The 132,292-nt window shown below is 48.6% G+C and overlaps 2 protein-coding genes across 2 annotated transcripts in view; both read right to left on the reverse strand.

Annotated features, from left to right (window-relative positions):
- Window positions 1–340: 340 nt before the first annotated feature.
- LOC137321343 (solute carrier family 35 member F3-like) lies at window positions 341–81,365 on the reverse strand. The gene is made up of 8 exons (XM_067983730.1): window positions 81,125–81,365; window positions 76,805–77,037; window positions 17,200–17,587; window positions 13,370–13,589; window positions 6,983–7,108; window positions 5,135–5,327; window positions 3,373–3,462; window positions 341–591 (listed from the first exon to the last, which is right to left on the reverse strand). Exons 1-8 carry the CDS (start codon window positions 81,169–81,171, stop codon window positions 341–343), a joined length of 1,548 nt encoding a protein of 515 aa, XP_067839831.1. The 5' UTR covers window positions 81,172–81,365.
- Window positions 81,366–100,932: 19,567 nt separating this feature from the next.
- LOC137321344 (potassium channel subfamily K member 1-like) overlaps window positions 100,933–132,292 on the reverse strand; it is a 56,165-nt gene continuing 24,805 nt past the window's right edge. Inside the window, exons 2-3 of the mRNA XM_067983731.1 lie at window positions 108,853–109,248; window positions 100,933–102,985 (exon numbers count right to left, since the gene is read on the reverse strand). Coding sequence (XP_067839832.1) covers window positions 102,723–102,985; window positions 108,853–109,248 — 659 coding nt within the window. The 3' untranslated portion in view covers window positions 100,933–102,722. The remainder of the gene's footprint in view (window positions 102,986–108,852; window positions 109,249–132,292) is intronic.

Raw genomic sequence — 132,292 nt, forward strand, 5'->3', positions numbered from 1 at the left:
GGCGTAAAACGGGCGGCCGATTCGCCATCGACCAAATTGGGGGGGGGGTCTCTCTCTCCCCAGGCTCACCAGCCCAATCCCCTCTCCCCATTAATCTGTGCAAAAAAATATCAGAACCCTAAAGCCACCCCTTCCCTTCATTGGTCACCTGACCACCAGCCTAGACACTGGGAGAAAGAAATACAAGCAATTAGACAACATGTCCAACGCTTTAGAAATACCGTTAAGAAATAGGCACCCATATGTAATATGAGCTATTTTGTGTGTTCCTGGCCTTTTACCATAAAAGCTTTTTTTATCTCTTGTAATATACAGTAAGCTGGGCTCCGTCGATGCCACACTAGAACGAGTGCGCAAAGGTAGCGGTGGAGGTTCGCGACCCCTTGTTGCGGCTTTGACCTGCGAACCCCGGCTCCCCCCGTTCCTCGATGGGCTCCTCCTTCTTGCTGACCTTGAAGCGGGCGATGAACTCCAAGGCCAGTCGGTCCCATTCCTCCGGCAGCAGCAGCAGCAGGAAGCCCAGGCAGATGATCATGACAGCGATCACTCGCACAGCGTTGAAGACTATGTCGCTGGAATACGCATCCGCAACTGCGGGGGAGGGAGGGTCAAAAAAACCAACAGGCAGCGTTAATGGTTGAGGTTGGTTTGATGCTGGCAGGGCCGGCATTTATTGCCCATCCCTAGTTGCCCCTTGGTGGTGGTGGGCCTTCTTCTTGAACTGCTGGTGTAGTGGTTTTTGATACAACTGAGTGTTTTGCTGGGCCAATTCAGAGGGCAGTTAAGAGTCAACCATGTTGGTGTGGGGACTGGAGTCACATATAGGCCCAGACCGGGTAAGGACGGCAGGTTTCCTTCCCTAAAGGGACGTTCCTGCACGCACCTGTAGACATCCGATCTGCAGGCATCAAGGACATGAGGCAAAGAGTCAGCTCCTGTCCTGGGAGCTGCCACCGGCTCAGTCCCAGAAGCAAGAGTCAAGCCCACTCATGGAACTGTGGTCTCGCTCATTACAAGCAGTGGACACCAGGAATGATTGAAAGGTGGCAATATCATCGCAGAGCTGTGGTGCTCATCACACAACGGCGCATTTGATGGGATCAGATTGTCCATTAACTCTAACTGCCATGGAATCACTCCCAGGTAATCCTCTGCTTCCTGCTTAATGTGAATCATTTGTGGTGTAGCCATTAAAGGATAGGATTTTTATAGCGTCTTTCACAACCTCAGGTCGTCCCAAAGCCAAGAAAGTACTTTTTTGGACTGTAGTCACTGTTGTAATGTAGGAAACGTGGCAGCCAATTTGTGCACAGCAAGATCCCACAAACAGCAGTGAGATAATGACCAGATAATTTGTTTTTTTACTGATGTTGGTTGAGGGACAAATGTTGGCTGAGGACACTGGAGAGAATGCCCCTGCTCTTCTTTGAAATAGTGGCCGTGGGATCTTTTACATCCACCTGAGATGTTAAACCTGGTTTAACGTCTCATCTGAAAGATTGACACACCTGTGAATCATCTCACTGGCAGCGACCTGCCCTTACCCAACACTTTTAACACAATTAAACGTCCCAAAGTGCTTCACAGAGGTGAGAATAAGCCCACTCCCAGCAGTGGTTGGAGAGCGTTGGGGCTAATGATTGAAGCCGAGATCAAAGAGGTGGTTGGAGGAGGATCTTGAAGTGGGGGAGGTTGTGGGTGGGGGGAGGGCCGGAGTGGGGGGGATTGCCAGTCTGTGGGGCTGAGATGGCTGAAGGCTCTGTCACAGAGAGTGGAGGAAAGAGAGAGGGGGGGAGATGCAAAGGAGGGTGGAGGTGGAAGAGGGAGTAGGGTTGGGGTGGGTGCGCGAACATGATGCTGAAGGAGGGCAATACGTGTAGACAAGGCCAAGGACTATGGGCGCCACTTCTTCTAATTTTGCTTCTGGTACTTTATGAAGTGAAACATGGTTGTGATGGGCTCCTCTTAAAGGGGACACTGCTCCCAAGAAAGCATGTTTGGCAAACCTCCATTGTTTGGGGAGGGAGAAGAACTATTGCAACAAAACAATAACCCATTTGGAGGTTTGTTTTTTATGCCCTCGCATCTTGTACGCAGATGAAGACAGGCTGGGCGAGTACTTTCTCCCCCTTTAAATGAAGAAGCTAACTTTTCCCTCCGTCAGTTGGGTCTTTAGTGACACCCAGTCAGCTTGGGGCTTGGAGTTTCCGATTCCAGTTCCTAATCCTACCTCGGCCCTGCCTCTTCGGAACAGCTGGAACCACACATCAGGTCTGGGTGCTGCCAGTCCACTCGTTACCGACCCTAATAGGAACAGGAGGAGACCATTCAGCCCCTCCAGCCTGTTCCTCCATTCAATTAGATCATGGCTGATCTGTATCTTAACTCCACCCACCCACCTTGATTCCCTAACCCTTAATACCCTTACCCAACAAAAATCTATCAATCTCAGTTTTGAAATTTTTAATTGACCCCCAGCCTCAACAGCTTTTTGGGGGAGAGTGTTCCAGATTTCCACTCCCCTTTGTGTGAAGAAGTGCTTCCTGACATCACCCCTGAACGGCCTAGCTCTAATTTTAAGGTTATGCCCCCTTGTTCTGGACTCCCCCACCAGAGGAAATAGTTTCTCTCTCTCTACCCTATCAAATCCTTTAGTCATCTTAAACACCTCAATTAGATCACCCCTTAATCTTCTATACTCGAGGGAGTGCAACCTCTCCTCATAATTTAACCCTTTTAGCCCCAGTCTCATTCTGGTGAATCTGCGCTGCACTCCCTCCAAGGCCAATATATCCTTCCTGAGGTGCGGTGCCCAGAACTGAACCCAGTCTCCAGATGGGGTCTGATCGAGACTCTGTACAGCTGTAACATAACGTCCACCCCTTTGTATTTCAGTCCCTTGAGATAAAGGCCAACATTCCATTAGCCTTTTTAAATTATTTTTTGTACCTGTGCACTGGCTTTTAGTGGTTTCTGTACCTGGACCCCTAAATCTCTTTGCTCATCTACAGTTCCTAGATTCTCACCATTTAGAAAATACTCTGATCTGTCTTTCTTAGGTCCAAAGTGGATGACCTCACACTTTCCCACAATGAACTCCATCTGCCACTGTTTTATCCTCCTACCACTGGGAACGTTTTCTCCTTATTTACTCTATCAAAACCCTTCATGATTTTGAACACCTCTATTAAATCTCCCCTTAACCTTCTCCGAAGAGTTTTGGATAAGCTCTAGTTTATGGAGGGTGGAAGGTGGGAGGCCGGCCAGGAGAGTATTTTCGAGGATTGGGAGTCTTCTGATTTGTTGGCCATTATTTGTACTTCCCCAAGTGCTGGTCTGTCTTTGAAAACAGGCAAAGGGAAACTTTCTTACCGGCATTTACAGGAACACTGAGGACCACACCAATGGATATCAATGTTGGGGAGGTGACGGCAATCCCAAAGTTCATCAGGATGTTAAAGGCTGAAATAAACGACACAAGAAATCATGAGGCTAAGAAAAAGAAAGACTTGCATTTATATAGCGCCTTTCACAACCTCAGGACATCCCAGAGCGCTTCACAGCCAATGAAGTACGGTCACTGTTGTAATGTAGGAAACGCGGCAGCTAATTTGCGCACAGCAAGATCCCACAAACAGTAATGAGATAATGATCAAAACACCAGGGAGGACTACCCTGCTCTTCTTCGAAATAGTGTCGTGGGATCTTTTATGCCCTGTACCTGAGAGGGCAGACGGGGCCTAGGTTTAATGTCTCATCCGAAAGACAGCACCTCCGACAGTGTGGCTCTCCCTCAGTACTACCCCTTCGACAGTGCAATGCTCCCTCAGTACTGACCCTCCGACAGTGCAGCACTCCCTCCGTACTGAACCTCCGACAGTGCAGCACTCCCTCAGTACTGAACCTCCGACAGTGCAGCACTCCCTCAGTACTGAACCTCCGACAGTGCAGCATTCCCTCAGTACTGAACCTCCGACAGTGCAGCACTCCCTCAGTACTGACCCTCCAACAATGCAGCGCTCCCTCAGTACTGAACCTCCGACAGTGCAGCACTCCCTCAGTACTGAACCTCCGACAGTGCAGCACTCCCTCAGTACTGAACCTCCGACAGTGCAGCACTCCCTCAGTACTGACCCTCCGACAATGCAGCGCTCCCTCAGTACTGACCCTCCGACAGTGCAGCACTCCCTCAGTACTGACCCTCCGACAGTGCAGCACTCCCTCAGTACTGCTCCTCCGACAGTGCAGCACTCCCTCAGTACTGACCCTCCGACAGTGCAGCACTCCCTCAGTACTGACCCTCCGACAGTGCAGCGCTCCCTCAGTACTGACCCTCCGACAGTGCAGCACTCCCTCAGTACTGACCCTCCGACAGTGCAGCACTCCCTCACTACTGACCCTGCGACAGTGCAGCACTCCCTCAGTACTGACCCTCCGACAGTGCAGCACTCCCTCAGTACTGACCCTCCGACAGTGCAGCACTCCCTCAGTACTGACCCTCCGACAGTGCAGCGCTCCCTCAGTACTGACCCTCCGACAGTGCAGCACTCCCTCAGTACTACACTATAGTGTCAACCTGGATTATGAGGCTCACGGTTCTGGATTGGGGCTCGAACCCAAGACCCTCTAACTCAGAGATGAGTGAGCTATCCCCTGAGCCACAGCTGGCACTCTCAAAGGATTCCCAGGCCACAGACTACTCCGTGCGCCTCACCGTAATTCAGATGATGCAGTGCACCTAATGAGCAGTCACGTAGGTCGGACACTGCGAGATTCTGCCCCACCCCCACCTCAAAGTTTCATAAAAACGCCAGTCCCCGGGGGGGTTGGAGACATTTTTGCCGCCCCACTCGGACTTACCCCTCAGGCGACCTCCTGCTTCAATCTGGCAGTCGCTGCAGCAGAGGCCCAATCGTCATGATTACCGGCACAGTAATTCTCCTGACACCAGCTTGACCAGTTCAAATCCACCCTTATGAGTTCCCAGCCCCTTCCCCCACCCCGGTACGTTCCCTGTACGATCCAGTCCTGACTGGAGTCGGTTCATTCAAGGACCCAGCGAGGAATGGCAGAGAGAGTCCGGGGGGGGAGGCAAAGACGTTCGAAGTGTCTGGAGAACCCCGCTGGGACTTACACAGCAGGAGAATGGCAATCCCACACAGCTTCTCCCAGGGAATGAGGCTGAATGATATCCAGTGCTCGATGCCGGTGAAATAAAGGGCCACAGGAACACAAGTGATAAAGGTGATGTTGAAGAGTCCCAGCACTGTTAGAAATAAGGCGGCTTCCCCATACTTGGCGCTGCCCAAGAGCATCTTAAACAAGACCTGAAAGAAAGAAAGATCTTGCATTTATAAAGTGCCTTTCACAACCTCAGGAAGTCCCAAAGTGCTTCACAGCCAATGAAGTACTTTTGAAGTGTAGTCACTGTTGTAATGTAGGAAACGCGGCAGCCAATTTTCACACAGCAAGATCCCACAAACAGCAATGTGATATTGAGCAAATAATCTGGTTTTAGTGATTTTGTTTGAGGGACAAATATTGGCCAGGACACCGGGGAGAACTCCCCCGCTCTTTTTCTAAATAGTGCTGTGGGATCCACTTGAGGGCAGACGGGGCCTCGGTTTAAAGTCTCACTTGAAAAGACGGCCCCTCCAACAGTGCAGCACTCCCTCAGTACTGCTCTGGGAGTGTCAGATGGATTATGTGCTCAAGTCTTTTTTCAATTAGGGACGGAATGATTTTATTTTTCCCCCTTTAGATTAAAAGGGTTACAGCCTTCGTGAAAAACCCCACGGACATGCAGTCACACGAAAAACCCACCGTCTCACACCCTATAACGACAGTGACAGATTCAGCTCCTTCTCCATCTCCACCAACCCCCCCATCCATGTTGGAGATAATTTTAACTATTTGGGCGATTGTGTAAAACAGGTGAGATCAGTCCTGTCTTCACCTGGGGGTTGCCAACCCTCCAGGATTGTCCTGGAGTCTCCAGGATTTAGAGATTAATCTCCAGAACACTGCTGGGAGCAAAAAACCCCAGGAGAAAAATCATCAGGGCGTCAAAAATATTGGAGATGGGGGAAAAGAGGCTGTTTTGATTGACAGTCAAGAATCATCCAATTGGGTAACGAAGAGTCTGTTCACTTTCTGATTGGCCGTGGGAAGGGGGTGATGGACATGACCGGCAAACAATGGCGGTAGTGTGGGGGCGGGTCAATTGGAGGCAGGATATCATGTGATGAAAACTCCCAGAATACGTCCAACCAGTGTTGGCAACCCTACCCCCACCTGACGTCCACACACATCTCCTTCTGTGTTGACATCACCAAGAAAACAAGTAGTAAAACACAGTAGTGGGCTTTTCCTGCTGGGTGTGGCTCAGTATGCTGCACCCAAAAGTGCACTTATTCAATTTGCTGCAGACTTTGCAAATCTCTTTCGAACTCAGGCTTTAGTGAAATGCCTTAAAATGGCAGCCAGCTGCCAAATTCAGCCCCGGAACGGGCTTTGTTGTCACTGAATGACCCCATTGGATTTAAGGCTGTGTTTAATTCGCCGTCTGCTGTCCCTGATACAAGACAATAATCGCACAGTCAGCACGTACAGTACGCTGCAGGGCCCAATCTCCCAAGCTTGCTATTGGGCAGGAACCACGACCTTCTGACTCAGAGGTCAGGGTGCTACTCGCTGAGCCACGACCAACATTCCAGAACCTTCTACGTTGGGTTTGGGCCGTGCTTTAATCCAGCCTCGAGATCAATTAATGTGTAACCTCATCGTTCGATGGGAATCCTACAACCGCATGGTGAGAGGATTCAAACACACTGACAGAGGGAAGGAACGCCCCCCCCCCCCCCATCTCCAGTTCTCCCCCCGCCCCTGGAACAGGAAGCTGGTCTGTATTCCTGAAAGGGTTTAATCTGCTCCCCCTGTATCTCCCCGAGAGACGGCCTGTGGTATGCACTCCGGTTGTTACCTTGTAAAGAGCTGACACGGAGGCTGAGGCTACGACGAGTGTGATTCCGATCACCGAGTGACTGTGAAAACCATCGGCGTACGTGATCATCACTATCCCCGCAATCGCAAAGATGGCAGCCACTATCTGGGGTGAAAAGAGAAGCAGGCATGTTTAGTGGTCATGTTACGTAGAATTACATCGAATTTACAGCACAGAAACAGGCCATTCGGCCCAACTGGTCCATGCTGGTCTTTATGCTCCACATGAGCCTCCTCCCTCCCTACTTCATCTCACCCTATCACCATATCCTTCTATTCCTTTCTCCCTCATGTGTTTATCAAGCTTCCCCTTAAATGCATCTCTGCTATTCGCCTCAACTACTCCTTGTGGTAGCGAGTTCCTCATTCTCACCACTCCCTGGGTAAAGAAGTTTCTCCTGAACATCTATCCACTCGGCAAAGGCTGGGATTCCCTCTGTTCGTTAGTTTAAGCTACAAACAGCAGCGAGGGGCACAATACGCTGCTCCTCTGATACTCTCCTTCGCTGAAGCTAGCAAAGGGGGAGAAAGGTTGCCCGAAATTTCCCTTCATTCTTTCCCCAGTCTCACCCTCTTCTCTCCTTCCTGTCCCTATCACCTGCCGTGCCCGAGGGGCAGAGGGATATTGGACCACGGAGGGCATCGCAGAAGTTAGGAAGGCAAATGGTATGTTGGCCTTCATTGCAAGAGGATTTGAGTACAGGAGTAAGGATGTCTTACTGCAGTTATACAGGGCCTTGGTGAGATCACACCTGGAGTATTGTGTGCAGTTTTGGTCTCCTTACCCAAGAAAGGATATACTTGCCACAGGAGGGAGTGCAGCGAAGGTTCACCAGACTGATTCCTGGGATGGCAGGACTGTCGTATGAGGAAAGATTGGGTCGACTAGGCCTGTATTCACTCGAGTTTAGAAGAATGAGTGGGGATCTCATTGAAACATATCAAATTCTGACAGGGCTAGACAGACTGGATGCAGGGAGGATGTTTCCCCTGGCTGGGGGGTCCAGAACGAGGGGTCACAGTCTCAGGATACGGGGTAGGACATTTAGGATTGAGATGAGGAGAAATTTCTTCACTCAGAGGGTGGTGAACCTGTGGAATTCTCTACCACAGAAGGCTGTGGAGGCCAAGTCACTGAATATATTTAAGAAGAAGCGAGATAGATTTCTAGACACAAAAGGCATCAAGGAGTCTGGGGAGAGAGCGGGAATATGGTATTGAGATAGAGGATCAGCCATGATCATATTGAGTGGCGGAGCAGGCTCGAAGGGCCGAATGGCCTACTCCTGCTCCTATTTTCTATGTTTCTAAGAGCCCAATCCTATTCCCGCTTGCCGGCTGCGACACACACACACACAGTCTAATACCCGTCGGTGGGTAATGATCAAGGCGTCAATCCTGACTGACTTTCCTCTCCTTCGTCCAGGGGGCACTGAGAGTATTTGCAGTGCCTCGCCCGCTGATCTAACCAGAGATTGACCCTTGGATGTTGTGCTCTTGTACTGGGGTGTCCAAGCTTTATGGGCCATATAGAAAGTTTGAACCGATGTTCCCATTAATTTGTGTACCTCCCAAGATGCTGATCCCAACAGACCTTGGGGTGTCTTGAAGTGGGATTTATCCAATGATGCAATGCTGCTAAAGACCAGCTCTTTCCAAACCTCCAGAGCCACACAAACTTCAAACAACAAACCAGCAAATAAGTAATAAGTACAACTCAAACTTGCCCAATCTTCGAGAGCCAAACTGCCAGGGCTCAGGGGTCACCAGTTCCACTCCCCAGAGGGTTCCCAACCCTGCAGGATTGCCCTGGAGTCTCCAGGAATTCAAGATTAATCTCCAGGACACTGCTGCCAGCAAAAAAACCGGGAGAAAAATCATAGGGGCGTTAAAAAATTGTGCTTTTATAAAAATGTTCTTTGAACTCTTTTGTTGACTAGTTATAAAAATATTGGAGATGGCGAAAAAAGGCTGTTTTGACTGACAGTCTGGTATCATCCAATCGGGTAATGAAGAGTCTGTTCGCTTTCCGATTGGCTGTGGGAAAGTGGAGCATCGTTGGATGCACGTGTTGGGTGACCAATGGCAGGAGTGTGGGGGTGGGGCGGTTGGAAGCAGGAGGTCATACGATGAAACCTACAGGATGACGTCGAGCCAGAGTTGGCAACCCCTAGCCTAACACCATACCAGACAGTGTCATTAGGCAGTTAGCCAAGAGATGAGCAAACAAAACCTTCTTTAATGGGCTCCATCATGCATGTAAATTTGGTTAAACAGCAACTAAATGGTCTGTGGGGTTTATCTACTAGCTGTGGCTCGGTGGGTAGCTCTCTTGCCTTCTGAGTCAGAAGGTTGTGGGTTCAAGTCCCACTCTGGAGACTTGAGCACATAATCTAGGCTGACAGCCCAGTGCCGGTACTGAGGGAGTGCTGTACTGTCTTTTGTATGAGATGTTAAACCGAGGTCCCACCTGCCCTCTCAGGAGAATGTAAAAGAATCCCACGGCCACTATTTTGAAGAAGAGTCTCTGGAGTGGGGACCTACTGACTCAGAAGTGAGAGAACTACCCATTGAGCCATGGCTGACACCTAAAGGACTGAACCAGTGGGTTTTGATTATTTTTTGATTGCAACTGTATGACTCCCTCCCATCTACGTGACCCTCTTCACAATGAAGTTACACAATAGCAACAAATACCCTTTAATTTAGTGAGGACTCTCATCTCAGCTGGCTGCAGATTAAAGCCTGTGGCCTGCTGCCAAAGATTTATGTTAATCCTGTACTTTCTTGAAAAAAACCTTCAAATAATCCCTCATGACAGCAACTAGAAGCACTGAAACTTTCTGTCCATCCCCGATTTTAATCGCCCCACCATTGGCGGCCGTGCCTTCAGCTGCCTAGGCCCTAAGCTCTGGAATTCCCTCCCTGAACCTCTCCGACTCTCTACCTCTCTCTCCTCCTTTAAGATTCTCCTTAAAACCTACCTCTTTGACCAAGCTTTTGGTCACCTGACCTAATATCTCCTTATGTGGCTCGGTGTCAGTTTTTGTCTGATAATCTCTCCTGTGAAGCGCCTTGGGACGTTTTTACTACGTTAAAGGCACTATATAAATGCAAATTGTTGTTTGAAATGGCCAACTTTTAAATCAGCAGACAAGATTCTTCAAATGTGCATGGCCGTCACAAGCCGGAAGTGTTAAGGGGCCTTTGATATCGTAGGCCGGGTCTTGGTCGGGGGAGGGGCGATATAACATGGTCGCTCTCCTGAATACGCTTTACAATCCGTGCCGGCGGCCATTTTGGCCATTGTGCTCATTGACAGCACTGAGGTCATGATGTCACCGCTGATGAACCCAACTGTTTTCTTTTAGATCCTTTAAGATTGTCAGCGGCCAGGAAAAGGCAAGTGAGTGATTGATCTACCTCACCTCCCAGTCTAAAGAACAAAATTCCAGTAGGCCTCAGCGTCATGTGTTAGTCGTGACTCAGTGGGTGGCACTCTCGCCTCTGAATCAGCAAGACCCTGGGTTCAAACCCCATTCCGTGAGACTTGAGCACATAATCCAGACTGACACTCCCAGTGCAGTGCTGAGGGAGTGCTGCACCGTTGGAGGTGCCTTCTTTCAGATGAGGCATTAAACTGAGGCCTGAGCAGGCTACCTCTAAAACAGATTATCTGTTCATTTTTTTTTGCGGGATCTTGCTGTGCACAAATTACTTTACAACAGTGACTACACTTCAAAAGTACATAATTGGCTGTAAAGTCACTTGGGACATCCTGAGACCGTGAGCTATGTGTCCTTCCCTCCCTCCTTCCCTCCCTCTCTCCCTCCTTCCTTCCTTCCCTCCCCTCCCTCCTTCCTTCACTCCCCCCTCTCTCCTTCCTTCCCTCCCCCCTCCCTCCTTCATTCATTCATCCCCTCCCTCCTTCCTTCCCTCCCTCCCTCCCTCCTTCCTTCCCTCCCCTCCCTCCTTCCTTCCTTCCCTCCCTCCCTTTCTTCCCACCTTCCTTCTTTCCTTCACTCCTGCCTGCCTTTTTTCCCCACCTTCTTTCCTTCCTTCCTTCCCTCCCCCTCCCTCCTTCCTTTCCTCCCCCTCCCTCCTTCCTTCCCTCCCCTCTCCCTCCTTTCTTCCCTCCCCTCTCCCTCCTTCCTTCTCTCCCTCCTTCCTTTCTTCCCACCTTCTTTCCTTCCTTCCTTCCCTCCCCCCTCCCTCCTTCCTTCCTTCCTCCCCTCCCTCCTTCACTCCCCCCTCCCTCCTTCCATCCTTCCTTCCCTCCCTCCTTCCGTTCTTCCTACCTTCCTTCCTTCCTTCCCTCCCTCCCTCCTTCCTTCCCACCTTTCTTCTTTCCTTCCTTCCTTCCCTCCCTCCTTCCTTCCTTCCCACCTTCCTTCTTTCCTTTCTTCCTTCCCTCCCTCCTTCCTTCCTTCCCACCTTCCTTCTTTCCTTTCTTCCTCCCCTCTCTCCTTCCTTCCCTCCCCCCTCCCTCCTTCATTCATTCATCCCCTCCCTCCTTCCTTCACTCCCCCCTCCCTCCTTCCATCCTTCCTTCCCTCCCTCCTTCCGTTCTTCCTACCTTCCTTCTTTCCTTCCTTCCTTCCCTCCCTCCCTCCTTCCTTCCCACCTTCCTTCTTTCCTTTCTTCCTTCCTCCCCTCCCTCCTTTCTTCCCTCCCCTCTCCCTCCTTCCTTCCCTCCCTCCCTCCTTCCTTCCTTCCCTCACCCCTCCCTCCCTCCTTCCTTCCTCCCCTCCCTCCTTCCTTCACTTCCCCCCTCCCTCCTTCCATCCTTCCTTCCCTCCCTCCTTCCGTTCTTCCTACCTTCCTTCTTTCCTTCCTTCCTTCCCTCCCTCCTTTCTTCTTTCCTTCCTTCCTTCCCTCCCTCCTTCCTTCTTTCCTTCCTTCCCTTCCCCCTCCCTCCTTCCTTCCCTCCCCCCTCCCTCCTTCTTTCCTTCCTTCCCTCCCCCCTCCCTCCTTCCTTCCTTCCTTTTATTTTATTCATTCATGCGATGTGGGCGTCGCTGGCGAGGCCAGCATTTATTGCCCATCCCTAATTGCTCTTGAGAAGGTGGTGGTGAGCTGTCTTCTTGAACCGCTGCAGTCTGTGTGGTGAAGGTTCTCCCACAGTGCTGTTAAGAAGGGAGTTCCAGGATTTTGACCCAGAGACGATGAAGGAACAGCGATATATTTCCAAGTCGGGATGGTGTGTGACTTGGAGGGGAACGTGCAGGTGGTGTTGTTCCCATGTGCCTGCTGCTCTTGTCCTTCTAGGTGGTAGAGGTCGCGGGTTTGGGAAGTGCTGTCGAAGAAGCCTTGGCGAGTTGCTGCAGTGCATCCTGTGGATGGTACACACTGCAGCCACAGTGCGCCGGTGGTGAAGGGAGTGAATGTTTAGGGTGGTGGATGGGGTGCCAATCAAGAGGGCTGGTTTGTCTTGGATGGTGTCGAGCTTCTTGAGTGTTGTTGGAGCTGCACTCATCCAGGCAAGTGGAGAGTATTCCATCACACTCCTGGCTTGCGCCTTGTAGATGGTGGAAAGGCTTTGGGAAGTCAGGAGGTGAGTCACTTGCCGCAGAATACCCAGCCTCTGACCTGCTCTTGTAGCCACAGTGTTTATGTGGCTGGTCTAGTTAAGTTTCTGGTCAATGGTGACCTCCAGGATGTTGATGGTGGGGATTTGGCGATGGTAATGCCGTTGAATGTCACGGGGAGGTGGTTAGACTCTCTCTTGTTGGAGATGGTCATTGCCTGGCACTTGTCTGGCACGAATGTTACTTGCCAGTTATCAGCCCAAGCCTGGATGTTGTTCAGGTCTTGCTGCATGCGGACACGGGCTGCTTCATTATCTGAGGGGTCGCAAATGGAACTGAACACTGTGCAATCATCAGCGAACATCCCCATTTCTGACCTTATGATGGAGGGAAGGTCATTGATGAAGCAGCTGAAGATGGTTGGGCCTAGGACACTGCCCTGAGGAACTCCTGCAGCAATGTCCTGGGACTGAGATGATTGGCCTCCAACAACCACTACCATCTTCCTTTGTGCTAGGTATGACTCCAGCCACGGGAGAGTTTTCCCCCTGATTCCCATTGACTTCAATTTTACTAGGGCTCCTTGGTGCCACACCTCCCTCCTTCCTTCCTTCCCTCCCTCCTTCCTTCCTTCCCTCCTTCCTTCCCTCCACCTCCCTCCCTCCTTCCTTCCCTCCCTCCCTCCTTCCTTCCCTCCCTCACTCCTTCTTTCTTTCTTTCCTTCCTTCCTTCCTTCCTTCCTTCCTTCCTTCCGCTGGTTGCCAGGAGACCCGAGCTACGGGATGGCAGCTGCCAAAGAACGACATAAGTGCGTCTTATAACCAGGTGAGGTCACTTACCCGAACACCCATGAATTTGTCCCGTAGAACTATCCAGGAAAGCAGGAACACGAAAGCCTTGTTGCAGCAGAACAGAGCTGAGGCATCCGTTGCACTAATTTTCTTCAGGGCCAGCAAGTACAGGTAATTTGTTAAAGTCCAGAGGACACAGAAAGGGGCTGTCCTGGTGAAGAATATTTTGATGGTCAAACCATCATCGCTGAAAAATCTGCAGCATTCCCTATTGGGGTGGAGGAGGTGAGTTAAATGTCAGGAATTAGGCTCCACAAACCCTCTAATGGAAACAAAATCTTAGAATACAACAACCTTTAAAAATGGCCGTCTCAAAACAAAACACTACACAGAAGCATGGAGACATTTCCATCTTCGTTGAATCCCTGCACAGGTCTGCTCAGGCCGCTGGCTGACAAGGACCATTTCTTTTAATGAACAAATGACCAAGTAATCTGATTTTCAAAATGGTGCTAGCTGAAGGAGGAAAGCTGGCCATAATACTGAGGAGAACTCCCCTGCTCTTATAGTGGCCGTGGGAACTTTTATGTCCACCCGAAAGGGCAGACGAGGCCTCAGTTTAACATCTCATCCGAAAGATGGCAACTCCGACAGTGCAGCACTCCCTCAGTACTGGCACCAGGAGTGTCAGCTTGGATTACGTGCTCAAGTCTCTGGAGTGGGGACTCAAACCCACGACCTTCTGACTCAGAGGCAAGACTCCTACCCAGTGAACCAAACCAATACTCCTAAAAGGTGCTGCTATGGTAACCCAGCATCCTGCTGCATGGGCTGTTTGGGAGTTCATTGTTCCCCACTGGAAACTATATTGATTGTTTTTTTTCAAATAGGCTGGAATAAAGTGAAAAAGGCAAATGTAAAGAGACAATGAATGAAATTCGAGTTAATGATTGCGAGCAGAGGGCACAATGCCAACTGAAAATAAATCAATGTTCAGAGCAAGCACACCAATCGATGAGCATCAAAATGTGAGAATGTCACTCCTGACGTCAATACCGGTTCAACACTGGGGGCCTCCGTCTTATAAATATCCCCAAATGACTGAGGCATAAATGGGGCCAATGTTTGCAAAGCTCCTAATAGTCATGGAACCCCCCCCGCCCCCCACCAAAACATGACACAGATCCAAGGGGAGTGGAACTGCCCACAAAAGGAAAAATGTTCCCCGAGTTTCCTCGTCTGCCCTGGCAGATTCCGGCTGTGGTGGGCTTCTGGCGGAGGTGTAGGGACCTCGTCCCGGGGACAGCAGGCAGGCCAGGTCCACAGGAAGCTGGACCCTCCGCCCGGCCCCCTAATGAGGCTCTTGATGGGGATGGGTGAGGCTGAGGCTGGGGACCCCCTACCTTGGGAATAGATATGTCCTTGGCCTCAATGGGACTCGGTCTGTGTTTGGAGGCCGGAATACCTCAACTGAGATGTGGCGTAAAGGATGTGGGTTCGAGTCCCACTCCAGAGACGTTGAGCACATAATCCAGGCTGACACTCCCGGTGCCAGTACTGAGGGAGTGCTGTGCTGTTGGAGGTGCCATTTTTTGGATGAGACGTTAAGCTGAGGCCCCGTCTGCCCTTTCAGGTCGACGTAAAAGATCCCATGGCACTGTTTCGAAGAAGAGCAGGGGAGTTCTCCCCACTGTCCTGGCCAATATTTACCCCTCAACCAACATCACTAGAACATCTCGCCATTATCTCATTGCTGTTTGTGGGATCTTGCTGTGCGCAAATTGGCTTCAGCGTTTCCTACATTACAACAGTGACTACACTTCAAAAAAGTACTTAATTGGCTGGGAAGCACTTTGGGACATCCTGAGATCATGAAAGGCGCTGTAGAAATACAAGATCTTTCTTTAAATGCCTCCAGAGGGGTGAAAGCGTTCCTTCATCGTCACTGGGTCAAAATCCTGGAACTCCCTACCTAACAGCACTGTGGGAGAACCTTCACCACACGGACTGCAGCGGTTCAAGAAGGCGGCTCACCATCACCTTCTCAAGGGGCAATTAGGAGATGGGTGATTGGATGAGGCATTTTTAGAGGGTGTTGGGAGACAGACTTGTACACAAGACTCATTCCCAACACAATTCAGGAAAAACCTTGTAACGGAAACTGTCTTAACATTGGGGAAAAGAAAAGCCCCCTCCTCAGCATTACTTTGGGTAGGAGATGGTGGATTGAAAGGCGAGTGAATTCTCAGCACAAGCTGCTGTGAGTGAGACAAGGACAGAATCCCAAGAGGGAGATTGTCACCCTAGGGGGGAAGTGAATTACAATGCCAATTCTTGTTCTTACAGGACCGTGAAATGTCACCTGTGTAATGAGCCGGGGTTACGTAAGTACAAGATGTCCCAGTGTAAGTGACAAAGACATAACTTACTGGAAATCCTCAAAAATAATGAGAGCGCAGAAAAAAACATTGGATTTTTAAGCAGGAAAATCAGTCTGAGTGAGTGGACCACTGCGGTAAATTTTACAATTGAGCTTTTCTGGACACATGGAGCTGTGCACAATGTCACTACAGATCGGGAATTGGGGTGTGCCCGAATCACAGCCCGCAGGGTTCTCCCAACCCCCCCTCCCTAATAACAAACCTCGGTGCCCGAATTGCCATTAAAGAAGACAGACTTGCACTGATTTCGCACCTTTCACAACCTCAGGATGTCCCAAAGCGCTTTACAGCCAATGAAGTACTTTTATGAAATGTAGTCACTGTTGTAATGTAGGAAACGTGGCAGCAAATTTGCGCGCAGCAAGATCCCACAAACAGCACTGTGATAATGATCAGATCATCTGTTTTTTCAGTGATGTTGGTTGAAAACAAATATTGGTCCAGGACACCGGGGAGAACTCCCTGCTCTTCTTTCAAATAGTGGCCTTGGGATCTTTTATGACCTGACAGGTTACACAAGGCCTTGGTTAAACGTCTCATTTGAAAGATGGCACCTCCGACAGTGCAGCACTCCCTCAGTTCTGCCCCTCTGACAGTGCAGCACTCCCTCAGTACTGCCCCTCAACAGTGCAGCGCTCCCTCAGTTCTGCCCCTCCGACAGTGCAGCACTCCGTCAGTACTGACCCTCCGACAGTGCAGCGCTCCCTCAGTACTGACCCTCCGACAGTGCAGCGCTCCCTCAGTACTGACCCTCCGACAGTGCAGCACTCCCTCAGTACTGACCCTCCGACAGTGCAGCACTCCCTCAGTACTGACCCTCCGACAGTGCAGCGCTCCCTCAGTACTGACCCTCCGACAGTGCAGCTCTTCCTCAGTACTGACCCTCCGACAGTGCAGCACTCCCTCAGTACTGACCCTCCGACAGTGCAGCACTCCCTCAGTACTGACCCTCCGACAGTGCAGCACTCCCTCAGTACTGACCCTCCGACAGTGCAGCACTCCCTCAGTACTGACCCTCCGACAGTGCAGCACTCCCTCAGTACTGACCCTCCGACAGTGCAGCGCTCCCTCAGTACTGACCCTCCGACAGTGCAGCGCTCCCTCAGTACTGACCCTCCGACAGTGCAGCGCTCTCTCAGTACTGACCCTCCGACAGTGCAGCGCTCCCTCAGTACTGACCCTCCGACAGTGCAGCACTCCCTCAGTACTGACCCTCCGACAGCGCAGCACTCCCTCAGTACTGACCCTCCGACAGTGCAGCACTCCCTCAGTACTGCTCCGGGAGTGTCAGCCTGGATTATGTGCTGAAGTCTCTGGAATGGGACTTGAACCCACGACCTTCTGACTCAGAGGTGAGAGTGACACCCACTGACACTTATTATCTCCCACCTTGGGCCCCCTTTCAACCATGGCCTTCTGGGGAAGAGAGCCTCCTACCTGAATCGTTGTCGTGGCGACTGCTTCTCCTCCGAGCTCCAGGCGTGGCCGGCGTAGTAGAGCGGGAAGTAGAGGAAGTTCCAGGCTGTGGCGAACCAGGTGACGGTGAAAGGAGCGTCGAAGGACCTGAAGGTGACCTTGGCCAGCTGGCTGGTGCCCGCCCAGGAGGAGCAGACACTGAGGACCACGGCCCACCCCCACAGGGCCTTCTTCAGCCTCCCGATGGAGCACAGGCCCGGGCGGCAGCAGGGGGGGCACACACTGCGTGCCGAGGTGACCCCCCCTCCTTCTCCTCCTCCTCCTCCTCCTCCGGCCTCCCCCCCTGGCTCCGCTCCCGCCCGGGGGGGCACGGCCCCTCGCGCACCCCCGTCCTCCTGGCGCTCGTCTCCTGCAGGAACGAGAGGTTGAGGGTCAGCACAATCCAATCTAAGGGAGGGTTTACGCTCAAGTCGAAGGAGGGAGCGGGGGACCGAGATTGTCCCGGAGTTCGCTGTCATTGAGTCTACAGCACGGAAACAGGCCATTCGGCCCAACCGGTCTGTGCCAGTGTTTATGCTCCACATGAGCCTCCTCCCACCGTACTTCATCCCACCGTATCACCATATCCTTCTATTCCTTTCTCCCTCATGTGTTTATCTAGCTTCCCCTTAAATGCACCTATGATATTCACAACTACTCCTTGAGGTAGCGAGTTCCACATTCTCACCACTCTCTGGGTAAAGAAGTTTGTCCTGAATTTATTAGTGACTGTCTGATATTTATAACCCCTAGTTCCACAAGTGGAAATATTCTCTCTACCCTATCAAACCCTTTCATAATCTCTATCAGCCAATTTGCGCACAGCAAGCACCCACAAACAGCAATGTGATAATAACCAGATCATCTGGTTTAGTGATATTGGTTGAGGGATAAATATTGGCCCAGGACACCGGGGAGAACTCCCCTGCTCTCCTTCAAAATAGTGGCCGTGGGATCTTTTACATCTGCCTGAGGGCAGACGGGGCCTCGGTTTAAAGTCTCATCCGAAAGACGGCACCTCCGACAGTGCAGCACTCCCTCAATATTGCACCGGGATTGTCAGCCTGGATTATGGGCTCAAGTCTCTGGAGGGAGACTTAAACACAACCTTCTGACTGAGAGCCTAGATTGACACCCACTGACCCACAGCTGACAAGAACTCTCCCTTAAACATAACGTCTACTGAACTTGAATCACTGAATAGAATTTGGCAGATCAGACACACGTGGGGGTCACTACACTGCCTCGGGGCTGGGCTGGCCTGAAATGTTGGCCTATCTAGGGGTTGAGATACGTCACTTCTCCTCTGAAGGTGCTTGGCCCCCTTCTCCTTTTGTTGGTGTTGGGAACAGATGGAATCAATATTCGCCTTGCAGGAGGGACATGTACAGTCACACACCAATAACCCTCGTGGCAGGACAGGCATTCTACCCTTGCACACAGTAGTTTGAACAAAATGTACAATAAATGCCCAACAAAATATGTAAAGGTGGACGAAACAACGACCAAATGGATTTAATTGATGGAAATATACTGAACAGAGATTTAAGATGCAGTGGGGGTAATTTAGACTTTGTGCGATAGTGTAAAACGGGCGATAACTGATTGGCTATCTGTTATACATAATTTTCATCGGCAATGAAATCATTGGAAATAACAGTGGGGAGTGATGTAAAGCTGGCTGTCCATTCACTATTGCCTGTTTTACACTACCCCACAGAGTCAAAATCTACCCCCAGTCTATTTAGAATCTTAGGCTTCCCAATTTCCTTGGATCGTAACTTCATCGGAGGTGCAACAGAAACCCCATTTAAGTGCAGGAGGAGGCCATTCAGCCCATCTCAACTCACTGAAAGAGCTCTCCTTCTAACCTATCCCCTGCCCTTTCACCATTCAGCCCATCGCCCCTGTGCCCTCTCTCTGAACGAGCTCTCCCCTCAGTCCCATTCCTCTACCCTTTCCCCATTCAGCCCATCGCTCCTGTGCCCTCTCTCTGAACGAGCTCTCCCCTCAGTCTCATTCCTCTATCCTTTCCCCATTCAGCCCATCGCCCCTGTGCCCTCTCTCTGAACGAGCTCTCCCCTCAGTCCCATTCCTCTGTCCTTTCCCCATTCAGCCCATCGCCCTCGTACCCTCTCTCTGAACGAGCTCTCCCCTCAGTCTCATTCCTCTACCCTTTCCCCATTCAGCCCATCGTCCCTGTACCCTCTCTCTGAACAAGCTCTCCCCTCAGTCCCATTCCTCTGTCCTTTCCCCATTCAGCCCATCGCCCCTGTGCCCGCTCTCTGAACGAGCTCTCCCCTCAGTCCCATTCCTCTGTCCTTTCCCTGCACCCTTTAAATATTGTCCGTTTTCAAGTATTAATCCAAGGAGTCTTACAACACCAGGTTATAGTCCAACAGCTTTATTTAAAATCACAAGCTTTCAGAGGCTTCCTCCTTCGTCAGGTGAGTGTGGGATTCCATAAAGGTACAGCATATATAGTCAGAGAACAATGCCTGGTGATTACAGATAATCTTTCCAACTGCTCGTTATCAAGACAATCAAAGGAGTTGAATAGTGTTCAGACAGAGAAACATTACATACAAGACTACTGAATACACAAACGGTCAGAACACAAAGACAGAGAGCGAGAGAGAGAGAAACATCCGAAAGGCAGAGAAAGAGAGAGAATGACCAGTTGTATTAAAAACAGATAACTTTTTTTTCGCTGGTGGGATTACATGTAGCGTGACATGAACCCATGATCCCGGTTGAGGCCGTCCTCATGGGTGCGGAACTTGGCTATCAATTTCTGCTCGACAATTTTGCGTTGTCGTGTGTCTCGAAGGCCGCCTTGGAGCATGCTCACCCGAAGATCGGAGGCTGAATGTCCTTGACTGCTGAAGTGTTCCCCGACTGGGAGGGAACCCTCCTGTCTGGCGATTGTTGCGCGGTGTCCGTTCATCTGTTGTCGCAGTGTCTGCATGGTCTCGCCAATGTACCATGCTCCGGGGCATCCTTTCCTGCAACGTATGAGGTAGACAACGTTGGCCGAGTCACAGGAGTATGAACCATGTACCTAGTGGGTGGTGTCCTCTCGTGTGATGGTGGTATCTGTGTCGATGATCTGGCATGTCTTGCAGAGGTTGCTGTGGCAGGGTTGTGTGGTGTCGTGGACGCTGTTCTCCTGGAGAACATTTCTTCAGGAGAACAGCGTCCACGACACCACACAACCCTGCCACAGCAACCTCTGCAAGACATGCCAGATCATCGACACAGATACCACCATCACACGAGAGGACACCACCCACTAGGTACATGGTTCATACTCCTGTGACTCGGCCAACGTTGTCTACCTCATACGTTGCAGGAAAGGATGCCCCGGAGCATGGTACATTGGCGAGACCATGCAGACACTGCGACAACGGATGAACGGACACCGCGCAACAATCGCCAGACAGGAGGATTCCCTCCCAGTCGGGGAACACTTCAGCAGTCAAGGACATTCAGCCTCCGATCTTCGGATGAGCGTTCTCCAAGGCGGCCTTTGAGACACACGACAACGCAAAATCGTCGAGCAGAAATTGATAGCCAAGTTCCGCACCCATGAGGACGGCCTCAAGCGGGATCATGGGTTCATGTCACGCTACATGTAATCCCACCAGCGAAAAAAAGTTATCTGTTTTTAATACAACTGGTCATTCTCTCTCTTTCTCTGCCTTTCGGATGTTTCTCTCTCTCTCTCTCTCTGTCTTTGTGTTCTGACCGTTTGTGTATTTAGTAGTCTTGTATGTAATGTTTCTCTGTCTGAGCACTATTCAACTCCTTTGATTGTCTTGATAACGGGCAGTTGGAAAGATTATCTGTGATCACCAGGCATTGTTCTCTGACTATATATGCTGTACCTTTATGGAATCCCATACTCACCTGACGAAGGAGGGAGCCTCCGAAAACTTGCGATTTCAAATAAAGCTGTTGGACAATAACCTGGTGTTGTAAGACTCCTCACATTTGTCCATCCCAGTCCATCACCGGCATCTCCACATCACAAGTATTAATCCACCATCCCTATAAAAGTCCACTGTGGATTCCTCTTCTCCCACTGTTTCTGGTCAGTGATTCCAAGTCCTAACGACCCTCTATGTAAAAAAAATATCTCCTAACATCTCCCTTCATTCTTAAATTTCCGCCCTCTGGTTACAGACTCACTGAGAAGTGGAACTAGTTTATTATTTAGGAGTGGGGGGAGGGTCCGGGGGTGGGGGGGGCGGCGGTGGTGGAGAGGCCCAGATTATCTCTGTGGGACCCAGAGGAGGGTTCCTGCACCTCCTGGCCCCACAATGGATAATTTAACACTTACCTTTTCCGGGGGGGGGGGTGGGGCCATTGGGTTCCATCGCCGGTGAACCGGTCGGGCAGTGCACGCCTCTCCGACCAGTTCTACCCTAAAATGGCAATTGGGGGGGGGGGAGGGTCCTACCTACATCATTTGCATATTAAAAGGGACCGACCCCCTTAAACAGGCATTGGCTTCAGCTGCCCGACGGTGGGCCCCAGTAATTGGGGCAGCGATAGGGGTTGCCAACTCCGGTTGGCCGTATCCCTGGAGGTTTCATCACATGACCCTCCAGCCTCCAACCGCCCCGCCCACAGACACACTCCCGCCATTGGTCCTTCCTACAGGTGTCACTGCCTTTCTACGGCCAATTGGAAAGAGAACAGACTCTTTGTTGGTCAAAATGCCTTTCTCCCCCTCTCTGATATTTTTATAACTAATAAATGAAAGTGTTAAAGAGAATGAAAAAAAGCACAATTTATTTTAACGCCCTGATGATTTTTCTCCTGTTTTTTTTCCCTCCCAGCAGTGTCCTGGAGACTATTCTTCAATTCCTGGGGACTCCAGGAGGGGGTTGGGAACCGTGGGCAGCCATTGTCAGGGTTACCGGGGCAGTGAGTCTACTGAGCCCCATCTTGAGGCCGTGACCCCTCCCGTTAACGCTGATTTCGGCAGTTTAAAACCGACCCCCACTGAGTGTTTTGCAAGCATTTTGCTCCTGTTGGAAAATCAAAATGAGTGTGTGACATTAAACATATTGCTCACATAGTGCAGCTGGTAATTTCTAGTTTCTCTGTTACTTGGACCACAGGTGACTGGCGGTTACTCTTATATAAGGGCAGTGAATCATCGCCAGCAGTATAAACAGACTGGGCACACAACAGGACCGACTGAGTCAGCAAGAAATCAATACTACCAGAGCCAGGAGCAGAATCACACAGGACATGAGAGAGCATGAAACCACACACACACACACACACACAGACACACATACACAAACAGAGCATAGGGGGAAGGGCTGGAACCACATACAAGGAGGAGCAAGAGGAGGAGGAGGGGGAGGAGAAAGAGAAGCAGGAGGAATAGGAGGAGGAGGAGGAAGAGGAGGAGGAAGAGGATGAGGAGGAAGAAGTAGAGGACAAGAAGAAGGAAGAGGAGGAAGGGGAGGAGGAGAAAGAGGAGGAGGATGAGGATGAGGAGGGGATGAAGAGGAAAAGGAGAATGAAGAGTAGGAGGAAGAAGTGGAGGAGAGAGGAGGAAGAGGAAGAGGAGGTGGAGGAGGAAGGAGGAGGAGGAAGAGGGGAGGAGGAAGAGGAAGAAGAGGAGGAGGAGGAAGAGGAAGAGAAGGAGGAGGAGAAGGAGGAAAGGGATTGGGGTTGTATTCTCTGGAGTTTCGAAGGTTAAGGGGTGATCTGATCGAAGTTTATAAGATATTAAGGGGAACAGATGGGGTGGATAGAGAGAAACTATTTCTGCTGGTTGGGGATTTTAGGAGTAGGGGGCACAGTCTAAAAATTAGAGCCAGACCTTTCAGGAGCGATATTAGAAAACATTTCTACACACAAAGGGTGGTAGAAGTTTGGAACTCTCTTCTGCAAACGGCAATTGATAATAGCTCAATTGCTAAATTTAAATGTGAGATAGATAGCTTTTTGGCAACCAAAGGTATTAAGGGATATGGGCCAAAGGCAGGTACATGGAGTTAGATCACAGATCAGCCATGATCTTATCAAATGGCGAAGCATCAAGGCAGCATTAGACCGAGTGTGGCACCACGGAGCCCTAGTAAAATTGAAGACAATGGGAATCGGGGAAAACTCTCCAGTGGCTGGAGTCATACCTAGCACAAAGGAAGATGGTAGTGGTTGTTGGAGGCCAATCATCTCAGCCCCAGGACATTGCTGCAGGAGTTCCTCAGGGCAGTGTCCTAGGCCCAACCATCTTCAGCTGCTTCATCAATGACCTTCCCTCCATCATAAGGTCAGAAATGGGGATGTTCGCTGATGACTGCACAGTGTTCAGTTCCATTCGCAACCCCTCAAATAATGAAGCAGTCCGAGCCCGCATGCAGCAAGACCTGGACAACATCCAGGCTTGGGCTCATAAGTGGCAAGTAACATTCGCACCAGATAAGTGCCAGGCAATGACCATCTCCAACAAGAGAGAGTCTAACCACCTCCCCTTGACATTCAACGGCATTACCATCACCGAATCCCCCACCATCAACATCCTGGGGGTCACCATTGACCAGAAACTTAACTGGACCAGCCATATAAATACTGTGGCTACGAGAGCAGGTCAGAGGCTGGGTATTCTGCGGCGAGTGACTCATCTCCTGACTCCTCAAAGCCTTTCCACCATCTACAAGGCACAAGTCAGGAGTGTGATGGAATACTCTCCACTTACTTGGATGAGTGCAGCTCCAACAACACTCAAGAAGCTCGACACCATCCAAGATAAAGCAGCCCGCTTGATTGGCACCCCATCCACCACCCTAAACATTCACTCCCTTCACCACCAGTGCACTGTGGCTGCAGTGTGCACCATCCACAGGATGCACTGCAGCAACTCGCCAAGGCTTCTTCGACAGCACTTCCCAAACCCGCGACCTCTACCACCTAGAAGGACAAGAGCAGCAGGTACATGGGAACAACACCACCTGCACGTTCCCCTCCAAGTCACACACCATCCCGACTTGGAAATATATCGCCGTTCCTTCATTGTCGCTGGGTCAAAATCCTGGAACTCCCTTCCTAACAGCACTGTGGGAGAACCGTCACCACATGGACTGCAGCGGTTCAAGAAGGCGGCTCACCACCACCTTCTCAAGGGCAATTAGGGATGGGCAATAAATGCCGGCCTCGCCAGCAACACGCACATCCCATGAACGAATAATAAAAAAAGGCACGAGGGGCTGAATGGCCTACTCCTGTTCCTATGTTCCTATGTTGTTCCTAGGAGGAGGAGGAAGAAGGGGAGCAGGAGGAAGAGGAGGGGAGGAGGAAGGGGAGGAGGAGGAAGAGAAGGAGGAGGAAGAAAGGGAAGGAGGAAGAGGAGGAGGAGGAGGAGGAAGGGGAGGGGGAGGAAGAATAGGAGGAAGAGTAGGAGGAGGAAGAGGAGAAGGGGTGAAGAGGAAGAGAAGGAAGATGAGGAGGAGGAGGAAGAGGATGAGGAGGAAGAGGAAAAGGAGGTGGAGGAGGAGGAAGAGGGGAGGAGGAAGAGGAGGAGGAGGAAGTGGGGAGGAGGAAGAGGAGGAGGAAGAGGAGGTGGAGGAGGAAGGAGGAGGAGGAAGATGGGAGGAGGAGGAGGAGGAAGAGGAGGAGAAGGAAGATTAAGAGGAGGGGCTAAAGAGGAAGAGAAGGAGGAAGAAGAGGAGGAGGAGGAAGAGAAGGAGGAGGGGAGTACTTTTTACTTCCCTTCCAAATGCAGTCTGGCATTTTAGCCCAAAACACTTGTATGTTTAAATATTTAAATATATATTAAATATTGGGAAGACCGAAGCCATTGTCCTCTGTCCCCGCCACAAACTCTGTTCCCTAGCCACCGACTCCACCCCCCTCCCTGGGCACTCTCTGAGGCTGAACCAGACCGTTCGCAACCTTGGCGTCCTATTTGACCCTGAGATGAGCTTCCGACCACATATTGGGTCCATCACCTAGACCACCTACTTCCATCTCCGTTACATCGCCCGTCTCCGCCCCTGCCTCAGCTCATCTGTTGCTGAATCCCTCATTCACGCTGTCGTTACCTCCAGACTCCACTATTCCAATGCTTTCCTGACCAGCCTCCTATCTTGCACTCTCCGTAAACTTGAGCTCATCCAAAACTCTGTTGCCTGTATCCTAACTCAGAATTCCCTCCCTAAACCTCTCCATATCTCCACCTCTCTCCACCTTTAAGACGCTCCTTAAAACCTACCTCTTTGACCAAGCTTTTGGTCACCTGTCCTAATATCTCATGTGGCTCGGTGTCAAATTTTGTTTGATAATCGTTCCTGTGAAGCACCCTGGGATGTTTTACTATGTTAAAGGTGCTGTATAAATGGAAGTTGTTGTTGAAGGCTATGCATGCTTGGAAATATATCACCGTTCCTTCATCGTCACTGGGTCAAAATCCTGGAACTCCCTTCCTAACAGCACTGTGGGAGAACCGTCACCACACGGACTGCAGTGGTTCAAGAAGGCGGCTCACCATCACCTTCTCGAGGGCAATTAGGGATGGGCAATAAATGCTGGCCTCGCCAGCGACGCCCACATCCCATGAACGAATAAAAAAGAGGGCAGGTGTTTGCATAACAATGTTCCACACGTTAATATCAGTGTGTCACACACGTTAATATCAGTGTGTTACACACGTAAACTTCACAGTGTCACACACATTAATATCACTGTGTCACACACATTATTATCACAGTGTCGCATACGTTAATATCACAGTGTCACACAAGTTAATATCACTGTCTCACACACGTTATTATCAGTGTCTCACACGTTAATATCACAGTGTCACACATGTTAACATCACAGTGTCACACAAATTAATATCACAGTGTCACACACATTATTATCACAGTGTCTCACATGTTAACATCACAGTGTCACACAAATTAATATCAGTGTCACACACGTTATTATCAGTGTCACACACGTTAATATCACAGTGTCACACAAATTAATATCACAGTGTCACACAAATTAATATCACTGTGTCACACAAATTAATATCACAGTGTCACACAAATTAATATCACAGTGTCACACATGTTAACATCACAGTGTCACACAAATTAATATCAGTGTCACACACATTATTATCAGCGTCACACACGTTAATATCACAGTGTCACACAAATTAATATCAGTGTCACACACATTAATATCACAGTGTCACACAAATTAATATCAGTGTCACACACGTTAATATCACTGTGTCACACACGTTATTATCAGTGTCACACACGTTAATATCACAGTGTCACACAAATTAATATCACAGTGTCTCACAAGTTAATATCACAGTGTCACACACGTTAATATCACAGTGTCACACAAATTAATATCACTGTGTCACACACGTTAATATCACAGTGTCACACAAATTAATATCACTGTCACACACGTTAATATCACAGTGTCACACAAATTAATATCAGTGTCACACCCGTTAATATCACAGTGTCACACAAATTAATATAACTGTGTCACACATGTTAATATCACAGTGTCACACAAATTAATATCAGTGTCACACCCGTTAATATCACAGTGTCACACAAGTTAATATCAGTGTCACACACGTTAATATCACTGTGTCACACAAATTAATATCACTGTGTCAGATATGTTATTATCAGTGTCACACATGTTATTATCAGTGTCACACACGTTAATATCACAGTGTCACACACATTAATATCACAGTGTCACACAAATTAATATCACACTGTCTCACACGTTAACATCACAGTGTCTCACAAGTTAATATCAGTGTCACACACGTTAATATCACAGTGTCACACAAATTAATATCACAGTGTCTCACACGTTAACATCACAGTGTCTCACAAGTTAATATCAGTGTCACACACGTTAATATCACAGTGTCACACAAATTAATATCACAGTGCCTCACACGTTAACATCACAGTGTCTCACAAGTTAATATCAGTGTCACACACGTTAATATCACAGTGTCACACACATTAATATCACAGTGTCACACAAATTAATATCACAGTGTCACAAAAATTAATATCACAGTGTCACACAAATTAATATCACAGTGTCTCACAAGTTAATATCACAGTGTCACACACGTTAATATCACAGTGTCACACAAATTAATATCACTGTGTCACACAAATTAATATCACTCTGTCACACACGTTAATATCACAGTGTCACACAAATTAATATCACAGTGTCACACAAATTAATATCACAGTGTCACACAAATTAATATCAGTGTCACACCCGTTAATATCACAGTGTCACACAAATTAATATCACTGTGTCACACAAATTAATATCACTCTGTCACACACGTTAATATCACAGCGTCACACAAATTAATATCAGTGTCACACCCGTTAATATCACAGTGTCACACAAGTTAATATCAGTGTCACACACGTTAATATCACTGTGTCACACAAATTAATATCACTGTGTCACACATGTTATTATCAGTGTCACACATGTTATTATCAGTGTCACACATGTTAATATCACAGTGTCACACACATTAATATCACAGTGTCACACAAATTAATATCACACTGTCTCACACGTTAACATCACAGTGTCTCACAAGTTAATATCAGTGTCACACACATTAATATCACAGTGTCACACAAATTAATATCACAGTGTCTCACACGTTAATATCAGTGTCACACAAATTAATATCACTGTGTCACACAAATTAATATCACTGTGTCACACACATTAATATCACAGTGTCACACAAATTAATATCACAGTGTCACACACGTTAATATCACAGTGTCACACAAATTAATATCACAGTGTCACACACGTTAATATCACAGTGTCACACACGTTAATATCACAGTGTCACACAAATTAATATCAGTGTCACACACGTTAACATCACAGTGTCACACACGTTAATATCACTGTCACACGTTAATATCACAGTGTCTCACATGTTAACATCACAGTGTCACACAAATTAATATCACTGTGTCACACAAGTTAATATCACAGTGTCACACACGTTAATATCAGTGTCACACAAATTAATATCAGTGTCACACACGTTAATATCACAGTGTCACACAAGTTAATATCAGTGTCACACACGTTAATATCACAGTGTCTCACAAGTTAATATCAGTGTCACACACGTTAATATCACAGTGTCACACACATTAATATCACAGTGTCACACAAATTAATATCACAGTGTCACACAAATTAATATCACAGTGTCACACAAATTAATATCACAGTGTCACACAAATTAATATCACAGTGTCACAAAAATTAATATCACAGTGTCACACAAATTAATATCACAGTGTCTCACAAGTTAATATCACAGTGTCACACACGTTAATATCACAGTGTCACACAAATTAATATCACTGTGTCACACAAATTAATATCACTCTGTCACACACGTTAATATCACAGTGTCACACAAATTAATATCACAGTGTCACACAAATTAATATCACAGTGTCACACAAATTAATATCAGTGTCACACCCGTTAATATCACAGTGTCACACAAATTAATATCACTGTGTCACACAAATTAATATCACTCTGTCACACACGTTAATATCACAGCGTCACACAAATTAATATCAGTGTCACACCCGTTAATATCACAGTGTCACACAAGTTAATATCAGTGTCACACACGTTAATATCACTGTGTCACACAAATTAATATCACTGTGTCACACATGTTATTATCAGTGTCACACATGTTATTATCAGTGTCACACATGTTAATATCACAGTGTCACACACATTAATATCACAGTGTCACACAAATTAATATCACACTGTCTCACACGTTAACATCACAGTGTCTCACAAGTTAATATCAGTGTCACACACATTAATATCACAGTGTCACACAAATTAATATCACAGTGTCTCACACGTTAATATCAGTGTCACACAAATTAATATCACTGTGTCACACAAATTAATATCACTGTGTCACACACATTAATATCACAGTGTCACACAAATTAATATCACAGTGTCACACACGTTAATATCACAGTGTCACACAAATTAATATCACAGTGTCACACACGTTAATATCACAGTGTCACACACGTTAATATCACAGTGTCACACAAATTAATATCAGTGTCACACACGTTAACATCACAGTGTCACACACGTTAATATCACTGTCACACGTTAATATCACAGTGTCTCACATGTTAACATCACAGTGTCACACAAATTAATATCACTGTGTCACACAAGTTAATATCACAGTGTCACACACGTTAATATCAGTGTCACACAAATTAATATCAGTGTCACACACGTTAATATCACAGTGTCACACAAGTTAATATCAGTGTCACACACGTTAATATCACAGTGTCTCACAAGTTAATATCAGTGTCACACACGTTAATATCACAGTGTCACACACATTAATATCACAGTGTCACACAAATTAATATCACAGTGTCACACAAATTAATATCACAGTGTCACACAAATTAATATCACAGTGTCACACACATTAATATCAGTGTCACACAAATTAATATCACTGTGTCACACAAATTAATATCACTGTGTCACACACATTAATATCACAGTGTCACACAAATTAATATCACAGTGTCACACACGTTAATATCACAGTGTCACACAAATTAATATCACAGTGTCACACACGTTAATATCACAGTGTCACACACGTTAATATCACAGTGTCACACAAATTAATATCAGTGTCACACACGTTAACATCACAGTGTCACACACGTTAATATCACTGTCACACGTTAATATCACAGTGTCTCACATGTTAACATCACAGTGTCACACAAATTAATATCACTGTGTCACACACGTTATTATCAGTGTCTCACACGTTAATATCACAGTGTCACACAAGTTAATATCAGTGTCACACACGTTAATATCACAGTGTCACACATGTTAACATCACAGTGTCACACAAATTAATATCACTGTGTCACACATGTTATTATCAGTGTCTCACACGTTAATATCACAGTGTCACACAAGTTAATATCAGTGTCACACACGTTAATATCACAGTGTCACACAAGTTAATATCAGTGTCACACACGTTAATATCACAGTGTCACACAAGTTAATATCAGTGTCACACACGTTAATATCACAGTGTCACACAAGTTAATATCAGTGTCACACACGTTAATATCACAGTGTCACACAAATTGATATCATTGCATCATGCACATTAATATCAGTGTTACACACGTAAATGTATCAGTGTTACACACACAGTAACATCTGTGTTATACACATTAATATCACTGCATTACATGTTAATATCAATGCTATATTACACACATTAATATCACTGTTACACATGTTAATATTAGTGTTACACATGTTAATATCAGTATTACACGTTAATATTAGTGTTACACGTGTTAATATCTGTGTTACACGCTAATATCACAGTGTTACCCATATTAATGTCACAGTATTAAACATGAGAATATTAGTGTTGAACATTGTCACACTGTTTACTTGCTAGTGGTAAACGTTATTATCGCAATATTAACATGTTAACATCTCAGTGTAAAGCACTTTAATATCACTGTATTAAGCATCTTCTTATCATAGTATTAAACATGTGGATACCACAGTTTTTAACAGTGTTAACATCACGGTGTTAACATGTGATTCTTGCAAGGCTGGTGTCAGAGTTTAACTAAAAGCAGAAACACCAGTAAGAAACCAACAGCTTCTAACCCGGACAAGCGTTTACCCCAGCGCGACTGGTCCAGCTCTTTGAACCGCACTGTGACCTTTAAATACCAGTACTTGACGTCTTTCAGCACCCACCCCCCTCCTCATTCATTCCCCCTCCCCTCCTCCAAACCCACAGACATATATTTACAAACCTTCCACCTTGGTGAGGGTCAGCACCGGGCTGTTACAGGCTGTGTGAGGTGCGACCCGGGCCGAATGCTTTTTCATCCTGATCCCGGCTCAAGGGTAGAATCCAAGGCTAGTCTCCCCTGCATCCCAGAAGATGAGGAGGAAAGAGAGAGAGATGCAGTCCGCAGAATTTTGTAGTCACAGCCAGCTCTCCCTGTGTGTGTGTGTGTGTTTGTGTCTCTTGCCCCCGTAACACACACACACACACAAGAAGAGTGTTTGCTGTAATCATAAGGCGTCACATGCTGATCTATCTCTCCCCCTTGCAAAATGCACCGTCTAAAAGCAGGAGGGATTCCGACTTTCTCCTTGGTGCAATGCTGCTAGCCCTTCCCTTCTCATCCCCCACCACCCCCTCCTCCTGTTTAAAGTCCAGCTCACTCCTGGCTGTTCAGCTCAGCAGCCCCCCCCCTCTCTCAGTAGCGAGAGCTTTGCCTTCCACTTTCGAATATAGTCCCAACCCCCCCCCCTCCCCCCGAAATAAAATCAGAACTAACTCATTCAATTGCATTTTTTATTCTCTCTACCAAGGGGGCAATTTTCTCTAGACATAGAGAAGATGTCTCCACTTGTGGGGAGACCTAAACTAGAGGCCATAAATATAAGATAGTCACTAATAATTCCAGTAGGGAATTCAGGAGAAACTTCTTTACCCAGAGAGTGGTGAGAATGTGGAACTCGCTACCAGGAGGAGTAATTGACGTGAATAACAGATGCATTTAAGGGGAATCTAGATAAACACATGAGGGAGAAAGGAATAGAAGGATATGCTGATAGGGTGAGATGAAGAGGGGTGGGAGGAGGCTCGTGTGGAGCATAAACACCGGCACAGACCTGTTGGGCCGAATGGCCTGTTTCTGCACTGAAAATTCGATGTAATTCTATGTAATCTAACCTGCCCACCGGGAGACTGATGGGATCAGGTGCGACGCTGGTTTTCACCCCTCCCCACAATGGGGAGTAATATTGGGTGGGGTGTGAAGCTGACGTTGTACTCGATCCCGTGGGATTCCCGCCTGGCGAGTTAGGTTAAAATTGCCCCCTGTACATTTCAGCACAAAGGCTCACTCTGATCTTGGATTCTTCACGGGCGCGCTCCAGGACTGGTGCACATAGGTCCTAATCTTCACCGGTTTGCGCTAGTGGTGAAGGACTTTGTCCTCTTGCCGAGGCTTGTCTGAAACTTTCGGCTCTAAATGTCCCCGTCCTTCAAATACTGAGGGGGTGGGAGAGACGTTAAACCGAGGCCCCGTCTGCCCTCTCAGGTGGATGTAAAAGATCCCATGGCACTATTCGAAGAAGAGCAGGAATGTTCTCCCTGGTGTTCTTGCCAATATTTATCCCTCAATCAACATCACTAAAAAAGTAAACTGGTCACCCATCTAATTTCTTGTCTGTGGGATCTTTCTGTGCACAGATTGGCTGTCACATTCCTCTACATAGCAACTGTGGCTGAACTTGAAAGGTAATCCATTTGTTAAGTGTTTGAGATATCTTGAGGATGTGACAGATGTTATATAAATGCAGGATAATATGTTCCATACCAGATACCCTTTCAACAACCTGCCAGCACTTACCAGTAATGAGCCTCATACTGCTTGGGCTCCACAGCGGGTGCAGTATAAATCTCATCCAGTATAACGCCATGTTTAAAAGCTCTTTACAGCCAATGAATTACTTTTGAAGTGTAGTCACTGTTGTAATGAAGAGAAAAACGGCAGCCAATTTATACAAAGCAAAGTCTCACAAACAGCAATTCAAAAATAACCAGATAATCTGTTTCAGTGATGTTGGTTGAGAGATAAATATTGGCCCCAGGACACTGGGGAGAACTCCCCTGCTCTTCTTCAAATAGTGACTGAGAGATCTTTTACTTCCACCTGAGAGGGCAGACGGGGCCTCGGTTTAATGTCTCATCCAAAAGACAGCAGAAAGCAGCACTCCCTCAGTACTGCACTGGGAGTATCAGCCCAGATTATGTGCTCAAACCTCTGGGGTGGGATTCAAACCCACAACCTCCTGATTCAGAGGCGAGAGTGACACCCACTGACACCTGGTGAAGGAATGACAGTGATTCCATCTCTGATAATACGGCCTTACTAAACCTAGAAAGAGGGAGACGGGAGATGTAGTAAAACATCCCACTCATAAATTCCCAGACACCCCCCCAACACTGCCCAGACACCCCCCCCCAACACTGCCCAGACACCCCCCCAACACTGCCCAGACACCCCCCCCCAACACTGCCTAGACACCCCCCCAACCCTGCCTAGACACCCCCCCAACCCTGCCCAGACACCCCTCCCAACACTGCCCAGACACCCCCCCAACACTGCCCAGACACCCCCCCAACACTGCCCAGACACCCCCCCCAACACTGCCCAGACACCCCCCCCAACACTGCCCAGACACCCCCCCCAACACTGCCCAGACACCCCCCCAACACTGCCCAGACACCCCCCCAACACTGCCCAGACACCCCCCCCAACACTGCCCAGACACCCCCCCCAACACTGCCTAGACACCCCCCCAACACTGCCCAGACACCCCTCCCAACACTGCCCAGACACCCCCCCAACACTGCCCAGACACCCCCCCCAACACTGCCCAGACACCCCCCCCAACACTGCCCAGACACCCCCTAACACTGCGCAGACACCCACCCAACACTGCCCAGACACCCCCCCCCCCCAACACTGCCCAGACAACCCCCCCAACACTGCCCAGACACCCCCCTCCAACACTGCCCAGACACCCCCCAACATTGCCCAGACACACACCCAACACTGCCCAGACACCCCCCCCAACACTGCCCAGACACCCCCCAACACTGCCCAGACACCCCCCCCAACATTGCCCAGACAACCCCCTCCAACACTGCCCAGACACCCCCCAACATTGCCCAGACACACCCCCAACACTGCCCAGACACCCCCCAACACTGCCCAGACACCCCCCAACACTGCCCAGACACACCCGCAACACTGCCCAGACAACCCCCTAACACTGCCCAGACACCCCCCTCCAACACTGCCCAGACACCCCCCGAACACTGCCCAGACACCCCCCTCCAACACTGCCAAGACACCCCCCAACATTGCCCAGACACACCCCCAACACTGCCCAGACACACCCCCAACACTGCCCAGACACCCCCCAACACTGCCCAGACACCCCCCCAACATTGCCCAGACACCCCCCAACATTGCCCAGACACACCCCCAACACTGCCCAGACACCCCCCCAACACTGCCCAGACACCCCCCTCCAACACTGCCCAGACACCCCCCTAACGCTGCCCAGACACCCCCCCAACACTGCCCAGACACCCCCCAACACTGCCCAGACACCCTCCAACACTGCCCAGACACACCCCCAACACTCGTCAGACATGCCCCCCAACACGGCCCAGACCTCCCCCCAACATTGCCCAGACGCACCCTCAGCACTGTCCAGACATGCCCCCCAACACTGCCCAGGCACCCGCCCAACACTGCCCAGACAACCCCCCCCAACACTGCCCAGACACCCACCCCCACCAACACTGCCCAGACACCCCCCAACACTGCCCAGGCACCCGCCCAACACTGCCCAGACAACCCCCCCCAACACTGCCCAGACACCCACCCCCCCAACACTGCCCAGACACCCACCCCCACCAACACTGCCCAGACACCCCCCTCCAACACTGCCCAGACACCCCCCTAACGCTGCCCAGACACCCCCCCAACACTGCCCAGACACCCCACAACACTGCCCAGACACCCTCCAACACTGCCCAGACACCCCCCAACATTACCCAGACACACCCCCAACACTCGTCAGACATGCCACCCAACACGGCCCAGACCTCCCCCCAACATTGCCCAGACGCACCCTCAGCACTGTCCAGACATGCCCCCCAACACTGCCCAGGCACCCGCCCAACACTGCCCAGACAACCCCCCCCCCAACACTGCCCAGACACCCACCCCCACCAAACTGCCCAGACACCCCCCAACACTGCCCAGGCACCCGCCCAACACTGCCCAGACAACCCCCCCCAACACTGCCCAGACACCCACCCCCCCAACACTGCCCAGACACCCACCCCCACCAACACTGCCCAGACAGCCCCCCCCAACACTGCCCAGACACCACCCCCACCCCAACACTGCCCAGACATCTCCCCAAGACTGTCCAGACATACCCCTCAGTATTTCGGAGCGCCGAGAACAGCTGAGAGGAGTGGATCAGAGCAGAGGGAGCGTCCCATAAAAAGGTGGGATTTCGGAGCGCCGAGAACAGCTGAGAGGAGCGGATCAGAGCGGAGGGAGCTGCGACGGAGTTTGAAGTGACGTCAGGAATCAGAAAGGGACACGACACAGGGGAGGCACCTGATTGGTAAGGAGGTTCAGGTGAGTATTTCTACTATTCTACAGTGCAGTAACTAAAGTAAAAAGAAAGGTAAGGTCTGCAGGTCTTATAGCAAGTAGTGTTTTTTAGTGAATCATGGTCCCTAGTGTAGTTAACATTCTCTAGATTAAGAGTAATTTAAAGGAGTAAACTCCTTAAAGGGAGTAACTAACAAGCTTAATCTAAGGCAAGTCATGGCAGCAGAGCTCGCACCCGTCATATGCTCCTCCTGCACTAAGTGGGAAGTCATGGACACTACCGGTGTCCCTGCGACCATGTGTGCAGGAAGTGTGTCCACCTGCAGCTACTGGCTAACCGCATTTCGGAGCTGGAGCTGCAGGTGGATTCACTGTGGAGCATCCGCGATGCTGAGATTATCGTGGATAGCACGTTCAGTGAGGTGGTCACACCGCAGGTAAAGATTACACAGGCAGAAAGGAAATGGGTGACCGCCAGGCAGAGTAAAAGGACTAGGCAGGTAGAGCAGGAGTCCCCTGGGGCCATCTCCCTCTCAAACAGATATTCCGCTTTCGATACTGTTGGGGGAGATGGCTTATCAGGGGAAAGCAGCAAGAGCCAAGTTTGTGGCACCACAGGTAGCTCTGCAGCACAGGAGGGGAGAAATAAGAGTGGCAGGGCTATAGTGATAGGGGATTCAATTGTAAGGGGAACAGATAGGCGTTTCTGCGGCCGCAAACTTGACTCCAGGATGGTATGTTGCCTCCCTGGTGCTAGGGTCAAGGATGTCATGGAGCGGCTGCAGGACATTCTGGAGGGGGAGGGTGAACAGCCAGTAGTCGTGGTCCGTATCGGTACCAACGACATAGGTTAAAAAAAAGGGATGAGGTCCTGCAAGGTGAATTTAAGGAGTTAGGAGATAAATTAAAAAGCAGGACCTCAAAGGTAGTGATCTCAGGATTGCTACCAGTGCCACATGCTGGTGAGTATAGGAACAGGAGAATAGACCAGATGAATGCGTGGCTGTAGGAGGGAGAGATTTAGATTCCTGAGACATTGGGACCTGTTCTGGGGAAGGTGGGACCTGTACAAGCGGGATGGGTTACACCCGAGCAGGACCGGGACCAATGTCCTCGCGGGGGTGTTTGCTAGTGCTGTTGGGGAAGGTTTAAACTAGAATGGCAGGGGGATGGGAACCTGAGCAGGGAGACAAAGGAGGGGGAAACAAGGATAGACAGAAAGGGAAGAAGCAATAGTGGAAGGCAGAGAAAACAAGGGTGAAAAACAAATAGGGCCATTGTGCAAAATAAAACTAAGATAACTAGCAATCTTAAAAAGACAAGTCTAAAGGCATTGTGTCTTAATGCATGGAGCATTCGCAATAAGGTAGATGAATTAACAGCGCAGATAGATATTAACGGTTATGATATAGTTGCGATTACAGAGACATGGGTGCAGGGTGACCAAGGATGGGAATTGAACATCCAGGGGTATTCAATATTTAGGAAGGACAGGCAAAAAGGGAAAGGAGGTGGGGTAGCGTTGTTAGTAAAGGAGGAAATCAATGCAATAGTGAGGAAAGATATTGGCTCGGAAAATCACGATGTGGAATCTGTATGGGTGGAGCTAAGAAACACCAAGGAGCAGAAAACGTAGGTGGGGGTTGTCTATAGGCCCCCAAACAGTAGTGGGGGTGTAGGGGATGGCATTAAACAGGAAATTAGAGATGCATGCAAGAAGGGTACAACTATAATCATGGGTGACTTTAATATCCATAAAGATTGGTCAAACCAAATTAGCAATAATACTGTGGGGGAGGAATTCCTGGAGTGTGTACGTGATGGTTTTCTAGACCAATACGTTGAGGAACCAACTAGAGAACAGGCGATCCTAGACTGGGTATTGTGCAATGAGAAAGGATTAATTAACAATCTTGTTGTGCGGGGTCCCTTAGGGAAGAGTGACCATAACACGATAGAATTCCTCATTAAAATGGAGAATGAAGTAGTTGAATCCGAAACTAGGGTCCTGAATCTAAATAAAGGAAATTACGAAAGTATGAGGTGTGAGTTGGCCATGATAGATTGGGGAACTTTACTAAAAGGGATGACAGTGGATAGGCAATGGCTAATATTTAAAGAACGTGTGCAGGAATTACAACAATTATTCATTCCTGTCTGGAGCAAAAATAAAACAGGAAAGGTGGCTCAACCGTGGCTTACAAAATAAATTAGGGATAGCATTAGATCCAAAGAGGAAACATATAAAATTGCCAGAAAAAACGGCAAGCCTGAGGATTGGGAGCAGTTCAGAATTCAGCAAAGGAGGACAAAGAGATTGATTAAGAGGGGAAAAATAGAGTATGAGAGTAAACTAGCAGCGAACATAAATACTGACTGTAAAAGCTTCTATAAATATGTCAAGAGAAAAAGATTAGTGAAGACAAATGTAGGTCCCTTACAGTCAGAAATGGGGGAAATTATAATGGGGAGCAAAGAAATGGCAGAACTATTAAACACATGCTTTGGTTCTGTCTTCACAAAGGAGGACACAAATAACCTGCCGGAAATGTTAGGGAACCAAGGGTCTAGTGGGAGGGAAGAACTGAAGGAAACTATTAATAGTAAAAAAATAGTGCTAGGGAAATTAATGGGGCTAAAGGCTGATAAATCCCCAGGGCCTGATAATCTACATCCCAGAGTACTAAAGGAAGTGGCCCTGGAAATAATGGATGCATTGGTGATCATCTTCCAAAATTCTATAGACTCTGGAACAGTTCCTACAGATTGGAGGGTGGAAAATATAACCTCACTATTTAAAAAAGGAGGGAGAAAAAAACAGGGAATTACAGGCCAGTTAGCCGAACATCAGTAGTGGGGAAAATGCCAGAATCTATTATAAAAGATGTGATAACAGAACACTTGGAGGGCATTAATGGGATTGGACAAAGTCAGCATGGGTTTATGAAAGGGAAATCATGCTTAACAAATCTACTGGAGTTTTTTGAGGATGTAACTAGTAGAATAGATATGGGAGAACCAGTGGATGTGGTGGATTTGGATTTTCAGAAGGCTTTTGATAAGGTCCCACACAAGAAGTTAGTGTGCAAAATTAAAGCACATGGGATTGGGGGGAATATACTGGCATGGATTGAGAATTGGTTGACAGACAGGAAACAGAGAGTAGGAATAAACGGGTCTTTTTCCAGGTGGCAGGCAGTGACTAATGGGGTACCGCTGGGATCAGTGCTTGGGCCCCAGCTATTCACAATATATATCAATGATTTGGATGAGGGAACTAGATGTAACATTTCCAAGTTTGCAGACGACACAAAGCTGGGGTGGAATGTGAGCTGTGAGGAGGATGCAAAGAGGCTCCAATGTGATTTAAACAAGTTGGGTGAGTGGGCAAGAACATGGCAGATGCAGTATAACGTGGATAAACGTGAGGTTATCCACTTTGGTCGTAAAAACAGAAAGGCAGATTATTATCTGAATGATGATAGATTGGGAAAAGGGGAGGTGCAACGAGACCTGGGTGTCCTTGTACACCAGTCACTGAAAGCGAGCATTCGGGTGCAGCAAGCAGTTAGGAAGGCGAATGGTATGTTGGCCTTCATTGCAAGAGGATTTGAGTACAGGAGCAGGGATGTCTTACTGCAGTTATACAGGGCCTTGGTGAGACTACATCTGGAGTATTGTGTGCAGTTTTGGTCTCCTTATCTGAGGAAGGATGTCCTTGCCATGGAGAGAGTGCAACAAAGGTTTACCAGACTGATTCCTGGGATGGTAGGACTGACGTATGAGGAGAGATTGGGTCGACTAGGCCTATATTCACTAGAGTTTAGAAGAATGAGGTGTGATCTCACCGAAACATATAAAATTCTGACAGGACTAGACAGACTAGATGCAGGGAGGATGTTCCCGATGGCTGGGGAGTCCAGAACCAGGGGTCACCGTCTCAGGATATGGGGTATGCCATTTAGAACCGAGATGAGGAAAAATTTCTTCACTCAGAGGGTGGTGAACCTGTGGAATTCCCTACCACAGAAGGCAGTGGAGGCCAAGTCATTAGATGTATTCAAGAAGGAGATAGATATATTTCTTAATGGTAAAGGGATCAAGGGATATGGGGAAAAAGCGGGAACAGGGTACTGAGTTAGACGATCAGCCATGATCATTTTGAATGGTGGTGCAGGCCCGAAGGGCCGAATGGCCTACTCTTGCTCCTATTTTCTATGTCTATGTTTCTATGTACCCACAACACTGCCCAGACACCACCCCCCACCCCCGACACTGCCCAGAAACCTCCCCAACACTGCCCAGACACACCCCCACCAGTGGCCAGACACCCCACAGCACTGCCCAGACACCCCCCCCCAGCATTGCCAGACATCGCCCTCCCCCTAGCACTGCCCAGATACCCCCTAGCACTGCCCAGATACCCCCCCAGCACTGCACAGACACCCCCCACCCCGGCTCTCTCTGCTATACACTGAACTCAGCAGGCCTGACATGCACTTACACCCAGAAGCACGCCATTAGGAAAATGGGCCCTTGAATCTGGAGCAGATGTAATCAGGGAGACGGGGAAAGGGCCAAATTTAGCCGCAGCCTTGTGCAGGAACTGGGTTGGGATTGGCCAACTCACTTCACATAGGACCCTCACAGACAGCATTACAGACATTCACCCCCTCAGTCTGCCTTCGCAGCGATTCCACTTGTCCTCGACTGGGATGTAAATAAATAATTTCCTCCAGGCAGTATTATTCTTTTGAAATAATTCAGTTATGAAGGGTATAGCCTCCTCACAGATCATTCACTACATCTCCAGGACTCCAGTCTAACGATCAGCCCTGGCTCAGTGGGTAGCAACTCTCGCAAGGGAGTCAGGGATTAAAGTTCCACTCTAGAAACATAGAATCTTACAGCATAAAAGGAGGCCATTCAGCCCTTCATGCCTGTGCCGGCTCTTTGAAAGAGCTATCCAATTAGTTCCATTCCCCCTGCTCTTTCCCCACAGCCCTGAAAATGTTTTCCCCTTCAAGGTATAAGGAATAAATTAAATGAACTACAGGTTCAAATTCAAATTGGAGGGTATGACATGATAGCTATTACTGAGACATGGCTGCAGGATGGTCAGGATTGGGAACTAAGTATACCAGGTTATAAGGTCTACAGGAGAGATAGGGAAAATGGAAGAGGGGCAGGAGTAGCCTTAATGATTAGAGATGAAATCACTTCATTGATAAAGGGGGATATAACGAGAGGTAAGCAGCCAACAGAGACCTTATGGGTTGAATTGAGAAATAGGAAAGGATCTAAGACTATAGTGGGAGTTGTGTATAGGAGCCCTGGCAGCAGCTCTGAAGTGCTAGATTGTATAAATGCAGAGATTAGACAAGCGTGTAAGAAAGGCATAGTGGTCTTAATGGGGGACTTTAACCTTCACATTGATTGGGAAAAGCAGACGAGCAACTGTCAGAAAGGTAGTGAATTTCTTGAGTGTGTACGGGATAGTTTTCTACAGCAGTATGTCCTACAGGCAACAAGGGGGCAAGCCATACTAGATTTAGTAATGAGTAATGAACCAAATTTAGTTAATGGCTTAACTGTGCGTGAACATCTATCCAATCGTGATCATAACATGATCGAGTTCAATGTAGTGTTTGAAAGGGAAAAAAATGAATCAGCTGCTAAGATTCTAGACTTGGGCAAGGCCAACTTCAATGGGATGATAAAGAGACTGTCCACAGTAAACTGGGCAAATCTGTTAATGGGTAAAACGACTGATGATCAGTGGGAAATGTTTAAAGAAACATTTAACGTGATACAGAATCGGTTTACACCCCTGAGGGGCAAGAACTCTACTTGCCAAAAAAAACCAGCCATGGATAACTAAAGAGGTAAGGGACAGTATCAGACATAAGGAAAGGCCATACAAAAAGGCAAAAAATGGCACAGATCCTGGCGAATGGGAAAGATACAAAGATCAACAAAGGGTCACAAAACAGATAGTAAGAGCTACAAAAAGAGAGTATGAAAAGAAACTTGCAAGGGATATCAAAACCAATATGAAGAACTTTTATAGTTATATTAGGAAAAAGAGGGTGGTCAGGAGCAGTGTTGGCCCCTTAAAAACTGAAAGTGGGGATATTGTCATTGACAATGGGGAAATGGCGGACATGTTGAACGATTACTTTGCGTCAGTATTTACAGTAGAAAAAGAGGATAGCATGCTGGAAATCCCAAGAAAACTAATAATGAATCGGGGACAGGGACTCGATAAAATTAACATAAGTAAAGCAACAGTAATGAAGAAAATAATAGCACTAAAGAGTGACAAATCCCCAAGACTAGATGGTTTCCATCCCAGGGTTTTAAAGGAAGTAGGTGAGCACATTGTGGATGCTCTAACTATAATCTTTCGAAGTTCTCTAGATTCAGGAACTGTCCCTCTAGATTGGAAAATTGCACATGTCACTCCGCTTTTTAAGAAAGGAGAGAGAGGGAAACCAGGGAATTATAGACCAGTTAGCCTAACATCTGTTGTGGGGAAAATGCTGGAGTCTATAATTAAGGATAGGGTGACTGAACACCTCGAGAATTTTCAGTTAATCAGAGAGAGCCAGCATGGATTTGTGATAGGTAGGTCGTGCCTGACAAACCTGATTGAATTTTTTGAAGAGGTGACTAAAGTAGTGGATCGGGGAATGTCAATGGATGTTATTTATATGGACTTCCAGAAGGCATTTGATAAGGTCCCATATAAGAGACTGTAAGCTAAGATAGAAGCCCATGGAATCGAGGGAAAAGTACGGACTTGGTTAGGAAGTTGGCTGAGCGAAAGGCGACAGAGAGTAGGGATAATGGGTAGGTACTCATATTGGCAGGATGTGACTAGTGGAGTCCCACAGGGATCTGTCTTGGGGCCTCAATTATTCACAATATTTATTAACGACTTAGATGAAGGCATAGAAAGTCTCATATCTAAGTTTGCCGATGACACAAAGATTGGTGGCATTGTAAGCAGTAAGCAGATGAAAACATAAAATTACAAAGCGATATTGATAGATTAGGTGAATGGGCAAAACTGTGGCAAATGGAATTCAATGTAGCCAAATGTGAGGTCATCCACTTTGGATCAAAAAAGGAAAGAACAGGGTACTTTCTAAATGGCAAAAAGTTAAAAACTATGGATGTCCAAAGGGACTTAGGGGTTCAGGTACATAGATCATTGAAGTGTCATGAACAGGTGCAGAAAATAATCGAGAAGGCTAATGGAATGCTGGCCTTGATATCTAGAGGACTAGAGTACAAGGGGGCAGAAGTTATGCTGCAGCTATACAAAACCCTGGTTAGACCGCACCTGGAGTACTGTGAGCAGTTCTGGGCACCGCACCTTCGGAAGGACATATTGGCCTTGGAGGGAGTGCAGCGTAGGTTTACTAGAATGATACCTGGACTTCAAGGGTTAAGTGACGAGGAGAGATTACACAAATTGTGGTTGTATTCTCTGGAGTTTCGAAGGTTAAGGGGTGATCTGATCGAAGTTTATAAGATATTAAGGGGAACGGATAGGGTGGATAGAGAGAAACTATTTCCGCTGGTTGGGGATTCTAGGAGTAGGGGGCACAGTCTAAAAATTAGAGCCAGACCTTTCTACACACAAAGGGTGGTAGAAGTTTGGAACTCTCTTCCGCAAACGGCAATTGATACTAGCTCAATTGCTAAATTTAAATGTGAGATAGATAGCTTTTTGGCAACCAAAGGTATTAAGGGATATGGGCCAAAGGCGGGTATATAGAGTTAGATCACAGATCAGCCATGATCTTATCAAATGGCGGAGCAGGCACGAGGGGCTGAATGGCCTACTCCTGTTCCTATGTTCCTAAGTATTTATCCAATACCCTTTTGAAAGTTATTATTGAATCTGCTTCCACCACCCTTTCAGGTAGTGTATTCCAGATCAAAACAACTCACTGCATAAAGAAATTTCTCCTCATCTCCCCTCTGGTACCATTACCAATTACCTTAAATCTGGTTACCGATCTTCCTGCCAGTGGAAACAGTTTCTCCTATTTACTCTATCAAAACTCTTAATGATTTTGAACACTTCTATTAAATCTCCCCTTAACTGCCTCTGCTCTAAGGAGAACAATCCCAGCTTCTCCAGTATCTCCACATAACTGAAGTTCATTATGTTGAGCCCATAATCCAGGCTGACACTCCCAGTGCAGTACCGAGGGAGTGCTGCACTGTCGGAGGTGCCATCTGTCAGAAGAGACCTTAAACCAAAGCCTCTTCTGCCCTCTCAGGTGGATGTAAAAGATCCCATGACACCACACCCATGCCACAGGTTAGTAATAATATAAGGGCCAAAGAGGGGAGGAATTTTTGAAGTGTGTTCAGGAGAACTTTCTTGACCAGTACGTTTCCGGCCCAACGAGGAAGGGGCATTGCTGGACTTGGTTCTGGGGAATGAGGCGGGCCAAATGGAGCAAGTGTCAGTAGGGAGCATTTCGGGAGCAGCGATCATAAGGTTTAGAATAGCTATGGAAAAGGACTTGGACCACTCTAAAGTAAAAATACTCAATTGGAGGAGGGCCAATTTCAGTGAGATGAGAACAGATCTGGCCCAGGTAAATTGGAATCAAAGATTGGCAGGCAAAACTGTAATTAAACAGTGGGCTGCCTTTAAAGAGGAGATGGTTCAGATACAGTCTAGATACATTCCCACGAGGGAGAAAGGTAGGGCAACTAAAGCCAGAGCTCTCTGGATGACAAAAGAGATAGTGAGTAAGATGAAATGGAAAAAAGAGGCATATGACAGTTGTCAGGTTAACAACACAAGTGAGAACCAGGCAGAATATAGAAAGTTCAGAGGGACAGTGAAAAAGGAAATAAGAGGGACAAAGAGAGAGTATGAGAATAGACTGGTGGCCAAAGTAAAAGGGAATCCAAAAGTCTCCTATAGGCATCTAAATAGTAAACGGGTAGTAAGAAGAGGGGTGGGGCCGATTAGGGATCATAAAGGAAATCTACTCATGGAGGCAGAGGGCATGGCTGAGGTACTAAATAAATACTTTGTATCTGTCTTTACCAAGGAAGAAGATGCTGCCAGAGACTCAGTAGTTGAGATACTGGATGGGCTAAAAATTAATAAAGAGCAGGTATTAGAAAGGCTGGCTGTATTTAAAGTAGATAAGTCACCTGGTCTGGATGGGATGCATCCTAGGTTGCTGAGGGAAGTAAGGGTGGAAATTGTGGAGGTACTGGCCATAATCTTCCAAACATCCATAGATACGGGGTGGGGGGGGGGTGATGCCAGAGGACTGGAGAATTGCAAATGTTACACCCTTGTTCAAAAAAGGGTGTAAGGATAAACCCAGCAACTACAGGCCAGTCAGTTTAACCTCGGTGGTGGGGAAACTTTTGGAAACGATAATCCGGGACAGTCACTTGGATGAGTGTGGATTGATTAGGGAAAGCCAGCACAGATTTGTTAAAGACAAATCATGTTTAACTAACTTGATAGAGTTTTTTGATGAGGTAACAGAGAGGATAGATGAGGGCAATGCAGTTGATATGGTCTATATGGACTTTCAAAAGGCGTTTGGAAAGTGTTGCATAATAAGCTTGTCATCAAGATTGAAGCCCATGGAATAAAAGGGGCAGTGACAGCATGGATACAAAACTGGCTAAGTGACAGGAAACAGAGAGTAGTGGTGAACGGATGTTTTTCGGACTGGAGGGAGGTGTACAGTGATGTTCCCCAGGGGTCGGTGCTGGGACCACTGCTTTTCTTGATATATATTAATGACTTGGACTTGGGTGTACAGGGCACAATTTCCAAATTTGCAGATGACACAAAACTTGGAAGTGTAATGAACAGTGAGGAGGATAATGATAGACTTCAAGAGGATATAGACAGGCTGGTGGAATGGGCGGACATGTGGCAGATGAAATTTAACGCAGAAAAATGTAAAGTGATTCATTTCGGTAGGAAAAACGAGAAGAGGTAATATAAACTAGAGGGCACAATTCTAAAAGGGGTACAGGAACAGAAAGATCTGGGGGTATATGTGTACAAATTGTTGAAAGTGGCAGGGCAGGTTGAGAAAGCAGTTGAAAAAGCAGACAGGATCCTGGGCTTTATAAATAGAGGCATAGAGTACAAAAGCAAGGAAGTCATGATGAACCTTTATAAAACACTGGTTCGACCACAACTGGAGTATTGTGTCCAGTTCTGGGCACCGTACTTTCGGAAAGATGTGAAGGCCTTAGAGAGGGTGCAGAAGAGATCTACTAGAATGATTCCAGGGATGGGGGACTTTAGTTACGTGGATAGACTGGAGAAGCTGGGGTTGTTCTCCTTGGAACAGAAATGGTTGAGAAGAGATTTGATAGAGGTATTCAAAATCATAGAGGGTCTAGACAGAGTAGATAGAGAGAAACTGTTCCCATTGGTGGAAGGGTCAAGAACCAGAAGACATAGGTTTAAGGTGATTGGCAAAAGAACCAAAGGTGACATGAGGAAAAACTTTTTTACACAGCGAGTGGTTTGGATCTGGAATGCACTGCCAGAGGGGGTGGTGGAGGCAGATTCAATCATGGCCTTCAAAACGGAACTGGCTAAGTACTTGATAGGAAAAGATTTGCAGGGCTACGGAGAAAAGGCGGGGAAGTGGGACTAGCTGGATTGCTCTCGCATAGAGCCAGCGTGGACTTGATGGGCCGAATGGCCTCCTTCCGTGCTGTAATGTTTCTATGATTCTATGACTCTATTTTGAAGTAGAGGAGGGGAGTTCCCCAATATTTACCCCACAACCAATGCCTAAAACAGATTATCTGGTCATAATCTGTGCTGCTGGAAAGCACAAGATTCATTCGAGGGCCCGAATCAATGGTTATCGGGAGCAGGCCTCCCAGGACAGGATGGGCCGCAGTCCTGACATCATCACCATCAAAAGAAACTGGTGAAGAGGAACAATCAGCTATTCAGGAGAAGACACACTTCTCGCTTTTGACTGACATGCTCGGACCTTCAGGTCCGCAGGTAGAAAGGGGAGCAAGACGAGTGAACTCCCCTGCTCAAACATCCCTTCCCAATTCCAAACAGTCTTCTGACTCAGGCCACTGAACCAAGGCTGAAGCCTAAACCAGCGATATGTGTTGTACTCGCATATTGTTGGTTGAACACCAGAGCCTCCCCAACCCCGTCCCCCTCTTGAAGGCAGTAGACATATTACACCAATTCCATTCCCTTCATCTCCTCGTGTCACCTGACGTTATAATCTTTGGTTCAAAGTCTGAAATAAAAGCAGCCGTTATATTGCCACACCGAGTCGAGTGTTTATTTGGGCGTAACAGGTAGATGCTGGACGGCACCAATCCCGATCGTGGCATCTGCGCTGACCGTTTGTCTGGTCCCTTCCTATTCCCCTTCTGCTGCCATCTTCACTTGCTCCTCCTCACTCGTACTGCAATAGAAGTGTTCAAAATTCTGAAAGGACAGGACAGGGTAATCGTGGCCCTCAGTCAGAAGGTCATGGGCTCAAGTCCAACTCCAGAGCCTTGAGCACATAATCTGGTCTGACTTTGAAGAAGTAACAGAAAGAGTAGACGAGGGTAATGCAGTAGATATAATATATTTGGATTTCCAAAAGGCCTTCGATAAGGTACCACACTGTGGACTCATGGCTAAGGTCAGAGCATGTGGATTCAGGGGACAGGTAGCAGAATGGATAGCAAGCTGGCTACAAAACAGAAAACAGAGTGTAGGGGTTAAGGGTAGCTACTCAGACTGGCAAAAGGTGGGAAGTGGTGTTCCACAGAGGTCGGTGCTGGGACCACTGTTGTTCACAATTTACATTAACGATTTGGATTCGGGAATCAGAAGTACAATTTCAAAATTTGAGGATGACACCAAATTGGGGGGTGGGGGTGTAGTTAATACTGAGGAAGAATGCGTCAAAATGCAAGAGAACATTAATAAACTTACAGAATGGGTATGTAATTGGCAAATGAATTTCAATATGGATAAGTGTGAGGTGGTGAATTTTGGTAGGAAGAATAAGGAGGTCACATACTGCTTGGATAATAAGCAGGATATAGGAGCAAAGGGATCTAGGGGTACAGGTACACAAATCAGTAAAGTGAGAATGCAGGTTAATAAGGCCATAAAAAAGGCAATTCAGGCACTAGGGTTCATTTCTAGAGATAGAATTGAAAGGCAAAGAAGTTATGTTAAATTTGTATAGAACCTTGGTTAGACCACACTTGGAGTAAAGTGAACAGTTCTGGTCTACATACTATATAAAAGGATACAGAGGCATCGGAGAGGGTGCAAAGGTATAATACCAGAACTGAGAGGATATCCTTATCAGGAAAGGCTGAAGAGGCTGGGACTCTTTTCTATAGAAAAGAGAAGGCTGAGGGTTGACCTGATAGAGGTCTTCAGGATAATGATAGGATCTGATAGGATAGATGTGGTAGACGATGTTTCCACTTGTGCAGAGACCAGAACTAGGGGCCATAAATATAAGATAGTCACTAATAAATCCAATAGGGAATTCAGGAGAAACTTCTTTACCCAGAGAGTGGTGAGAATGTGGAACTCGCTACCACAAGGAGTAGTTCAGGTGAATAACAGAGATGCATTTGAGGGGAAGCTAGATAAACACGAGGGAGAAAGGAATAGAAGGGTATGCTGATCGGGTGAAATGAAATAGGGTGGGAGGCGGCTCGTGTGGAGCAGAAACACCGGCATGGACCAGTTGGGCCGAATGGCCCGTTTCCATGCTGTAGACTCGGTGTAACTCGATGTAGCTCGATGTAACTCAACATTCCCAGTGTAGTACTGAGGGAGTGCTGCACTGTCAGTAGTGGGCCGTCTTTCAGATGAGATGTTAAATTGAGGCCCCGTCTGCCCTCTCAGGTGGATGTAAAAGATCCCATGGCACTATTTGAAGAAGAGCAAGGGAGTTCTCCCCAGGGTCCTGGGCCAATATTTATCCCTCAACCAACATCACTAAAAACAGATTATCTGGTCATTATCCCATTGCTGTTTGTGGGATCTTGCTGTGCGCAAATTGGCTCCAACGTTTCCTACATTACAACAGTGACTACACTTCAAAAATACTTCACTGGCTGTAAAGTGTTTGGGACATCCTGAGGTCATGAAAGGCGCTAGAGAAATGCAAGTCTTTCTTTTTTTTAGATAGATGCAGATTTGAGGAGGTCAAGAACAAGGATCCATAGATACAAGATTAAATGTAAGAGATTTAGAACCTGGAGAAACTTCTTCACACAGAGAGTTGTGAATCTGTGGAATTCACTTCCCGGGTTAGTGGTTGAGGCAGAAACTAAGTCAACATCCACGATTAGATTGGATAGGTGGATGAAGGAAAATGTATTGAAATGTGATTGGGACTATTTTCTTGTATGGGGGGGGGGGGGGGTAAACAACAACACGGACTGGTTGGGCCGAATGGCCTGTTTATGGGTTGTAACTTCTATATATTTCTATCCATTCGCCTTGTATTCCCTGCTCTAACTCTGATTGTACATCAAATTCCCCAGGAGTGGAAATTCCCGGGCTGGTGAGTGACGCAGTGCAGAGTGACGCAGTGTGGAGTGTGTGATGCAGTGTGGAGTGATGCAGTGTTTGAGTGAGTGATGCAGTATTTGAGTGAGTGATGCAGAGTGGTGAGTGACGCAGTGTGGAGTGAAGCAGTGTGGAGTGACGCAGTGAGGAGGAAGTGATGCAGTGTGGAGTGACGCAGTGTGGACTGAGTGACGCAGTGTGGACTGAGTGACGCAGTGTGGAGTGAGTGACTCAGTGCGGAGGGAGCGACGCAGTGTGGAGTGACCAGTGTGGATTGACGCAGTGTGGAGTTATGCAGTGTGGAGTAAATGACGCAGTGTGGAGTGAGTGACGCAGTGTGGAGTTATGCAGTGTGGATTGACACAGTGTGGAGTGAGTGATGCGGTGTGGAGCGATGCAGTGTGGAGTGAGTGACGCAATGTGGAGTGAGTTACGCCATGTGGAGTGAGTGACGCAGTGCGTAGTGACGCAGTGTGGAGTGAGTGATGCAGTGTGGAGTGACGCAGTGTAGAGTGATGAAGTGTGGGGTGATGCAGTGTGGAGTGAGTGACGCAGTGTAGAATGATGAAGTGTGGAGTGACGCAATGTGGAGTGAGTTACGCCATGTGGAGTGAGTGACGCAGTGTGGAGTGACGCAGTGTGGAGTGAGTGACGCAGTGCGGAGTGACGCAGTGTGGAGTGAGTGATGCAGTGTGGAGTGACTCAGTGTAGGGTGATGCAGTCTGGAATGAGTGAGGCAGTGTGGAGAAATGCAGTGTGGAGTGACGCTGTGTGGAGTGTGTGACGCAGTAAGGAGTGAGTGTCGCATTGTGGAGTGACACAGTGCGGAGTGAGTGACGCAGTGTGGAGTGACCAGTGTGGAGTGAGTGAGGCAGTGTGGAGAAACACAGTGTGGAGTGACGCTGTGTTGAGTGAGTGACGCAGTGTGGATTGACGCAGTGTGGAGTGAGTGACGCATTGTGGAGTGTGTGACGCAGAGTGGAGTGACACAGTGTGGAGTGAGTGACACATTGTGGAGTGACGCAGTGTGAAGTGAGTGACGCAGTGTGGAGTGAGTGACGCATTGTGGAGTGTGTGACGCAGAGTGGAGTGACACAGTGTGGAGTGAGTGACACATTGTGGAGTGATGCAGTGTGAAGTGACGCAGTGTGAAGTGAGTGACGCAGTGTGGAGTGAGTGACGCATTGTGGAGTGTGTGACGCAGAGTGGAGTGACACAGTGTGGAGTGAGTGACACATTGTGGAGTGACGCAGTGTGAAGTGAGTGACGCAGTGTGGAGTGAGTGACGCATTGTGGAGTGTGTGACGCAGAGTGGAGTGACACAGTGTGGAGTGAGTGACACATTGTGGAGTGACGCAGTGTGAAGTGAGTGACGCAGTGTGGAGTGTGTGACGCAGTATGGAGTGACGCAGTGTGGAGTGAGTGATGCAGTGTGGAGTGACACAGTGTGGAGTGAGTGACACATTGTGGAGTGACGCAGTGTGAAGTGAGTGACGCAGTGTGGAGTGTGTGACGCAGTATGGAGTGACGCAGTGTGGAGTGTGTGACGCAGTATGGAGTGACGCAGTGTGAAGTGTGTGACGCAGTATGGAGTGACGCAGTGTGGAGTGTGTGACACAGTATGGAGTGACGCAGTGTGGAGTGTGTGACGCAGTATGGAGTGACGCAGTGTGGAGTGAGTGATGCAGTGTGGAGTGACGCAGTGTGGAGTGACGCAGTATGGAGTGAATGACACTGTGGAGTGAGTGACGCAGTGTGGAGTGATGTAGTGTGGAGGTGATGTTGTTCCCATGTGCCTGCTGCCCTTGTCCTTCTAGGTGGTAGAGGTCGCGGGTTTGGGAGATGCTGTCGTGTGCGCTCAATTAACCAGATCGAGAACACTGCGAGGGAGCGACGTAGGGCAGGAGTAGAGCAGGAGCTGCTGTGCAGTCGCTTAATCTTCCACGGCCCATCAAACCTGAAACAAGGACCGAGCTCCTGATAAGAAGAATCTGCCACGTGAGACACATGATGCACGGTAGAAGGCCAATCCGATCCCAGTCTGGAAGAAAATTACCTTGAACAGGAAGTTTGCCCTCCCAGCACCTCCGCCCTTTAACCCAGCCAGGACCTCTGCCCTTTGACACTGCCGGTACCTTTGTCCTTTGACCCAGCCAGGACCTTTGCCCTTTGACACCGCCGGTACCTCTGTCCTTTGACCCAGCCAGGACCTTTACCCTTTGACACTACTGGTACCTCTGCCCTTCACCTGCATTTAGGGAATGATTTTCCTCTTTCGTGCTTCCTTCAGCATACAGCCTTGCTCTGGTCACCTGACTCTCCCTCATCAAACATGCTTGACTGTGACATTTTAAAAGTTCGCCAGATTCAGGAGATATCCCTCGGGGTGGGGAGAGATTTAAAAATAACAAATTCTGCGAACTTCCTCGGGGGAGGAGGTTCGTCCCGATCGGCCGGCGTAGGTTCGGTGTAGGTTTGGCGTAAACCTTTAACATTTTTCTGTTAAAGGCGCTGTATAAATGTAAGTTGGCGCTGGATGCTGCCATTTTGCTGAGATTTGGCTGCAGATTTGTAAAACTCAGGAGTGGAGGAACTGTAAGTAGAATGATTCAGAAAGGAACTATGTAAAGATCAAAAGAAAATATCTGGAGCAACCTCAGAGGTAACGATCCCACTTACCTCTGAGTCAAAATTCCATTTATATAGCACCTTTAACGTAGTAAAACATCCCAAGGCGCTTCACAGGAGCGATTATCAAACAAAATTTGACATCAAGCCACATAAGGAAATGTTAGGACAGGTGACCAAACGTTTGGTCAAAGAGGTAGGTTTTAAGGAGCGTCTTAAAGGAGGAGAGAGAGGTGGAGAGATGGAGAGGTTTTGGGAGGGAATTCCAGAGCTTGGGGCCCAGGCAGCTGAAGGCACGGCCGCCAATGGTGGGGCGATGAAAATGGGGGCTGTGCAAGAGGCTGGAATTAGCAGCGTGCAGAGATCTCGGAGGGTAAACAAAAGTTTCCAGCAGCTGTGCTGCCAATATTTCATTGAAAACATGAGTTCAAAAAAAAATCTGTTGTGATTAAACACACTGAGCTGCCACCTGCTAACTGAATTTAAGAAATTATAAATAACTTTGTTTTGTTTTATATATTCAAGGTTCTGAAAATTGGAACGGAGACAGTTAAGGGGGTTTCCCTACATTACAACAGTGACTACACATCAAAAGTACTTTATTGGCTGTGAAACGCTTTGGGACATCCTGAGGATGTGAAGGTGCAATATAAATGCAAGTCTTTCTTTCTTTAAAGACTATGAGAGGGTAAATAAGGAATAATTGTTTCAAATAGTTGCTGAATTACATCGAACTTACAGCACAGAAACAGGCCATTCGGCCCAACTGGTCTTTTTTTTTATTCGTTCACGGGATGTGGGCGTCACTGGCAAGGCCGGCATTTATTGCCCATCCCTAATTGCCCTCGAGAAGGTGGTGGTGAGCCGCCTTCTTGAACCGCTGCAGTCCGTGTGGTGACGGTTCTCCCACAGTGCTGTTAGGAAGGGAGTTCCAGGATTTTGACCCAGCGACAATGAAGGAACGGCGATATATTTCCAAGTCGGGATGGTGTGTGACTTGGAGGGGAACGTGCAGGTGGTGTTGTTCCCATGCGCCTGCTGCCCTTGTCCTTCTAGGTGGTAGAGGTCGCAGGTTTGGGAGGTGCTGTCGAAGAAGCCTTGGCGAGTTGCTGCAGTGCATCCTGTGGATGGTGCACACTGCAGCCACAGTGCGCCGGTGGTGAAGGGAGTGAATGTTTAGGGTGGTGGATGGGGTGCCAATCAAGCGGGCTGCTTTATCTTGGATGGTGTCGAGCTTCTTGAGTGTTGTTGGAGCTGCACTCATCCAGGCAAGTGGAGAGTATTCCATCACACTCCTGACTTGTGCCTTGTAGATGGTGGAAAGGCTTTGGGGAGTCAGGAGGTGAGTCACTCGCCGCAGAATACCCAGCCTCTGACCTGCTCTCGTAGCCACGGTATTTATATGGCTGGTCCAGTTAATTTTCTGGTCAATGGTGACCCCCAGGATGTTGATGGTGGGGGATTCGGCGATGGTAATGCCGTTGAATGTCAAGGGGAGTTGGTTAGACTCTCTCTTGTTGGAGATGGTCATTGCCTGACACTTATCTGGCGCGAATGTTACTTGCCACTTATGAGCCCAAGCCTGGATGTTGTCCAGGTCTTGCTGCATGCGGGCACGGACTGCTTCATTATCTGAGGGGTTGCGAATGGAACTGAACACTGTGCAGTCATCAGCGAACATCCCCATTTCTGACCTTATGATGGAGGGAAGGTCATTGATGAAGCAGCTGAAGATGGTTGGGCCTAGGACACTGCCCTGAGGAACTCCTGCAGCAATGCCCTGGGGCTGAGATGATTGGCCTCCAACAACCACTACCATCTTCCTTTGTGCTAGGTATGACTCCAGCCACTGGAGAGTTTTCCCCCTGATTCCCATTGACTTCAATTTTACTAGGGCTCCTTGGTGCCACACTCGGTCAAATGCTGCCTTGATGTCAAGGGCACTCACTCTCACCTCACCTCTGGAATTCAGCTCTTTTGTCCATGTTTGGACCAAGGCTGTAATGAGGTCTGGAGCCGAGTGGTCCTGGCGGAACCCAAACTGAGCATCGGTGAGCAGGTTATTGGTGAGTAAGTGCCGCTTGATAGCACTGTCGACGACACCTTCCATCACTTTGCTGATGATTGAGAGTAGACTGATGGGGCGGTGATTGGCCGGATTGGATTTGTCCTGCTTTTTGTGGACAGGACATACCTGGGCAATTTTCCACATTGTCGGGTGGATGCCAGTGTTGTAGCTGTACTGGAACAGCTTGGCTAGAGGCGCAGCTAGTTCTGGAGCTGGTATTTATGCTCCACACGAGTCTCCTCCCTTCCTTCTTCATCTAACCCTATCAGTATATCCTTCTATTCCTTTCTCCCTCATGTACTTATCTTAAATGCATCTATGCTATTTGCCTCAACCACTCCAAGTTCCACATTCTCACCACTCTCTGGGTAAAGAAGTTTCTCCTGAACTCCCTACTGGATTTATTAGTGATGATCTTATATTTATGACCCCTGGTCTTGGACTCTTCCCACGAGTGGAAACATCATGTTCTAGTTTCCCCCACCAGAGGAAATAGTTCCTCTGTATCGATCCTGTGGAATCCCTGAATCAACTTAAACACCTCGATTAGATCACCCCATAATCTTCTTGGAAGATCGCAGGGTGGAGGGGGAGGGGGTGCAGGGGAGGGTAGGAGGTCAAGGTCATTCCAACCAGCTTCCACTTCAGGAGCAGTCCCGTTCCTGGACCGAGTGTGAATGGCTCTGCTCAGCCGATGATGGAAGGGCTTGTGACAAAGGAGTTGTTCAGAAACCTGTGCCTGTGTCACGTTGTAAGGTAGACCTGGAACCAGGTGTGCTCTAGGAGCTTGCATTTATATAGCGCCTTTCACAACCTCAGGACATCCCAAAGTGCTTCACAGCCAATGAAGTACTTTTGAAATGTAGTCACTGTTGTAATGTAGGGAACACGGCAGCCAATTTGCACACAGCAAGATCCCACAAACAGCAATGTGATAAATGACCAGATAATCTGTTTTTAGTGTTGTTGGTTGAGGGATAAATATTGGTTAGGGGACTGGGGAGAACTCCCCTGCTCTTCTTCGAATAGTGCCAGGGGATTTTCTCATGTCCACCTGAGAGGGCAGACGTCTCATTCGAAAGACGGCACCTCCGACTGTAAAATGCTTTGGGATGTCCTGAGGTAGTGAAAGACACTGTAGAAATGCAAGCCTTTCTCTTTTCGTTCTCTCTGTAGTCTCTCTCTGGAAATCAAACCCATGCCTGGGATGAACATATTTATTGTGATATCACCGAGTTTAGGTGGGTTGTTGGCCATCTTCTTTGTACTTGTTTTCAAAAGATGGAAAATTCACAGCCATTTGAACAAGGCATGCAGGCTAACACTCATAATCAGATTTATTTACCAGCAGAAAATTACACAGAAGCAATAATGCACAGCAAGTGACTGAAAGTACAAGGCAACAGTAAGGAATCAGTCCTCAAGGATTTACTACTCCTTTCAGATTGATAAGCAACAGGACCTTCACAATATAAAATTGTACATTGATGACATGAATTTCCATAAGGTCTAAGTGTCACTGAAACTGACTACATATGCCATACATCCCATAGTATACATAATCTGGGTAGAGTAGTGGTTATATTACTGGACTAGTAATCTGGAGGCTAATCTCAGAAAACGTGAGTTCAAATCCCACCGTGGGCAGTTTAAGAATTTGAATTCAGTTTAAAAATTCTGGAACTAAAAAGCTGGTCTCAGTAAAAGAGACACTGAAGCTGTCGGATTGTCATAAAAACCCAACTGGTTCACTAATGTCCTTTAGGGAAGGAAACCTGCCATCCTTACCCGGCCTGGGCCTATACGTGACTCCAGTCCCCACACCAAGGTGGCCGACTCTGAAGTGGCCCAGCAAGACACAGTTTTATTAAACCCACTACCAGCGGTTCAAGAAGGCGGCTCACCGCCATCTTCTCAGGGCAACGAGGGATGGGTAATAAATGCCGGGCTTGCCAGTGACGCCCACATCCCGAGAAGGAATAAAGAAAAAAACCTATTCACCGAACTTGAATAAACAATCAATGGAATTGGATCGGACAGCTGCAGCGACAGGTGGTAAAGCTTGAAAACAGCTGTGGATTTGTTGATCGGAATAGAAAGGAGAAGCACTTTCAGACTTGTAGTCCTGGCTACCTGGCAGGAAAAACGGACTTGGGGTTATGAGCAAAGCACCCGCGATTTCCCTGATGCCAGGCGAGAATCCCCACTGGCAGCTTGATTGGCCCATTCGCGTCTGTATTTATCAACAAACGTGAGTCTGTATCTTTACAAAGGGGCAAGTGCTCCCAGGCGCCTGGTGGTGGTGCTATTGAGCTGTCGAACCTGCTCCCCTTGTCTTCACCACAAGGTACTTTACCGAGACGGAGGTTGGAACTTTCATTTCCTCTATCACCAATATCGGTGCAGGGAGTCTCGAATGTCACGGCAGCTTCTGGTATTGCCTCAGGCTGTTTCTCTGTGGCACCAGCCTCATTAAAATTGGCGTTAGGAGAGTTTCAGGAAATGTCTAGGCCTCGCCAGAAAGAACTTGCTTTTCAACAACACCTATCACCACCTCAGGACGTCCCAAAACGCTTGCCAGCCAATGACATGCTTCTTTTGAAGTGTGGTCACTGTTGTAATGTAGGAAACGCGGCAGCCAACTTGAACACAGCAAGATCCCACAAACAGCAATGTGATAATGACCAGATAACCTGTTTTTAGTGATGTTTATTGAAGGATAAATATTGGCCAGGACACTGGGGAGAACTCCCCTGCTCTTCTTCGAAATAGTGGCCGTGGGATCTTTTACGTCCACCTGAGAGGGCAGACGGGGCCTCGGTTTAATGTCTCATCCGAATGACAGCACAGCGCTCCCTCAATCAACATCACTAAAACAGATTATCTGGTCATTTATCACATTGCTGTTTGTGGGATCTTGCTGTGCACAAATTGGCTGCCCCGTTTCCTACATTACAACAGTGACTACACTTCAGAAGTACTTTATTGGCTGTAAAGCGTTTTGGGACGTCCTGAGGTTGTGAAAGGTGCGAAATCAGTGCAAGTCTTTTCTTTCCTTTCCTTGGCCAGCAGCGAGTGACTGACTGTTTGCTGAGGCCTAGCGGAGTGAGGTAATTGGGCATTGTGCTACCCTCGACAGCATGTCTCAGGGCGGTGAGCGAGCCTGTAATGGGCCTACCAACCAACCGTGAAGGAATTCAAGACAAAGAGTAAAGAAAAGAAACCATTCAACGTTGAACGTAAGGCTGATTAATCCAGAGGTGCATGTTTACTGTACAAGGACTCAGTCACATTTAAAAACTACTGTAAAAATATGTTACTGCTACAGTTCACTTGTTCATTTAATCTCCTTCAATTGGTTTGGCGGGCAAAGCAAGGTGACATATTGTTTTTTCCGCTGTTTTTAAGTGTCTTTGTCTGGCTTAGAAGGTTGTGGGTTCGAGTCCCACTCCAGACACTTGAGCACAAAATCCAGGCTGATATTCCCGGTGCAGTACTGAGGGAGTGCTGCACTGTCGGAGGTGCCGTCTTTCAGATGAAACATTAAACCGAGGCCCCGTCTGCCCTCTCAGGTGGACGTAAAAGATCCCACAGCAAGGACGTTATGCTAATCCTTTATAAAACATTGGTTGTGCCCCACCTGGAGTATTGTGTCCAATTCTGGGCACCACATTTCAGGAAGGATGTCAAGGCTTTCGAGAGGGTGCAGAGGAGATTTACCTGAATGGTACCAGGGATGAGGGAGTTCAGTTACGTGGAGAGACTGGAGAAGCTGGGATTGTTCTCCTTAGAGCAGAGAAGTTTAAGGGGAGATTTACTAAAAGGTGTTCAAAATCATGAAGGGTTTTGATAGAGTAAATAAGGAGAAAATGTTGCCAGTGGCAGAAGGGTTGGTAACCAGACGACACAGATTTAAGATAATTGGCAAAAGAACCAGAGGGGAGATGAGGAGAATTTTTTTACGCAGCGAGTTGTTATGATCCGGAATGCTCTGCCTGAAAGGGTGGTGGAAGAAGATTCAATAATAACTTTCAAAAGGAAATTGGATAAATACTTAAAGGGGAAACATTTGCAGGGCTATGGGGAAAGAGCAGGGGGGTGGGACTAATTGTACAACTCTTTGAAAGAGCTGGCACAGGCACGATGGGCCAAATGGCCTCCTTCTGTGCTGTACCTACTGAAGCCCCAAAATGGCGGGCTGTAATCTCGCGCACACTTCCAACCAGAAGAGCCCCGGCCGCCATATTGGGAAAGGATCAACGAGAGGCGTCCTTCACCCACACCTGAGGCAGGGATTGGGCGATTTGCATCGGCAAGGAACGGGCCTAACAGCTGCTTCGGGACATTGCTGCTGGAGTTCCTCAGGGCAGTGTCCTAGGCCCAACCATCTTCAGCTGCTTCATCAATGACCTTCCCTCCATCATAAGGTCAGAAATGGGGATGTTCGCTGACGATTGCACAGTGTTCAGTTCCATTCGCAACCCCTCAGATAATGAAGCAGGCTTGGGCTGATAAGTGGCAAGTAACATTCGCGCCAGATAAGTGCCAGGCAATGACCATCTCCAACAAGAGAGAGTCTAACCACCTCCCCTTGACATTCAACGGCATTACCATCGCCGAATCCCCCACCATCAACATCCTGGGGGTCACCATTGACCAGAAACGTAACTGGACCAGCCATATAAATACTGTGGCTACGAGAGCAGGTCAGAGGCTGGGTATTCTGCGGCGAGTGACTCACCTCCTGACTCCCTAAAGCCTTTCCACCATCTACAAGGCACAAGTCAGGTGTGAGATGGAATACTCTCCACTTGCCTGGATGAGTGCAGCTCCAACAACACTCAAGAAGCTCGACACCATCCAGGACAAAGCAGCCCGCTTGATTGGCACCCCATCCACCACCCTAAACATTCACTCCCTTCACCACCGGCGCACAGTGGCTGCAGTGTGTACCATCCACAGGATGCACTGCAGCAACTCGCCAAGGCTTCTTCGACAGCACCTCCCAAACCCGCGACCTCTACCACCTAGAAGGACAAGGGCAGCAGGCACATGGGAACAACACCACCTGCACGTTCCCCTCCAAGTCACACACCATCCCGACTTGGAAATATAATCGCTGTTCCTTCATCGTCGCTGGGTCAAAATCCTGGAACTCCCTTCCTAACAGCACTGTGGGAGAACCGTCACCACACGGACTGCAGCGGTTCAAGAAGGCAGCTCACCACCACCTTCTCGAGGGCAATTAGGGATGGGCAATAAATGCCGGCCTCGCCAGCGACGCCCACATCCCATGAACGAATTAAAAAAAACTCTGGTTGGGCGTATTCCTGGAGGTTTCATCGCATATCCCAACCTCCAACCGCCTCACCCACTCAGATAGCCTTTTCCCCCTACCTATATTTTTATAAAAAATAATTGAAAGGATTCAAAGAAAACACACCATTTTTTTAACGCCCCTCCGATTTTTCTCCTGTGTTTTTTGCTGCCATCAGTGTCCTGGAGATTAATCTTGAATTCCTGGAGACTCCAGGGCAATCCTGGAGGGTTGGGAACCCTCCTAACTGAGAACTTCTCTGTATTTTCTGTTTCTTTGAATGCATTTCTATGGCTTCGATATAGGTCACATTAAATATTGAAAACCTTCCCCGATTGCAGCTCCTAAAACGCGCCGAGCGTAAAGGGCAGAGTGATGTTTGGAGAGAATCATAGGCCGGGAAATTCGGGAGTGCCTATTATTGAGCCCCCCGCAGGGTGATTACCCTGGACACCAAGGGTTGGGCCCGAGGAGCCCCGGATATTGGGCCTCAGAACTTACTTCACAGAGAGGACGGGGCTGGGGAACGAAGTCATGAAGGCAAGTGCAGGAAATTCGGGCCACTGCCCCCTGCGTCAGCGGCCCACAGGTACGTGATCGGTGGAGGGTGTAGAGGTCGGGAGTTGGAGAACCTGGGGGTCAGAGGGGGAGGGAGGTCGGGGGTCGGGGAGCTTGGACGTCTGGGCCGTGGGAGGTGAGGGGGGTCAGGGCCAGGGCATGGCTGGGAGAGGGAGGTCAGGGATCAGGAAGCCTGGAGGTCTGGGTGGGGTGGAGGGAAGGTCAGGGATCAGGGAGGTTGGACTTGAGGATCACGGGGGTAGGGGTCCGGGAGCGGTAGCGGTCGGGAGGTTGGTCTACAGGGAAGTTATTTACCTTTCTTCAGCAGGCCTGAGGAAGACCTGGTTTCTCTGCATGTTTCCTGTGATGATGCCGGCTGCCTTGGGCCAACCAATCTTGCAGCAGGGACCTTTTTTTATTCGTTCATGGGATGTGGGCGTCGCTGGCGAGGCCGGCATTTATTGCCCATCTCTAATTCCCCTCGAGAAGGTGGTGGTGAGCCGCCTTCTTGAACCGCTGCAGTCCGTGTGGTGACGGTTCTCCCACAGTGCTGTTAGGAAGGGAGTTCCAGGATTTTGACCCAGCGACAATGAAGGAACGGCGATATATTTCCAAGTCGGGATGGTGTGTGACTTGGAGGGGAACGTGCAGGTGGTGTTGTTCCCATGTGCCTGCTGCCCTTGTCCTTCTAGGTGGTAGAGGTCGCGGGTTTGGGAGGTGCTGTCGAAGAAGCCTTGGCGAGTTGCTGCAGTGCATCCTGTGGATGGTACACACTGCAGCCACAGTGCGCCGGTGGTGAAGGGAGTGAATGTTTAGGGTGGTGGATGGGGTGCCAATCAAGCGGGCTGCTTTATCTTGGATGGTGTCGAGCATCTTGAGTGTTGTTGGAGCTGCACTCATCCAAGCAAGTGGAGAGTATTCCATCACACTCCTGACTTGTGCCTTGTAGATGGTGGAAAGGCTTTGGGGAGTCAGGAGATGAGTCACTCGCCGCAGAATACCCAGCCTCTGACCTGCTCTCGTAGCCACAGTATTTATATGGCTGGTCCAGTTAAGTTTCTGGTCAATGGTGACCCCCAGGATGTTGATGGTGGGGGATTCGGTGAAGGTAATGCCGTTGAATGTCAGGGGGAGGTGGTTAGACTCTCTCTTGTTGGAGATGGTCATTGCCTGGCACTTACCTGGCGCGAATGTTACTTGCCACTTATGAGCCCAAGCCTGGATGTTGTCCAGGTCTTGCTGCATGCAGGCTCGGACTGCTTCATTATTTGGGGGGTTGCGAATGGAACTGAACACTGTGCAATCATCAGCTAACATCCCCATTTCTGACCTTATGATGGAGGGAAGGTCGTTGATGAAGCAGTTGAAGATAGTTGGGCCTAGGACACTGCCCTGAGGAACTCCTGCAGCAATGTCCTGGGGCTGAGATGATTGGCCTCCAACAACCACTACCATCTTCCTTTGTGCTAGGTATGACTCCAGCCACTGGAGAGTTTTCCCCCTGATTCCCATTGACTTCAATTTTACGAGGGCTCCTTGGTGCCACACTCAGTCAAATGCTGCCTTGATGTCAAGGGCAGTCACTCTCACCTCACCTCTGGAATTCAGCTCTTTTGTCCATGTTTGGACCAAGGCTGTAATGAGGTCTGGAGCCGAGTGGTCCTGGCGGAACCCAAACTGAGCATCGGTGAGCAGGTTATTGGTGAGTAAGTGCCGCTTGATAGCACTGTCGACGACACCTTCCATCACTTTGCTGATGATTGAGAGTGGACTGATGGGGCGGTAATTGGCCGGATTGGATTTGTCCTGCTTTTTGTGGACAGGACATACCTGGGCAATTTTCCACATTGTCGGGTAGATGCCAGTGTTGTAGCTGTACTGGAACAGCTTGGCTAGAGGCGCAGCTAGTTCTGGAGCACAAGTCTTCAGCACTACAGCTGGGATGTTGTCGGGGCCCATAGCCTTTGCTGTATCCAGTGCACTCAGCCGTTTCTTGATATCACGTGGAGTGAATCGAATTGGCCGAAGACTGGCTTCTGTGATGGTGGGGATATCGTGAGGAGGCCGAGATGGATCATCCACTCGGCAGTTCTGGCTGAAGATGGTTGCAAACGCTTCAGCCTTGTCTTTTGCACTCACGTGCTGGACTCCGCCCTCATTGAGGATGGAGATGTTTGCAGAGCCTCCTCCTCCCGTTAGTTGTTTAATTGTCCACCACCATTCACGACTGGATGTGGCAGGACTGCAGAGCTTTGATCTGATCCGTTGGTTGTGGAATCGCTTAGCTCTGTATATAGCATGTTGCTTCCGCTGTTTAGCATGCATGTAGTCCTGAGTTGTAGCTTCACAAGGTTGGCACCTCATTTTTCGGTACGCCTGGTGCTGCTCCTGGCATGCTCTTCTACACTCCTCATTGAACCAGGGTTGATCCCCTGGCTTGTTGGTAATGGTAGAGTGAGGAATATGCCGGGCCATGAGGTTACAGATTGTGCTGGAATACAATTCTGCTGCTGCTGATGGCCCACAGCGCCTCATGGATGCCCAGTTTTGAGCTGCTCGATCCGTTCTGAATCTATCCCATTTAGCACGGTGGTAGTGCCACACAACACGTTGGATGGTGTCCTCAGTGCGAAGACGGGACTTCATCTCCACGAGGACTGTGCGGTGGTCACTCCTACCAGTACTGTCATGGACAGATGCATTTGCGACAGGTAGATTGGTGAGGACGAGGTCAAGTAAGTTTTTCCCTCGTGTTGGTTCGCTCACCACCTGCCGCAGGCCCAGTCTAGCAGCTATGTCCTTCAGGACTCGGCCAGCTCGGTCAGTAGTCGTGCTACCGAGCCACTCTTGGTGATGGACATTGAAGTCCCCCACTCAGAGTACATTTTGGCAACCCTAGATCTCAGTGAGGTGAAATTAAAAAAACACTAAAAAAAATCGCAATAAAATGCGTATCCTGCTGCACCTCGAATTCCAGACTTCACTTTACACCCATTTTGAACCGGTGTAATTGCAGGAAATTCCTGTGTGCGGTTCTTTAGCCTATATGGTGGGGGTGGGGGTGGGGGGCAGAGCCGTTAAAGTGAGCCTCATTTCCGGGTGTGAAAGTTTGAGGGAGATCGGGCGTACTGTGATTACCTGCTCGCACTTCCTTCCCAGTGTGCTCGATCTTTCACAGCCGGGAATTTGCTTCATGCTCCGATCACGTGTCTCTGGACACAAACACACAGGAAATTCCACCCCCGTGTCTTTAACCTAACTTTTAATCGTTTTCTATTATATAGTCCACAGGTCATTTAACCCACTAACTCCCTCTCTGTTGTTTCTCCCCCTTCTTTCTCTCTTTTTCTTAAAATCAACGATACTAAAATGCTTGTTTATCTTTTATTTCACACCCACAAACATGAACTCGACTTTTCTCTTCACAGAAACGGTCTGGTGTGCTGTGTATTGTCAGCATGGTGTCAGCTCGGGCTCAGTGGGTAGCATGCTCTTGCCTCTGAATCATAATGGTCAAATCCCACGCCAGAGACTCGAGCCCATAATCCAGACTGACACTCCCGGTGCCAGTACTGAGGGAGTGCTGCACTCTCGGAGGTGCTGTCTTTCGGATGACATGTTAAACCGAGGCCCTGTCTGCCCTCTCAAGTGGATGTAAAAGATCCCATGGTGCTATTTGAAGAAGAGCAGGGGAGTTCTCCCTGGTGTCCTGGACAATATTTATCCTTCAACCAACATCACTAAAAAAAAGAGGTGACCTGGTCATTTATCTCATTGCTGTTTGTGGGATCTTGCTGTGCGCAAATTGGCTGCCGTGTTTTCTACATTACAACAGTGACTACACTTCAAAAGTACTTCATTGATTGGGACATCCTGAGGTGGGGAAAGGTGCTATATAAATGCAAGTTCTTTCTTTCTTATGTTCTGTTTAGAATGTTTTCTTTAAACTCTCCAGTTTGTAACTGTCGCTAACCATAACGACTGCCCTGGGCACTGGCTATTCTACTTGCTCCTCGTGTGGATTCTTTTAAATACTTTTTACTGCAATTCTTATTCTGGTAAATCCCATTCTTGGTTTGGGGGCAGGACTACAGATGATTAATATAACCCCTGAAGTGTTTTCATAGAGCTGCCCTGGGAAAGAAGCAGGAGGATCAGATGGGAGAATTGAGATAGAAAAGCTGGATGAGAAAATGGCAGTCTACTCAGGGCTGTCTAAAGCTGTCAATTCTGCAGGTAGTACTGATACTTAAAGCCCTGGCTGCTTGCACTCTGATTATCATCCTTTTCAAGCCGAAAACTGACATTCAGGTGCAGAACAACAGAGCAAGGTCAACACTGCAATGGTTACCTCACTACAACCAAACTGAGAGGTTACAACTAACAGGAAAGGCTGAACAGGCTGGGGCTCTTTGTTCTAGAAAAGAGAAGGCTGAGGGGTGACCTGATAGAGGTCTTTAAAATTATGAAAGGGTTTGATAGAGTAGACAGAGAGAAGATGTTTCCACTTGTGGGGAGACCAGAACTAGGGGTCAGAAATATAAGACAGTCACTAAGAAATCCAGTAGGGAATTCAGGAGAAACTTCTTCACCCAGAGAGTGGTGAGAATGTGGAACTCGCTACCACAAGGAGTGGTTGAGGCCAATAACATGGATGCATTTAGGGGGAATCTAGATAAACACATGAGGGAGAAAGGAATAGAGGGATTTGCTTATAGGGTTAGATGAAGAAGGGTGGGAGGAGGCTCATGTGGAGCATAAACACTGACATAGACCAGTTGGGCCGAATGGCCTGTTTCTGTGCTGTAAATTCTATGTAATTGCAAGTCCACTGCAACTCTATTCAGCTCCTGCCCAGATGACAGAGTTCACGCTGTTATAGGACATTTTTTGTTCGTTCATGGGATGTGGGCGTCGCTGGCAAGGCCAGCATTTATTGCCCATCCCTAACTGCCCTTGAGAACATAAGAACATAAGAACATAAGAAATAGGAGCAGGAGTAGGCCAATCGGCCCCTCGAGCCTGCTCCGCCATTCAATAAGATCATGGCTGATCTGATCCCAACCTCAAATCTAAATTCATGTCCAATTTCCTGCCCGCTCCCCGTAACCCCTAATTCCCTTCACTTCTAGGAAACTGTCTATTTCTGCTTTAAATTTATTTAATGATGTAGCTTCCACAGCTTCCTGGGGCAGCAAATTCCACAGACCTACCACCCTCTGAGTGAAGAAGTTTCTCCTCATCTCAGCTTTGAAGGAGCAGCCCCTTATTCTAAGATTATGCCCCCTAGTTCTAGTTTCACCCATCCTTGGGAACATCCTCACCGCATCCACCCGATCAAGCCCCTTCACAATCTTATATGTTTCAATAAGATTGCCTCTCATTCTTCTGAACTCCAATGAGTAGAGTCCCAATCTACTCAACCTCTCCTCATATGTCCGCCCCCTCATCCCCGGGATTAACCGAGTGAACCTTCTCTGTACTGCCTTGAGAGCATGTATGTCTTTTCTTAAGTATGGAGACCAAAACTGTATGCAGTATTCCAGGTGCGGTCTCACCAATACCTTATATAACTGCAGCAATACCTCCCTGTTTTTATATTCTATCCCCCTAGCAATAAACGCCAACATTCCGTTGGCCTTCTTGATCAACTGCTGCACCTGCATACTAACGTTTTGATTTTCTTGCACTAGGACCCCCAGATCCCTTTGTACTGCAGTACTTTCCAGTCTCTTGCCATCAAGAAAATAACTTGCTCTCTGGTTTCTCCTGCCAAAATGCATAACCTCACATTTTCCAATATTGTATTTCATCTGCCAAATCTCCGCCCACTCACCCAGCCTGTCTATATCCCCTTGTAGGTTTTTTATGTCCTCCTCACTCACTACTTTCCCTCCCATCTTTGTATCATCTGCAAACTTCGATATGTTGCACTCGGTCCCCTCCTCCAAATCGTTAATATAGATTGTAAAGAGTTGGGGACCCAGCACCGACCCCTGCGGAACACCACTGGCCACTGGTTGCCAGTCCGAGAATGAACCATTTATCCCAACTCTCTGCTTCCTGTTAGATAACCAATCCTCCACCCATGCCAGAATATTACCCCCAATCCAGTGATTCTTTATCTTGAGCAATAATCTTTTATGTGGCACCTTGTCGAATGCCTTCTGGAAGTCTAAATACACTACGTCCACTGGTTCCCCTTTATCCACCCTGTACGTTACGTCCTCAAAGAACTCAAGCAAATTTGTCAGACATGACTTCCCCTTCGTAAAGCCATGCTGACTTTGTCCTATTAAATGATGTTTGTCCAAATGTTCTGCTACTGTCTCCTTAATAATAGACTCCAAAATTTTACCCACCACAGATGTTAGGCTAACTGGTCTATAATTTCCAGCCTTCTGTCTACTACCCTTTTTAAATAAGGGTGTTACATTAGCAGTTTTCCAATCTGCCAGGACCTTTGCCGAGTCCGGAGAATTTTGGAAAATTATTACCAAAGCATCCACAATCCCCACTGCCACTTCCCTCAAGACCCTAGGATGTAAGCCATCAGGTCCAGGGGATTTATCCGCCTTGAGTCCCATTAATTTACTGAGTACCAATTCCTTAGTGATTTTAATCGTATTTAGCTCCTCCCTCCCCAGAGCCCCCTGTTTGTCCAGTGTTGGGATATTCTTAGTGTCCTCTACTGTAAAGACTGAAACAAAATATTTGTTCAGCATTTTTGCCATCTCCATGTTTCCCACCATTAATTTCCCAGTCTCATCCTCTAAGGGACATACGTTTGCCTTAGCCACCCTTTTTCTTTTTATATAACGATAGAAACTCTTGCTATCTGTTTTTATATTTTTTGCTAATTTATTTTCATAATCTATCTTCCCTTTCTTAATCAACCCTTTAGTTACTTTTTGCTGTCTTTTGAAGACTTCCCAATCTTCTATCCTCCCACTAAGTTTGGCTACTATATATGTCCTTGTTTTTAGTCGGATACTATCCTTAATTTCTTTACTTAGCCACGGATGAGCCACCTTCTTGAACCGCTGCAGTCCGTGTGGTGAAGGTTCTCCCACAGTGCTGTTAAGAAGGGAGTTCCAGGATTTTGACCCAGCAACGATGAAGGAACGGCGATATATTTCCAAGTCGGGATGATGTGTGACTTGGAGGGGAACGTGCAGGTGGTATTGTTCCCATGTACCTGCTGCTCTTGTCCTTCTAGGTGGTAGAGGTCGCGGGTTTGGGAGGTGCGGTCAAAGAAGCCTTGGCGAGTTGCTGCAGTGCATCCTGTGGATGGTACACACTGCAGCCACGATGCGCTGGTGGTGAAGGGAGTGAATGTTTAGGGTGGTGGATGTGGTGCCAATCAAGCGGGCTGCTTTGTCCTGGATGGTGTCGAGCTTCTTGAGTGTTGTTGGAGCTGCACTCATCCAGGCAAGTGGAGAGTATTCCATCACACTCCTGACTTGTGCCTTGTAGATGGTGGAAAGACTTTGGGGAGTCAGGAGCTGAGTCACTCGCCGCAGAATACCCAGCCTCTGACCTGCTCTTGTAGCCACAGTATTTATGTGGCTGGTCCAGTTAAGTTTCTGGTCAGTGGTGACCCCCAGGATGATGATGGTGGGGGATTCGGCGATGGTAATGCCGTTGAATGTCAAGGGGAGGTGGTTAGACTTTCTCTTGTTGGAGATGGTCATTGCCTGGTACTTGTCTGGTGCAAATGTTACTTGCCACTTATCAGCCCAAGCCTGGATGTTGTCCAGGTCTTGCTGCATGCGGGGTTACGAATGGAACTGAACACTGTGCAGTCATCAGCGAACATCCCCATTTCTGACCTTATGGTGGAGGGAAGGTCATTGATGAAGCAGCTGAAGATGGTTGGGCCTAGGACACTGCCTTGAGGAACTCCTGCAGCAATGTCCTGGGGCTGAGATGATTGGCCTCCAACAACCACTACCATCTTCCTTTGTGCTAGTTATGACTCCAGCCACTGGAGAGTTTTCCCCCTGATTCCCATTGACTTCAATTTTACTAGGGCTCCTTGGTGCTACACTCGGTCAAATGTTGCCTTGATGTCAAGGGCTGTTACTCTCACCTCACCTCTGGAATTCAGCTCTTTTGTCCATGTTTGGACCAACACTGTAATGAGGTCTGGAGCCGAGTGGTCCTGGCGGAACCCAAACTGAGCATCGGTAAGCAGGTTATTCGTGTGTAAATGCCACTTGGTAGCACTGTCGACGACACCTTCCATCACTTTGCTGATGATTAAAAGTAGAATGATAGGGCGGTAATTGGCCGGATTGGATTTGTCCTGTTTTTTGTGGACAGGACATACCTGGGCAATTTTCCACATTGTCGGGTAGATGCCAGTGTTGTAGCTGTACTGGAACAGCTTGGCTAGAGGCACGGCTACTTCTGGAGCACAAGTCATCAGCACTAATGCCGGGATGTTGTCGGGGCCCATAGCCTTTGCTGTATCCAGTGCACTCAGCCGTTTTTTGATATCACGTGGAGTGAATCAAATTGGCTGAAGACTGGCTTCTGTGATGGTGGGGATATCGGGAGGAGGCCGAGATGGATCATCCACTCGACACTTCTGGCTGATGATGGTTGCAAACGCTTCAGCCTTGTCTTTTGCACTCACGTGCTGGACTCTGCCTTCATTGAGGATGGGGTTGTTTACGGAGCCTCCTCCTCCCGTTAGTTGTTTAATTGTCCACCACCATTCATGACTGGATGAGGCAGGACTTCAGAGCTTTGATCTGATTCGTTGGTTGTGGAATCGCTTAGCTCTGTCTATAGCATGTTGCTTCCACTGTTTAGCATGCATGTAGTCCTGAGTTGTGGCTTCACCAGGTTGGCACCTCATTTTTCGGTACGCCTGGTGCTGCTCCTGGCGTGCTCTTCTACACTCCTCATTGAACCAGAGTTGATCCCCTGGCTTGTTGGTAATGGTAGAGTGAGGTATATGCCGGGCCATGAGGTTACAGATTGTGCTGGAATACAATTCTGCTGCTGCTGATGGCCCACAGCGCCTCATGGATGCCCAGTTTTGAGCTGCTAGATCTGTTCTGAATCTATCCCATTTAGCACAGTGATAGTGCCACACAACACGTTGGATGGTGTCCTCAGTGTGAAGACGGGACTTCGTCTCCACGAGGACTGTGCGGTGGTCACTCCTATCAATACTGTCATGGAACGATGCATCTGCGACAAGTAGATTGGTGAAGACGAGATCAAGTAGGTTTTTCCCTCGTGTTGGTTCGCTCACCACCTGTTGCAGGCCCAGTCTGGCAGCTATGTCCTTCAGGACTCGGCCAGCTCGGTCAGTAGTGGCGCTACCGAGCCACTCTTGGTGATGGACATTGAAGTCACCAACCCAGAGTACATTCTGTGCCCTTGTTACCCTCAGTGCTTCCTCCAAGTGGTGCTCAACATGGAGGAGGACTGATTGGTCAGCTGAGGGAGGGCGGTAGGTGGTAATCAGCAGGAGATTTCCTTGCCCATGTTTGACCTGATGCTATGAGATTTCATGGGGTCCGGAGTCAATGTTGAGGACTCCCAGGGCCACTCCCTCCTGACTGTATATCACTGTAACGCCACCTCTGGTGGGACAGGACATACCCAGGGATGGTGATGGAAGAGTCTGGGACGTTGGCTGAAAGGTATGATTCTGTGAGTATAACTATGTCATATGTTGCTTGACTAGTCTGTGGGACAGCTCTCCCAATTTTGCCACAAGTCCCCAGATGTTGGTGAGGTGGACTTTGCAGGGTCGACTGGGCTTGGTTTGCCTTTGTTGTGTCCAGTGCCTAGTGGTCCGTCCAGTTTTATTCTTATTGTGACTTTCTGTAGCGAGATTGTACAACTCAGCGGCTTGCTAGGCCATTTCAGAGTGTTTGATTAAGAATCAACCACATTGCTATGGGTATGGAGTCACATATAGGCCAGACCAGGATAAGGACGGCAGGTTTCTTTCCTAAAGGGGCATTTGTGAACCAGATGGGTTTTTACGACAATAGTTGTATCAATAGCAGTTTCATTAGCCACCATAACTGATACTAGTTTTTTTTAAATTTCAGATTTTATTTAATTAATTGAATTTAAGTTCCCCAGCTGTCATAGCAGGATTTGAACTCAGGACTCCAGATTACTAGTCCAGTAACATAATGACTATGCTACTATACCCTACGGGGACAATAGGAACACAGGAATGTAGAAATGCAGGAACATAAGAACAGGTGTCGGCCATTCAGCCCCTCGAGTTTGTTCCACCATTCAATTAGATTATAGCTGATTTTATCTTAACTCCATTTAACCGCCCTGGTTCCATTATCCTTGCCTAACAAAAATCTATCAGGTTTGAAATTTTTAATTGACCCCCAGCCTCAACAGTTTTTTTGGGGGGGGGGGGTGGTGGGGGGGAGAGTTCCAGATTTCCACTCCCCTTTGTGTGAAGGAAGTTGTGTACTACACACGATGTAGTGCCACAATTACAAATGGAAAAGGTTTGTTTGCCTGATTTAAAAAAAGAAATGGAATTGTGCACAGTTAAGAGGCTGAGAAGCATCTTTCTTACTCCAGCAGAGACCGCAAGGTATTGTGAGCAGACTCACACTCCCAACAAAGAGATTGCAGATTGGAAGATGCTTGCAAACATTTCTGGAATTTGAAGCCCGCTACCTTCAGTTTGCCAGAAGCTCTCAAAGCTTTGATAACAGATAATTGGTGTTTCATGGGAATTGCAGGGCAAGTGCTCGGCCCAGAACATCAGCGCACAGCTGGCGAGACAGCTGGGCAGCTTCCTGGGAGGCCTTAGTTAGAAAACAGTCCTGGAATGGGAAGGAGTCCCATTTTTGGTGTCTGCTTTCAACAGGCCAGTGACAGCCGGTCTTTCTCTTCCCCTCCAGGGGAGAAAGAAATCAAACACATCAAAAAGCAGGAAGATTGGTTCTTCAGTGTTACAGTTAAACGTTTTCCCTGCCAGCAATCTCTCTTTAATTTCCGTGACCTTTATTAACCCAGCCGCTTGGCTTGGTTACCTCGGCGTTAGAAGGTCATGGGTTCAAGCCCCACTCCAGATCTTCCAGGTTGACACTCCTAGTGCCAGTACTGAGGGAGAGCTGCACTGTCGGTGATGCTGAATTGCAGATGAGACTTTAAACCAAGGTCCCGTCTGCCTGTCTAGGATCATGTAAAAGATGCCATGGCAGTATTGGAAGAAGGGCCGGGGAGTTCTCCTGCTGTGCTGGGTCAATATTCCTCTCTCACCCAACACCATCAAAAAGAGACATGGTTCAACCGTCAATCTCATTTGCTAATAGCGGGATCGTGCTGTGCACAAATTGGCTGCTGCCTTTGCCAGCAGTGACAGCACTTCATATAAAAAGTAATTGATGGACATGAAGGTCTTTGGAACGCCCCCAGGACATGGTACAGTGTGGTATAAATACAAGTTCTTTCATTCTCAAGTCAGCTGCATCTTCAGTTATGTTCTGCGAAGGAGTTAGTTTTTCTAAAAGAAGAAGATCAGCTAATTGCATCCATCAGGACACCTGCCTCAGGGAAGGGAGAGAAGATGATGCAATCCTTAAAATGCTGTATCGATCGCCACATCAACAGCCGCAGAAAAATTAAAATTTGTTTTTGAAAAAAGATGTTTTTAGAAAAAATCTGCTCTGGCACTTTTAAATCCCTCCCTTCCCATGACAGGTAGAATAACCAGGCCTTGGTAACTCGGCTCTGAGTCAGAAGGTCGTGGATTCGAGTCCCCACTCCAGAGATTTGAGCACATAATCCAGGCTGACACTCCCAATATGGTACGGGGGAGTGCTGCACTGTCAGAGGTGCCGTCTTTCGGATGAGACGTTAAACCGAGGCCCTGTCTGCCCTCTCGTGTAAATGTAAAAGATCCCATGACACTATTCGAAGAAGAGCAGGAGAGTTCTCCCCGGTGTCCTGGGGCCAATGTTTATCCCTCAACCAACATCACCAAAAACAGATTTCCTGGTCATCACAAGGCTGCAAATTTGATGCCGTGTTTCCTACATTACAACAGCGACTACACTTCAAAAAGAACTGTAAAGAGCTTTGGGACATCCTGAGGTTGTGAAAGACGCTATATAAATGCAAGTTCACTCTTTCTTTCTTATACCACTTGTGCCTTTCTGACTGTATGTCCCAGGCTACACTCATTACAAATGACCATGGGGGGCACGCGGAGGAGATTTTCAGGGCTGTGACGGTCTTGCTCTTGTTCACAGTTCATGGGGCGCCAGGAAAGGAAGACAGTCGGTGAGGGCAGATTTTTCAAGCTCCTTCCGTGGAAGTCTGCATTGCCAAGTTGTGGCACTGCAAAAAAACAATTACTGGCAAATCGGGAGTGCGACACATCAGGCCTGCTGACTTCTGCCCCTTGTACCTTCATGGGGAGTCTCGGTCAAGTGAGGCTCCTTCACACGTTGGCAAGAACTTGATATGGATGGAGAGACTAGAATCACAGAATGATACAGCAACAAAGGGTGGTAGAAGTTTGGAACTCTCTTCTGCAAACAGCAATTGATACTAGCTCAATTGCTAAATTTAAATCTGAGATAGATAGCTTTTTGGCAACCAAAGGTATTAAGGGAGATGGGCCAAAGGCAAGTATATGGAGTTAGATCACAGATCAGGCATGATCTTATCAAATGGCGGAGCAGGCACGAGGGGCTGAATGGCCTACTCCTGTTCCTATGTTCCTAGAAGGAGGCCATTCGGCCCATCGTGCTTGAGCCGGCTCTTTGAAAGAGCTGTCCAATTAGTCTCATTCCCCTGCTCTTTCCTATAGGTCTGCAATTTTTTCCCCCTTCAAGTATTTATCCAATTCCCTTTCGAAAATTATTATTGAATCTGCTCCCACCGCCCTTTCAGGCAGTGCATTCCAGGTCATAACAACTCACAGAGTAAAAAAAAAATCACATCGCTCCCCTGTTTTTTTTTGCCAATTACCTTAAATCTGTGTCCTCTGGTTTCGGCCCTCCTGCCACTGGAAACAGTTTCTCCTTATTTACTCTATCAAAACCCTTCATGATTTTGAACACCTCTATTAAATCTCCTCTTAACCTTCTCTGCTCTAAGGAGAACAATCCCAGCTTATCCAGTCTCGCTACATAACTGAAGTCCCTCATCCCTGGTACCATTCTAGTAAATCTCCTCTGCACCCTCTCCAAGGCCTTGACATCCTTCCTAAAGTGTGGTGCCCAGAATTGGCCACAATAGTCCAGCTGGGGTCTAACCCATTTTATACAGGTTCACACTAATGTTCTGTCTCCAGTTGGGCTGTTGTGTAAAGTGTTTGCACCCAAGCAGATGACAACAGTAGGCTGCAGAACACGAGAAGCCCACAGGGTTTCAGGAGCTGAGGAAACCTATACTGGGATATGTTCAAAGGACACAGCCGCAGCACGAAATAAAGGTTGAGGTAATTCCGATTGAAGGTGACGTTTTCGTAGCTAATGAGGCGCCTGCCCCACAGCCCTAGCTTTCACAATCTCGGAGATCCATTAATGTATCTATCAAAAAGCAATGTACTGAGTGTCAAAGAGGTGTGTTATTCTTTGCTTTATTATACACCTGACACTGCACTTAAAATCTCAACAGGCATCTTATTCAATATCACAGCCTGAGCCATTTTCCCAAATGGACCATTGTTTGTATGAGCATCCACTTCAGCTTTCCACTGAAGATCAGTAAACCGATTTGACTTGACAGAAATATAATGAGAAGGATTTAACACATGGTATATGGAAACTTTGGCAGAGGGTGTGGGGGTGGGGAGGGGATGGTGAAACCGAGGTCCCCTCTGCCCTCTCAGGTGGGTGTAAAAGGTCCCACGGCCTCTATTTGGAAGAAGAGCAGGGGAGTTCTCCCCAGAGACCTGGCCAATATTTATTCCTCAACCAACATCACTAAAACAGATAACCTTTTATCACATTGCTGTTTGTGGGATCTTCCTGTGCGCAAATTGGCTGCCGTGTTTCCTACATTACAACAGTGACTACACTTCAAAAGTACTTCATTGGCTGTAAAGCACTTTGGGACGTCCTGAGGTCGTGAAAGGCGCTATATAAATACAAGTCTTCTTTCTTTCAATTAGAAAACACTGTCTTTTAAGCAAGCCATACTGATTGGTTAGAGGATTTCAACCAATCTATTTATTAAATACGCTGGGGACAGCTTTGAATGGCCAACCAACAAGAAAAGCAACCAACCAGTCAAATCACTTAAAATACACAAACCATTAAAAGCTAGTGCACAGGTACAAAAAGTAATCAAAAAGGTTAATAGCTTGTTGGCCTTTATCGCAAAAGAGTTGGAATACAAAGGGGAGGAAATTATGCTTCAGTTGTACAGAGCTCTGCTCAGGCCCCACCTGGAGACTGGGTTCAGTTCTGGGCACCGCACCTCAGGAAGGATATACTGGTCTTGGACGGGGTGCAGCGCAGATTCACCAGAATTGCACCGGGGCTTAGAAGGTTAAATTATGAGGACAGGTTGCACAGACCAGGCTTGTATTCCCTCGAGTATAGAAGATTAAGGGGAGAATCAATCGGGGTATTTAAAATGATAAAGGGAATCGATAAGATAGATACAAAGAAACTATTTCCTCTGGTGGAGTTTTCCAGAACAAGGAGGCATAACCTTAAAATTAGTCAATTGAAATTTTAATTAATTTATTTATAAACCTTAATAAATCACCGGTTAGGCCTCAGCTGGAGTACTGAGGCCAATTCTGGGCATCACACTTTAGAAAGGACGTCAAGCCCTTGGAGAGGGTGCAGAGGAGATTTACTAGAATGGTACCAGGGATGAGAGACTTCAGTTACGTGGAAAGACTGGAGAAGCTGGGATTGTTCTTGTCAGATAAGAGAAGGTTAAGGGGAGATTTAATGGAGGTTTTCAAAATTATATGTGGTTTTGATAGAGTAAATAAGGAGAAACTGTTTCCAGTGGCAGAAGGGTCAGTAACCAGAGGACACAGATTTAAGGTAATTGGCAAAAGAACCAGAGGGGGAGATGAGGAGAATTTTTTTAATGTTATGATCTGGAATTCACTGCCTGAAAGGGTGGTGGAAGCAGATTCAATAATAACTTTCAAAAGGGAATTGGATAAATACTTGAAAAGAAAAAAATTGCAGGGCTATGGGGAAAGAGCGGGGGAGGGGGACTAGTTGGATAGCTCTTTCAGAGAGCTGGCACAGATACAATTGACCACACCTGGAGTACTGGGTACAGTTTTGGCCTCCTTACCTAAGGAAGGATATACTTGCCTTAGATGCAGTGGAACAAAGGTTCACTAGATTGATTCCTGGGATGAGAGGGTTGTCCTATATTGATTGAGATTGAATAGAATGGGCCTATATTCTCTGGAGTTTAGAAGAATGAGAGGTGATCTCATTGAAACATATAAAATTCTTAGCGGGCTTGACAGGGTAGATGCTGAGAGACTGTATCCCCTGGATGGAGAGTTTACAACTAGGGGGCATAGTCCCAAGATAAGGGGTCGGCCATTTAGGACCAAGATGGGGAAAAAGCTCTTCACTCAGAGGGTTGTAAATCTTTGGGATTCTCTGCCCCAGAGGGCTGTGGATGCTCAGTCGTTGAATACGTTCAAGGCTGAGATCGAGAGATTTTTGGACTCTAGGGTATCAAGGGATATGGGGATCGGGCGGGAAAGTGGAGTTGAGGTCGAAGATCAGCCACGATCTTACTGAATGGCGGAGCAGGCTCGAGGGGCCGTATGTCCTGCACAATACCATTATCAATGACAGCTCACACATTGATCTTAGGCTGCGTTCTCTGTTCCAGCTCTCTCTCCCGGGAATAAAAGCCAATCCCCCCTACTCCCCACCCACCCCAACAACGTTGGGATTCACAGCCCTTCGCACTCTCTCAGTTTTGGTGCACATCCTTCCACAACCTACATTTAAGTAGCGCCTTTCGCCCCAGGAAGGCGTCTCACAGAGGAGAATAGGAGTGGGCAACGATACTTTGCAGGATGGTTAGGAGAGGTGGCCCAAAGCTTTGGTGGAAGAGATGTGTTTGGCAAAGGGTTTAAGGTGGGGAGGGGCAGGGGAGAGAGAGATTGAGAAAGAAAGAGAGGTGGAGAGAGAAGAGAGTGAGAGTGCCAGAGGGTAGAGAGAGATGGTGAAAGTGAGAGATGTAGAGAAAGAGAGATAGAGAGAGAGAGAGAGAGAGAGAGAGATGAAGAGAGAAGATAGAGTGTGAGATGGGGAGAGGAGAGAGTGTACGATGGCTAGAAGGGGAGAGAAAGTGCGCTATGGCAAGGGAGAGAGATCGAGGGCTGACAGGGTTAGGTATCCTGAACAGTCCTCCTTAATAGATTCCTTTATCACCTGTCTAGTGCAGCGTTGTCCAATAGAAATTGCTGACTAGCCACCGGTGAGGTGTCGGGGACACTTTTATCCATGTGCTAATTTTAGTAGAAAACGCCTTACTCACACAATCCAGGTAAATGTACTTCACGTGTATATTTCCTTAACATCTACCACCAGTCAGTAACCAGGAAGTAAAGCACTCTTAACAATTGAAAAACACTCACACACTCTGCTTTTTGAATTACCATTTTACCAACAGACGCACAAAGAGGTTAAAGTTCACACACACATGCTGTGCAAATATGAGAATTGAGACCACATGGCCAGTGACGGTGTCTATTCCACAGTTTTTAATTACTAATCAGAAATGCAATTAGCCACATCTGGATTCCCCATTAGCCACACCTGGATTCCCAATTAGCCAAGTCTGAAATGTCAATTATCCACAACTGGATTCCCATTTATGTCACATCTGGATTCCCAATTAGCCACATGTGGCTCGTGCCTGATGTATTGGACAACCCTGGTGCAGAGACAGACTTGGGGGAACCCAAGTACTGTAACGAGGGCGGACGTTAACCAATTTTGTTTCCACCGAGATTCACTTTGGCAAAGCCTTTGATGATTAACAACGTACTGATCATGAAATAAAAACCACAGCACAATCCGAGGCGAAGAATGGGCTGTGGGACTCACTGGTGTAGCGGACTGACCAGGGTTGGTAACCGTAATAGCCGGTGATGCGCAGGATTCGCTCTTCGATGGAACTCAGGCCGCCCGAAGAGGTGCTGTTCAAATCCTCAAACGATCTGGACGCTTTGAGATCCTCCTTAATGGATTCGTCCACCACCAGGGACTTAAGCTGGCGGAGCTGGGGACTGATATCTGACAACCTCCGAGGGCTCACATCGGGAGACCTACGCATAATCCTGCAGGGGAAAGGGGGGGGGGGGAAAGAGAAAGACCAATATAATAAAAGAGACGGGACAGTGGGTCAGAAGGGAGCGACGTGACCGCGACACCGCCTAAAGGGGAGAGACGTGACCGCGACACCGCCTAAAGGGGAGCGACGTGACCGCGACACCGCCTAAAGGGGAGCGACGTGACCGCGACACCGCCTAAAGGGGAGCGACGTGACCGCGACACCGCCTAAAGGGGAGCGACGTGACCGCGACACCGCTTAAAAGGGAGCGACGTGACCGCGACACCGCTTAAAGGGGAGCGACGTGACCGCGACACCGCCTAAAGGGGAGCGACGTGACCGCGACACCGCCTAAAGGGGAGCGACGTGACCGCGACACCGCTTAAAGGGGAGCGACGTGACCGCGACGCCCCTTAAAGGGGAGCGACGTGACCGCGACGCCGCTTAAAGGGGAGCGACGTGACCGCGACGCCCCTTAAAGGGGAGTGACGTGACCGCGACACCGCCTAAAGGGGAGCGACGTGACCGCGACACCGCCTAAAGGGGAGTGACGTGACCCCGACACCGCCTAAAGGGGAGAGACGTGACCGCGACACCGCCTAAAGGGGAGCGACGTGACCGCGACACCGCCTAAAGGGGAGCGACGTGACCGCGACACCGCCTAAAGGGGAGCGACGTGACCGCGACGCCCCTTAAAGGGGAGTGACGTGACCGCGACAACGCTTAAAGGGGAGCGACGTGACCGCGACGCCCCTTAAAGGGGAGTGACGTGACCGCGACACCGCCTAAAGGGGAGCGACGTGACCGCGACACCGCTTAAAGGGGAGAGACGTGACCGCGACACCGCTTAAAGGGGAGTGACGTGACCGCGACACCGCCTAAAGGGGAGTGACGTGACCGCGACACCGCCTAAAGGGGAGCGACGTGACCGCGACGCCGCCTAAAGGGGAGCGACGTGACCGCGACGCGGCCTAAAGGGGAGCGACGTGACCGCGACACCGCCTAAAGGGGAGCGACGTGACCGCGACGCGGCCTAAAGGGGAGCGACGTGACCGCGACGCCGCCTAAAGGGGAGCGACGTGACCGCGACACCGCCTAAAGGGGAGCGACGTGACCGCGACACCGCCTAAAGGGGAGCGACGTGACCGCGACACCGCCTAAAGGGGAGCGACGTGACCGCGACACCGCCTAAAGGGGAGGGACGTGACCGCGACACCGCCTAAAGGGGAGAGACGTGACCGCGACACCGCCTAAAGGGGAGCGACGTGACCGCGACACGGCCTAAAGGGGAGCGACGTGACCGCGACACCGTCTAAAGGGGAGCGACGTGACCGCGACACCGCCTAAAGGGGAGCGACGTGACCGCGACACCGCCTAAAGGGGAGCGACGTGACCGCGACACCGTCTAAAGGGGAGCGACGTGACCGCGACACCGCCTAAAGGGGAGAGACGTGACCGCGACACCGCCTAAAGGGGAGCGACGTGACCGCGACACCGCCTAAAGGGGAGCGACGTGACCGCGACACCGCCTAAAGGGGAGTGACGTGACCGCGACACGGCTTAAAGGGGAGCGACGTGACCGCGACACCGCCTAAAGGGGAGTGACGTGACCGCGACACCGCCTAAAGGGGAGTGACGTGACCGCGACACGGCTTAAAGGGGAGCGACGTGACCGCGACACCGCCTAAAGGGGAGTGACGTGACCGCGACACGGCTTAAAGGGGAGCGACGTGACCGCGACACCGCCTAAAGGGGAGTGACGTGACCGCGACACCGCTTAAAGGGGAGTGACGTGACCGCGACACCGCTTAAAGGGGAGTGACGTGACCGCGACACCGCTTAAAGGGGAGCGACGTGACCGCGACACCGCCTAAAGGGGAGCGACGTGACCGCGACGCCCCTTAAAGGGGAGCGACGTGACCGCGACACCGCCTAAAGGGGAGCGACGTGACCGCGACACCGTCTAAAGGGGAGCGACGTGACCGCGACACCGTCTAAAGGGGAGCGACGTGACCGCGACACCGCCTAAATAGGAGCGACGTGACCGCGACACCGCCTAAAGGGGAGCGACGTGACCGCGCCGCCGCCTAAAGGGGAGCGACGTGACCGCGACGCCGCCTAAAGGGGAGCGACGTGACCGCGACGCCGTCTAAAGGGGAGGGACGTGACCGCGACACCGCCTAAAGGGGAGGGACGTGACCGCGACACCGCCTAAAGGGGAGCGACGTGACCGCGACACCGCCTAAAGGGGAGCGACGTGACCGCGACACCGCCTAAAGGGGAGGGACGTGACCGCGACACCGCCTAAAGGGGAGCGACGTGACCGCGACACCGCCTAAAGGGGAGCGACGTGACCGCGACACCGCCTAAAGGGGAGCGACGTGACCGCGACACCGCCTAAAGGGGAGCGACGTGACCGTGACACCGCCTAAAGGGGAGCGACGTGACCGTGACACCGCTTAAAGGGGAGCGACGTGACCGCGACACCGCCTAAAGGGGAGTGACGTGACCGCGACACCGCCTAAAGGGGAGCGACGTGACCGCGACACCGCCTAAAGGGGAGCGACGTGACCGCGACACGGCTTAAAGGGGAGCGACGTGACCGCGACACCGCCTAAAGGGGAGGGACGTGACCGCGACACCGCCTAAAGGGGAGGGACGTGACCGCGACACCGCCTAAAGGGGAGAGACGTGACCGCGACACCGCCTAAAGGGGAGCGACGTGACCGCGATGCCCCTTAAAGGGGAGCGACGTGACCGCGATGCCCCTTAAAGGGGAGCGACGTGACCGCGACACCGCTTAAAGGGGAGCGACGTGACCGCGATGCCCCTTAAAGGGGAGCGACGTGACCGCGACACCGCCTAAAGGGGAGCGACGTGACCGCGACACGGCTTAAAGGGGAGCGACGTGACCGCGATGCCCCTTAAAGGGGAGCGACGTGACCGCGACACCGCCTAAAGGGGAGCGACGTGACCGCGACACCGCCTAAAGGGGAGCGACGTGACCGCGACGCCGCCTAAAGGGGAGCGACGTGACCGCGATGCCCCTTAAAGGGGAGCGACGTGGCCACGATGCCCCTTAAAGGGGAGCGACGTGACCGCGACACCGCCTAAAGGGGAGCGACGTGGCCGCGATGCCCCTTAAAGGGGAGCGACGTGGCCACGATGCCCCTTAAAGGGGAGAGACGTGACCGTGACACCGCCTAAAGGGGAGCGACGTGGCCGCGATGCCCCTTAAAGGGGAGCGACGTGGCCACGATGCCCCTTAAAGGGGAGCGACGTGACCGCGACACCGCCTAAAGGGGAGCGACGTGGCCGCGATGCCCCTTAAAGGGGAGCGACGTGACCGCGACACCGCCTAAAGGGGAGCGACGTGGCCGCGATGCCCCTTAAAGGGGAGCGACGTGGCCACGATGCCCCTTAAAGGGGAGAGACGTGACCGTGACACCGCCTAAAGGGGAGCGACGTGGCCGCGATGCCCCTTAAAGGGGAGCGACGTGGCCGCGATGCCCCTTAAAGGGGAGCGACGTGGCCGCGATGCCCCTTAAAGGGGAGCGACGTGACCGCGACACCGCCTAAAGGGGAGCGACGTGGCCGCGATGCCCCTTAAAGGGGAGCGACGTGACCGCGACACCGCCTAAAGGGGAGCGACGTGGCCGCGATGCCCCTTAAAGGGGAGCGACGTGGCCGCGATGCCCCTTAAAGGGGAGCGACGTGGCCGCGATGCCCCTTAAAGGGGAGCGACGTGGCCGCGATGCCCCTTAAAGGGGAGCGACGTGGCCGCGATGCCCCTTAAAGGGGAGCGACGTGGCCGCGATGCCCCTTAAAGGGGAGCGACGTGGCCGCGATGCCCCTTAAAGGGGAGTGACGTGACTAGTAATGGTTAAAGTGGACCTTTCGAAGTTAAGATGCATGCACTTGATACAACCTCCAGCTGTCTGCACATTGTAAAAATATGCACTAATTAAATGCATAAAATCACAGTGAATAATCCCCTCCATTTCTATTCTTGCATAGAACGATTCATTCAATCTCCGGGCTGCCTGTTTCTTTTAAAAACCCTCTGATCCTGCAATTTATTGAAGTCTCCTTACGTGAGTGTCGCCTTCGCCCTGCTATCTGGGAACTCGCTGACTCCCATCGATGGGAAGGAGAGAGACGGAATAAGAGTGTGGCGAAAGAGGGACAGATTCGACCAGCAAGTAAGTCCTCGACACCCGGAGCTATCTGCTCATTGTATTTCAGGCACAGGCGGCTCTCGCTCTCTCTCTCGGATGTACTTTTATTATTCCTCTTTCCTCACCTGCCGTCTGGTGTGTGTTTGCCTTTCTTTCACTCTCTCTCTTTCCAGTGGAAGATGTTTGATTTATTTTATTGGGCGGGGGGGGGGGCTCAGCACTGAGCTTTGCACCGAGCCACGCCACTGGGAGGCAGACTGAATGATCGTCGACCCTCCACTGTTCCAATAAAAACCTACAGCCAGAAAGTAGCCTAGGTTTCACCCAAATCTACCACTAAGGCTTGAGTTAGGGGGTTGCCAACCCCTCCAGGATTGCCCTGGAGTCTCCAGGAATTGAAGGTTCATCCCCAGTACACTTGCTGAGAGCAACAACACCCAGGAGAGAAGTCATAGGGGCATTAAAACAAAATGATTTTCTTTCAACACTTTTGGTTATTAGTTATAAAAATGTTGGCCTTGGGAAAGCAAAGGATGTTTGACTGACAGTCAAAGAATCATCCAATCGAGTAAGGAAGAGCCTGTTCACTTTCTGATTGGCTGGGAAGGTGGGAGCGTGGACGTGTTGGACGACCAATGGCGGTAGTGTGGGGGTGGGATGGTTGGAGGGAGGAGATCATGTGATGAAACCTCCAGGAATACATCCAACCAGAGTTGGCAACCCTAGGCTTGAGTAGATAGGTTTTGATGCTCCCAGTTCCTTCTGAATCTTGGAGACTCCACTTTGAGAGAGTTAACAGACCAGGATTCAAACAGTGAGGGTGAGGGTTCATCAAACACCTACCCCCCAAATCCCTAAAAGAGTCTGAATTTATAATAATCCCCAACACACTATCGCTTGTATCAAGACCATTACAGACAGGTGTTTGAATAAATAGATGGCGGGGTAATTGAACTTATAAGCCGTGGCTCAGTGGGTAGCTCTCTCATCTCTGAGCCAGAAGGTTGTAGGTTCTAGGCCTATTCCGGATACATAATCTAGGCTGACACTTCCAGTGCAGTACTGAGGGAGTGCTGCACTGTCAGAGGTGCCATCATTCAGATGAGACATTAAATCGAGGCCTCAGGTGGACTTAAAAGATCCCATGGTACTATTCGAAGAAGAGCAGGGGAGTTCTAGGGCTGATATTTATCCCTCAACCAACATCACTAAAACAGATTATCCCATTATTGCTATTTGTGGGGTCTTGCTGTGCGCAAATTGGCTGCTGTGTTTCCTACATTACAACAGTGACTACACTTCAAAAAGTAATTCATTGGCCCAGCACAAACCCATTGGGCAAACCTAATCCCATTGGCCCAGCCCAATGCCTTTTATCCCCGTACACTAAATGAGTTATTTTCCTTCAGTTGTCCCCGTGCAGGGCCAAGATTGCAGCTAATCTTCGAACAACGATTTCCTGACTGACGACTATATCATTTTATGATCCTATTTCAATATTGAGCGAGTGGTTCCTTTTTTCTGCTTCAGTGCTTCAATAATTGATTTCTCCGTTCTGCACCGATCACATGATAATCTTCATTGCTCTTCTTTTCTTCCAGGAGCAATTTAAAGAAGAAGAAAAGGGAGAGGTAGAGAGGCGGAGAGGTTTAGGGAGGGAATTCCAGAGCTTAGGGCCTAGGCAGCTGAAGGAACGGTTGCCAATGGTGGAGCGATTAAAATCAGGGGATGCACAAGCGGCTGGAATTGGAGGAGCGCAGAGATCTCGGAGGGTTGTAGGGCTGGAGGAGGTTACAGAGATAGGGAGGCCACGGAGGGATTTGAAAACAAGGATGAGAATTTTTAAATCGAGGTGTTGCCAGACCGGGAGCCGATGTAGGTCAGTGAGCACAGGGGGTGATGAGGCCGTTAACACTCTGTTAATGCCAGGGGAGGGCACACAACACCGACCCCAGGTGTTCTTCCAGAAAGAGATAACAAGGCAGCAGCTGTTCCTCTTAAACCGAGCAATTGTTTTCATCCAATTTTTAGTATCTGGCTCGATTCACTGAACTGCATCTAGCCTCACGGAGGAAGACTGACTGTTTTTAAATTAAATTGCACTTTCTTGCTCACAGGAAGTTATTTCAGGTTCAGAGAAGAGTGGCAAGGCTAATTCAGGGACTCAGGGTCTCATTAGAGAGGGGAGGATTGAGAAAAGGGGTTGCCAACCCTCTCCAGGAATTGAAGATTGATCTCCAGGACACTGCTGCCAGCAAAACACACGGGAGGAAAATCATTGGGACGTTTAAAAAAAAAAATTATGTGTTTTGAAAAAAATAATATTATTAATAATAAAGATTGGAGATGGGAAAAGGGGCAGTTTGATTGAAGTTGAGAATCATCCAATTGGGTAATAAAGAGCCTGTTTGCTGCTTCTCAATTGGCCGTGGGAAGGCGTTACGTTGCGATGATGGATGTGTTGGTGGACCAATGGTGGAGGTGGAGATGGGAGGTCATGTGATGAAACCTCCAGGCATATGTCCAACCAGAGTTGGCAAGCCTAGATTCAGAGGGGACATGGTCCAGGTATTTCGAACGCTGAGATGAATGGAAAACATAGGGTGCCAAGCTAGCTGTCCCAGTGTTGACATAAAGTTAACGAGTCGCTGTAGTTCTTTAAACATAATGCATTGATTTCATTGGGTTTTTCTATTGCAATAGCAACAGGAAGGTGGATCTTCCAATGACACTCTAGCAGCGCAGAGCCTTGCCCATTGGGAGCTTGTGCTCAGCCCATGATTTTCCATCCATTACAATTCATAAAATTTACCCTCTTCATTTTAAAGGAGGTGCAGCAACAGAGAGGCCTCGGGGTGCATGTACACAAATCTTTGAAGATGTCCAGGACAAGTTGAGAAGGCTGTTAAAAAGGCATACGGGATCCTGGGCTTTATAAGCAGGGGCATAGGTAGTTATGCTAAACCTTTATAAATCACTGATTAGGCCCTGGCTGGAGTATTGTGTCCAGTTCTGGGCACCACACTTTAGGAAGGATGTCAAGGCCTTGGAGAGGGTGCAGAGTAGATTTACCACAATGGTACCAGGGATGAGGGAGTTCAGTTATGTAGAGAGACTGGAGAAGCTGGGATTGTTCTCCTTAGAGCAGAGAAGGTTAAGGGGAGATTTAATAGGTGTTCAAAATTATGAAGGGTTTTGATAGAGTAAATAAGGAGAAACTGTTTCCAGTGGCAGGAGGGTCGGTAACCAGAGGGCACAGATTTAAGATAATTGGCAAAAGGATCAGAGGGGAGATGAGGAGAATTTTTTTTACGCAGCGAGTTGTTATGATCTGGAATTCACTGCCTGAAAGGAAGCAAATATAATAATAACTTTCAAAAGGGAATTGGATATGTACTTGATGGAGAAAAATTTGCAGGGCTATGGGGAAAGAGCAGGGGAGTGGGACTAATTGGATAGCTCTTTCAAAGAGCTGGCACAGACATGATGGGCCAAATGGCCACCTTCTGTGCTGTATCATTCTATGATCCTATGAAGTATTGATCGTAAAACACAGCCAAGCCTGCGTGCCCACTGCTCCTTAGCCCCAAAGATGTGAAACCGGCAGAACTTTAATTTAAATTTCTCAGCCTTCCCTCAGTAGTCTCTGCTCCTGCCTCTCTCTGTCTCACCTTGTGAAGACCTCTGTTACATTCATTTAGAATAATTCCTGAATTAGCTGCCTCCTCTGGGAAATTTTCTTCAGAAAATAAGGGAATTTCGTTCTGATCCACCTTCAGAACGCTACTGTTATTGAGAGCGCACAGAATTGGAGGTGACCTTGTGGCGTGGCTTGGTAATTGGTTGGGAAGTGGGAGACAGAGAGTGAGGATAAAGGGAATGCAATCTGATTGACTGAATGTGACTAGTGGTGTTCCCCAGGGATCTGTTCTGGGACCTCAGATGTTCACAATGTTTATCAATGACTTGGATGAAGGAATAGAGAATTGTATATCCAAGTTTGCAGATGACACTAAGTTAGGAGGAACAGTAAGTCGTGCAGATGGGAGTAGGAAGTTACAAAGGGACATAAACTGATTCATTGAGTGGGCAAAACGGTGGCAGATGGAGTTCATTGTGGTCAAGTGTGAGGTCATTCATTTTGGACCCAAGAAAGACAAACCGGAGCATTTTCAAAATGGTGAGAGATTAGGAATGTGGAGGAGCAGAGAGATTTGGGAGTCCAAGTACACAAATCATTAAAAGCTAATGCACAGGTACAATAGAATCATAGAATCATAGAATCATAGAAGTTACAACATGGAAACAGGCCCTTCGGCCCAACATGTCCATGTCGCCCAGTTTATACCACTAAGCTAGTCCCAATTTCCTGCACTTGGCCCATATCCCTCTATACCCATCTTACCCATGTAACTGTCCAAATGCTTTTTAAAAGACAAAATTGTACCCGCCTCTACTACTGCCTCTGGCAGCTCGTTCCAGGCACTCACCACCCTTTGAGTGAAAAAATTGCCCCTCTGGACCCTTTTGTATCTCTCCCCTCTCACCTTAAATCTATGCCCCCTCGTTATAGACTCCCCTACCTTTGGGAAAAGATTTTGACTATCGACCTTATCTATGCCCCTCATTATTTTATAGACTTCTATAAGATCACCCCTTAACCTCCTACTCTCCAGGGAAAAAAGTCCCAGTCTGTCTAACCTCTCCCTGTAAGTCAAACCATCAAGTCCCGGTAGCATCCTAGTAAATCTTTTCTGCACTCTTTCTAGTTTAATAATATCCTTTCTATAATAGGGTGACCAGAACTGTACACAGTACTCCAAGTGTGGCCTCACCAATGCCCTGTACAACTTCAACAAGACATCCCAACTCCTGCATTCAATGTTCTGACCAATGAAACCAAGCATGCCGAATGCCTTCTTCACCACCCTATCCACCTGTGACTCCACTTTCAAGGAGCTATGAATCTGTACTCCTAGATCTCTTTGTTCTATAACTCTCCCCAACGCCCTACCATTAACGGAGTAGGTCCTGGCCCGATTCGATCTACCAAAATGCATCACCTCACATTTATCTAAATTAAACTCCATCTGCCATTCATCGGCCCACTGGCCCAATTGATCAAGATCCCGTTGCAATCCCAGATAACCTTCTTCACTGTCCACAATGCCACCAATCTTGATGTCATCTGCAAACTTACTAACCATGCCTCCTAAATTCTCATCCAAATCATTAATATAAATAAACACTTTCACCCAGGGGGTCTTAGATAATGTTACTGAGGATGAGGCAGGGAGGGAGAGGGGAGGGAGGTGGACACAGGAAAAGGGGTTAAAACTTCTGCTGAATGGCTGGCCGCAGAAAGCGCAGAGCAGTTTGTTGAGAGGCCGTCCACAATTAACAACGGCTGGCATTTCTAGGTAATAATGAGCTATAGTGGAGATAATGAGTTAAGGTTTCAACTGTGGCTCAGTGGGCAGCTCGTTTGCCTCTAAATCAGAAGGTCATGGGTTCAAGCCCCACTCCAGAGACTTGAGCCCATAATCTAGGCTGACATTCCCAGTGCAGTATTGAGGGAGTGCTGCACTGTCAGAGGTGCCGTCTTTTGGATGAGACATTAAACCGAGGCCCTGTCTGCCCTCTCAGGTGGATGTAAAAGGTCCCATAGCACTATTTGGAAGAAGAGCAGCGGAGTTCTCCCCGGTGTCCTGGCCAATACTTATCCCTCAACCAACCTCGCTAAAAACAGATAATCTGTTTTTAACAGCATTGCTGTTTGTGGGATCTTGCTGTGCACAAATTGGCTGCTGCATTTCCTACATTACAACAGTGACTACACTTCAAAAAAGTACTTCATTGGCTGTAAAATGCTTTGGGGGGGGGGGGGGGGTCCTGAGGCTGTGACAGGCGCTTTATAAATGCAAGTCTTTCTATAATCGAGGGTAAATTTTCCATTGCCCACTGGGCTCCATGCCTAGCATTGGGCTCCTGTCAGACAAGGCTCTGTGCCAGAGTGAGCAATTGGATGCCAAATGTCACTTCTCATTATACTTTCCACCTCATGCGTTCCTCATCAATGATTCCTTCTCTACGTGCTTGGAAAGTCACAGAGAAAGATCTTCATTGGATGATGCAGGTGCTTGCTCGACACGCGAATAAATAAAGTAGTTTGAGCTTAATAATGCCATCAGTTGGTGTTAAACCAGCTCGCAGTTTGCAAAACCAATCAATTTACCAGAATGGTACCAGAGATGAGGGAGTTCAGTTATGCGGAGAGATTGGAGAATCTGGGATTGTTCTCCTTAAAGCAGAGAAGGTTAAGGGGAGATTTAATAGAGGTGTTCAAAATTATATGGGGTTTTGATTGAGTAAATAAGGAGAAACTGTTCCCAGTGGCAGGAGGGTCAGTAACCAGAGGACACAGATTTAAAATAATTGGCAAAAGAAACAGGGGGGAGATGAGGAGAAATTTTTAATACGGCAAGTGGTTATGATCTGAAATGCACTGCCTGAAAGTGTGGTGGAAGCAGATTCAATAATAATTTTCAAAAGGGATCTGGATAAATACTTGAACAGGAAAAAAATTCAGGGCTATGGGGAAAGAGCAGGGGAGTGGGATTAATTGAATAGTTCTTTCAGAGCTAACACAGACATGATGGGCCGAATAGCCTCCTTCTGTGCTGTATCATTCTATGATTCTATGAAACTTCACCCATCTAATGATTGAATATCATATTTTGTGGCTCGATGTCCATTTTTGTCTGTTAACGCTCCTGTGAAGCGCCTTGTGGCGTTTTTCTACGTTAAAGGTGCTATATAAATGCAAGTTGGTGTGGATGTGAAATCTTAACTTTCTGTGAACTTCTGTGAAATTATGAGACTTGTTAAAGTTACTTTTTTCTTTGAAATGCATCAAGTTTCAAGTAATTAATAACTGCAAAATGAAAGGTGTCAGATCTGTGTCCTTAGTCTCACTTATCACTCACCTCTGCCAGTGCCAATAATGGTGAGCGATGACTTTCATCAGTTCTTGACTGAGATGCCAGGTAGAATCCTTCCAACACACTGGATTGCACCTTGGGTGAGTGAGTGGCTGACAGTGATCATTTCTCTCTGTTACACAGTCTGATTGTTCATTCTTCTGTTGAGTCATGTGTAGTTCTGGTAGCGTTTAACAGAATTTATAGATTAACCCTTACACTGCTGAGAATTCAGCACTTCGACACGGAGAGCACGATTGGTGGGGAGCTTCACCCTCCGGGAGCACAAATTGCAGACGCACTCAGTGGATAAGGGATTTAATTTTCCTTTCCAGATCCAGGAAAAGAAAACTTGCATTTATATTGCAACTTTCACCACCTCAGGACGTCCCAAAGCACTTTATAACCAATGAAGTATAGTCACTGTTGTAATGTAGGAAACATGGTAGCCAATTTGCACACAGCAAGATCCCACAAACTGCAATGTGATAATGACCAGATCATCTGTCTTATTAATATTGGTTGAGGAATAAATATTGGCCAGGACACCAGGGAGAACTCCCTGTTCTCCTTTGAATAATGGCCATTGGATCTTTTACATCCACCTGTGTGGGCAGACAGGGCCTCTGTTTAACATCACAGCTGAAAGACAACACTCTCTGACAGTGCAGTATTCCCTCAGTACTGCATTGGGAGTGTCAGCCTAGATTTTGTGCTCTAGTCTCTGGAATGGAGAACTTGAACCCACAACCTTCTGACTGAGAGGTAAGAGAGCTACCCACTGAGCCACGGCTGACAAGGGTGATAGCCAGGACCTCCTGAGGTCAGCACTACAACTGGTGCCCTGGCCAGGGTCAGTTAACCCAGCAAGGACCAGGAATGGAACCTGCACCATTCCAGCACCATGTGGCTTAAGCAGCTAAGGCAAGGTTTCTTCACATCATTTCTGCTCCTTATTGCAAGACACTCTCGCTGTCCAATTCACACTTTAAGGAAAGTTAATCTTTATATTGTGATGTTAGCTTTTCACCTTTGCTTGTTAAGTAGAGAAACATGATTCTTAAATTGTAATATCTTAAAATGGGTAGATGTAATCAGTAATACTAAAGTTGTAACCATCTGCTTAATGATAAAAGTGAATAGGAGATATGGGTAAGAAAGGGTTCAGCAGACACACAAGTTCCCTTTGTTCCTTTATTAGCTGGGCCTTGAAGCCTTACTTGAGATAAACACCTGCCTGAGAAAGACCGCAGCCCATAACCTGGAATGTTCGGGAGTATAAGTCAAGAAAAGGGAATTAGAAACCGAGATATTTTTGGGCCTCATTGTTGGTATAAATTGGATAGCAAGGTGGTGAAGGATAGAACACCAGATCCTGATTGATTCCAAGCCTTTATTCTCAGAGATCCACATTACCCACTCCACACCCTAGATAAGCTCTCATAAATGGATACAAGAGTCCCCAATTGATATGCACCACCTGAATACAATTAACACTAATTGATATAAATCACATGGATACAATTAACAATTATCACACGGGTCTGTAGCTGCAAGGATAGAACAGAATCAAATCAGTGTTGAATAATAACTATGTAATTAACTATGGAATATGCAAAGTGTCGTGTTGAAGGGAATGAGAAAAAGGTATGAAGAATGAGTGTTCTAACTGATACTTTAGAATTCGATTAAGGTCTGAAATTCGATTAAGGTCTGATTAACCTGTATTACATAGAATTACACAGAATGCACAGCACAGAAACAGGCCATTCGGCCCAATAGGTCCATGCCGGTGTTTATGCTCCACATGAGCCTCCTATCCCTAACCCCTCCTCATCTAACCCTATCAGCATAACCTTCTATTCCTTTCGACCTCATGTGTTTATCTAGCTTTCCCTCAAATGTATCCATGTCCACAAAAAGCAGGACAAATCCAATCCGGCCAACTACCGCCCCATCAGTCTACTCTCAATCATCAGCAAAGTGATGGAAGGTGTTGTTGACAGTGCTATCAAGCGGCACTTACTCACCAATAACCTGCTCACCGATGCTCAGTTTGGGTTCCGCCAGGACCACTCGGCTCCAGACCTCATTACAGCCTTGGTCCAAGCATGGACAAAAGAGCTGAATCTCAGAGGTGAGGTGAGAGTGACTGCCCTTGACATCAAGGCAGCATTTGACTGAGTGTGGCACTAAGGAGCCCTAATAAAATTGAAGTCAATGGGAATCAGGGGGAAAACTCTCCAGTGGCTGGAGTCATACCTAGCACAAAGGAAGATGGTAGTGGTTGTTGGAGGCCAATCATCTCAGCCCCAGGATATTGCTGCAGGAGTTCCTCAAGGCAGTGTCCTAGGCCCAACCATCTTCAGCTGCTTCATCAATGACGTTCCCTCCATCATAAGGTCAGAAATGGGGATGTTCGCTGATGACTGCACAGTGTTCAGTTCCATTCGCAACCCCTCAAATAATGAAGGAGTCCGAGCCCGCATGCAGCAAGACCTGGACAACATCCAGGATTGGGCTCATAAGTGGCAAGTAACATTCGCGCCAGACAAGTGCCAGGCAATGACCATCTCCAACAAGAGAGAGTTTAACCACCTCCCCTTGACATTCAACGGCATTACCATCGCTGAATCCCCCACCATCAACATCCTGGGGGTCACCATTGACCAGAAACTTAATTGTACCAGCCATATAAAAACTGTGGCTACAAGAGCAGGTCAGAGGCTTCGTATTCTGCGGCGAGTGACTCACCTCCTGATTCCCCAAAGCCTTACCACCATCTACAAGACACAAGTCAGGAGTGTGATGGAATACTCTCCACTTGCCTGGATGAGTGCAGCTCCAACAACACTCAAGAAGCTCGACACCATCTAGAACAAAGCAGCCCGCTTGATTGGCACCCCATCCACCACCCTGAACATTCACTTCCTTCACCACCAGCGCACAGTGGCTGCAGTGTGTACCATCCACAGGATGCACTGCAGCAACTCGCCAAGGCTTCTTCGACAGCACCTGCCAAACCCGCGACCTCTACCACCTAGAAGAACAAGAGCAGCAGGTACATGGGAACAACACCACCTGCACGTTCCCCCCCAAGTCACACACCGTCCCATCGTTCCTTCATCGTCGCTGGGTCAAAATCCTGGAACTCCCTTCCAAACAGCACTGTGGGAGAACCTTCACCACACGGACTGCAGCGGTTCAAGAAGGCGTCTCATCACCACCTTCTCACGGGCAATTAGGGATGGGCAATAAATGCCGGCCTCGCCAGCGACGCCCACATCCCATGAACGAATAAAAAAAAATGTTATTCGCCTCTACTACTCCTTGTGGTAGTGAGTTCCACATTCTCACCACTCTCTGGGTAAAGAATTTCCTGCTGAATTCCATATTGGATTTATCAGTGACTGTCTTATATTTATGGCCCCTAGTTCTGGTCTCCCCCACAAGTGGAAACATCTTCTCTACATCTACCCTATCAAACCCTTTCATAACTTTAAAGACCTCTATTAGGTCGCCTGGCGGCCTTCTGAATATTCTGAGCTCGAATAATAACCCATTTGAATTCTCCAGCTAAGCCTCGCAAGGTTTTGTCGTAAGTACTGGCTGTTTAAGTGTATGTTTAATTATTGTATGCTTAATAAATCTGTGACACCTGACATTCGATGTTGTGAACCCTATTCTTGTGAGGAGTAAATTGTAAGTGAGAACACGCAGCTTTACTCCTCCTCTAACAACACGTCAGATTCCAAGTGGCCATCCTTGATGTGTGAGCAGGGAGCAATGCGTGTGGCTAGGCTATTTGACCATAGAGGGCATCACAGTATGAAATCTCAGTTAACATCTCGTGCAACATGCAGCACTCCCTCAGTACAAGTTCTTTCTTACGCTGTTGATGTGCTGTGTCACTCGAAAATATATATTTCCTTTTTAATCCATAAAGCTCTGGTCACATCACATGTTCCACGAACTAGACGGAGATCCTGATAATTCAAAAATAATTTTTAATGATAAGATGTATCATTACCTGGATTAAATAGCAGAATTGGTTTGACATCATTAGACTGATAATTTCCTTTGAGTTTAGAAGATTGATGGGTGATCCGATCGAGATGTTTAAAATGATAAAGGGACCCGATAGGGTAGATAGGGAGAAACTATTTCCTCTGGTGGGGGAGTCCAGAACAAGGGGGCACAATCTTAAAATTAGAACTAGGCCATTCAGGGGTGATGTCAGGAAGCAGTTTTTCACACAAAGGGGAGTGGAAATCTGGAACTCTCTCCCCAAAAAGCTGTGGATGCTGGGGGTCAATTGGAGCTTTCAAGGCTGAGAGCGATAGAGTTTTGTTGGGTAAGGGATATGGAGCAAAGGCAGGTAAATGGAGTTGAGGTACAGATCAGCCTTGATCTGATTGAATGGCGGAAGAGGCTTGAGGGGCTGAATGGCCTCCTCCTGTTTTAATGCTCCAATGTAATATACATATTAAAATGTAATGACAGATTACCGAGCAGAAATTCATTGATGTGTAGCTCCAGACAGCTTTATCCAAAGGCAGACACAATTATCAACACTGGCCTTTGATGAACAACACATAAGAAGATGCAATCAAAATCATCAGTGCTTGGCATTCCTCTGCGATTCGATTTGGAAGATTAAAGTTAAGGGTTGTTGTCTCATACAGCCAACCCTGCAACAATCTGATCGGTATATGACCAGCAGGGAGCTGATGGGCCAAATGGGCTGTGCCTGTTCCGGAACATTCTGCGGTTCTATGCCAGTTTGATTTGCAGCACCGGGTACTGTTACTGGTACAGCGGGCAGTAGTTCGAAAAAAATCAGAAAGGCTAAGGAGAGAATCATAACAGAATGATACCGGGGCTGAAAGGGTTAAATTATGAGGACAGGTTGTCTAGACGAGGTTTGTATTCCCTCGAGTATAGAAGATTAAGGGGTGATCTGATTGAGGTGTTTGAGATCATTAAAGGATGTGATAGGGTAGAGAGAGAGAAACTATTTCCTCTGTTGGGAGAGTCCAGAACAAGGGGGCATAATCTTAAAATTAGAGCTAGGCCGTTCAGGGGTGATGTCAGGAAGCACTTCTTCACACAAAGGGTAGTGGAAATCTGGAACTCTCTCCCCCAAAAAGCTGTTGAGGCTGGGGGTCAATTGAAAATTTCAAAACTGAGATTGATAGATTTTTGTTGGGTAAGGGTATTAAGGGTTAGGGAACCAAGGGACGTAGATGGAGTTAAGATACAGATCACCATGATCTAACTGAATGGCGGAACAGGCTTGAGGGGCTGAATGGCCTCCTCCTGTTCCTATGTCCCTAATATTCCACAACAGGCCCAGAATCCTGCAGAGAACTAGGGGCCTTGATTAAAAGTAACAGATCAACGGAGAATAGTTGGTTAAAGTCACGAGAGCCTGCAGTAGAGGATATGTAAATACTGATCAGAATGTTACCCTATTCCAATTCAGGGTTGGTCATTGCAACCCTTCAATACACACTGTTAAAACCAGAATCGAACACTCCTTCCAATTTTAGTCATCAGACCTCAGGTTGTAAGTGAGCTGAAAGTTAGCATTGTTTTTAATGTTTGTTAAAATTGCTAATTTATGTGCTGATTTAAAGTCATTTGACATTTCTTTAATCACATTCTATGTAAGGGCTGCTACAATAATCCTCGAGCTCTCAGGTACTTAAATCCAAAGAGCTGATGTAATAATTGGATACTGGTTCAGTGGGGAGCTCCTGCATAAATTGCAATGATTTTTTTCATTAATACGAAGGTGACGGTTGAAGCTGTGTTAACAGTATGAAGCACATTTAGTTTCATCTCACACACACACAGATTTCAACAGCAACCACATTTCAAGATTAATTACAGAACATTATTTGGAATGTGCAATCTTGCAAGCAGCCTTACTAATAAACTCAGATTTTCTCCCTCTTGTGTTCTCTCTCTCATTCTCTCTATCTCACTCTCTCTCACGAGCTCTCTCTCTTGTTCTTATTCTCATTCTGTTTCTCTCACGCACTCTCACTCTCTCTCACTCTCTCATTCTCTGTCTCTCGAGCTCTCTCATTTTCTCTCTCACTCTCTCTTTCTCTCACGCTTTTTCTCATGTACTCTCTCGTTCTCTCTCTCACCCTGTCTCCCTCTCATGTTCTCTCTTATTCTCTCTCTCTCACTCTGCCTCTCTCATGCACTCTCTCGTTCTCTCTCTCATGCGTTCTTTTGTTCTATCTTTTTCTCCCTACTCATTTTCTCTTGCTCTCTCATTCGCTCTCTCTCGCTCTGTCTCATGCGCTCTCTCTCTCTCGTTCTCTCTTCTGCTCTCTCTCATTCTCGTTCTCTTGCGCTATCTCATTTTTTCTCTCACTTTTGTTCTCTTTCTCTCTCTCTTGTTCTCTCTTTTGCTCTCTCATTCTCTCGTTTTCTCTCTCGCTCTCTCATTCTATCTCTCATTCTCATGCTGTCTTGTGCTCCCTCATTCTCTCTCGTTTTCGCTCTCTCACTTTCGTTCTCTCTCTCTCTTGTTCTCTCTTCTGCTCTCTAATTATCTCGCTCTCTTGTTTTCTCTCTATCGTTCTCTCATTCTCTCTCTCTTTCTATCGCTCGCTCTCATTCTCTCTCTCTTCTCTCTCTTGTTCTCTCTCCCACAGCAGTGTGAGTGCCCTTTCAGCCAATACTGGGCTGCGAAGATCAAAGAAATGTGAGAAATTAAATCTACAATCAACAAGAGGGATAAAGGATGCCAATCTAAAGAAAAACACGGAGCAGTTATTTTTTTATGTGAGTCACGCAGATCACAATATAGTCTCATTTTATTTTAAAAAACCAAAGTGAATGATTGTCTTTTTTTTTTCAAAAAATATACTTTATTCATAAAATTTGCAGCAGTACATACAATACAGTTGTCATATCACATTCCAAACGTACACAATACAGATTATACAATTTGCAGGTTACATTAAGTTCAGTTCAATGAACACATTGGACATAATTACAGTTCATGACACTCTAGGGTGCCTCATTGCAATACACTCAATACAGATTTTTGATAACAGGTACGTTACAGATTCTTTACAGGTTCATTACAGAATCATTACAGTTACATTGCATCAATTAAAATTTTACATTCTGCCCGAGGGGGTTTTTCCCTGATTGCAGCCCCTCGGTTTACAATGGCGGGAAGGCTCTCAACGGTTGCCTTTCCCCACAGAGCCTTTGCAGCGGCCGCACCCATCCTCAGTGCGTCCCTGAGCACGTAGTCCTGGACCTTGGAATGTGCCAGTCTGTAACACTCGGTCGAGGACAGCTCCTTGCACTGGAAGACCAGCAAGTTTCGGGCAGACCAAAGGGCGTCTTTCACCGAGTTGATGGTCTTCCAGCAGCAGTTGATGTCCGTCTCGGTGTGCATCCCCAGGAACGGCCCGTAGAGCACAGAATTCTGTGTTACGGAACTGCTCGGGACGAACCTGGACAGATACCACTGCATCTCTCTCCAGACCTTCTTTGCAAAGGCACATTCCAGAAGGAGATGGGTGACGGTCTCGTCTCCACCGCAGCCTCCTCTGGGACAGCGCGAATGACAAAGTGAATGATTGTCACTCTGAATGACCGACAGTTGAGAGCGGCGGGGCAGTTAAGTGGACATTGTAACCAGCTTGCTGGGTGTCATGTAATGTTACACACAGTGAGTTAGAGGCTACGGTAGACGTTTGTAAGAAATACGATGAGGTTGGAGAACAGCCGCTGTATTATTTTTGACAGGCTCACCGGGAAATTCAGCCAATCGGGATAAGTGGATTGTGTTCCGGTGCTTTCTCATTGGCTCTTCAAATTTCCCATGAACCAATTGGAAAGTTCGACAGGACTCAAGCGGTATAGACATAGCCACCTATGCCCCGTGCCCTGGAAGTCTCTCCCTAAATCCCTCTGCCTCTCCACTTCACCCTCCTGGTTGAATACCCCTCTCTTCACTTTAGGTCACTCCTGTAGGGATCTCCCTCTCCATTTTTGGTGTCCAATTTGTTTCTCCTTTACGCCTGAGAGAAACTCCTTGGGATGTTTTTCTACATTAAAGATAAATGGCAAGTTCTTGGAGCCTCGTCCATCCTTTCAACCCTGGGGGAGGAGATCGAGGGGTCAGGCCGCAAAAAAAAACGAGGGCTGAGCCTGGGATCCAGCACTCCTGACCAGGAGCCGCACTCTCAGGAAGCGCATCTTGGGACATTGGCTAAAGCTCACAGCTCTGCCACTTACGCAAAGCCCTTGCCTGCTAGGAACACACAGCAGAAAGTCGAGATCGTGGGCAGCATGTACGCACCTGCTTGGTAGGCACTGCTACAGATGAACATTGCTCTCATGAGAGCTGCAATTTGCTGCGGAAATGGTAGAGGAAAGTACCATACCGTTATTTAATGGCTCGCAGTCGATGTCAACAACAACAACTTGCATTTATACAGCGCCTTTAATGGAGTAAAACATCCCAGGGCGCTTCACAAGAGCAATTATCAGACAAAATTTGACACCGAGCCACATAAGGAGATATTAGGACAGGTGACTAAAAGCTTGGTCAAAGAGATAGGTTTTAAGGAGCATCTTAAAGGAGGAGAGAGAGGTAGAGAAGCGGAGAGGTTTAGGGAGGGAATGCCAGAGCTTAGGGCCTAGACAGCTGAAGGCACGGCCGTCAATGGTGGAGCGATTAAAATCGGGGATGCGCAAGAGGCCAGAATTAGAGGAACGCAGAGATCTCGGGGAGTTGTAGGGCTGGAGGAGGGTACAGAGATAGGGAGGGGCGAGTCCATGGAGGGATTTGAAAACAAGGATGAGAATTTTAAAATCGAGGCGTTGCTGGACCGGGAGCCGATGTAGGTCAGCGAGCTCGGGGGGGTGATGAGTAAACGGGACTTAGTGCGAGTTAGGATACGGGCAGCAGAATTCTGGATGAACTCAAGTTTTTTGAGGGTGAAAGGTGGGAGGCCGGCCAGGAGAGCATTTCCCAATACTCCCTTGTCTGACTCCTCACGGGATTCGGTCTTCCCAACTGTTTAGGTTTGAGCACTGGGTAAGATGTATTTGTTAAGTCTGATCCTTCACCGTCTTGTTTCTCATGCCGGACTTTACCAGTGGCTGAATATCCACCTCCCACACATTAAAGAACAATGAGAAAATGAATCATCACTGCCAGCCTTGCACCTTGATGAAGGAGTGGGTGTCAACGGATAATGTTGGAACACGATTCCATCCTCCACCGGTTCCGCAGTGAACTGCGGCTAGAATTACACAGAACTTTACAGCACAGAAACAGGTAATTCGGCCCAACTAGTCTGTGCCGGTGTTTATGCTCCTCCTCCCACCTCTCTTCATCTCACCCTATCAGCTCTCCTGAGACTGACGTTTATCCCTGACGGCCCAGCGGGAACGCGGGCGCCCGCAGTCCGCCATTTCCAACCCTCCCGCAATGTGCTCCAGATGGGCAAGGACTCTGAGTTAATGGGAACTAAAAATGATCGTCGGGTGGTAATTCCATTCTGAACCCACACTGGGAGTGGAGATAGGGCTATTATACTATAGGGCCCATTCTGTACCCACACTGGGAGTGGGGATAGGGCTATAACACTATAGGGCCCATTCTGTACCCACACTGGGAGTGGGGATAGGGCTATAACACTATAGGGCCCATTCTGTACCCACACTGGGAGTGGGGATAGGGCTATAACACTATAGGGCCCATTCTGTACCCACACTGGGAGTGGGGATAGGGCTATAACACTATAGGGCCCATTCTGTACCCACACTGGGAGTGGAGATAGGGCTATAACACTCTCGGGCCCATTCTGTACCCACACTGGGAGTGGGGATAGGGATATAACACTCTCGGGCCCATTCTGTACCCACACTGGGAGTGGGGATAGGGCTATAACACTATGGGGCCCATTCTGTACCCACACTGGAAGTGGGGATAGGGCTATAACACTATAGGGCCCATTCTGTACCCACACTGGGAGTGGGGATAGGGCTATAACACTATAGGGCCCATTCTGTACCCACACTGGGAGTGGGGATAGGGCTATAACACTCTCGGGCCCATTCTGTACCCACACTGGGAGTGGGGATAGGGCTATAACACTCTCGGGCCCATTCTGTACCCACACTGGGAGTGGAGATAGGGCTATTATACTATAGGGCCCATTCTGTACCCACACTGGGAGTGGGGATAGGGCTATAACACTATATGGCCCATTCTGTACCCACACTGGGAGTGGGGATAGGGATATAACACTATAGGGCCCATTCCGTACCCACACTGGGAGTGGGGATAGGGCTATAACACTATAGGGCCCATTCTGTACCCACACTGGGAGTGGAGATAGGGCTATAACACTCTCGGGCCCGTTCTGTACCCACACTGGGAGTGGGGATAAGGCTATAACACTCTCGGGCCCATTCTGTACCCACACTGGGAGTGGGGATAGGGCTATAACACTCTCGGGCCCATTCTGTACCCACACTGGGAGTGGGGATAGGGCTATAACACTCTCGGGCCCGTTCTGTACCCACACTGGGAGTGGGGATAAGGCTATAACACTCTCGGGCCCATTCTGTACCCACACTGGGAGTGGGGATAGGGCTATAACACTCTGGGGCTCATTCTGTACCCACACTGGGAGTGGGGATAGGGCTATAACACTCTGGGCCCATTCTGTACCCACATTCCCATCTAGCGAGGCCCCACACTGGGAGTGGGATCTTGCTGTGTGCAAATTGGCTGCTGCATTTCCCACATTACAACAGTGACTGCACTTAATTGGCTGTGAAGTGCTTTGGAACCTCCTGAGGTTGTGAAAGGCGCTATATAAATGCAAGTTCTTTCTTTCTTCCTAGATATTTTCACAGGTTCAGTGACGTCAATCATTGCCAGAAGTAGATCCCTTGCCACTTATATGCCAGGGTAGACTCACGTTGCCCAATATCTACTGACATGATAGCGGAACCCAAGGGAAAAGCAATAGTACCCCCTTGCGATCTAAACCGGATGTTTGTGCCTTTCCATGTGCCCCTAAATACTGGGGCTCCTTTCTCTAGAAAAGAGAAGGCTGAGGGGTGACCTGATAGAGGTCTTTAAGGCTATAAAAGGGTTTGATAGGGTAGCCGTAGAGAAAATGTTTCCATTTCTGGGGGAGTCCAAAATTAGGGGCCGTAAATATAAGACAGTCGCTAATAAATCCGATAGGGAATTCAGGAGAATCTTCTTTCCCCAGAGAGTGGTGAGAATGTGGAACTTGCTATCACAAGGAGTAGTTGTGGCGAACAGCATAGATGTATTTAAGGGGAAGCTAGATAAACACATGAGGGAGAAAGGAATAGAAGGATATGGTGAGAGTATAAGATGAAAAGTGGAGGGAGGAGGCTCATGTGGAACATAAACACTGGCATAGACCAGTTGGGCCGAATGGCCTGTTTCTGTGTTGTAGATTCTATGTAATGTAATTCTATGTAATCATTTGCAGGGAGATTAATAAAATGAGACCAGATCTGAATAGTTATGCTGCTTTATTTCATAAGTGAACATACAGAGCAACAATGATGATCGGACTCAATCAGTACAACTTGTCTTCGGATAATGTTATAAAATTAACGAATGTGCTACGCTTCCCCACATCAGTGGGTCGACTTGCTTGACCTAAACAAAATAACTCCTAAGTACTGTCCTACATTCTCCTTCCCAGCCTGGCGAAAGCTTGCCCCTCGCAGCGATCTGTTTAAAGACCTGACCGACTACCTGTGTCTCTGTCTCTGTCTTGTGTTTACATCCCCACTCTCGGAGTGGGATTCCCTTCATTCCCACATATCAAAGCTGCACTCGAAACCCATCGCTCGTATCAGGAATGGCAAAACAAAAAAAAATCACAACTCATTTACTTACATAAAATGGTCAATAGAATTCTCAGAGGAGTGGGATGCTTTTAAGAGGGGGAGTTTTAAAAAAAATATTATGATTGTTCTCCTTAGAGCGGAGAAGGTTAAGGGGAGATTTATTAGAGGTGTTCAAAATCATGAGGGGTTTTGATAAGAGTAGATAGGGAGAAACTGTTTCCAGTGGCAGGAGGGTCAGTAACCAGAGGACACAGATTTTAGATAATTGGCAAAAGAACCAGGGGGGAGATGAGGAGAATTTTTTTTTTCACAGTGAGTTGTTATGATCTGGAATTCACTGCCTGAAAGGGCGGTGGAAGCAGATTCAATAATAACTTTCAAAAAAGGGAATTGGATAAATATTTAATGGGGAAAAATTTGCAGGGCTATGGGGAAAGAGCAGGGGAATGGGACTAATTGGATAGCTCTTTCAAAGAGCCGGTACAGGCAAGATGGGCCGAATGGTCTCCTTCTGTGCTGTATTATTCTATGATTCTATAATCTATGATTGTCGCACATATTTTCGGCTGAGGTAACACTGCTGAAACGGCCCAAGAGACGGACCATGGATGTAATACCTGTGGCACTGCCACATCCTTTCTACCCAGTTTGGTGAGTCCAGCTGGCACCATCAGTTTGGCTTCAGATGGTGCTGAAATTCTGCGGCCTCCTGGCAGATGCCCTGTTACACTTGGGTCAGTGGTTGGGAAGTGGGGTGGCGGTGCCAGCGGCCTGAGCCCGAGGTCTGAAATCTGCTTCCACAGGGTGCCGTGCAAATCGAGGCCCTCCCCTTCCCCAATCCCCCCCACCCCAGTAGATGGATTTGGACAAGCCGGCGAGATTACATGGCAGTTACCATCGGCTGACCAGAGGCCCACATTTTGGAATCCGGCGGTCGGTGCACGCAAACCTCGGTGGGGGGGGGGGGGGTCGACTTTGAGTTTTTGGCAACCAAACGGGGGGACATGCCTGCCACGATAATGAAGCCCCCCACCCCACCGGCCTTGTTTACATCTGGCTCAACAAGCTGTGAGGCACTAAACAGGCGTCCCGATGCAGCTCGTCCAATTAAAGACTACCGATACCAGAGCCTGCCCCAGATGCCAGCAGTGTAAGTGCAGGAAGTGGGGGGAGGGAGGGGGCTCACGATCACAGAGCGGGGGCGGGGGAGGCAGCCATGATTATTCCTGCTCCCTCTGGGCTCCACAAAAATAATTCCAAACTTATCTTTGCCGGGCCTCTTCTCCTCCATCGCCTGCAGTTCCTGCGCACAATCTGACCAGCCCCGACCCAAGATGGTAACCAAGGTCCCAACACTCCCCCACCCCCCCCCACCCAACCCATTCCTATATTAACAGGGGGCCTAACCCCTGAATTGGGTGGGCGTTTTGGACATCCAGTGGTAGGGCCCCCTTTCCAAATGGTGTCGGCCGCATTGCCTGGCGTTAATGGGGCGTGAGAGTGGCCGACTCCATTTTGAGGCCGTTAACGCCAGACAAGGACGCTCAAAATGGACGCCCACCAATATGAAGAGCTGCTTTAACAACATTGAAAACAAAAATACTTGACCCAATTTGTGTCGTTTGATTTTGACTTCTTCACATGAGGTAGAAATACTTCAATACGGAGAAAGTTAAATTAACAAACTATGGAGAAGGTTATTCCAACTCGCTTTAACTTAAAAACACACAAACATAAAACACTATTTTATTATTCACCAAAAAAAATGCAAAGATTAAACTAGTTTGGGACCTGTGGTGAGGAGTCCAGCAGAGAACCTTTTCTTTGTTCCTAATACTCTCACCTCATCTCCACTGTAAAAATATTCTTTGACTTTTTTTTAGTATAATTTAAAAGCAAAACTTCACATTTAAACACGACTCCCCACCACATCGAGGTCACTTGCTTCCTGGTTGTACCAGTGACCCTGCTGACGGGGAGTGAACTCGGTCTGTCCAGGGCTGGCTTCATTCAATGGCCCACGAGGTTGCACAGGTACAAAAAGTAATCAAAAAGGCTAATGGAATCTCAAGGTGGGGGAGGAATAGAAAGGGGTGGACGTTATGTTACAGCTGTACAGAGCTCTGCTCAGACCCCATCTGGAGATACTGGGTTCAGTTCTGGGCACCGCACCTCAGGAAGGATATACTGGCCTTGGTGGGGGTGCAGCGCAGATTCACCAGAATGATAAAAGGGTTAAATTACGAGGACAGGTTGCATAGACTGGGCTTGTATTCCCTCGAGTATAGACGATTAAGGGGTGATCTGATTGTAGCAGAAACTATTTCCTCTGGTCCTCTGCCGATCTCCCACCAGAAAACCCCATGCAAATTCTCGGCAATTACCTTATTGTGTGTCTGAAAAACACATTCTAGTCCTGGAATCCCTGAAAATACACTTTTCCCTTTTCATTTACACATATCATCTTCCAACATATTCTAATTTGCTTTGCTTCATATGATATATATATATATATACTTTTTTTTTAAGGCCAATAAGTTTGCCTTAGAACCTATGTTAATTACATGCAAATTTTCTCCATGACGCGAGGCAAGGATTGGCCAATCACGTCTTGGTGAGGGCCATGTCTTGAGCTGAGGTTATCGAGTGATGGGGCGCTCTGTAAACTGGTGAGTAACTGGGCCTGTCACAAATGGCTCCTTGAGTTTCTGCTGCTCCCTGTTGATTGGGACATGGTCCATGACCGAGGGAAAAGAGAGCTGGTCGTGGTCCACGATGCTTAGCTGATCTTCTGCCTGGTCCTTCTTCAGGTAGAAGATCCTTTTAAATTCTTTGAGCTTGTGAAGCTCACAGAAGGTTTCCAGGACAACAAGCACAGCAGTGAGACCAATCATGAGGTAGACTAAAGAGAGACAGAGACACAGAGAGAGAGAGAGAGAGAGACGTACATTATTCATTTTTAGATGCAATTGTACGAAGGGTTTAAACATGACTGGAATGGAATCGTTCATTTGTGAGTACTTTTTCTTACAATGCTTGACAAACATTTTTTCATTTGGAGCTCCTTGGCCTGATTTTAGAGCAGGTCAGAGACGAGATACTCGGCAATGCCTGGTCACTTCTTGAGCCCTCAGAGCCCCTCCCCCATCTACAAGGCACAAGTCCGGAGTGTGATGGAATACTCTCCACTTGCCTGGATGAGTGCAGCTCCAACAACACTCAAGAAGCTTGACACCATCCAGGACAAAGCAGCCCGCTTGATTGGCACCCCATCCACCACCCTAAACATTCACTCCCTTCACCACTGGCGCACTGTGGGTGCAGTGTGTACCATCCACAGGATGCACTGCAGCAACTCGCCAAGGCTTCTTCAACAGCACCTCCCAAACCCGCGGCCTCTACCACCTAGAAGGACAAGGGCAGCAGGCACATGGGAACAACACCACCTGCACGTTCCCCTCCAAGTCACAGACCATCCCGACTTGGAAATATATCGCCGTTCCTTCATCGTCGCTGGGTCAAAATCCTGGGACTCCCTTCCTAACAGCACCGTGGGAGAACCTTCACCACACGGACTGCAGCGGTTCAAGAAGACGGCTCACCACCACCTTCTCAAGGGCAATTAGGGATGGGCAATAAATGCCGGCCTTGCCAGCGATGCCCACACCCTATGAACAACTATATAGACGACACCACAGAAGGACCTCTCCTCCATTGGCTAATACTATGGGTGCGATTCCAATTTGAGTAATCATCTACCATTTGAAATTCAAATTGGGCCTATATCCCTATTTCCCTCTCCCTCTCTCCCTCCCTCTCTCTCGGTTCTCGGCGCGGCAGTCTTAGACTCAGTCTATTTGTTTGGTGATTGTATGTGTCACCTCAATCTCGCCTTTTCATTTCTTAAAAGCTTTAGCCCAGCAACTGTAGAAAGCCTTTCTATTTTCCTTTTATGAGGTTTTGTTTTGCTAATTTTCTCTCATGCTCCTTCTTAACTTTTCCAAACTCCCCTTTTTTATCTCTGCTACATATTCATTGGGCCCGATGTTAGCAGGGCTGTGGGTTCTCGGCGGGGGGGCTATCGGGCACGTGGGTAACGCGCCCGGTGAAATTAGTCAGCTTCCCACGTGATTGTAGCAGACAATCCACTAATTGGATCCACTTACCTGCTCCTCCGGGTTCCCCACTGCTGATCTGCACGTCGGGTGGGCTGCGCATGCGCAGTACGATCTGTCAGCTGGAGGAGCTCTATTTAAAGGGGCAGTCCTCCACTGACAGATGCTGCAACAAATAGCAAAAATTATAGCATGGAGCAGACCAGGGGGAAGGCTGCTCCCAGTTTAATGATGCCTCACTCCAGGTATCAATACATGGGGTGAGGAGGAGGGGGAGGACAGAGATCTTCCTCCCGGCGGGTGGGAGGAAGCGGCCTGCCTCTGCCACCAGGAAGGCCTGGCTCGAGGTGGCAGAGGAGGTCACCAGCGCAACCAACATATCGCCCACCTGCATACAGTGCAGGAGGCGCTCCAATGACCTCGGTAGGTCAGCCAAAGTGAGTACACTTACTCATTCCCCTACACTCCGTCTGCCACATCACTGCCCCCACCTCACATCTCCTTCAGCACTGCCAACACTACTCTGTCACATCACCCCTCATACCCACTCAAACCTCATCCTCATCGTACCTGCACCTACTCACCTCGCCAGTACTCATCCTGCCACTACCACTCAACCCAATCCTCATACAATCTCATGGCTCTATCTCATACTCACCCTCTCGTGCATCTCTTTCACAGTCAGCCTCACCCAACCTGCCACTACCTGTGCTGCAGTCACAGGGCATGCATCACATATGTGCAGTAGGCAACGTAAGGCAAACATGTCGTGAGAATGAAGGAGATGCACAAGGGTGTTTGAGGGTTTGTCATGGTTTTTACTTATATTGAATTTCTGACCAACTCACATTACATATTATATTGACACCACTACTGCCACGTCTTCGCGAATCCTGTCTGGTTTGTGCAATAATGCCCTTTCCTGAGGATCACAATGAAGACCCACAACTGATGCCACCCATTGTGTCACTGCAGAGTGGGTGTAGGTGTATTTGCAGGGCTCTTTTGCGCAGACGACTGAGAGACGTCGGCGATGTCCCCGGTGGCACCCTGGAAGGATGCGGAGGAGAAGTTGTTGAGGGCAGTGGTGACTTTGACAGCGACAGGTAAGAAGTTGGTGCTCGGGCCAGCCGGGAGCAGCTCGGCATCAAGGAGGCTGCAGATGTCCACAACGACATGTCGATTGACTCTGAGCCTCCGTGTGCACTGCTGCTCAGAGAGGTCCAGGAGGCTGAGCCTTGGTCTGTGGACCCTGTGGCGAGGGTAGTGCCCTCTGTGACGCATCTCTCTCTGTGGTAGCCCTCCCTCCTGCTGTACAGGTGGATGTGTCACAGCACTCTGTTGTGGAGCTCCACGTGTCAGAGGTGGACGGCGTGGATGGCGAGGCTGGTGATGCTGTTCGCCCTCCGAGGAGGTCATGACTGCAGCTATGGCGGCCCCCATCCGCAAGATGTACATCTGAGGGGGTCCGCAAGGTCTTCGGACCCCGGGGTAAGTGTGCAAGTTGGTGACTTTGACTGTCAGGAGGAGGGTGGTGGAGGCCAAACTTTGTCCCAAGTGACAGAGTGGCCTCCTGCAATGGGTGAGGGTCTCTCCACCCCCAACCTGTCAAATGGACCTTTGCAGCTGCCACAGGCTGATGGCTGCAACAGGTCCATTTGAACTGGGAGTGTTTCCCCCAGTGTGGGAAACAGTCCCAGTTTGCTCTAAAATCCCACCCCTCCTCACATAATCCCTTAATCAGGTCAGTTAATGACCTGAAATACCTACATAAATACTTTTAAGTGGCATCCCGCTGGCTTTAATTGCCTGCGGGATTCCCACCAGCGGGGGCTGCGCGCGCACGCCGGTGCATCAGCGGGGAACCCGGAAGTGCGCGGGTTCGGGGCGGGCTCCGGTCCCGCTCCGGGATTCTCCGATTTTCGGAGCCCCCCGCCAGGAACGCACCCAATAGCGGGTGCTAAAATGATGCCCATTATATTTCTCCAGGATCTCTCTTTACTATCTACCCTCTTTGGAATAGTGGCCGTAGGATTTTTACATCCACCTGAGAGGGCAGACGGGCCGTGGTATAACGTCTCATCCAAAAGACGGCATCTCCGACAGTGCAGCACTCCCACAGTACTGCCCCTCCGACAGTGCTGCACTCCCACAGTACTGACCCTCCGACAGTGCAGCACTCCCACAGTACTGCCCCTCCGACAGTGCTACACTCCCACAGTACTGACCCTCCGACAGTGCAGCACTCCCTCAGTACTGACCCTCCGACAGTGCAGCGCTCCCTCAGTACTGACTCTCCAACAGTGCAGCGCTCCCTCAGTACTGACCCTCCGACAGTGCAGCGCTCCCTCAGTACTGACTCTCCGACAGTGCAGCGCTCCCTCAGTACTGACTCTCCGACAGTGCAGCGCTCCCTCAGTACTGACTCTCCGATAGTGCAGCGCTCCCTCAGTACTGCCCCTCCGACAGTGCAGCACTCCCTCAGTACTGCCCCTCCAACAGTGCAGCGCTCCCTCAGTACTGACCCTCCGACAGTGCAGCGCTCCCTCAGTACTGACCCTCCGACAGTGCAACACTCCCTCAGTACTGACCTTCCGACAGTGCAGCACTCCCTCAGTACTGACCCTCCGACAGTGCAGCACTCCCACAGTACTGCCCCTCCTACAGTGCTGCACCCCCTCAGTACTGACCCTCCCACAGTGCAGCACTCCCTCAGTACTGCCCCTCTGATAGTGCAGCACTCCCTCAGTACTGACCCTCTGACACTCCCTCAGTACTGCCCCTCTGAAAGTGCAGCACTCCCTCAGTACTGCCCCTCCGACAGTGCAGCACTCCCTCAGTACTGCCCCTCCGATAGTGCAGCACTCCCTCAGTACTGGCCCTCTGACACTCCCTCAGTACTGCCCCTCCGACAGTGCAGCACTCCCTCAGTACTGCCCCTCCGACAGTGCAGCGCTCCCTCAGTACTGACCCTCCAACAGTGCAGCGCTCCCTCAGTACTGACCCTCCGACAGTGCAGCGCTCCCTCAGTACTGACCCTCCGACAGTGCAGCGCTCCCTCAGTACTGACTCTCCGACAGTGCAGCGCTCCCTTAGTACTGACCCTCCGACAGTGCAGCGCTCCCTCAGTACTGCCCCTCCGACAGTGCAGCACTCCCTCAGTACTGCCCCTCCAACAGTGCAGCGCTCCCTCAGTACTGACCCTCCGACAGTGCAGCGCTCCCTCAGTACTGACCCTCCGACAGTGCAGCGCTCCCTCAGTACTGACTCTCCGACAGTGCAGCGCTCCCTCAGTACTGACCCTCCGACAGTGCAGCGCTCCCTCAGTACTGACTCTCCGACAGTGCAGCACTCCCTCAGTACTGACTCTCCGACAGTGCAGCGCTCCCTCAGTACTGACTCTCCGATAGTGCAGCGCTCCCTCAGTACTGCCCCTCCGACAGTGCAGCGCTCCCTCAGTACTGACTCTCCGACAGTGCAGCGCTCCCTCAGTACTGACTCTCCGACAGTGCAGCGCTCCCTCAGTACTGCCCCTGCGACAGTGCAGCGCTCCCTCAGTACTGCCCCTGCGACAGTGCAGCGCTCCCTCAGTACTGACTCTCCGACAGTGCAGCACTCCCTCAGTACTGACTCTCCGACAGTGCAGCGCTCCCTCAGTACTGACTCTCCGATAGTGCAGCGCTCCCTCAGTACTGCCCCTCCGACAGTGCAGCGCTCCCTCAGTACTGACTCTCCGACAGTGCAGCGCTCCCTCAGTACTGACTCTCCGACAGTGCAGCGCTCCCTCAGTACTGCCCCTGCGACAGTGCAGCGCTCCCTCAGTACTGCCCCTGCGACAGTGCAGCGCTCCCTCAGTACTGCCCCTCCGACAGTGCAGCGCTCCCTCAGTACTGACTCTCCGACAGTGCAGCGCTCCCTCAGTACTGACTCTCCGACAGTGCAGCGCTCCCTCAGTACTGCCCCTGCGACAGTGCAGCGCTCCCTCAGTACTGCCCCTGCGACAGTGCAGCGCTCCCTCAGTACTGCCCCTCCAACAGTGCAGCGCTCCCTCAGTACTGCCCCTCCGACAGTGCAGCGCTCCCTCAGTACTGACCCTCCGACAGTGCAGCACTCCGTCAGTACTGCCCCTGCGACAGTGCAGCGCTCCCTCAGTACTGCCCCTCCAACAGTGCAGCGCTCCCTCAGTACTGACCCTCCGACAGTGCAGCGCTCCCTCAGTACTGCCCCTGCGACAGTGCAGCGCTCCCTCAGTACTGACCCTCCGACAGTGCAGCACTCCCTCAGTACTGACTCTCCGACAGTGCAGCGCTCCCTCAGTACTGACCCTCCGACAGTGCAGCGCTCCCTGAGTACTGACTCTCCGACAGTGCAGCGCTCCCTCAGTACTGCCCCTGCGACAGTGCAGCGCTCCCTCAGTACTGCCCCTGCGACAGTGCAGCACTCCCTCAATACTGCACCGGGAGTGTCAGCCTGGATTTTGTGGTCGAGTCTCTGGAGTGGGACTTGACCCCATGACCTTCTGAATCGGAGGTGAGAGTGACACCCACTGAGCCAAGAATGACTCCTACCTCCTTTAACTCTCTTTGCATGATCTGGAGCTCATTACCACCGATCCTATACATCATTATATCCAATAACTATCATCGTTACTGACCAGTTATTCCCACTTTGTAGAGCTCTCGGAAACGCTGATGGTGAATCTCTCCAGGAACATAATCTCCCAGTCCAATGGTGCTGAGGGAGATGAAACAAAAGTAGATGGATTCTAGAAAGTTCCAGTCCTCTTCCAGGCTGGAGAAAATAGCCGCGGGGATGAAGAAGAAGGCCGAGATGATAACGAGCCCCAGGATGAAGGCGTGGATGAGGGCGACGGTTTGCTTGGGGTAGCCCCAGCGAGTGTGGATGTACTGGACTGGGCGCCTGGTGACGTGCACCATGATGCGTTGTACAATCGAGGTGAGGAACAGCAGTGTGAAGGGGATCCCAACCACAGAGTACATCATGCAGAAAGCCTTCCCACCGTCAGATAGAGGGACCGTGTGACCGTAACCTGCAACCGAAGAACAGATAGACACTTTTGAAACTCCAGATGTTAGCCAGTAGACACTTTTGAAACTCCAGATGTTAGACAGTAAAACCTTTGAAAGTCCAGATGTTAGCCAGTAGACACCTTTGAAACTCCAGATTTTAGACAATAGACACCTGTGTAACTCCAGGTCCAACTCCAGATGTTGGACGGTGGGGGCAGCTGGGGCTGGACCTCGGGGAACGCTAGTGGGCGCATATTAAGGGAGTTGCTCGATTTAATGGATGGAAACTCATTGACTGAACCTGTTCAACATGTGCCCCAGGCACCCGGCGGGATTCCCAAAGCCCAATATCTCCCAATATCTCCCCTCTTCTGCAGCAATTAAAACCTGAGCGAAGTTCAGTGGCAAGTGCTTCAGGAGGGGAACGGGAATTCTGGGCTAACTGTGGAGAAATGCAGAGGACGCAACAAGGGCGAAGGTGAATTCACGTTCAAATAACACGAGTGCAAATGACTTTCAGCTGCTGAAAGGAAAGAAAAGACTGGCATTGTTTGCAAGACCTCAGGAAATCCCAAAGCACTTCGCCGCCGCTGATTGACTTTTTGAAGCGTAGGCATTTTGAGGAAAACTTGGCAGCGTATCTGTGCACAGCAAGATCCTGCTGAGATAAACGATCAGGTTACCTGGTCTTGATAGGCACAAGCATTTCCCTGCTCGTCTTCAAATAGAGGGCACCTGGGAGGGCAGACGGGACCTCGGTTTAACGTCCCATCCAAAAGACAAAACAGCACTCTCTCAGTAATGACCCTCCGACAGTGCAGCGCTCCCTCACTACTGCCCCTCTGACAGTGCAGCGCTCCCTCAGTACTGCCCCTCTGACAGTGCAGCGCTCCCTCAGTACTGCCCCTCTGACAGTGCAGCGCTCCCTCACTACTGCCCCTCCGACAGTGCAGCGCTCCCTCACTATTGCCCCTCCGACAGTGCAGCACTCCCTCAGTACTGCCCCTGCAACAGTGCAGCGCTCCCTCTGTACTGACCCTCCGACAGTGCAGCGCTCCCTCAGTACTGCCCCTCCGACAGTGCAGCGCTCCCTCAGCACTGCCCCTGCAACAGTGCAGCACTCCCTCAGTACTGCCCCTCCCACAGTGCAGCACTCCCTCAATACTGCACTGGGCCTGTTGGCCTGGATTATGTGCTTAAATCTCCAGAGTGGGACTTGAACCCACAACCTTCTGACTTAGAGGCAAGAGAGCTAACTACTGAGCCACGGCAGACATTTTAAATGGGTTTGTGTTAAAATAGCTGGGGACAGAATGATGTACAAGTGTATTAGCCTCTTGGACACTAACACTGCAGTTGTATTTTAGAATTAATTTTTTGTTTGCCTGCTTGTTTGCCCTGGAGGTCCTGATTGCCACAGTTCCAAGGGGACCAGTCATCCTTAGTCATCTCTCACAAGTGGGGATTCTTCATCTGTCAGCCTAAACAGTGAGTGGCAACATGCTATTCAACCACAGGGGCATCACCACTCAACCCAATTCTGTGCCCCTGTCTTCAAGTGTTCCAGCAGAGGCTGGGGGGGAGGGGGAATGGAGAGTTGGAGTGCGAACATCTCTAGCAGTCTATGATCAGCTCCAGGGTGCTGAGCTAACTTGGCATAGGCTGGGGTTCGGAGCTGGAGCCACCCGGCTCGGGATGAATCAGTCACACACTGTTTTCAGGATCTCAGTGGCAGAGACGTGCTCTCGGTCAATTGCGAACGGTGTCACATTTGTACAAGTGCAGATCCAATTTGGAGTTAAACTGTCACTGAGTGAGAAAAGATTCAACCCTTGGTTAAAAGGAGGCCATTCGGCCCATCGTGCCTGTGCCAGCTCTTTGAAAGAGCTATCCAATTAGCCCCAGTCCCCTGCCCTTTCCCCATAGCCCTGCAAATTTCTCCCCTTCAAGTATTTATCTAATTCCCTTTTGAAAGTTATTATTGAATCTGTTTCCACCGCCCTTTCAGGCAGTGAATTCCAGATCATCATAACTCGCTGCGTTAAAAAAATTTGCCCTCATCTCTCCTCTGGTTCTTTTGCTAATTACCTTAAATCTGTGTCCTCTGGTTACTGACCCTCCTCCTCTATCAGAACCCCTCATAATTTTGAACACCTCTATTACATCTCCTCTTAACCTCTGCTCTACGGAGAAAAACCCCATCTATTCTGGCAATAAAGTTCCATTAACATTTAATCACATATTGAAATTAACCATAAAGATGTCAAAATTTCCTGGTTAGATGCATATTGAGTGGGCTTCATATTAATCAAGATTATATGTAGTGGTGCAAAACTGTGCCCCAATGTTATTGTCTTGAGGGAGTGGGCTGGAATAGTAAACTAAAGTGTCAGCCGTGACTCAGTGGGTGTCACTCTCCCCTCTGAGTCAGCAGGCCGGGGGTTCATAGTCCCCACTCCAGAGACTTGAACACATAATCCAGGCTGACACTCCTAGTGCTGCACTGTCGGAGGTGCCGTCTTTCGGATGAGATGTTAAACCAAGGCCCCGTCTGCCCTCTCAGGTGGACGTAAAAGATCCCCTGGCACTATTTGAAGAAGAGCAGGGGAGTTCTCCCCGGTGTCCTGACCAATATTTATCCCTCAACCGACATCACTAAACCAGATGATCTGGTCATTATCACATTGCTGTTTGTGGGATCTTGCTGTGCGCAAATTGGCTGCTGTGTTTCATTACAACAATGACTGCATTTCATTGGCTGTAAAGTGCTTTGGGACATCAAAGGTGTTATATAAAAGCAAGTCTTTTTCTTTCTTTCTCTCTAGGCGAGTGTACTTCCCCACATCTGCTTAGGACAAGTTGATGTATTGACTTGAAATATGACATGCAATCAATTAGCCAACTAAAAGTCCGGATGGATTTCGCAGTGCTTATTCCCCATGGACACCACACCGTTGCCTAGCTACAGAGCTGATCGATGATTAGAAACTCAACTGAACCAGCCACATAAATGCTGTGGCTACAAGAGCAGATCAGAGGCTGGGCATTCTGCAGCGAGTGACTCACCTCCTGACTCCCCAAAGCCTTTCCACCATCTACAAGAATCAAGTCAGGAATGTGATGGAATACTCTCCACTTGCCTGGATGAGTGCAGCTCCAACAACACTCAAGAAGCTCGACACCATCCAGGACAAAGCAGCCTACTTGATTGGCACCCCATCCACCACCCTAAACATTCACTCCCTTCACTATCGGTGCACTGTGGCTGTAGTTTGTACCATCCACAGGATGCAATGCAGCAACTCGCCAAGGCTTCTTTGCCAACACCTCCCAAACCCGTGACCTCTACCATCTAAAAGGACAAGGGCAGCAGGTGCATGGGAACACCATCCCCTCCAAATCACACATACCATCCCAACTTGGAAATATATCAGCCATTCCTTCATTGTCGCTGGGTCAAAATTCTGGAACTCCCCACCTAACAGCATTGTGGGAGAACCAACACCAACAATAATTTCCATTTACACAGCACCTTTAACATAGTAAAACGTCCCAAGGTGCTTCACAGGAGCGATTATCAAACAAAAATGTGACACCGAGCCACATAAGGAGATATTAGAACAGGTGAACAAAAGCTTGAGCAAAGAGGTAGGTTTTAAGGAGCGTCTTAAAGGAGGAGAGAGGTAGAGAAGCGGAGAGGTTTAGGGAGGGAATTCCAGAGCTTAGGGCCCAGGCAGCTGAAGGCACGGCCGCCAATGGTGGAGCAATGAAAATCAGGGATGCGCAAGAGGCCAGAATTGGAGGAGTGCAGAGATCTCGGAGGGTTGTAGGGCTGGAGGAGCTTACAGAGATAGTGAGAGGTGAGGCCATGGAGGGATTTGAAAACAAGGATGTGAATTTTTAAATCGAGGCACTGCCAGACCAGGATCCAACGTAGGTCAGTGAGCACAGGGGGTGATGGGTGAATGCGACTTGTTGCGAGTTAGGACATCTTCACCACACAGACTTCAGTGGTTCAAAGAGAAGGCCCACCACCACCTTCTAAGGGGGCATCTAGGGACGAGCAATAAATGCCGGCCTTGCCAGTGATGCCCAAATCTCGGGAACAAATATCAGATAAATCTAAATTAATTTTAAAGCCCACCCCTCATCATTCCTGGTGGTTATTTTTTTTCCTTCAAATGTAGTTAATCAATATCGGCCCACCTGCTCTCTTCCCCTCCCCCTTAGAGCAGCCTGTGACCTGATTTAATAGGATTTCACTATATCATCACAATCAGGTGCATGTTTGTGGGTTAGATTGAGTAGAATGGGCCTATATTCTCTGGAGTTTAGTAGAATGAGAGGTGATCTCATTGAAATGTATAAAATTCTTAGAGGGCTTGACAGGGTAGATGCTGAGAGGCTGTTTCCCCTGTCTGGAGAGTCTAGAACTAGGGGTCATATTCTCAAGATAAGGGGTCAGCCATTTAGGACCGAAATGAGGAAAAATTTCTTTACTCAGGGGATTGTGAATCTTTGGAATTCTCTAAACCCAGAGAGCTGTGGATGCTGAGTCGTTGAATATATTCAAGACTGAGATCGATAGAATTTTGGACTTTAAGGGAATCAAGGGATATGGGGATCGAGTGGGAAAGTGGAGTTGAGGTCGAAGATCAGCCACGATCTGATTGAATGGTGGAGCGGGCTCGAGGGGTCGTATGGCCTAATCGTGCTCCTATTTCTTATGTTCTTAGAAGGTTGGACATCCTCCTGGATGGGGACAGTCGGCAGTCATGGTCTCCGTGGTGACAAATGTTCCAATCATTGGCTGGTTAGGGATTGCCAACTCTGGTGGGATGTATTCCTGGAGGTTTCATCACATGACTTCCGGCCTCCAATGACCCGCCCCCCACACTCCCACCATTGGTCCATCCTCTGGGAACAAACTCTTTGTTACCCAATTGGATCAATCTTGACTGTCTTTTCTCCCCCTCTCCAATATTTTTACAATTAATAAATTAAAGTATTCAAAAAAACTGAAAAAATGCACCAAATTTTGTCGAACGCCCCAATGATTTTTTCTCTCCCGGGTTTTTTTTGCTCCCAGCTGCGTCCTGGAGAATAATTTTCAATTTCTGGAGACTCCAAGGCAATCCTGGAGGAGTTGGCAACCCCTCTAGCTGGCTGGCGATAATCCAGGACAAACTGCAACAGTTAATGGGGGAGGGGGGGGTCACGGCTTCAAGAAGAGGTCAATAGACTCACCGGCCCCAATAAACCCCCAACCATCGCTGCCCCAATTACTGGGGTCCACCGTCGGGCAGCCAAAGCCAATGCCTGTATAGGGGGTTGGCCCCTATTAATATGCAAATGATGTAGGTAGGACCCTCCCCCCCAATTGCCATTTTAGGGTAGAACTGGTCGGAGAGGCGTGCACTGCCCGACCGGTTTCACCGGCAATGGAACCCAACGGCCCCCCCCCCCCACCGGAAAAGGTAAGTGTTAAATTATCCATTGTGGGGCCAGGAGGTGCAGGAACCCTCCTCTGGGTCCCACAGAGATAATCTGGGCCTCTCCACCTCCCCCTCACCGGACTCAGGACGTCCCAAAGCACTTTACAGCCAATGAAGTACTTTTTTTGCAGTGTAGTCACTGTTGTAATGTAGGAAATGCAGCAGCCAATTTGCGCACAGCAAGATCCCACAAACAGCAATGAGATAATGACAATATAATCTGTTTCTAGATGTTGGTTGAGGGATAAATATTGGCCAGGACACCAGGGAGAACTCTCCTGCGAAATACTGCCATGGGATCTTTTACATCCACCTGAGGGGAGACGGGGCCTCAGTTTAACGTCTCATCGAAAAGAATGGAACCTCCGACAGTGCAGCGCTCCCTCAGTTCTGCCCCTCCGACAGTGCAGCACTCCCTCAGTACTGACCCTCCGACAATGCAGCACTCCCTCAGTACTGACCCTCCGACAGTGCAGCGCTCTCTCAGTACTGACCCTCCGACAATGCAGCACTCCCTCAGTACTGACCCTCCGATAGTGCAGCGCTCCCTCAGTACTGACCCTCCGACAGTGCAGCGCTCCCACAGTACTGACCCTCCGACAGTGCAGCGCTCCCTCAGTACTGATCCTCCGTCAGTGCAGCGCTCCCTCAGTACTGACCCTCTGACAGTGCGGCACCCCCTCAGTACTGACCCTCCGACAGTGCGGCACCCCCTCAGTACTGACCCTCCGACAGTGCGGCACTCCCTCAGTACTGACCCTCCGACAGTGCAGCGCTCCCACAGTACTGACCTTCCGACAGTGCAGCGCTCCCACAGTACTGACCCTCCGACAGTGCAGCGCTCCCTCAGTACTGACCCTCCGACAGTGCAGCGCTCCCACAGTACTGACCCTCCGACAGTGCAGCGCTCCCTCAGTACTGACCCTCCGACAGTGCAGCACTCCCTCAGTACTGACCCTCCGACAGTGCAGCACTCCCTCAGTACTGCCCCTCCGACAGTGCAGCACTCCCTCAGTACTGCCCCTCCGACAGTGCAGCGCTCCCTCAGTACTGACCCTCTGACAGTGCAGCACTCCCTCAGTACTGACCCTCCGACAGTGCAGCACTCCCTCAGTACTGCCCCTCCGACAGTGCAGCACTCCCTCAGTACTGACCCTCCGATAGTGCAGCGCTCCCTCAGTACTGACCCTCCGACAGTGCAGCGCTCCCTCAGTACTGACCCTCCGACAATGCAGCACTCCCTCAGTACTGACCCTCCGACAGTGCAGCGCTCTCTCAGTACTGACCCTCCAATAGTGCAGCGCTCTCTCAGTACTGACCCTCCGACAATGCAGCACTCCCTCAGTACTGACCCTCCGATAGTGCAGCGCTCCCTCAGTACTGACCCTCCGACAGTGCAGCGCTCCCACAGTACTGACCCTCCGACAGTGCAGCGCTCCCTCAGTACTGACCCTCCGATAGTGCAGCGCCCTCTCAGTAATGTCCCTCCGACAGTGCAGCGCTCCCTCAGTACTGACCCTCCGACAGTGCAGCGCTCCCTCAGTACTGACCCTCTGACAGTGCAGCGTTCCCTCAGTACTGACCCTCCGACAGTGCAGCACTCCCTCAGTACTGACCCTCTGACAGTGCAGCGTTCCCTCAGTACTGACCCTCCGACAGTGCAGCACTCCCTCAGTACTGACCCTCTGACAGTGCAGCGTTCCCTCAGTACTGACCCTCTGACAGTGCAGCACCCCCTCAGTACTGTACTGGGAGTGTCAGCCTGAACTTTTGAGTGGGGCTTGAGCCCAGGACCTTCTGACTCAGAGGCGAGAGTGACACCCACTGAGCCACGGCTGATACCTAAGGAATGGGAACCGAGGTAGATAATTGATAGAGTGGATGACAACTGCATGAGAAGATCAAAGAAAGAATCCCTCCCCAATGCAGCACCAATCCAGGGTGTTTCAGCCCTTGTGTTTATCATTGGAAGGTGACTTCACCCCTTCAGCCAGCCAGGTTGAGCTCACTTTTTGGAACAGTGACTATTTGATCCCATCTCTGCCAATACACAGGCCATGAAGGAAAACCTCGACCGGACTGAAAATAAAAAGCATCCAGCTTATCTGGTCTAATCAATGTGTGTAAATTTAGAAGGATCAGAATCTTGGGTCGCCAATGTCATTCTGAATGGGTCCACCAGAACACTGATCATTATCACTCCTCACTTGAATAATGATTAAACCTTTAAACAAAGAACCAAGCACTTCAATAATGAGCCCTTCTACTAATTGTACTTGCTCCACTCCAGCAACACCTCGATTTTAAAATTCTCATCCTTGTTTTCAAATCCCTCCATGGCCTCTCCCCTCCCTATCTCTGGAACCTCCTCCAGCCCTACAACCCTCCGAGATCTCTGCGCTCCTCCAATTCTGGTCTCTTGCGCATCTCCGATTTTCATCGTTCCATCATTGGTGGCCGTGCCTTCAGCCCTAAACTCTGGAATTCCCTCTCTAAACCTCTCTACCCCTCTCTCCTCCTTTAAAACACTCCTTAAAACCTACCTCTTTGACCGAGCTTTTGGTCACCTGTCCTAATATCTCCTTATGTGGCTCGGTGTCAAATGTTGTTTGATTATGCTGCTGTGAAGCACCTTGGGATGTTTTACTACGTTATATAAATGTGAGGTGTTACACAGAAGCTGAGCAACTTATAAAAAAGTGAAGCAATTCAACTGGGAACACAAACCACCCACAATACAGTCTGTGTTAATTGTCGCGTAATTTTCATTGTCAGCTAGGACGGATGCACAGAATGCTAACTTAAATCCCACAAAGAAAAATATACAAACTGCGTAATTCTAGTACACACTGGTTTACATAAGCTTAGTGTTCCATAATCAGACAGAGAGAGAGAGAGAGCAATGGAAAGAAAGAGTGAAGAGAAAGAGACACAAAGAAAGTGAGAAAGAAAGAAAGCAGAGAAAGAACTTGCATTTATCCAGTGCCTTTCACACCCTCAGCATTTCCCAAAGCTGATGAATTACTTTCTTGAAGTGTAGTCACTGTTGTAATGTAGGAAACACAGCAGCCAATTTGCGCACAGCAAGATCCCACAAACAGATAATGACCAGATAATCTGTTTTTTACTGATATTTGTTGAGGGATAAATATTGGCTCCAGGACACCAGGGAGAACTCCCCTGCTCTTCTTCAAAATGGTGCCATGAGATATTTTACATCCACCTGAGAGGGCAGATGGGGCCTCAATTTAACATCTCATCCAAAAGTTGACGTCTTCATCACTACTGCACTGAACCATCCCCCTATATTACGTGCTTTAGTCCTGGAGTGGGGCTTGGACCCATAACCTTCCAACTACAGAGTTGAGACCATAACCCACAGAGGCATCCTTAGAGGAGCACAGGAGGGAGTGGGATCAGAAGGGACCACTGGGTCTACCTACCTGGGCCCAAAGTTCAAAACATACCACACGCTGTTCTATTTCTCACTCTCACTCACTTTCTCTGGCAAATATCGATCCAGTTCCCTCTTGAATAGCAAACACTATCCTCCTTCAGTCCCACTGTGCATAAGTTAGGCATAATGGGACTACAAGGCAGAATTCAATGGAGTGGGACATGTCCCTTCACCCCTACAATTCAAAGTGCCAGCTGTGGCTCAGTTGGTAACACTCTCGCCTCTGAGTGAGTAAAGGCACAGGCTCAAGCCCCACTCCAGAGACTTGAGCACATAATCCATCTGACACGTCCCAGTGCAGTACTGAGGGAGCGCTGCACTGTTGGAGGTGCTGTTTTTCGGATGAGTTGTTAAACTGAGGCCCTGTTGATTCTCTCAGGTCGGAAGTATAAGATCCCATGGCCACTATTCAAAGTAAGAGCAGGGAAGTTCTCCCTGGTGTCTTGGAAACATTTATCCTTCAACCAACACCACTAAAAAACAGCTTAATTGATCATTTATCTCATTGCTGTTTGTGGGATCTTGCTGTGTGCAAATTGGCTGCCATGTTTCCTACAATACAACAGTGACTACACTTCAAAAGTAATTCATTGGCTGTAAAGCGCTTTGGGATGTTGTGAAAGGCGCTATATAAATGCAAGTTCTTTCTTTATTAGGTCTCCTTGGCTTGTGCAGCTAACAAACCTGGCAGTTCTAGCAGGTTATTTGCCACATACAGATTGAATTGGGCCAAGTCACAATTTTTAGCAGTTTAAACAGCGAGCTGTAATATTTTACTATTTTCATCTTCAAAAGCTGACAGAAATCCTGACCCACAGGATGGGCTACACTTCAAATTAGCTTTGAAGCGCTCTGGGTCATCCCGAGGTCACGAAAGGAACGATATAAATGGCAGTTCTTTCCTTTTTAATTGAGTGTAAGTTGTTGTGCCTCAATCTAAGAGTACCGATTGTAGATCAGGAACGCACAGAGCCAGAGCTGTTGAGTATAAATCAAAAGCTTTCAACAGCAATGCAGAAATGGGTAGCTTTTCAGATATAAATCATGGCTTTAAAAATGCATGAGAAGAAAGCAAGCAGCCTGAAATGTTAGAAGTTCCCGCAGTGCAGGGCTGACAAGGTTTCACTGTGCTACGCAGTCGATTAAAAACAATTTGTGAGCATACTGAGCCTTACTGATATTTACACACTGATGTCAAAACAGAATATTCAATGGCATCGCGGCACAGTCGAGTTATAAGAATGACCTTCGTGCAACTCTACTGACTCCAACAGCAGGAATGAGAGAACTTGCTTTTATAAAGGAAGATGGGAACAGGAGGAGGCCATTCAGCCCCTCGAGCCTGTTCCGCCATTCAATTCGATCATGGCTGATCTGTATCTTAACTCCATCTACCCGCCTTGGTTCTGTAACCCTTAATAACCTTACCCAACAAATATCTATCAATCTCAGTTTTGAAATTTTCAATTGACCCCCACCAACAGCTTTTTGGGGGAGAGAGTTCCAGATTTCCACTCCCCTTTGTGTGAAGAAGTGCTTCCTGACATCACCCCTGAATGGCCTGGCTCTAATTTTAAGGTTAAGCCCCCTTGTTCTGGACTCTCCCACCAGAGGAAATAGTTTCTCTCTATCTAACCTATCAAATCCTTTAATCATCTTAAACACCTCAGTTAGATCACCCCTTAATCTTCTATACTCGAGGGAATACAAGCCTAGTCTGTGCAACCTGTCCTCATAAATTAACCCTTTTATCCCCAGTATCATTCTGGTGAACCTGTGCTGCACCCACTCCAAGGCCAATACAGTGAAACCTGTACAAACGGACACTCCCATAAAACGGACACCTGCAAAAATCGGACACTTATTGAGAGACCCAAATAACTTAAAATATACAAGAGGCACTCTCTGAAACCACGGACTCTCACAAATTACAAACTATGGACAGACTCCATTGCACTGAGCCTGTTTACAACTTAAAACACGGGACACAGCCTGACGACACATTTTAAAATGTTCCAAGCACGTCCAGTATCTGAGTCTGAAGATTGAGATGATTGATATTTTGTTACTGGATTCTTTTTTGTCGATGCCAGTATCGGGGATTTGAATCAGCCCCTGCTCCTGCTTCCAAAAACAACCTCGTGGTAACGCAGGCTAGAAAATGTACACACATCCGACCTCACACAGACCCAGAAAATGTACACACACTCCACCCCGCACAGACCCAGAAAATGTACACACACTCCACCTCGCACAGACCCAGAAAATGTACACACACTCCACCCCCCACAGACCCAGAAAATGTACACACACTCCACCTCATACAGACCCAGAAAACGTACACACACTCCACCTCATACAGACCCAGAAAATGTACACACACTCCACCTCATACAGACCCAGAAAATGTACACACACTCCACACCCCACAGACCCAGAAAATGTACACACACTCCACCTCATACAGACCCAGAAAATGTACACACACTCCACCCCCCACAGACCCAGAAAATGTACACACACTCCACCTCACACAGACCCAGAAAATGTACACACACTCCACCTCGCACAGACCCAGAAAATGTACACACACTCCACCTCACACAGACCCAGAAAATGTACACACACTCCACCTCGCACAGACCCAGAAAATGTACACACACTCCACCTCGCACAGACCCAGAAAATGTACACACACTCCACCTCGCACAGACCCAGAAAATGTACACACACTCCACCTTGCACAGACCCAGAAAATGTACACACACTCCACCTCGCACAGACCCACAAAATGTACACACACTCCACCTCACACAGACCCAGAAAATGTACACACACTCCACCTCACACAGACCCAGAAAATGTACACACACTCCACCTCACACAGACCCAGAAAATGTACACACACTCCACCTCATACAGACCCAGAAAATGTACACACACTCCACCCCGCACAGACCCAGAAAATGTACACACACTCCACCTCGCACAGACCCAGAAAACGTACACACACTCCACCTCATACAGACCCAGAAAATGTACACACACTCCACCTCGCACAGACCCAGAAAATGTACACACACTCCACCTCGCACAGACCCAGAAAATGTACACACACTCCACCTCGCACAGACCCAGAAAATGTACACACACTCCACCTCATACAGACCCAGAAAATGTACACACACTCCACCTCATACAGACCCAGAAAATGTACACACACTCCACCCCCCACAGACCCAGAAAATGTACACACACTCCACCTCGCACAGACCCAGAAAATGTACACACACTCCACCTCATACAGACCCAGAAAATGTACACACACTCCACCTCGCACAGACCCAGAAAATGTACACACACTCCACCCCCCACAGACGCAGAAAATGTACACACACTCCACCTCATACAGACCCAGAAAATGTACACACACTCCACCTCATACAGACGCAGAAAATGTACACACACTCCACCTCATACAGACCCAGAAAATGTACACACACTCCACCCCCCACAGACCCAGAAAATGTACACACACTCCACCTCGCACAGACCCAGAAAATGTACACACACTCCACCTCATACAGACGCAGAAAATGTACACACACTCCACCTCATACAGACCCAGAAAATGTACACACACTCCACCTCACACAGACCCAGAAAATGTACACACACTCCACCTCATACAGACCCAGAAAATGTACACACACTCCACCTCATACAGACCCAGAAAATGTACACACACTCCACCTCGCACAGACCCAGAAAATGTACACACACTCCACCCCCCACAGACCCAGAAAATGTACACACACTCCACCTCGCACAGACCCAGAAAATGTACACACACTCCACCTCATACAGACCCAGAAAATGTACACACACTCCACCTCATACAGACCCAGAAAATGTACACACACTCCACCTCGCACAGACCCAGAAAATGTACATGGGCCCGAGCCCACATGGTACAGTTGTCCAATGTCTGACAGTGTCATTAGAACAGGTTCCACTGTACAGATACTGCACTTGGCATCAGTTTTGTTGTTATATCTGCTTCTAAACATAAGTTCTTAGCATTGCTGCAGCTGATTAGGTGCTGATCATAATCTCAGCTGGTTCTTCAAGATTGTCAGGAACATTTTTACAGCACATACAATGACCAATTTGAAAATAAGAGACACCTGCAAACAAAGGACAGCTGATGCCAGTCCCTAAGGTAAGTTACAGGTTTCACCATATGTCCTTCCTGAGGTGCGGTGCCCAGATCTGGATACAGTGCTCAAGATGTGGTCTATCCAGAGCTTTATACAACTGCAGAATAACTTAGGAACATAAGAATGGAGGAGGCCATTTAGCCCCACGAGCCTGTTCTGCCATTCAATGCGATCATGGATGATCTGTGATCTAACTCCATATACCTACCTTAGCCCCAAATCCCTTAATACCTTTTGTTAACAAAAATCTATCAATCTCAGATTTAAAATTAACAATTGAGCTAGCATCAACTGCCGATTGTGGAAGAGAGTTCCAAACTTCTACCACCCTTTGCGTGTAGAAGTGTTTCCTAACTTCACTCCTGAAAGGCCTGGCTCTAATTTTTAGGCTATGTCCCCTAGTCCTAGACTCCCCAATCAGAGGAAATAGTTTCTCTCTATTTACCCTATCAGTCACCTTTAATATCTTGAAAACTTTGATCAAATCACACCTTAATCTTCTAAATTCCAGGGAATACAGCCCTAGTTTGTGTAATATCTCCTCGTAATTTAACCCTTGGAGTCCAGGTATCATTCTAGTAAATCTACACTGCACTCCCTCCAAGGCCAGTATATCCTTCCTAAGGTGCGGTGCCCAGAACTGAACACAGTCCTCCAGGTGTGGTATAACCAGGACTTTGTACAGCTGTAGCACAACTTCTATCCCCTTGTATTTTAGTCCTCTAGATATAAAGGCCATCATTCCATTAGCCTTTCTGATTATTTTCTGTACCTGTCCATGACATTTTAATAATCTATGTGCATGGACCCCCTAAGTCTCTTTGGACCTCCATTGTTTCAAGCTTTTCACCATTTAGAAAGTACTCTGATCCATCCTTTTTACGTCCAAAGTGGATGACCTCACACTTGCCTACATTGAAATCCATTTGCCACAGTTTTGCCCGTTCACTTATCTATTAATATCTCGCTCTCTAATTTTATGCTTCCATTTACAATGCTGCCTATCTTTGTGTTATCAGCAAACTTGGATATGTGGCCCTCGATCCCATCATCTAATAAATACAGTGAATAGTTGAGGCCCCAACACAGATCCCTGTGGGACGACACCACCAGTCACATCCTGCCAATTTGAGTACCTTCCCATTATCCCTACTCTCTGTCTCCTGCCGTTCAGCCAATTTCCTAATCATGTCAATAATTTACCCTCAATTCCATGAGCTTCATCTTTATCTAACTGTCTCTTATGAGGGACTTTACTGAATGCCTTCTGAAAGTCCATATAAACAACATCCATAGTCATTTCCCTGTCCACCACTTTAGTCACCTCATCAAAAAATTCAATCAGGTTCGTTAGGCATGACCTACCCTTTACAAATCCATGCTGGCTCTCTCTGATCAGCTGAAAATGTTCAAGGTGTTCGGTCACTCTATCCTTAATTATAGACTCTAGTAATTTCCTGACAACAGATGTTAGGCTAACTGGTCTATAATTCCCTGGTTTCCCTCTCTCACCTTTCTTAAATAGCAGAGTGACGTGCAATTTTCCAATCTAAAGGAACGGTTCCTGAATCAAGAGAATTTTGGAAGATTATAGTTAGGGCATCTGCAATGTGCTCACCTACTTCCTTTAAAACCCTGGGATGGAAACCATCTGGTCCTGGGGATTTATCACTCTTTAGTGCCATTATTTTCTTCATTACTGTTCATTTGCTTACATTAATTATGGTGAGTCTCCGTCCCTAATTCAAAATTAGTTTCCTTGGGGTGTCCGGCATGCTATCCACTTCCTCTACTGTAAATACTGCCACAAAGTAATTATTTAACATGTCTGCCATTTCCTTATTTTTATTTACAATATCAGTTTTTAAGGGGCCCACGTTGCTCTTGACTAACCTCTTTTTATTAATATAATTGTAAAAAGTTTTGATGTTGATTTTGATATCCCTCGCAAGTTTCTTTTCATTCTCCCTTTTTGTAGCTCTTACTACCTGTTTTGTCACCCTTTGCCGTTCTTTGTATCTCTCCCAGTTGTTAGGATCTGTGCTATTTTTTGCATTTTTTCCCCAGAAACCGGCGCTAGACTGGAGGCTGCTCGGCCCGGTGAGATGAGAAAGGTCAGCCTCCAGAAAAAGTAAAGGAGGCCCCATTGTGGGGGGTGGGGGGAGTGGTCCAAGCCGGGGAACAGGCCTGGATCGAGTCCTCAAGATGTGGAAAATTTATGGCTGCATATAGTGACACAAGTCCCGGCCAGAATGGAGATGATTGGGTGATTCCCCCGTCAATCACACCTGGAGTCCGAATTCTCATCCTTGTTTTCAAATCCCTCCATGGCCTCTCCCCTCCCTATCTCTGTAACCTCCTCCAGCCCTACAACTCCCCGAGATCTCTGCGCTCCTCCAATTCTGGCCTCTTGTGCATCCCCGATTTTCATCGCTCCACCATTGACGGCCGTGCCTTCAGCTGCCTAGGCCCTGAGCTCTGGAATTCCCTCCCTAAACCTCTCCACCTCTCTATCTCTCTCTCCTCCTTTAAGACACTTCTTAAAATCTACCTCTTTGACCAAGCTTTTGGTCACCTGTCCTAATATCTCCTTATGTAGCTCGGTGTCAAATTTTTTCTGATTATGTTCCTGTGAAGCGCCTTGGGACATTTTACAATGTTAAAGGTGCTATATAAATGCAAGTTGCTGTTGTCAGTGACTGGGATGGATTACACACACATAATTTGTATTATGTAACTATCCTCCGCTTACTGCTTTTGCTGGAGTAATAATCCTGCTGTAATCAGGAGACTCCGTTTGCTGGGTTACGGTTATGAGTTCGGAGAGTTTCAAGTCCCACCCCACTTCCAACCCATTGGCTGTTACAGTGGTGTCAATATTCACCAAGTCCCGCCCCTGCCTCCAATCCATTGGCTGTCAAAGTGGTGTCAATATTCACCAAGTCCCACCCCCGCTTCCAACCCATTGGCTGTTACAGTGGTGTCAATATTCACCAAGTCCCGCCCCTGCCTCCAATCCATTGGCTGTTACAGTGGTGTCAATATTCACCAAGTCCCGCCCCTGCCTCCAACCCATTGGCTGTTACAGTGGTGTCAATATTCACCAAGTCCCACCCCTGCTTCCAACCCATTGGCTGTTACAGTGGTGTCAATATTCACCAAGTCCCGCCCCTGCCTCCAACCCATTGGCTCTTACGGTGGTGTCAATATTCACCAAGTCCCGCCCCTGCCTCCAATCCATTGGCTGTCACCGTGGTGTCAATATTCACACTGAATTTTTTTTAGTATCACTCCTCTTACACAGGGGGTTGAAAGTGGGGTGGGGGGAGGGCAGAATGGGGTCTCTGGGGAGGGCATGAAGCAGGGGAGGGGCAAGTGGGCGCCCAAGATGCATCCGCAGCGGCACAGGTGCCCAATTCCCCCATGCAAGGGAGGTACCCCATCCCACTGGCCCCTCAATCCCCAGTGGGGGAGGCACTAGAGGGGGCTCCGGTGGGCACGATCCTGGCGGGATCACGGCCTCTGGGTTTTTGCCTCCCCCCCCCCCCCACCACCCCCTTGGTGTCCATGGCCAACATTCCCCCCTCGCCCAACATCGCCAAAAGGAAAACAAATCTGGTTATTCATTCATTTGCTGTGCCTGGGATCTTGTTGTGCACCAATTGCCTGTTAGTTTTTGCTTACACACCAAATGGACAGAGACTGCATCTCGGGATTGGTCCATCTGCTTCAGACGGTGAGATAAGGCTCTGTTGTAAAAGCGAATTCGAAGTCCAGGACAGACCTGCCAACCTTGCAAACTATCAGAAGGTGACCGAGAGCTGAAAACTCATCAACCAGCCCTAAATATAAAATCCCAGGCACCCTGGAGATCAATGATTGATGGATTTAGCAACTGCAGCAGGTGTATCAGGATGTTAATGATTAAATGGAGGTCGGGAAAAGCAGGATGTTTACGTCATTAACCCTGCAATACCGTTTACACCAGTTAGAAAGGACTTTCCACACAGAGGTAAAATATATCATCACCATCAACAGCTGATACAATGAGGAAGGAGGCAGAGGGGAATTCAGAAGCATGAGTTACCAGGAATATTTGTGCAAACGGGTGTCCGTGTATATGTAAATGGATATGCATGTATGTGTGTGCATGAATGCATGTGAGTACGTGTATTTGTGTACGTGCATGTATATGTGTGTGTGTGTGTTTGTGCACGTGCGTGTATGAGTATGTGGTACATGTCTACATGTGCGTGTATTTGTATGTGTGTGTGTGTTCTTTCTGGACAGTTCTCCGGTGTAAAGTTCTTCTACACCCTGCATAAACAAAGAGAAATAGCCCAGCCGACTCCTGCAACGACCTGTCTTCATCTCTCTCTCTCCCCCCCACCGGCTCCGATTCCTCTCCCGGCTCCGATCCCTCTCCCGGTTCCGATCCCTCTCCTTCTCTCCTGGCTCTGATCCCTCTCCCGGCTCTGAACTCCCTCTCCTTCTCCCGGCTCCAATCCCTCTCTCTCCCGGCTCCGATCCCTCTCCTTCTCCCGGCTCCAATCCCTCTCTCTCCCGGCTCCGATCCCTCTCCTTCTCTCCCGGCTCCGATTCCTCTCCCGGCTCCGATCCCTCTCCCGGTTCCGATCCCTCTCCTTCTCTCCTGGCTCTGATCCCTCTCCCGGCTCTGAACTCCCTCTCCTTCTCCCGGCTCCAATCCCTCTCTCTCCCGGCTCCGATCCCTCTCCTTCTCTCCCGGCTCCGATCCCTCTCCCGGCTCTGATCCCTCTCTCCCTCTCCCAGCTCCGATCCCTCTCTCCCTCTCCTGGCTCCGATCCCTCTCTCCTTCTCTCCTGGCTCTGATCCCTCTCCCGGCTCCGATCCCTCTCCTTCTCTCCCGGCTCCGATCCCTCTCCTTCTCTCCTGGCTCCGATCCCTCTCCCGGCTCCGATCCCTCTCCTTCTCTCCTGGCTCCGATCCCTCTCCTTCTCTCCCGGCTCCGATCCCTCTCCCGGCTCCGATCCCTCTCTCCCTCTCCCAGCTCCGATCCCTCTCTCCCTCTCCGATCCCTCTCTCCTTCTCTCCTGGCTCCGATCCCTCTCCCGGCTCCGATCCCTCTCCTTCTCTCCCGGCTCCGATCCCTCTCCTTCTCTCCTGGCTCCGATCCCTCTCCCGGCTCCGATCCCTCTCCTTCTCTCCTGGCTCCGATCCCTCTCCTTCTCTCCCGGCTCCGATCCCTCTCCCGGCTCCGATCCCTCTCCTTTTCTCCCGGCTCCAATCCCTCTCCTTCTCTCCCGGCTCCGATCCCTCTCCCGGCTCCGATCCCTCTCTCCCCCCCCGGCTCCGATCCCTCTCCCGGCTCCGATCCCTCTCCTTCTCTCCCGGCTCCGATCCCTCTCCCGGCTCCGATCCCTCTCTCCCCCCCCGGCTCCGATCCCTCTCCCGGCTCCGATCCCTCTCCTTCTCTCCCGACTCCGATTCCTCTCTCCCTCTCCCGGCTCCGATCCCTCTCTCCCTCTCCCTCTCTCGCAGAGCCACCTCATGCAGTGACTCAAGGGGACGCACTCCTGGGAATTCCGGGCGATCGAAATCCTGAGCCCCCATTGTATATTTTGCCAGCCGACGATGACAAGCTAACACAAGGGCAATGGAATTCTGACTATCCATGGGGAACGTGGCCCACACGTGAAGGAGGAACATCGAGCTTCTCCTGACCTGCTGCCCACTATCTGGGCAGTGCTCCCTCCTGACCAGCACTAATCCATCAACACATTTTTAATGCCATATCCTGTGTATTAACTGAAGAGATTGCATTGGGGCTGACTGCAGGTCACACCTGCCCAGTGGAGAGTTAGCAAGGGACACCCACAAGACAAGTAACGCAGAGACCTCGCATTTATATGGCACCTTTCACGACCTCAGGACATCCCAAAATGCTTTACAGCCAATAAAGTACTTTGCTGAAATGTAATCACTGTTGTAATGTAGGAAACATGGCAGCCAATTTGTGCACAGCAAGATCCCACAAACAGCAATGAGATGATCATTTTTTAATGATGTTGGTTGAAGGATAAATATTTGCCAGGACACAGGGAGAACTCCCCTGTTATTCTTCAAAACAGTGCCCTGGGATTTTTTACATCCACCTGAGAGCACAGACAGGGCTTCAATTTAATGTCTCATCCCAAAGACAGCACCGTACTCTCTCAATACCACACTGGGAGTATCAGCCTGGATTATGTGCTCAAGTCTCTGGAGTGGGACTATGAACCCACGATCTTCTGACTTAGAGGCGAGAGTGACACCCTCTGAGCCACAGCTGACACTCAATACAACTGAGGACGGTCCCAAACATAACACCAGGGTTCAAGCCCCTGCCTTCCAGAGGACGACGATCGCAGGAGATCAGATAATAGTCAACTGATGATGATAAGGAACTTTAGTGAGTTTGAACTTTATAAAAAGGGTATTGACAGGAAGGCATTTATATAGCGCCTTTAATGTAGTAAAACGTCCCAAGGTGCTTCACAAGAGCGATTCTCAGACAAAATTTGACACCGAGCACATAAGGAGATATTAGGACAGGTGATCAAAAGCTTGGTCAAAGAGGTAGGTTTTAAGGAGCATCTTAAAGGAGGAGAGAGAGGTGGAGAGGTTTAGGGAGGGAATTCCAGAGCTTAGGGCCTAAATGGCTGAAGGCATGGTCACCAATGGTGGGGCGATTAAAATCGGGGATGTGTAAGAGGCCAGAATTGGAGGAGTGCAGAGATCTCGGGGGGTTGTTGGGCTGGAGGAGGTTACAGAGATAGGGAGGGGCGAGGACATGGAAGGATTTGAAAACAAGGATGAGAATTTTAAAATCAAGGTGTTGCCAGACCGGGAGCCAATGTAGGTCAGTGAGCTCAGGGGGTGATGGGTGAACAGGACTTGGTGCGAGTTAGGATATGTGGTAGTAGGGTTTTGGATGAGCTCAAGTTTACAGATGGTGCAAGGTGGGAGTCCGGCCAGGAGAGCATTGGAATAATCGAGACTTTCTAATCATCCTTTCTAATTATAAAAGGGTGAATCGTGCAGGGAGACAAGCCGAACGTCAGCGGTATTGGAATGTGCCTTTCAGACTGTGTAAAAGTACACCAGCGTCTCTCCTCCAACTCTAATTGTACCAGCCAAAAAACCCACAAAGGACCTTTACAATGTCGTTTACAAATCACTTTTGAAATGGTGCCAATCTGGCTCTGATATTACGTTTTATTCTGCCCTGTGAGCAACTCTCTGACTCCACCAGCTGCCTCTCTCCTTCCCTCCCTCCCTCCCTCACATACTGATTCCCTCCGTCTCTCCCTCCCTCAGTCCTTCAGTTAGTCATGCTTTCACTCACTCCGTCACTCCTTCACTCCCACCTTCACTCCCACACTCCCACCTTCACTCCCACACCCACCATTTCCCATTCCCCCCATCTATGGGGAGGGGGAGGGGGAATACCAGGCCATCATTCAGCACCTTTCCCCCTCCCATTCTCTGCCTCTGAGGTCCCAATGATCGGATGAAATTGGGATCTTGCAGTGTGGGGCCCACTGGTGATGCCCCATGTCCTTACAGGAAGTGACACCATGCACTGCCCCAGTACCTGACTGCAGGATGTGACACCATTCACTGACCCACCACCTGACTGCAGGATGTGACACTATTCACTGACCCACCACCTGACTGCAGGATGTGACACCATTCACTGACCCACCACCTGACTGCAGGATGTGACACCATTCACTGACCCACCACCTGACTGCAGGATGTGACACCATTCACTGCCCCAGTACCTGACTGCAGGATGTGACACCATTCACTGACCCACCACCTGACTGCAGGATGTGACACCATTCACTGACCCACCACCTGACTGCAGGATGTGACACCATTCACTGACCCACCACCTGACTGCAGGATGTGACACCATTCACTGACCCACCACCTGACTGCAGGACCTGTACACAGAGAGAGAACAAGAACTCATCCATTAGTACCGAAACGATCGATGGGAATTAGTTGCAAATATCAGTCAGAGTCAGACAACCATAAAAGGAAAAGAAACATTAAACCAGAGCAGAATTAGGTCGAGTCTGTTGATCACAATTTGCTTGAATGCAGGCTCAAACTGGGCCAACAGATAACTAGTTTTTATATCTACTGGTTATGCTTCCCAACTCATTCTGGTTGCTCTCTTGACTCTGCGTCAGAAGGTTGTGGGTTCAAGTCCCACTCCAGAGACTTGAGCACAAAATCCAGGCTGACACTCCCGGAGCAGTACTGAGGGAGTGCTGCACTGTCAGAGATGCCGTCTTTTGAATGAGATGTTAAACCGAGGCCCTGCTTGTCCTCTCAGACGGACGTAAAAGATCCGTTATCACGTTGCTGTTTGTGGGATCTTGCTGTGTGCAATTTGGTTGTCGCGTTTCCACCATTACAACAGTGATTACACTTCAAAAATACTTCATTGTTTGTAAAGCACTTTGGGACATCCTGAGGTTGCGAAAGGTGCTAAAGGAATCTAAGTCCTTAGGTTTCATTGGTTTGTTCAACTAACAAATTTGGAGCACGTTAACTCAATTCTAGCAAGAAGTTCTAGCAAGAAATTTGCCACAAACAAACTGAAATCAAAGAATCCTAGAATGATGCAGCACAGAAGGAGGCCAATCGCTCCATCGTGCCTCTGCCGGCTCTTTGAAAGAACTGTCCAATTAATCCCTCTTTCTCCTCAGCCCTGCAAATTTTTCCCCTTCAAGTATTTATCCAATTCCCTTTTGAAAGTTATTATTGAATCTGCCTCCACCGCCCTTGCAGGCAGTGCATTCCAGATCATCACAACTCGCTGAGTAAAAAAATTCTCCTCATCCCTCTGTTGTTCTTATGCGAATTACCTTGAATCTGTGTCCTCTGGTTACCGACCCTTCTGCCACTGGAAACAGTTTCTCCTTATTTACTCTATCAAAACCCTTCATGACTTTGAACACCTCTATTAAATCTGCCCTTAGACATCTCTGATCGAAGGAGAACAATCCTAGCTTCTCCAGTCTCTCCATGTAATTGAATTTCCTCATCCCTGTCACCATTCTAGTAAATCTTTTCTGCACCTTCTCCAAGGCCTTCATATCCTTTCTAAAGTGCGGTGCCCAGAATTGGCCACAATACTTTAACTGAGGCCTAACCAGTGTTTTATAAAGGTTTAGCATAACTTCCATGTTTTTGTACTCTATGCCTCTGTTAATAAAGCCTAGGATCCCATATGCTTTTTTAACAGCCTTCTCAACCTGTCCTGCCACCTTCAAGGATTGGTGTATGTGCACCCCCAGGTCTCTCTGTCCCTGCACCCCCTTTAAAACTGTACCATTTAGTTTATATTGCTTCTCCTCATTCTTCCTACCAAAATGCATCACTTCACACTTCTCTGTGTCCCTAATTGGTCCCACCCTTCTTCTGACTACCCTTTTACTATTTCTATGTTTATAAAAGACTTTTAGATTCCCTTTTATGTTAGCCGCTAATCTATTCTCATACACTCTCTTTGTCCCTCTTATTTCCTTTTTCAGTTCTCCCCTGTGCTTTTTGTATTCAGCCTGGTTCTGTGCTGAATTATGGAGCCTGAAATGGGCCGTGTCGCAACGTGTAGCAGCTTAAACAGCGATCTGTAATATTTTGCTATTTTCAGCTTCAAAGCCCCGTGGGAGGGGCTAATTCTCCTCTCGACCTAGTTCTCCATGAGTGACCACGATCGTTCATCATGTGGAAGTAGAGGGGCCATTGAGAATTAGGAACTACTATAGGACTAAATTTGAGAACAAGACAAAAGGACTTGGATAAAAAGATATAGAAGGAAAGAACATACGTTTATATCGAGCCCTAGTGCATC

This window comes from Heptranchias perlo, chromosome 5, assembly GCF_035084215.1.
Source record: "Heptranchias perlo isolate sHepPer1 chromosome 5, sHepPer1.hap1, whole genome shotgun sequence".
NCBI classification, from domain to species: Eukaryota; Metazoa; Chordata; class Chondrichthyes; order Hexanchiformes; family Hexanchidae; genus Heptranchias; species Heptranchias perlo.

Excerpts from the sequence above, each read along its gene's own strand:
- LOC137321343 (XM_067983730.1), bottom strand. The coding sequence starts at position 81,171 with ATGGGAGTCAGCGAGTTCCCAGATAGCAGGGCGAAGGCGACACTCAC. Across the intron at positions 17,588-76,804 it reads CTGGTCAGTCCGCTACACCA|GAGACGAGCGCCAGGAGGAC; the intron begins GTGAGTCCCACA and ends TCGTTCCTGCAG. Across the intron at positions 592-3,372 it reads CAGTGTTCCTGTAAATGCCG|TTGCGGATGCGTATTCCAGC; the intron begins GTAAGAAAGTTT and ends CCTCCCCCGCAG.